Source organism: Rhineura floridana, chromosome 3, assembly GCF_030035675.1.
Source record: "Rhineura floridana isolate rRhiFlo1 chromosome 3, rRhiFlo1.hap2, whole genome shotgun sequence".
NCBI classification, from domain to species: Eukaryota; Metazoa; Chordata; class Lepidosauria; order Squamata; family Rhineuridae; genus Rhineura; species Rhineura floridana.
Window position 1 is genome coordinate 108,812,794 of NC_084482.1, and position 132,721 is coordinate 108,945,514.

General features: G+C 41.2%; 3 protein-coding genes, 1 long non-coding RNA gene and 1 pseudogene across 7 annotated transcripts; 3 read left to right on the forward strand and 2 right to left on the reverse strand.

Annotated features, from left to right (window-relative positions):
• Positions 1–1,469: 1,469 nt before the first annotated feature.
• On the forward strand, positions 1,470–5,073 carry LOC133382249 (rho GTPase-activating protein 24-like). The gene is made up of 2 exons (XM_061621933.1): positions 1,470–1,783; positions 4,836–5,073. The coding sequence occupies exons 1-2, from the start codon at positions 1,470–1,472 to the stop codon at positions 5,071–5,073; spliced, it is 552 nt and encodes a 183-aa protein (XP_061477917.1).
• Positions 5,074–19,473: 14,400 nt separating this feature from the next.
• Positions 19,474–92,818, reverse strand: MAPK9 (mitogen-activated protein kinase 9). Of its 3 annotated transcripts, XM_061617284.1 has the most exons (13): positions 92,680–92,818; positions 82,167–82,247; positions 57,721–57,891; positions 56,614–56,743; positions 53,776–53,834; positions 52,542–52,680; positions 51,132–51,297; positions 49,728–49,799; positions 35,262–35,444; positions 34,234–34,358; positions 30,529–30,592; positions 23,768–23,839; positions 19,474–20,584 (listed from the first exon to the last, which is right to left on the reverse strand). In XM_061617284.1, the coding sequence occupies exons 3-13, from the start codon at positions 57,840–57,842 to the stop codon at positions 20,442–20,444; spliced, it is 1,275 nt and encodes a 424-aa protein (XP_061473268.1). In that variant the 5' UTR covers positions 57,843–57,891; positions 82,167–82,247; positions 92,680–92,818; the 3' UTR covers positions 19,474–20,441. The 3 variants fall into 3 exon arrangements, with proteins under 3 accessions (XP_061473268.1, XP_061473267.1, XP_061473270.1); XM_061617283.1 differs by lacking the exon at positions 82,167–82,247 and having other exon boundaries at positions 92,680–92,817; XM_061617286.1 differs by lacking the exon at positions 82,167–82,247 and having other exon boundaries at positions 20,478–20,589.
• On the forward strand, positions 31,871–37,798 carry LOC133380286 (uncharacterized). The gene is made up of 4 exons (XR_009761408.1): positions 31,871–31,985; positions 33,571–33,638; positions 34,121–34,164; positions 37,723–37,798. It is a non-coding gene; the product is annotated as an uncharacterized LOC133380286 (long non-coding RNA).
• On the forward strand, positions 67,981–68,451 carry LOC133382250 (large ribosomal subunit protein mL50-like; annotated as a pseudogene).
• Positions 92,819–97,761: 4,943 nt separating the features above from the next.
• GFPT2 (glutamine-fructose-6-phosphate transaminase 2) lies at positions 97,762–132,341 on the reverse strand. 2 transcript variants are annotated; one of them, XM_061617287.1, is made up of 19 exons: positions 132,096–132,341; positions 123,670–123,777; positions 122,270–122,368; positions 121,141–121,266; positions 120,927–120,985; positions 119,989–120,123; positions 118,676–118,737; positions 118,339–118,418; positions 117,696–117,813; positions 116,311–116,474; positions 114,934–115,029; positions 114,732–114,829; positions 113,689–113,809; positions 108,676–108,833; positions 108,171–108,285; positions 105,286–105,413; positions 104,146–104,313; positions 99,900–100,061; positions 97,762–98,846 (listed from the first exon to the last, which is right to left on the reverse strand). In XM_061617287.1, the coding sequence occupies exons 1-19, from the start codon at positions 132,100–132,102 to the stop codon at positions 98,802–98,804; spliced, it is 2,049 nt and encodes a 682-aa protein (XP_061473271.1). In that variant the 5' UTR covers positions 132,103–132,341; the 3' UTR covers positions 97,762–98,801. The 2 variants fall into 2 exon arrangements, with proteins under 2 accessions (XP_061473271.1, XP_061473272.1); XM_061617288.1 differs by lacking the exon at positions 132,096–132,341 and adding an exon at positions 131,551–131,923.
• Between the last annotated feature and the right edge of the window lie 380 nt (positions 132,342–132,721).

Here is a 132,721-nt window from a genome sequence, read left to right on the forward strand (position 1 = left end):
TCTAGTCTTCTTGGAACAGAATAGAAACTGGCAAGTTACATATTTAGGTATACATTTATGTATTTTTAATGTCTGGCTTCAAAATTCAGTTGATGAAAGTCAGGTTGACAATGGTGGGTGGAACCACCAGGCAATAAAACTGCATTTTTTAAAAAAGAGGAGGTTTATAATGAAAGAGCAGTCTCTCTGATGGACATGAAAAAGCTCCAAAGAGCAAATCATGAAAATTATTTTGAAGGAGGATTCATGGCTTCAGAAGACAAAAACATCTGTTTCAGAGGTATTTTTTTTCATCTTTTTGTATATTTTAGCAGTAGTATGCTACCAGTGACTGCTAAAGTACAACACTAAAACAAACTGAATGTATGTGTACAATTGGATCTTGGTCAGCATGTCAAGACTGCTCTAGACTATTATGTGTTTAGGTTTACCCTTCACTTTGACAACTACATATTACATTAGGGAAATGTTGATACTTTTCCTGACCAGCAGATGCATTCATCATCTTTGATGACTTATAGGCTTTGATGATTCCTCTCCTATGTAGAGGAAATAATAGTGAAGAATTTGCCATGTTATTTGTTTCATTTCTCCATTTAAAAGGAAATATATAGATCCCCTCCTTTGAGCAGTGCCATTGGTCTAAGTCAGCAAAATCTAGAATATTTGTTAGCAGGCAGGTAGAGCAATGTTATGGAAAAGGTCAATTCTTTTGCAGCAGCAAGTGCACATCAAAATGTTTTATTTGCACATGTGAACAGTTTTCTGGTTTTAACTTATGTTATGATTGTTTTGTATAAATTTATTGTTTCGTCTTGAGAAACACTTGATAGTGTTTAATGAGAGAGAATTAGTCTCTGCTCATCTTAGTGGTACAGTTAGGAGTTGACATTAGCAACTAAGCAGATGCTGTGTTTCCAATCATTTAACTCCCGCCTGATAGCCAATACCAGCAAATCCAAAAAATGATTTAAAACACTTCTTCTATTGTCTGCACAAAAGACACAGGGGACCTTGTACTTGTGGAAGATTATCCAAGTTTTATTTCCTCTGTGCTGTTGCTGCTCGACAGCCAAGAGCAATTCTGCAGAAATTTTTACAAAAGCAAGCAACTAGTAATTCATGGGCACGTCAATGTTCCACCCACCCATGTCAATCAAACTGCAGTGGGGGAGGGGGAAGAAAAAAGAGGGCAATAAAAGGGCAGTGTCTCTGGTGGTCAGGAACAAACCCTTACTGCAAGAGGACATGAGAAGCACGGCAACTTGAGGCGTTTCCCATTCCAAATCAAGAAGCCTTTGGAGCTGAAACAAGACCCAGGCTCCAATAAAGTGGATTATTTCCAAGCATTTGAGAAGCTTCAGACAGCTGCAGCTAGAATGAGAAGTCTCATAGTCAAAGGTGAAAGAAGAACAGGGAGAAAATCAAAACCACTTCTTAGCTAGTATTGAACTAAATGTGCTTGTCTGATGAGTCTAAAGGATATAAACAATATTGCTGAGATCTCTTCGAAGAACTGCCCAGATGACACAATGCTTGAAGAAAATCTAGTTTCCAGGCTTTTAACCAGGCCTAAGTACACAGACGACTTTGCAGAAACTAATGAGGCCACATCAAACATTTTTGGGCTTCAAGACAGCTTGGAACAAGGCCAAATGAGCAACTGTAGTGAATTTCCCCTCTCCAGCAATGACATCTCAACAAGTTCCTTACAGTGCCACTTGGTCAATCTAAAGCAGCAGATGGACAGGCAGAAGGCAGAGTATGAAACTAAGCTTTCAAGGTAAAAGTTCAGTCTATGAAATTTCTAAAGCTGGGGCTTTCTTGTTGAGTTTCTCAAGTGCTACTACAAGAAAAAGACTAGGAGTCACATTGGTTTATAAAGAAAACACTTGTATGTTGGCTTAACTATGACTTTTTAAAGGTGTAATTGACATGACTGTGCTTTGATGATTAAAGCCAGGAGCACAGTATTTTTCTTCAGAAAGGACAACAAGAACCGATTGGGAGCAGTGACCACAGTGCTATTAAATTAAACATACATGTAAATGGCCAATTGCCAAGAAAATCCAACACAGTCACATTTGACTTCAAAAGAGGAAACTTCACAAAAATGAGGGGATTGGTAAAAAGAAAGCTGAAAAACAAAGTCCAGAGGGTCACATCACTCAAAAATGCTTGGAAGTTGTTTAAAAACACTATATTAGAAGCTCAACTGGAGTGCATACCGCAGATCAGAAAAGGTACCGCCAGGGCCAAGAAGATGCCAGCATGGTTAACAAGCAAAGTCAAGGAAGCTCTTAGAGGCAAAAAGTCTTCCTTCAGAAAATGGAAGTCTTGTCCGAATGAAGAAAATAAAAAAGAACACAAACTCTGGCAAAAGAAATGCAAGAAGACAATAAGGGATGCTAAAAAAGAATTTGAGGAGCACATTACTAAGAACATAAAAACCAACAACAAAAAATTCTATAAATACATTCAAAGCAGGAGACCATCTAGGGAGACGATTGGACCCTTGGATGATAAGGGAGTCAAAGGTGTACTAAAGAGCGATAAGGAGATTGCAGAGAAGCTAAATGAATTCTTTGCATCTGTCTTCACAGTGGAAGATATAGGGCAGATCCCTGAACCTGAACTAACATTTGCAGGAAGGGATTCTGAGGATCTGAGACAAATAGTGGTAACGAGAGAGGAAGTTCTAAGCTTAATGGACAATATAAAAACTGACAAATCACCGGGCCCGGATGGCATCCACCCGAGAGTTCTCAAAGAACTCAAATGTGAAATTGCTGATCTGCTAACTAAAATATGTAACTTGTCCCTTGGGTCCTCCTCCGTGCCTGAGGACTGGAAAGTGGCAAATGTAATGCCAATCTTCAAAAAGGGATCCAGAGGGGATCCTGGAAATTACAGGCCAGTTAGCTTAACTTCTGTCCCTGGAAAACTGGTAGAAAGTATTATTAAAGCTAGATTAACTAAGCACATAGAAGAACAAGCCTTGCTGAAGCAGAGCCAGCATGGCTTCTGCAAGGGAAAGTCCTGTCTCAGTAACCTTTTAGAATTCTTTGAGAGTGTCAACAAGCATATAGATAGAGGTGATCCAGTGGACATAGTGTACTTAGACTTTCAAAAAGCGTTTGACAAGGTACCTCACCAAAGGCTTCTGAGGAAGCTTAGCAGTCATGGAATAAGAGGAGAGGTCCTCTTGTGGATAAGGAATTGGTTAAGAAGCAGAAAGCAGAGAGTAGGAATAAACGGACAGTTCTCCCAATGGAGGGCTGTAGAAAGTGGAGTCCCTCAAGGATCGGTATTGGGACCTGTACTTTTCAACTTGTTCATTAATGACCTAGAATTAGGAGTGAGCAGTGAAGTGGCCAAGTTTGCTGATGACACTAAATTGTTCAGGGTTGTTAAAACAAAAAGGGATTGTGAAGAGCTCCAAAAAGACCTCTCCAAACTGAGTGAATGGGCGGAAAAATGGCAAATGCAATTCAATATAAACAAGTGTAAAATTATGCATATTGGAGCAAAAAATCTTAATTTCACATATACGCTCATGGGGTCTGAACTGGCGGTGACCGACCAGGAGAGAGACCTCGGGGTTGTAGTGGACAGCACGATGAAAATGTCGACCCAGTGTGCGGCAGCTGTGAAAAAGGCAAATTCCATGCTAGCGATAATTAGGAAACGTATTGAAAATAAAACAGCCGATATCATCATGCCGTTGTATAAATCTATGGTGCGGCCGCATTTGGAATACTGTGTACAGTTCTGGTCGCCTCATCTCAAAAAGGATATTCTAGAGTTGGAAAAGGTTCAGAAGAGGGCAACCAGAATGATCAAGGGGATGGAGCGACTCCCTTACGAGGAAAGGTTGCAGCATTTGGGGCTTTTTAGTTTAGAGAAAAGGCGGGTCAGAGGAGACATGATAGAAGTGTATAAAATTATGCATGGCATTGAGAAAGTGGATAGAGAAAAGTTCTTCTCCCTCTCTCATAATACTAGAACTCGTGGACATTCGAAGAAGCTGAATGTTGGAAGATTCAGGACAGACAAAAGGAAGTACTTCTTTACTCAGCGCATAGTTAAACTACTGAATTTGCTCCCACAAGATGCAGTAATGGCCACCAGCTTGGACGGCTTTAAAAGAAGATTAGACAAATCCATGGAGGACAGGGCTATCAATGGCTACTAGCCGTGATGGCTGTGCTGTGCCACCCTAGTCAGAGGCAGCATGCTTCTGAAAACCAGTTGCCGGAAGCCTCAGGAGGGGAGAGTGTTCTTTCACTCGGGTCCTGCTTGCGGGCTTCCCCCAGGCACCTGGTTGGCCACTGTGAGAACAGGATGCTGGACTAGATGGGCCACTGGCCTGATCCAGCAGGCTCTTCTTATGTTCTTAATAGAAAATATGACCATATAATTCACATGTATTGGGTGGCCATCTGAGTGCACATGTTTGAGGGGTTTGTTTCCAAGAGCATAAAGTGATTTTCATAAACATCCTTCAGCTGCCACAACCTCCATAATGCGTTTGGGCTATTGGTGATCTATCCACCCACTCCCACCCCCCATGGCCAACATGACTGCATAATTGATGAATGTGTGAAAATGTGATTTTAAAAGGCAACAGGCATAATACAGAGATTGATCTGTTCATAGATGGTAGCTTTAATACTTTCGTAGAATGTCAGGAGGACGGAAGTATCCTTTGAATTGTGTCTTATTTTGTGAGACCAAAAATAAAGCACTTGAAACAGCACTATGCTTCAGAATACAGCCAGGAAAAGGGAGGGCTGCAAAGTGCAAAACTACCCTGTCTGTTTTTATGCCAACAGCCTGGAGCAACGGAACAAAGAATTGCAGTTAGAGATAAAGGATCTGCATTCAAAACTGGGTCAGCAACGGAGGTGGTATCGGTTGGTGGAAATTAAAATGCGCAATACAGAGAGAGCATGTGAAGATGCTGAGAGAAGGAATGAAACTCTTCAGAGGGAAATGGAAGAGTTTTTTGATACTTTTGGGGAATTAACAAATGAAATAAAGGTACCAGAGCAAACTAGTCAGAGCTTTTAGAAAATGACTGGCCTTAATTTTGGCTGCCCCACCCATTTTCTTATTTCATTCCAGTGCAAAGGGTGGAAATTCTGGACTTTCCCTTTTCAGAGCAATAAAACCAAGGTATTATTATTATATATGATCCTTCTTCCTTATATTTTTATATATTAAATATTACATTGTAGAATATGTTGTGGAATGGCAGAATAATGACCATCAAATTGAGCAGTTATTATCTATAGATATCTAGGTGTAACCTTTCATTCAACAGGCTCATGGAAAGTTCAAAATGTCATTGCATTTTTTTTTACACCAAAGGTGGTCCATATATTCCTGTAACCATCCAAGTTTTTGTCGCCAAGGTTATAGTCCAGATGTTGTACAGCTCCCAGCTATGTACTTTTATTTTTGAGGTCATACAAACTAAATTTATAAGAGGTATATTAGGAACCCTGACATGTGTCCCTAATACAATTTTATGGTTGGAGATGGGCCAAATCTCTGTAGAGGCACGCACACAGATATACAAGATAAACGTCTGGCTAAAGCTGATGTTTTTCCCAGTGAGATTAGCTTCTTTGACTCTGACTGATCCTTTTCCAAAAGGACATTGCCTGCAAAATGGCAGAATTTGGGTTTTTCTACTGCCACTGTTATGGCATTGAAATGGAAATGGACTGCCTTCAACTTAAGGCAGCCCTATGAATAGGGTTTTCATGGTAAGCGGTATTCAGAGGGGGTTTGCCATTGCCTTCCTCTGAGGCTGAGAGGCACTGACTGGGACAAGGTCACCCAGTGAATTATGGCATTAGGCTATACTAAAGCTAAAACTGCTGTCTCCCAGTGAATCATGGACATTAACCTACAAAATCATTTGAGCTTGGCCGCACTTCACTCTAACTATGGACATTTTGCAAGAATGTTCACAACCACCAATGATATGATAAATTTGTCAAGTACAGAAAAGCTTTCACACTCGCTAGGCTCAATGTTTTACCTTCTGTGCTTTTAGAAGGCAGATTTAACAAGGTTCCAGTTCAAGAGCGCTTATGCCCCTGTGACATGGGAGATGTGGAAACTGTTGCTCATGTACTGCTGTATTGTGCTTTTTGTTGGGACTCCTGACTGGATCTTATCACCCCAATTCTTCAAAAAATCCTAGGGAGGTCTGATGCATTTTATTTAGAATATTTACTCTCAGATGGGAACCTGCAGGTCACATATAGTGGGGCAAGATTTTGTGCATCAGCTGTTGCCTGTCAGAGTGATGATGGAAAAATAACAATAATAGCTAACCTTTTGGGGGCGTTTTGCCCACTGGAGTGTTTGTTCAACACCATTAGAGTCATATTATCTTATGTTGCAGCTGTTTCTTTCTTTGTATAATGTTGATATGTTTTTATAGTTTTAATATTTTATAGTGCTGGTCTTTGACTGTAATAAATAATCTATCGATTGATTGTTGTAGAATGCTTAATTTGAATAGTTATCACAGAATTCAGGACTATACTGTATAAAGAAAAGCAGAACTTTAAAACCAGGACTAGCACGGTACAGGTACACGAAAGAGAGAGATGAACTGTGGAAAGAAGTGGAGCAAAGTGAGTCTTGGGAAAGCTTAAGGAATGGCAGGTACCGTCTTCCAAGAAAGTTTAGAAAGGAAGGAGTATAAGGAAGACAAGGCTGCCATTGCTGTCATTTCTGTGTCCACTAGAGGAGAATGAGGGTGGGGAGGCAAGCTGAATGCTGGAAAGCACTTTGAAGAGGAAATTAGTTTCCCAGATTTTGCAATCCATCAAAGCATTATAAAATTTTAAGACAGACCAAAAGACCTTTTTTTTTTTAAGGTTAAGCTAGCAGAGGACATTCCAATATCTTACGATATAGTCCAGCATCTATGTTATTGCAGTGATGGGCAACATAGATAAAGGCAATGAAGGTACACTGAAGAATGAAAGATTGTCTTATCCCTTCTATACCCAGTCGATCAATGCACTCTGCAGGTGAGGGCCTCCGGCAGATACCATCTTATCAGGAAATCAGTTCTGCACAACATAAGAAGTGGACCTTTAGTGTTGCGGCACTGAAATTTTGGAATTCCCTCCCCATAAATATTAGACAGGCGCCATCTCTGTTGTCTTTTCGGTGCTTATTGAAGACCTTTCTATTTCAACAAGCCTTTTAAGAAGAGACCTTATCCAAGTCTGCATCTGTGCCAGAATTGCTTTTTAAGATGTTTTAATGTTTTTAAAGCTGTTTTGTTTTAATATGTTTTAATGTCTTTTGTTTTTAAGATGTTTTAAAGTGCTTTTAGGGTTTTTGTTTGCCGCCCTGGGCTCCTTCTGAAAGGACGGGTGGAATATAGATTTAATAAATAATAATAAATAATCCACCAAACTGTGTGGCAATTTTTTAAAGTTGTATACTGAATGATAAGGAAGATACTGTTATCCCACCTTTTCCTTAAAACAATACATATAAAGGAAGAGGAAGACAAGCAGACAAGTAAACTCAGCAAGAGAGCTATAAAGATACCTTTGTTATTGCTGTTGAAAGCCATTTTTAAAAATCTTATATATCATGAGGATTCTGATATTTCTCGTCTGGATTGAGCTGAGCTCAAGGTAGGATAGGATCTCTCTCTTTTTGCAGCCACAATTCCTTTGTTCCAAATAGGACAGGTTGTTGACTGTGTGCTTTTTCTGTAGCACAATGTCAGATATATTTTTGGCACAAAACCGCTGCTCCCCATGCAGCCTCTGTAGCCTTATGAGGTTAGCAGCACCACACATCACAGCTTTCTAACTCTGAAGCCAGAATAGTCGCTTAAACATTGAGGTCTCTCTTCGTGCTTTGTAACAGACAACACAATGCAGGTAATATATGACAGAAAATTATCATGACAACAGGTTATTGCAGTTTGAGAGCTAGAGAGGCTGAGGCAGGGGGAGGCTCCAGTTCTATTGATTTATTACTGGTTGTACTGTACAAGATGCAGTAATGGCCACCAGCTTGGACGGCTTTAAAAGAAGATTAGACAAATTCATGGAGGACAGGGCTATCAATGGCTACTAGCCGTGATGGCTGTGCTCTGCCACCCTAGTCAGAGGCAGCATGCTTCTGAAAACCAGTTGCCGGAAGCCTCAGGAGGGGAGAGTGTTCTTGCACTCGGGTCCTGCTTGCGGGCTTCCCCCAGGCACCTGGTTGGCCACTGTGAGAACAGGATGCTGGACTAGATGGGCCACTGGCCTGATCCAGCAGGCTCTTCTTATGTTCTTACTGTTTGACTTATAATTAAAAGAAACAGTTAAAAACATCCTTGTCTATTTTTTTAAAATGGGAAAGATTTAGGAAGGGCCATAGCTCAGTGGCAGAACATCTGCCTTACATGCAGAAGATCCCAAGTTCAATCCCCAACATCTCCAAGAACAGCTGGGAGAGACTCCTGCCTGAAACTCTGGAGAGCTGCTGCTAGTCAGTGTAGACAATAGTAAACTAGATGGACCAATGGTCTCAGTAGAAGGCAGCTTCCTATGTTCCTTCCCAAGCTTTATTAATTAGTACAGCACAGATTTCCAAAGCATGGGAGGCTGGTCACCAGAGCAAAGTGGGGCAGAGCCCTACCAGTATTTTTACTACTGTATGTCTAAAGTGTCCACAGTATCTTTGCCATGGAAGATGATGGGGGGAAAACAGAACAAATTGCCCCTGTACTGGTTGACTCATTTGGCTACCCCCCAGGTCTAGTGGTTACCAGCCTCCATTGCCAAGAAGGAAGTCCGGCAGAACAGTGTGTGGAGAGAGGGTGAGAATATAAGGCAGGGACCTAAATGTGATCTCAGGGTGTAGTCTGAAGGCACCTGAGGCCGCCGCCTTGCTGAAGCTAAACAGATCTAGATTTAGTCAGTGACTGGATGAGTGACTCGCCAGGGAGCTGCATGCATGCCACCTTGGGTACAATGATGGAAGAAAAGCAGGATATAAATTTTACGTAAAAAATAAATTTAAAAAGGGCCCCAGCATTAGCCATTAACACAATGAAGGAGGTACACAGCCTCCCATATTACAATTTGGGGATGGTGGAATGATACATATCCAAAAAAGTACCTCTCATCACAGAACCACACTGTTATTTTCCATTATACAAATCGTATAGCATAAACTCTATTAATTATAATACAGAACAAGTTTTTTTTTCTCAAAAAGTTGTTATACAAGTGGAACTATGATATCCAATTGAGTACAAACATTGCATCTTAAAGATGTAGTGGAGAATGTGGAGGTTCAAGAAATTAAAGCTCATTCTTGTGTCATTACAAAGTTCAGTGATTCCCTACTGAGTTTTAAGCCTATTGGCCTATCTTATGGAATACAATTTTCCATTTGTAATCAACTGTTAGCTTTTTGTTCTATAGACCTCTGCATAATGGGGCATCTTGCCACAGAGACAAGAAGTTGTAGGTGCAGGTAATATATTCTCTGTTTTCCCCTCCCATTTTATATTTCAGACAAGGTTGTAAGGTTATTTTTGTGATAATTAAGAACAAAGTTTCTAGATGTGTTTTTTAATAAGAGGAGCAGCTAACCTGTGGTCCTCCAGATGTTGTTGGACTACAACTTCCAATGACCCCAACCACTGACCATGCTGGCTGAGGTTGATGGAGCACAAACAACATCTGGAGGGCCACAGGTTAGTTACCTCTGTTGTATAGTAAGTCAATGAAATTTCTTGCTTTAAATGCAAAATAAACAATGTTCTGCTTAAAACAAGAGCTTGAAAGGACTATATCATCTATAGATCATACAGTTCATGACTCTAAGTATTCACATTGGTATTATTGTTGCATTTGTAGTTTCCTTGTTCTACCTGTTACAGGAATATTCTAACCATAATTCATGCCACATCTGAGTTCCCTTCTCCACCAAACTAAGTTTTTAAAAAATCTTATGCAATTGTTACTCAACTAAAAATCTCTCTTCCACGATTACGAGTATTTCTTCCCACAATTCAAGTTGTATAAAAACATTCACATTGAGACACAAAAACCAGTAAGCCAGGATTCTTATACACATTTTGTCCACATTTATTTCATTTTTACAGTGGCTTTAATATTGATGCTGTAAGACAAGACTATTGGGAAAAATGGAAACCCAAATTAAAATAAGACTAAAAGCTAACACTTAAGAATTTATTATCAATAACGTTGATAACTCAAACGTTGGGTTCTGTTGGGGGGAGGCATCTATCTTTTTGAAGTTGCCATGATATATATAAAAAATCACTTCCATTTTCCACAGAACATTTCCTTATTGCACAAGCATCAAGAATGAAATATGTCATGAGCTGCCTTAAGCAGGCAGAACAGGCCATTTAATGTATCTATACATTAGATTTCAAAGGATTTGTCTGAAAGCACAATTCAAACTAACAAAAGAAACGGCCCAAGACTCCAAACATGATACAAATATTAGGGCTTGATGCTATTTTTCTGGGATAATTTGTATATGTAAATATTTGTATACAGGCACATACATCACAACACACGTTTTACAAGGAACAAACAAGATTGTAAAATGATGGTTTATGGAAAAAATCAGGAAAGATTATAAAAATGAAGATGCGAGGAAACAATTTAAGGCTATTTGTTAAAAACATTTTTTTTTAACACAGAGCACTCAGTAGCTCACATATATGTGTTATAGGCATAATGTATGAGGACATTCTGTGTAAGCTCCGTTTGAATTAATGAGAGCTACCTAAAGCTTATTCATTTTGACTGGGCTTGTGCAGTGGAAGTTCAAAGCATTCTGCTCTAAGCCAAAATCCAGCTAGATTGTTTAAAGTTACTGGAAACTAGTGAAAAAAACCAGAAAGTCTGTTAGCCCGACTTCCAACTTCAATCAGTGTAGCTATATCTTAACTTCTATAATGACACAAGTTTTCAGGCTGATTCACACATCAACTTTTGGGGCTTCTTTCAATCCACAGTTATATGAGAAGTGTTACTACAGAATGAGATTATACCCATAGTGAAGCAGCTCCTGGATTTAGCACACTACTGCAAATGCTTCAAAAATATAATTAGCACAAGCAGTCTAAATTTGTGTGAATCACCTCTGAAAATTAACTAGGCCTTCAGCATTTACCACAATATAACATTTTAGTTTTAAGAGAGGAGGAAATGCTCACTGGGCTGAATGGCTTTGTGTATTTCCTTTATTTAAAATAAACGCTTCACTGACTAGTGAATTTACCAGTCACATTTGGCCCTTGAAAATAAATTTCATGCATTACCCAGTAAAAGACTCAAAAGAAGCAACCTTTTGTAGAAATCTACAATTTCTTCAATAATCCACAACATCTTTTGAAAAGAAAACCCAAACACTCTGGAAAAGGACAATAGCTAAACATAAACCAACAACCATTTAAAAATATATGCATATAAAAATGTCAACCATATTGCTATGCCAATTCTTGTTTAAAAAGTCATCTAGGCATCAAAATTGATTAAAAAACTGTGCACATTTCTTTTTGTTTCAGTCACCACTGTTTTCCCTAAAAGATGATAGCACCTCACTGTAGCATCTGCTATGAAAAAGTGGGAAGGATACAGCTTCATTTCTCATGTGCACTTCTAGAGCAATCAAATATGGCCATCATTAATATATGTAATTCACCTTCATTATGAATGGGAGAAAAATGATTAAGCTGTCCTCTGTATTTCAGTCTAAGGCACACAATGCAGAATTAAAGCCCTATGTCTGCAAACTTTCATGTACACTTGTGACAGCAATGCTACTGACAGGATCAGGGCTTCTTGCTGAGATGGGATCCTATCTTTATAAATATTTTACATAGGTTGCCTGTATAGCATGTACAACAAGGGTTGATTCCTGCTAGCTTATCTGGGTACTTCTATAGTATAAATGCTGAAAAGCTAATTTATGATGCATAGCCAAAGATTTGAAAAATAAAATCTTGTGAAAAAACTGATTGCTAGCACTGATACTTCTCATCTAATCCAGAAAGACATAATGCACTTAGGCATCATCGATTTAACATGTTCACAGCTAAGTGCACACTGATTTTAGACAGATTTAAAAAGCACTTTATGGATTTTGAAATTTAGCTTGATATTTCAGAAAAGTTATTTCCAGCTAACATTATACTACACTAAGTTTTAACCCATAACAAGGCACACCCAAAACATTTAAAAATAGTTTTATTTTAAAAATTGATATAATGTCTTCAGTTTCTTCCTCAGAAGCCCTAATCGCAAAGAGCTTAATTCAGCCCACAACTGGCACAGCAACTCACAGAGGGATCTCTGTGGACATATAAGCCTGTTTCTCCCATCTCCATCCACAGTACGTGCAAAGGTTATGGACAGTCAGCATGCTAGGCTGTTACAGGGCATGGCGGGAAGGGGGCTGTTGACATGCCTTCCATATCCTATCTAGCCATCCTGCTTTGCTTGGGCAAGGATCACTAGCTCTCAGCTTTCATACTCTGAGCGGAGAGAACAGATTAGATGAGAATAAGAGACAAATGCCAAAGCACAATTTTGCATTACAAAAAGGGCTTATATATTCACCCATATATGTACATGGGAGGGGAGGGGAGGAAAATTGGACTTTTATGTGCTATGGAGATCCCTCCACAAGCAGGTGATGCATTGTGCTGGACTGCATCAGCTCCAAAAACTTTTAATAAGTAACAATGGTGTAATGAGAGAGGAAGCATGGCTGTGTCTAGATGAGGCCTAAAGTGCTTTAAAAAATAATTAATGAAACAGGTTGCTGTGCAAAAATGCAGGCACTCTTTGAGAAAAATTAAGCAGCAGCATGACAAAGTAAAAATTAAAATCTTAAATACATAATTTAACCCTTAAGTACATTTTGAGTATTTTCTTTTCAATTTTGGAATATTAGAACGAAATGAATTTAGGAACCAATTAATCTACTACTTCCAAGAAGTATTTTTCTACTTTATTTTTTAAAATTAATATATGTATTGAAATATAGGACCCAGACTTAACTACAATATGACAATGAGTTAATGGCAGTGAAATCCACAATCAGAAATACAATTATAAAAATAAAATACAATTGTTTTACAGTTCAAAAATGAGAATGTGTTTTTTCCTCTTGTTTTGTTCATATGAGAAGATGGCTTGTAATTATTTAGCACAAGAGATTTTCAACATGCTTACCAAGCATAAAATAGAAACTATTATATAAAGGCATTAAAACAATCTAAACAAATTATCTTAAAATTTTGGTTCACTTTTTTTTATACCCCAACTTATAAAAAGTGATGTCAGCAACATTCATGGCAAAGTTATGAAATTAAAGATCAGGCTAGTCAGCTGAGGGAATTTAACCTGAGTCCATGTTCTGTATTTGGAAGCAGATGTGCACATCACATTAAATTCAAGTATGTTATCTAAGTACACACATCCCCAGGAAAGAATTTGGCTCCAACAGTATCACTTAGTATCCAGCCCTGATCAATTGCATACTGCATACATTGGCTTCATCTGTGTGTAGAGTTTTATAGACACCATTGATACTGGATTTACAAAATGTTGATGAAGCTTTCTTAATTTACAGCTTTGCACCTCTGTTTAACAATCCAGTCACCCTATACAAGCTGTACTGCTGCCAAGACTGAACCAGTATTCTAAGAATGCTATCCAGCATGCATCTCACACGCTATTATGGCCACCAATTTTGTTTTGAAAACCAGACCCCCAATTTAGAGATGCTGCAGCTTTTAGTTTTAGTGCAACCTAGTATAAATTTGCACACTGCAAACATATTTTTCTACTTAACTACTGGAGTGTTAAGCTGTGGTTTAAAGCTACAGATCCATTCTTACAACATCTTATTTACCTTTAGCCTAAATACAAAGAACCACATACCTAGTTCCACATGCCCAAAGGAGCTTCATAGCAGCCTCCCCCCCAAATACATGACAAGTCTCTTTTGAAATTGAAGGGAGTTTCCAAAACAGCTTGTGATATCACCTGTGTTATGTTGTTCACAGGAAAGTGAGAGTGAAAAGGTCTATTAGGCACACCCAAGCCTAACTTAGAAATTTGGATCCTAGACTCTTTCTTTAAAGCAGGGAATGGGGAAGCAGTGACCATCCAGATGTTGCTGGACATCCAACTCCCACTGCCCTAGACAGTATGGCCAATTGGCTGGGATTATAGGACTTGTAGTCCAACAACATCTGGAGGGCCACAGGTTCCCCATATCTGCTCTAAAGTCCATACATTCCATAGACAATAACGTAAGCTGATAACAGTAACTAAAACAGATTCATATTAAGCAGCCCATGCTGCAACACAGGACTTGAAAGGATGGATCTGTGAGGGTACAGCTGTTTGTTTTAAAATCCAACACCAAATATAACACATGCAGATGCCTAGACCAGCCCCAAAGTAAACATTTGGGCACATAAACAAACCCATGTAATTAAGTTTAACCAGCCTAAATTCTCTGATAAAACTATAAATTTATCTAAAATAAAATGGCACTATTTCAAGGGCTGTGTGTAAACCTAAGCATGCAGGACTTTCCCACATGTTATGGGAAGCAGCAAAAAGAAGTACTAGTGACTTACAATCAACGTATGAAAAGAGTGCAATACCAGGGACATTTTAGGTATGTAAATCCCTCTACTATTCCTCTTTTGCTGCTTCCCAGTCCATACCAAAAAAGTTATCTATTTGATATGATCTGTGCAGACACATGCCTCTCTTTATATAATTATAAATATGAATGTTCACACAAAATAATTTCCTCAAAACACTTTCTACAAACAGTTCAGACTCAGAGTGGGTTGCTTTTAATTTCTGTAATGTTTCTGAACAAATGACATGGGCACATGCAAAAACAGTTTTTCAATCTACTCCATCTCTGCAATGCCATTCAGCTACTCAGCGTATGTTTAAAGAAATATGTAGAATCTGAACATTTAATAACCAATTTTCTTCATTCTCCTTTTCAGGTGAGCAGTTAAGTATAACTATTGACAAATCATGAGTCTTTAAACATTTCACAGTATTGTCAGATCATGCTATAATAGTTTGTCTCATAATGGGATTTTCTTATTGAAAGACAACCATACTTGTTTATATACACACATAGCTTTTAGAAAAGTGAACATTTGAGTGACTCAAACACAGCAAGCTACAGAAAACAAAAAATATTTAAGAGAATATACTTGTTCTAAATTTTAGTAAGAGATGACCCTACTGAAATAGGCTCCACTGCTAGAACTAAAAATAGCACAAATAAGTTAGAATCCATGTTTTTTCTTACTTAAATTCTTTTGTGGCAAGAAGATCGATTGTGCAAATTTAAATTTCAGGCTTACTCTTAATACTTACTCATTCTGGATTTTTAACCGCATGAATAAGTGCTAGAATTGAACCATTACCTATTTTGAGGCTGCTGATTAGTAAAATTATGGGAGCGGTCCATAGGATCATGTGTTCCCACTCTCTGCCCCATACGTGTATGAGCCCTACCTTTTTTAACCATCAACTGACATTAAATCAGTATGATGAAAACTGGTCAAAATAATACTCTTATCACTTGATTTACTGAAAGAACATTATCAAGAGTAGAAGAAAACAGTTTGCAAGTTTGAATCCAATTCATTTACTGCAGGGGTGAGGATTTTTTTTTCCAGTCTAAGGGCTGAGTTCATTCATACATAACCTTCCAGGGACCACATGCCAGTGATGGATGGGGACAGAGGCAAAAGTAGGTGGAACAACAGAAGCTATTCTTATCTTTGTACAGTAGGTTACATTCCAACTATGCAAAAGTCTACATCCACAACAAAACCCACACATCTCTCCATCCAGGCAAGCGAGAGGCATCACTACAGTTCAAGGCCACATTCCAGCAAAAGCACTCAAGGCAGGGTAGAACAGGGGCATTGAGGGGCATGGCCTGGGAAGAGTCACAAGGGCCAGAGAGTGAGGCCTGGAGGGCCACCTTCAGTCCCCAGGCCTGAGGTTCCCCACCCCTGATTGACCAAGTCCTGTCCTTTCTTATTTCACTTAGGCAGCTGATAATATAGCAGGCAAGATTATCATTATCATATTTTAAAGTAAGAACAGGAAAAAGCGGAGGGGTTAAGTGGCAAGGGAACACAGTCCTTCTGAGTTGGTGAAAGATACTACCTCAGCAGAGACTCATAGGAGTGTGTGTGCGAACTATATTGAGAGAACAGAAGTTGGGAGGGTGAAGTTGGAACTCTTTTCTTTGACATTCTAGTATTCTTTGCAGAGGGTTATTATAAATTATCAGGAACCATCCAATCATTTAAAATCCCAGCTCTAGTCTGAAATATACACTGCAGGTTTACCACTTGAGAGAACTAGGATCACAGAATAGGATAAAAGTACTGTACCTTAGAAAGGTGTTACCAGAGGTTTAAAATGCCCATCTCCCCCCTGCCGTTTAAGATTTTGTGTTTAGAGAATGTTGCAAAGCTACTCTATAATGAACATGCCCTATCTCCCAAACAGATTAACAGCCTAACATTCCTCTATTTAAAAGAATTAAGCACAAACTACAACCAGAACATATTTACTTTCTATTCTCCTCCACACTACAGTCCAGTCATTTCCCTCTTCACTCCTTTCAGCAACAAGTTCTTCACAAATGTTCCCCACAGTTGTTTTCCCCCACCCTACATTTCTTGTTATAAGTAAGCTCTCCACTGTCCCCTAATGAGATCAGCCCATGATTCCTATTTCAGTATCAGGGATGATTCTTAGAATGTGTTAAAGTATCTCTGACCATGTGCAGAATGCCTTTCTATCACCAAGTAACAACAGCAGTCTCCTTAATCCTAGCCCACCCCCACCCTTAGAATTCAAGAGCAGCTTAATCCAGACTACCTCCTTCAAATCAGCAAGTTTAGATGGGAGAGGTTTTTGCAGGTCAGGATTCAGAAATCAGGCTGTCCCAGCTAAATCAGGACAATTGAACTCCTGTCACCTTAACTAGCTGATCCTCAAGCTGTTGAAGCACAAGCCTCTGATTGCTGAAATAGTTCAAGAGTCCCAGTTCCACCTAACTTACTAGAGTATTGCCACTCCCACCCCCTCTCTTCCCAGCTAGAAAAATCTCGTGTGGTATTCCTGAGTTAAAGCTGAAGAATTTTGTGTACCAGGAGCTCAGTACCCATTCCAATGCTCTACTGCATCCGTGCAACACAGCACATACAGAGAAAGAGACCATGCTCCAATTATTAGATACTTTATACAAAGTATAGATACATAATCCTTGAATGCCCAACATTCACAAAAATAGTTCAAATGTAGCACTTATTCATAGCGGTTCTGGAAGTACAGTGTACATTTTGAAAGTTTTTAATCCTATACAACTAACATACATCAGCAATATTTACAGTGACATTAATTTGTTAGAACTAATTTGTCATAATTTAATAATGTTAGATTGGGATGAATCTAAGTATGAATGGGAAATCTCTTTAAAAATCACACACTGAAACATACATTCTTAATGAAAACATAATTTCCGTTTATCTATTTGTAAGTACAGAGGCTAATTTAGACCCTCTTCAAATCATTCAGAATTCAATTCAATAGCTTAACAAAAACACAATTCAAACGAGTGAAAGTTGCTTTGCAACAGCTTCTCATTCACCTTTTTATTGAATATATCCAGGGATGTCAAACTCAGTGGGTGGAGGGCTGCATTCCTCACCTTGCAGTTGCACTCTAGAATTACACTTCCAGTGAAAAATGTCATAGCTACACATTGATTCCTCCTCAATACTTTTTTTTAAGAGTAATCTTCTTCCTGGTTGGTGTCTAGTTTTAGCCAAACAGGGCAGGAAGGATTATCTGCATACTTTCTACATTCAAGTACAGAGAGTTAGTAAGAAGCCACTTCAAAATGCATAGCCAATAGAATGTCAGACAACATTATGAATCAAGCTTTGGGGGCCAAGCTGTCAAATAACTTGAACTCTTAATCTAGATATTTTCCTCTCACTTGTTCCCTGCTTCCCTTGTCTCTTTCTTCCCTCATCTTTGTTTATTGTCTTCCCTGCTGCTGAGTTTTTATTTGGGGCACTGACCTGTCTTTTTATGTGTCACCTATTTGGCTTCTGCTACAAAAATAATAGATTATAAATTCTGTCCAGGGTCCAAATGGCCACACATCTAGTTTCATTTGTGAACTGTTTCCCCCCCCCCAATCCCAGTATCGTCCTACAACAATCCCCCAGAAAAGTCACTCCAGAATGTCAGAGATTCTTGAGAGTGATGATCAATGTACTGCAAAGACTGAAACTGGAATGGGAAATATACATGTGTGTCAAAAACATTTTGCAGGTGGATCTAAAGATTCTGGCCAATAGTTTTACAGGGTCTCTTTAAAAATGCAACTTCGATTTTTCTATAACATATTTACTTGAAATTAAGTTCTACTGAAATGAATGACATACTGAAGTAAACATATTTCTGAACAGGGTAATACATTAATTGAAGGATTCATATACAAATGTATCGCTTAACAATTCATCACTTGTTGGCAGTTGCACATAGTAAATAGCAATCACAGACAGATTTGATATAAGTTCACATCTCAGGCACAATATTTAAGGGAGGCAGTTCACATGTTCAGCTGCAACTCTCAAGTGATATTAATGAATTTACAAGCACATTTGAAATACCCCAAAAGCAAATTCTAAGAAGCATCTGCAGCAGCAAATGCAGCAACATGCTAGAGCTGCTCTAAAATGTATTTGTTGCAGTGACTATTGCGTAACTAATTAAGCTGCAATCCTGTACTCATTCACCTGATAGTAGGATTCACTGAATTCAATGGGGCATACTTCCAAATAACATGCAAAGGATTGCACTGTTAGTAAAGTGCTGGTGCCAGAGCAGAAAGATGGCATATGTAATTTGTTCCTTTGGTTGTCAGAGGAATAAATAGATTTCAACTTCTTACAAAGAGGATTTGCCCCACCATCACCATGCCAGAAATCTTCATGGTTGAGGGCTTACCAGTAATCCTGTTGTACAACCTGGGAATTTCTCACAACTTTGTTCCATCCACTTTACCATCCCTAACGCACACAGTGTTCACCTACACATTCACACAAACTTTTTTCCTTTTAAATCCTTGGTGAATGACTTTACTCATGCTCAAAGTATGATAAATTACGTTTTTGGAGCTACAAAGAAACATTCATGTCAAGCTGGTGTTTGTCTTTGGAATTTGCAAAAGAAAGGGGGGAGAAGACAGGTATGTATCATGTGGTTCAGTGTTTAAAATTGCCCCTTTTGCTTTCTTCTGTGAGTGTCAATGTATTCTGGATATACATTTTGTTAAGTATTTCTTTATACAATAATGGTCCCCCTCACTCTCTCTCTCTTTCTCTCACACACACACACACACACTCACTGACTCTCTCACACACAGACACACACAGAGAGTTAAAGGAGGCATTCTTGCATAATATGCATCTATAGCTATTTGAGGTGTCAAACTAAGCCCCCAACCTCTCTACTACCTCCATGTTTTAATCAGATTTTCCATGGCAATGCCAGAATATGAAACAGGGGGCAAGGATTTCTACAAGTATTTATGAATGAACTACTTTTAAAAGACCCAAAAAATCTTATTTTTAAAAGATATACTAATTCATTAATGCATGCAAGAGTTAATAAAAATTCCTACATGACATATTTTACTAATTCCACCTACCCTTGAAATAAAAGCACTGAGAGAGAACATTTAGAGAAGCAGTTACATTCAGATGTAAAGATGAAGCAAGAATTCACAAGTTTGCTTTTTCTATAAAAAAAGTACACAAAATTATTTGGAGGTGGAGAGGAAAAGGCCCCAAGAAAATAATGCTATGCAGGTAAACAATTGCCTCTATATTTTACAGTACTGAAAATACCAGCAAGATACACTAATATGGCAAATGTCTGTAATCGTACAGATAAGATATACATTCAATGCCACTTAACGATAGTGTTTTTTTTAAAAAAAATTATACTGATTATGTATACATTTCAGACGTCTAACAGAATGCCCATGAACTCATTTGAGCTAAAGAGTTACTTTAACTGCTCACCTGATATAGGTCGAAACAGAATAGGTTATAGTAATATTTGTTTTGCCTTGAGATACAAAGTTGCTTTTGTTCTACAATATTAAGCAGACAGTCTAATTGCAACTAAGTAAAATTACAGGCATTAATTTAGAAAAACATGCAGAACATGGAGTTTCTCTACTTGGTTCCATAAACTTACAAGCATTTCAGGCCCAACAGAAGCAAAAGTTCTTTGCCAATGTTAAATCTGCAAAGCTGATCACCGGCATCCTTCAAGTGTTCCTGTCAAAGCATCAAGGCTGCTGTCTGTGTCTGAAGCCAATGTTTGTTCTGTTGACATGGATGAAATGTCATTGATCGATGATGACTGAGAAGGGCTGGTGTTGCTATTCACTGCTGCATCTGTGCTAAGTAAACCAAGCATAAGAAAATCTGAGGCAAGACATGGCTGAAAATGTAGAGGATATTTTAGGATTCATACTACTCCTTTTCCAAACACAGTGGATTCCTGTGACATTTATGAAAGAGTATATATGCAATACTGCAAACTTTCCCCTCATGGGCATCTCAAATTGGTTTTGACTTTTTCAGTCATATCTACTTGTTTTATTTTACTTGACTAACAGAACAATTCAACTCATGGGATGCCAGCTGACGGAAGGGGTGCCAGCAGAGGAGGAGCTGGTGGGAAGGTCTGTGGCATCCAACTGCCGTTCAGGAGCCTCCGGGCCAGCTGAATGTGGGCTCAGCCAGGAGCTGCAAACGGGGGGCAGAAAGTAAAAGCCGGCTCTCATGAACATCTCTACCAGGGAGTAAGCACACTCCATAGACTTCCATTGTAATTATTTTCTTAGACCAATCTTTTTCTCAGTGTAACTTTGGCCAGGATCAGGACCTGTAGGAGCACGCCAAACGGGAGTTTTATGTTGAATGAGTCCCCCCAGCCCCTCTCTGACACACCCCGGAACACCCCCTTTTTGGGCCTTCTGCTGGTTTCCACTGGCACCCATTCTGGTGGGCTGGACTTCCCTGGCAGACCTCCAGCTAAGCAGGCAAGGTCTCAGCTCTGCCATGGCTGAGCCAGGGCAAGGGCCTTTTGCTGGTGGCTTAGCCAGGGGTATGCCATATCCAACTCCCCTCAGCCTGGAGTAAATACGAGTTGGAGTGAGCCCTGAGATATGTTAGAAAGTAAACAAAATGAGTGAAATAATATTATAAATGTATACGGTTTGCTTGATCTCTATTTTTGATTAATGTTTCTTTAAAGTTAATATTAACTTTTAATCTTTATTAACTAATTTTACTGCAAATTTCATTTTAATGTTATTAATTCAAAAAGAAATTAATAAAACATTTTAAATAGATAATTTTCAACTTTATTTTAAAAATAAAAAATAAAAAAATCTAAAAACAGTTAAAAAAAACATCCTCTCAACCAATGATTTCAGGGTTGCCAGGAAGAGTGTCTTTCAGCCATCAAATGGCTAGGTAAACAGGGATGTTTTTAAATTCCTTCTGAAAGTAAATGATAGAGACAGATGCACCTCACCAGGGAGGGCATTCCTCAATTGGGGAACCACCACCGAAAAGGCCCTGTCATGCGTCAACATTAACTAGGCCGCCTCCAGTGACAGCACCTCCCAAAAGTCCTCACCTGTCAATTGTAGGGTCCAAGATGGTTAATACTAGAGGAGGTGCTCTTTTAGGTACTTGGATCCCAAGCCATTTAGGGTTTTATATGCTAGTACTAACACTTTTAATTTGGCCTGATATCTCACTGGCAGCCAGTACAGTGCTTTCAGGACTAATGACACATGGTCCCATTGGGCTGCCTCACTTACCGGCATAGCAGTTGCATTCTACAATAGCTGCAGCCTCTGGACATCTTCAAGGGCGGCCCCACATACAGAAAGTTACAGTAGTCCAGACAGAAGGTCACCATAGCATGGGCAACCGAGACCTGGCTATTCTGGTCTAGGAAAGGCTGTAGCTGGTGAATCAGCCTCAGTTGGACATAAGCCTCCCAACAGTTTTATACAGATGTTATAGATGTTAAATAGCATAGCAAACAGAATGGACCCTTGTGGAACCCCACAGCCCAAAAGACATGGAGTTGAGCAACAATAGTATTACTTTTTGGCAGCAACCCTGCAGACAGGAATGGAATCACTGTAGTACAATATTTCCAACTCTCACCTCCTTTGAGTTATTCCAGAAGAAAACCATTGTCAGTGGTGTTAAAAGCCACTGAGAGGTCAAGAAGAACCAACAGGGTCACATTCTTCCTGTCTCTCCCTATAGAGGTCATCAATCAGGGTGATCGAAGCTGTTTCAGGGCCAAAACCAGGCCTAAAATCAGACTGGAATCTAAATAATCTGCTTCCTCCAGGCATACCTGCAGCTAGCTGGCCAGCACCCTTTTGATCACTTTGCTCAGGAAGGGAAAATTAGAGACTGGGCAGTATTTTTCTAAACCTCTGTATCCAGGAAGGGCCTCTTCATGAGAGGCCACACCACCACCTCTTTCAAGGCAGTGGGCATACCTTCTGCCCATAGTGAGGCATCGACCACTCCCTGAACAGGGATTGAGAGGAAACATAGTCAGCCACACTGCTGCAAGCATCCTGTCAAATGTTTAGGTGAATAGCCATTACTTTGCCTGCTGTTGAAACTAAATCAATATTGCTGGTATTTACTTCTGAGAGGGGAGGGCATTCCAAAGTTTGGGTGCCACAGTCAAGAACATGAATCACCACATACTATGCATCAGATGACAGTGACACCCTGAGAAGGATATTTCTCTCTCTCCCTACCCCCATTATCTCAGAGACCAAGCATGTGTACAAGCAGCAGGTGGTGTTTCAGGTATCTGGGTCCTGAGTCATTTAAAACTTGGAAGCAAAAGGTTTGTCAAGGGGACAGGAAGGAGCACCCAATGTGCCAAATTCTGGACGGTTCTATGTACAAATTGACTCATGCACAAATCCATTGGCCCAGTTTGCACATAATGCTAGCTAAACCATAGTTTAGCATTACATGGGTGAGCCTCCAGAAGCCTGAATGAAACCATGCCAGATTTGAAGTGCTTGTTTTAACATATAATCTGGCTCAGTAGTGCATTGGTTTTAAACCAGGATCCTCAATTTATCCTTCATGTTAAGCTGAGATTCTTTGAAAACAAAAGTAAACTTGGCAGAAGTTCTTCTTCCAACCAAACCAGTGGGGAAAAGGAAAGTTTGGTCACAAACCCTTGGGTGTCATAATCCATCTGGAGGGCCACAGGTTCCTCACTCATGCTTCAGGGAAATAAGGAATCCTATTCACAGATCTTAACTTCTTCTATCATCTTTCCTCACAAACTAAATATTAATGTTAGATTCCCATAAGCTTCAATAGCTCAATTATTTCATCACTAGGTATTTGTGCACACTCTGAAACTAAGAAAAGTGCACTGGCACAAAGAATTTGGATGGCAGAATTTACTTGGTACACTTACTTGATAACTTTCATTGTTAATGAGAACAGATTTAACACAGTATAAAGAACCTTTGAAAACAAAACCAGACTATTACAGCAATGACTAACCTGAAGGTTGTTCTTTTACCAAACCATTCTTATTTCTTTCTTCCCAATCCATTACTTCCTTATATATTAGTTCTGCATTTAAAAAAAGGAGGACGTGGGGAGAAATAGAATAAACATTACTGGAGTATTCACTATTTTTTAAAATCTTGAAAAATTTAAGACAGCATGTGGCTGTATTTCAGTTGTCATCGATTTTGCCGTCAGAACAAGTATCTACAATTGTAAACAGAGTAAGAAGTTTCATTTTTATACCAACCTGAGCTCTACACAAATGAATTTAAATGCAAGACTAACAGTTCAATCTCATACATGTATACTCAGATGTAATTCCCACTGAGTTCAATGGGATTTACTCCAGATAAGGGGGAGATGAGCCCAGGGCTGGGACAAGCGAAGCACAAAGGAGCAACACTGGAAACTGTGTAATGCGCAGGTTCCTGTAGATCCATATTTAGGCTACAGTCCTATACCTACTGACTTGGGAGAATGCCCCACTGAACTCAAGGGAGCTTACTTCTGAGTAAATAGGTCTGTACTGTTTACAAGGTTTTGATCAAAAGAAATACCCTGAGACCACTGAACCATGTTAACTTACAACTCAATACAGTATTATTTACACATTACCATATAGGAATATTTTAAAGGTATTCCCTCTATAGGTAAAGGAAGGAAAGAAAGCATGCAAAATGTATACAATTTTGTACATAACCAAGAGATACGAGGCTTGGTTATAAGAATGAAACAACAGAGCAACTAATACTCTATTTAGTTAACCAAGTTTAGTGGTCAGATTTTTACCAGTGTTTAGGAAACACATGAAGAAGTATCAATGGAAAACTTACTGTATTTTAGTGGTAAAGCATCTGCTTTGCATGCTGAAGATGCCAGGCTCAATCCTCAGCATCTTCAGGTAGGACTGGAGAGACCCCAGTCTGAAATCCTGGAAAGTCACTGCCGATCAGTGTAGACAGTACTGAGCTAGATGGCCCAATGGTCTCACTCTGTATAAGGCAGCTTCCTAGGGTCCTATTTAAATTGGCTTTTTTTCTTGCTGATTTAAATTCATTGATTTCAATTGCTTCGATTTAAATCAATCTAACATAGTAACACAAGAAGAGCCTGCTGGATCAGGCCAATGGCCCATCTAGTCCAGCATCCTGTTTTCATAGTTACCAGCGAGATGTCCATAGAAAGCCCACAAACAGGACCTGAGTACAAGAATACTCTCCCCTCCTGCGGTTTCCAGCAACTGGTTTTCAGAAGCATATTGCCTCTATGGTGGCAGAGCACAGCCATCATGGGTAGTAGCCACTGATAGCCTTATCCTCCATGAATTTGTCTAATCTTCTTTTAAAGCCGTCCAAGCTGGTGGCCATTACTGCATCTTGTGGGAGCAAATTCCATAGTTTAACTATGCGCTGAGTAAAGAAGTACTTCCTTTTGTCTGTCCTGAATCTTCCAACATTCAGCTTCTTTGAATGTCCACGAGTTCTAGTATTATGAGAGAGGGAAATGCTGCAGCCTTTCCTCATAGGGAAGTTACTCCATCCCCTTGGATCATTCTGGTTGCCCTTTTCTGAACCTTTTCCAGCTCTACAATATTCTTTTTGAGGTGAGCATTCTGGTATTCAAAATACAGCCGCACCATAGATTTATATAATGCCATTATGATATTGGCAGTTTTATTTTTGATACCTTTCCTAATGATGGAATTGGCCTATTTCATAGCTGATGCACACTGGGTCGAACTCTTCATCGAGCTATGCACTATGACCCCAAGGTTTTGTTCCTGGTTAGTCACTGCTGCTTCAGACCCCATGAGTGTATATGTGAAATTAAGATTTTTTTGCTCCAATATGCATAACTTTATACTTATTTACATTGAATTGCATTTGCCATTTTACCGCCCATTCATTCAGTTTGGAGAGGTCCTTTTGGAGCTCTTTGCAATCACTTTTTGTTTTAACAACCCTAAACAATTTAATATCATCAGCAAACTTGGCCACCTCACTACTCACCCCTAATTCTAGGTCATTTACAAACAAATTAAAAAGCACCGGTCCCAGTACCGATCCTTGGGGGACTCTACTTTCTACAGCCCTCCACTGGGAGAACTGTCTGTTTATTCCTACTCGCTGCTTCCTACTTAACCAATTCCTTATCCACATGAGGACCTCTCCTCTTACTCCATGACTGCTAAGCTTACTCAGGAGTCTTTGGTGAAGTATCTTGTTGAAAGCTTTTTGAAAGTCTAGGTACACTGTGTCCACTCGATCACCTCTATCTATATGTTTGCTGACACTCTCAAAGAATTCTAACATGTTAGTGAGACAGGACTTTCCCTTGCAGAAGGCACGTTGGCTCTGCTTCAGCAAGGCTTTTTCTTCTATATGCTTGATTAATCTATCTTTAATAATACTTTCTACCAGTTTTCCCAGGATAGATGTTAAGCTAACCGGCCTGTAATTTCTGGGATCCCCCTGGATCCCTTTTTAGAGATTGGCATTACATTGGCCTCTTTCCAGTCCTCAGGTATGGAAACGAATCTGAGGGACAATTTACATATTTTTGTTAGAAGATCAACAATTTCACATTTGAATTCTTTGAAAACTCTTGGGTGGATGCCATCTGGACCTGGCGATTCGTTAGATTTTATTTTGTCTACTAAGCCTAGAACTTCATCTCTCATCACCACTATTTGCCTCAGTTCCTCAGACTTCCTGCAAATGTTAGTTCAGATTCAGGGATCTGCCCTATATTATCCACCGTGAAGACAGACACAAAAAAATTCATTTAGCTTCTCTGCAATCTCCTTATCCTTCTTTAGTACACCGTTGACTCCCTTATCATCCAAGGGTCGAATTGCCTCCCTAGATGGTCTCCTGCTTTGAACATATTTAAAGAATGTGGGGGTTTTTTTATATTCTTAGCAATGTGCTCCTCAAATTCTTTTTTAGAATCTACCTTGATAAACCATTTTTGTTTAGTGTTTATAGGAAGTACTAAGTAAACATTTTTCAGAAGCAAGATAAGTTAGAATTAATATTACTTCTAGCTGGGTGAAATATATAATTTTTTAAAATATTGGTTTTCAGCATAACTCAACTCTACTGTGAAAGTCTGATAGACGAATCTCCAACCAAAAATGGAAATAATTCCTAATCTACAGGTATTATGGGGCATGTAGGAAGAGGATGTTGTCAGAAAGCAAATCATATGTACCGTATATTCCGGCGTATAAGACGACTTTTTAACCCAGGAAAATCTTCTCAAAAGTTGGGGGTCGTCTTATACGCCGGAATATACAGTAGTTATTTCGCAAGAGTGGGCATTGCTGGACTATTGCCGGCGTGCCTTTCCGCAAACAAACGTGCAGGCTAGGGCTGGTGTGTATATACACACACACACGTGTGTATACACGCACAGACACCCGGCGGGGAGGACAGGGGGCGGGGGTCAGTAGCGTCAGGCTCCCATGGCGTCACTATTGACGTCTCACATTCCAGCCGCTGTATGAAGAGGCCTCTACGGCTCCTCTCGCATAAATGACGCGCGGCGTGGAGGGAGAGGGAGAGCAAGCACGCACTCAGGAGCCTCCTTCAGTTACAACCGACAGGGACGGGGACAGGCTCTGAGCGCGCCGCAGCGGAGCTTTCTCTCGGGGGGAAAAGACGTGCTCTTGGACCTTCCCTGTTGGTTTTTGCTGCGCGAGCGTGGCTTGGGCAGAGGTTGGATTGGGGATGGGAGAAGAGGGGAAAACAAAAGCCGGCGGGATAGCTTAGAGGAGAAAGCGGGGCGGGGAGCTCGTTAAAGGACCTGGCGGCGGAGATGATCTGATCTGGTGCGCGGAAGGGCCCGGACAAAAGTTGAGGGGATTGCGCCTCGTTGACGCTTTTCAGCTACGACAAGCCCGCACGTGGAACAGGGCGAAGAGAGGCAAAGGGGTCGCTTTTATGTTTACATGTTTGATGACAAACAGCCTTATGTTTATAAGTGACAGTTTTCCTGCTAAGTACCTGCATGTCATAAGCAGGGGTAGTCTTATACGGCGAGTATATCCCAAACTCTATATTTTAACTGGAAAAGTTGGGGGTCGTCTTATACGCCCAGTCGTCTTATACGCCGGAATATACGGTATATGTTAAGGGGAATGTGAGTGTGCAGAGCAACCAGCCAGCTCATGGAGAAATGTGTATATAATCCATCTATGAAGAAAGGATTGTTTGCCTTTCCTGGTCAATATACACAATCTCAACAGGTCTTGGGGAATGTGCATATCTTAGTTGAATTCTGTGCATTATCTGGCAATTGTGTATGATCTCCAACAGGCCTTGGGGAACACACATATCTCAACTATATTTTTTACATTCTCAGGGCAATATGCACATTCTCTGGTCAGTATGCATAGGGGGAAAGCATGTTTCTTGGAGACTATCTCTTGTTCAGAGGTGTGCAATCTGCACCACCACCCTGGGCTGCTTCTGACCCAATCCAATCCATTTCTGGCCCCTCCCACTGCTGTGAGATTACTCTCAGATGATCAAGCTCTTAATGTAAAACAAGGTTGCCCTCTCCTGCTCTCATTACTATAGAATTTTCAAGGCTTTAGGACTGGATTTTGGCAGGTCAAAAACACAACATACATGCATAGTCCAAACCCCAGTTAGGGAACCTCATGCTGAACAGAGCAGCAGGGCCACATCCACATCCCTGCTACTTGGGCCAGCTATTGCAGAAGGTGGAGGGGGGCAGTGATATCACTGGGCCAGCCTTGGCCTGATGCCATCACAGAGGGGCTGTCTCAACTGCACCCTAAAGCTATCCCCCATCCCCTTAAACCTTGATGCAATCCAAACCTTGGCTGGAGAGCAATGTCAAGAAATGACAAAGGACATATACAAAGCCTCTGAAAGTTATGTTAGAGAATGTGAATTAACCTTTCAGTCAATATGAGAAAACCTGTAACATCCCACAAACTTCCATTCCAAGAAAGGAAATTAAAAATGGCCCAAACATTACAGATTTATTGTTTACATCCAATTATGAAAAACTAACAGAAATATAGGGTTTCCCACCCCCACTCCCAAAGTTAGTGGAACTAAGAACATTTTCTGCTAGCTGGGGTGAAGGGGAAGATAATTTGCTGGCAGTGGACTGGGAGAGAAATAGAAGTGGATAAGGGCATACTATTTTCTTCCCAGCTCTCTTTTTCTTCTTCAGCCGGATAAAACCTTCCTCCCCTACAATTCTGATGATAATTGACCCCATGCTGCTATGATGCTTTTTCCTAAGCTAATAACAGCATGGGAGGCAATTTCCACCAGAATCGTGAAAGGTGGAGGGAAAGTTTAAATCTTTCTTCTCCCTTGTGCTATTCAGCTGACTGGGAACAGCTGAGAATGGTAAAAAGGGGGCTGGACTGCAGAAAAAAGTTAATCTTTATCTGGAGCCTCATCCCTTCTTCCGGCACCTTGAATGATCAGTGGAAGGATATGCTGTGGGTCATGTAAGATTAGGCAGTGAACTAGAAGCAGCAGGGTTGGGGGTGGGGAGCAGATTGCACACTTCAGAATGAGTGATAGAAAGATATGAACATTCCAAGGCCTGTTGGGGATTATGCATAATGACCAAGGAATGTACAAATTTCAGTTATACACACATTTACCAAGGCCTGTTGGAGATTATGTATACTGATTGGCAAATGTGCACAATTCCCTCTTCATGGATGGATTATCTGCACATTCTTCATGAGGCCTGATGAATGTGCACAATGGCTGGTTGATATGCACAGCAACAGACCAATTTACATTGGCCTTAACATATACATTCCAAGGGGTTGCTGTATTGCTCTAGAATAATCTGCCATATGTAGGCTAGACCCATGGGAATACTGGAAATGGCACATGACAAGAAACAAATGCTGTAAGCAAAGTATGTAAAACAAGACTACACCAAATACAAATAAGGTAATCTGTAGTGCATCCATGATCAAAACTAGCCCTCAATTTTGTTAAAACAATCCAGCTTTTAATGCACACAGTATCATGTCTAGCTTTTCAGCAACAGGTTGACCTTTTCTACCCAGGCATTTTTGATGGAATTTTAGTCAGAATTGCATGTTCCATAGGGTTATACTTTTACCCTGCCTTTTTATTTTGTTGTTTGTTTAATGTTGTATTTATATGTTTTGTCAATTGTTTTCACTTTTTTAAAAAACACCAGCCTGGAATCTCCTGATAAAGGGCAGGTAATAAGTATTTTATTTATTTAACATATATATACTGCTTCAATGTAAAGAGCAGTTTAGAAAACATTAAAATTATCAATAAAACTGTTAAAAATAAGTGATTAAAACATATTTAAATCAATTAAAGTAATTATTAAAAAGATTGAAACAATTTATAATAAATAGATTAGCTGGTGTATAAAAAAAACCCAGAACATCTATACCATAATGTTACTGATTTGCTGAGCATTATAGCATACTGGTTAACTGAGGCAGATTAAAGCTGCAACTCTATAATGCTTACCTGGAAGTAAGTCCCATTACATTAAATTGGACTTGCTTCTGAGTAGACACAGGCACAATTTCACTATCAGCTGTGTTCTGACACTGTGCTCTCATGCAATCCCCCCACCCAAAAACCCAGACGTATTTCCACTGTAGGAGTATATTTCTGTTTAACTTTTATTTGTAAGACATCTATAGACCACCCTATGACAAATGGTTCTCAAAGCATCTTATCCTAGATCTTGGTTACCTTTCCATTCTTCAATGGCATGTTCTCTTTCTTCCAACTGTGTGTCATAAATCTGAGGCGGTGGCTATGATGAAAATAAGGTTTAAAAATAACTCTTTGAATTCAATAAAAATCAGATTAATTCCTTACATGAAATACAAGTACTAAAAAATAAACAATTGTTTACTGAGCTGTGAAATAATATTTTAGGAAGTTGTCATGTGTAAATTTTATTGAAATGAATGGGAGTTGCTCAAGAGCATTGTTTTGTCTAGAAGGCTCTGTATCAATTTGCCACCAAGTCTAGTTTCTACAGTTGTTGCATAATGATTTGCTTTTCTGAATACAAGGGTTAGGAAATGCTATTAATAAGGCAGTATCCAAACAAAGACGTTTTGGTCAATTAATCATCATAGTTGATAAATCAATTGATCTACCACTAATATTTGCATAATAATATGATCAAATTTTCAACAAAAAAGCGTTTTTTACTCATTTTAGGCATATCTTCTAGTGTTTTTTTGAAGTGTGAGTTTAGGTTTTTTATCACATCTAATAAAAAGGACATTAGAACAACCTAACTTGAGTTAACATGCTTGTTGGGTTTCAACGATATATCAGTGCCCCCCCATCCTAGAAACAATAATAAAATTACTTTGCTTGCCTGCTGTCTTCTGCTAAAATTATTGTGTGAAACCATGAGAGGCACTTGGCATCAATATAATTTATATAACCTGATTCAAACTTTAAGAGTTTTCTAAACCAGACCTTCTTAAACTACTGACTTCTGAGTTACGTAGCTGGTTCTCTTTCTCTCACAGAGAAAGGAAAAGGCAATATCACTATCACAGAACGTCTAGATTTAGAACTTTAGGCACTGTTTTTTTCTCTCCCCTTGGGCAAAAGTGAGAGCTGCCCATAGAAAACAATAAGAAAAATCCAGGATTTTAGCATACACGTTAGCAGTGTCAAGAACAGAGCTTGGAAAAGTTACTTTTTTGAATTACAACTCCCATCAGCCCAATCCAGTGGCCATGCTGGCTGGGGCTGATGGGAGTTGTAGTTGAAAAAAGTAACTTTTCCAAGCTCTGGTCAAGAAAACCTATTTTTTTACCTCAGAACATAGCTTTGCCATGAGAGATTGTGGGTAACATCTAGTTGTGGAAATGCAGATGGATAAAATCTTCTGCTTAGAAGCAGGCTGTTCCCACTAGCTGAGCCATGAGATTAGAGACACCTGTGTTATCTGATCTGAGACTGGTACTCAAGGTCATCAACGTCTCAGCTGGCTGTGAAAGCGCACATCCAATAAGGCACTGAAACTGCCTGGTATAGTCCACCTTCCAGGAACCATCTGACTGACTAACACACCCCTTAACTGTTGCTATGATTTATCCTATTAGGATCTTTCTTTGTCTAGCTGCCCAATTTCTTACCCTGATGGCACATCCTGGGTGACATGTTCCTGGTGGGATCAGGTACCCTTGCTATCCTAATCTCTGTTGGTATATTTACAGTTAGGAATAGTTTGTTATTTTGTCCTGTGGTTTAATTCCCAACTGTCTTTTGATGTTTCATGGTGATTTATGCTATGCCTTACAGGTGTCTGAGTTTAGGGAATTTTATGCTGCTGTTTTTATGCACTTATCTTTTTAAATAAAGCTATCTCATATTTACTCCTGTGTGTTCTTTCAGGTAAGCCTTGGTACTAATTCCAGCACCTTTGGCCTCTCTGCTACTGAATAGTCTGTTTGGCTTGGGGCTCCAGGAAGCAGAGAGTGTGGCTTTAGCTCTTGCCTCCTTGAAATCCCAGTGAAGTCCATGTACCTTAAGGCTTGGGTTTTTCCCTTGGCTCATGCTGATGTACAGAAAGTGATGGTAGCATGACCTACCTTGCAGGGTTAGTTTGAGGTTCTCTTTCTAATCCTGGTAAGGTTGGCAATTGAGGGTGCCCTACAAGAGCCGTGGTCTCAAAGGGTCTGGAACCCAGTGACCTTGACAAGCAGCAGCATGTGCACCCATAAACAAAGAGGTAGCAACAGGGCCAGTCCTAGAATAAATACCGACCTGGGCAAGGAGTAACTTCGGTGGTGCCCTCCCCGGTCAACTTTGCAGGGCCACCCAGAAAGATTATGGGGCCTAGCGCAGGTGTGATATTGGGGGCCCTGCTGCTGCCTCTTACAAGGACCCATACATAGTATTTGAAGTGCTATGCGCTTGGTAACATTGCTTAAAAGTAAAGCTGAGATCCACTAAGTTTTACCTAGAGCAAATGACATCAAAGAGGAAACTGAAAAAGAAACATACTTTAAAGTTAACTGAAGAACATTTTTGTAGTTAGTACCCAAACTGTAGAATCTTGAACAAAAGGTTAGACACCTGCTTTTTGCCACCCTAGCTCACTGCAGCAGTACAGTAAAAAAAACCCTGCAGCTCTACTGAGTTCAGCTTCCCCCCCCCAATAGATCACCCACCCCTAAGGCTAGCCCTGGGGTGTAGCTCTAACTCAGGCTCTAACTCAGGCTCTAACTCAGGTCTTATTTTGGATTATTTTCCCCAGTTTTAAACATTAAAATTCCCCCCCATACTTTCCAAGGTCAAAGCCAACCAGTACCCCTATACTGCAGATTGGAAGGCTGTGGTTGAGACACAGAGTGAGGGGGTACTTAGGGGAAGCCTGCAGTGTAGTTTTATGTTATTATTGAAGGTTTCAGCGCTGGTGCTGAGGCTGATTTGGATTTCTAGCCCCAAGTCTCCCATACAAAAGTCAACACCCTTCAGGCTTCAGCAAAAGCCACTGTAGTTAAATTACTCCCTCCCAAACAAAGTCCAGTGCTCAACTGCATGTAGAAGCCTTGTACTCCATTAAGTTGCATGCAAACACATTGCAGTTTTCAACATTTAACCTCCGCTTCAAACAATTTTTCCACACCACACAAAAAGACCTAGTTAGAAAAGGCAGGAACTCCCATCTTTCTGCTACCTTTTGTTTTTTACTTGACATGCTGCTGCCCAGCTAGCTACTCTAAAATTCTGAATTTTCCCATTATTTTTTATGTGCAGCTCTCACATTCACCCCAGAAGAGGAGGGAGGAAAAGGGTCTAAAGGAGGCTGGAAGTTGGCAGCCTGTGTGAGTCTCTTAATTACAAGTTTATGCCCCCTCCTCCTTACTGCTTTGCTTGTTGCGTCTCTGATAATTAGTTCTTCACCTTCTTCCACCCAGGAATCCAGAGCTTTAAAAAAAATGTTTATGAACTCGACCCTTAAGAGACACCACCATTAAGAATCAAACTGCAGTTCTTCAGTCTCTTATACTCAGTTCTATTTTGCCACAGAGACATAAAATACAGGATGGCTTGGGGGTTGGGGCTTGAGGGTTGGGAAGGGGACTCGGTGGGATTAATTAGGGAACAACTGTGATTGACAGTCACAAATGGAATAAATTCAAGATGCAGCCCTAAATATAAAACGGCTGCTGAAACTTTAAAAAAAAAAGAGAAAAAAAAGAAACCCAAGTTTAATGTATCTGGCATTTTTCAATAGTAACTAAAACTATCCAAGTTGTTTAACTGACTGCAATTACTGTAACATATTATGTTTAATATTTTCTAGTGTGAGCGAGAAAATCCTAAGCATGCTCTCAGTTTCTCACCAAGGTAAGTAGCACTGCCATAGTCATAACAACCATACATTTCTTTTGAATAAATTTTAAAAGGTAAACTTACCGCTTCAGCTTCAGCTGGGTCATACCAAACAGTGATATATGGATGACGCAAAGCTTCATCTACAGAAATTCGTTTGTCTGGATCTACTACTAGCATTTTTGATAGTAAATCTCTAGCTTGGCTGGCTAGAAAATGGAAAGGGGGGAAGTGATTGTTAGCAGCTAAAGTTTTGAAGCATAAAAGTAAGGGACAAAATGCATTTTCATAACAAAGACAGGCTGAAATGGAATTTATAGTCTTGTGTTTTCTGATAAGAGGGGGAAGGATGTTGAAACTTACACTGTATCAAATAAACTGGAACAAGCAATATGCTTAATATAAATAGCAGATTAAAAATAGACATCTGCAGTTTGTTAAGTAATAGACAGTAGCAATAAGATGTTATATCAACTAGAAAAAATTGTTTTCAGTATAAAAGGGTTTCCACAATATAGTTACCCCCCCCAACACTTAAGATGCAGTTAGGATTGTTGAATTTTGATAGTTTGATTTTGAAGTTTGAAAGATGAATTCTCATACTGCTCTATTAGCACAAAACATTTTTATTGCACTGGGGCTTTGGTCTGAACAGTAGTTTGATTCAATTGCAAAATAAAACACAAATCAACAGCAACAAAAAAAGCCAAAACAAAGAAACACCCATTAATTGAGAAGCTATGGCTTATGGTTAGAATTGAAAATGTCCCAAATCAAAAAATTAAGTAGTAGTAGTAATGAATGAATTAGTAATAAAATGTAGTAATAAAATGAAGTAGTAAAAGCCTGTACAAAAAATAGGATGCCTACTTCACAAATGAGAAAAATAAAAACACAATAATTTATTTATTTATTTATTTAGTTTCATTTATAAACCACCCATAACCAATGGCTCCCTGGGCGGTGTACAACATACAAAAGTACAATATAAAATACAAGTGCGCTAAACAATATCAAAAACAACTAAAGCAATTAACACATCAAAATACTTAAAAATATATTAATATATTAAATATATTTGCACACATAATAATGCACACAGAAAATCTTACTTTTTATTTTGTCACGATCAGATTCTGATGGAAATATCCAGTCTGGGAAGAGCTCTTCAAATTTGATACCTGGATATTTTGGCCTGTTTTCTACATAGTTCCGCACAGTAGGCTGCAATTTTTTCATAAAATCTGCTGATGGTGTACCTAGTTGTTCAATAACTTTATTCCACTGGTCAATATCTGCAAAAATTTCATTTAGGAAAATGAAAGTATTTCCCCACTCCCTCCCCCCAAACAAAAATATGTACAGTTCACGTATTAGTTATTTGTTATTTCAGTATAGAATCTTCATTTCACGAAGTATGTTCAAATTCATAAATGTTTTCTATATAGCTCTGAGGGAAAAATATTAATTCAGGTGAATTCTCCAATTATTTGTGGATTATATTGCCAAAATAGTCAAGCAATGCAATCCTATGCATGCTTACTTGGAAATTAAGTCCCACTGTGGTCAATAGGGCTTACTCCCTAATAAGTGTGTTTAGCACTGTAGCTAGAAACAGATTTTAGCAGTTCTTCCTAAAATAAGTGCACCTCAAATTACAGAGATGCTAGAATAGATAGGCATAATAGTTTGTGATATATGAAAGAACACCTCGAGGTCAAATATTCAGATTCTAATACCATAAACTTTTTCAACATTCAAATACATTTATAAATACTTCCAGCCTAATTTCATGTTTGTATATTGAATACAGCACAGTAATCAATGATTAAAAAAGGAAGCAGGATTATCTGTAACTATTGCCCTTCAGTTTGGTCCTCTGTACAGACCCATATACAGGAATGTGCATCCACAATGCACAACAAAGAACTCACAGCAACAGAAGCCCTATGGTGAGACTGGAGTGTTTACTGGTCTCTCCATTAAAGAGCACAAACTGATGCCTTTACTCCCTCAGTTCTTTGGTGGAGATAGCACCAAAATGCAACAGAACTTTACTATTCTGATATGAAAACCACCACTTATGTCTCTCACACATTCTATCTGCATTTTGTGACCTGGGACTTGGGTACAATCTCCACAAAGTATGAGATTCCCAACTGGCTTGATTATGTAGAGGATTCACAACTAGGTCCTCCTGTGGCACACTGAGTGATGGGGTGGGAGGAGAAAGAGGGCTGATGAGAGGGTAGACTTCAAGAGGACTAACCCCACTTCGCTGTGAGTAAGCCCCACTAAATTCAATGGGACTTACTCCTCAGTAGACACTGGTAGGATTTCAGCCTAACTCGTTAAGAAAGGTTAGAAGTGCTGACCCTTTAGCCTTTTGGGTTCAAATGGCTGTGAAGCATCTTGGGAATGGCTCAAGGTATAGGTAAGATCCAAACTTCTTTATTAGCCTATTTCTATTAGGGACTGATGGCATTCTGAAATGCTGCTTCTTGTCTACATCGCATATTGAGTTAGCTATGTCATCACAGGATGTACTCCAAGTGGATCCTGAACTCAAACATTTAAAAGGTATATATGCAGACAAAACTTCAGAGTCAACTTGAAAGCAGCATCCCCTTCTTCCATTATGCCCTTCCCCAGTCCAACACAAGTCTCAAATCAAAATACCTCAGTTCAACACCTCAGGTCAGCTTCCTCTCCTAAAAATGTTTCTTTTGGGGGAGCTGTAGTTTTCAACTAGTAAGATATTAACTACAAGTTCCAAGTACTAGTATTTGTCTCTCTGATATCTTTTTCTTCACCATATTTTATAGTACTGAAGTATTTGGCAGGGTCTCACCCCTGCCTTCCCAAAGAAACCCACTCTTCTTGGAAGTACTAGATGTGGGTTCAATAAAACTGATGAATTCTTCCATTATGGCTCTCCTAGGGGACATCGCCAACTGTATTTTCTATTTCAGATAGCACTGCACTGGATTGCTAGTACCAATCTATGGGGCCATATGAAGTTATCCATACTTCTCTCTCATTAGATGCCTGAGACAATCACACTGCCTTTTTGAGGGAGAAGCCATGTTAAATATCATGACTCATCTGTTGTACTCCTGTAGGCTTTGTAGAAGCAAATCCAGATGTAGGATTGAACAGAGGGCACAATGAAAAATATATCTTTAGATTTTCTAAATTAGTTACTATAATAGCTTAAATTTAGCATGTCTGTCATTCAGTGATGTGGGGCAAAAAATTTTCCAGTGCTTTATCCATGGTGATTTTTCCATTTCATAACTTCATTAATAAAAAGAAAGAGATGCCAATTAAAATACAATATTAGACAAGTTTGGCAGTTTCAAAGTTTTTAGCTTTGTTTACTAAATATAAGTAATATATGCTAAGTGGAAAATAAAATTCTCCAATCCAAATTACAGTGATTTTCCAATTCCAAATTTTCTGTAAAAGCCACATCACTGCTGCCACTAAGGTACCTTTTCAAGAACTAATACAGTCTACATTATCAGACATGGTAATTGCTTACTTTTTCCTTGCTTAATCAAATGCATTTAGATGGAATTTTGATACCGGCCGAGTACTATAAAAAAGATTAAAACTTCACATGCAAAATTACACAAATAAAGACAGCTTCTTGAACTTCAGAGGTAAATGAATTTTCCTGAAGAACTCCACCAAGCTAGAATCAAAGGAATCTTAATTCAAGGTATTCTTCTTAATTTGCAATGCAATCCTAAACATTTATTATTATTATTATTATTATTATTATTACTACTACTACTATTGTTTATTTCTACTACTACTACTACTGTTTATTTCTATGCCGCTTTTTGGACAAAAGGCCCTCAACATGTCTACTCAGAAGTTAGTGCCCTTGAATTCCATAGGATTTACTCCTGGGTATATAGGATTGCAGTTTCAGAGAGCTTTGCATAAACCATATATTTCACCACTGGATTGCAGAATATTTTAAAACAGTAATTTTGTGCCATTTCTGTTCTCTGGTGCCCTCAGAAGTTTATTCGAAACTAAAGAAACTTTTATGGATTATCTAGATCTTCCCATAGGTGAAAACAGTGAAGTTCTACATTACTGACAAGTGTTAAATCTGACACAGATATCATTTGAGGTCTTTAGGACATCACCATAAGCCTCCAACAACACACGCCAGAAAGATCAATAATCACAATCCAGATTACACAATCACAAAAAGAGGCAGACTCCTCCACAGAATCGTTGTGGGTGGTGATACCATGCCCCAGGAGGGACTTAATACTGGGAACGATCTATCGTCCCCCTGATCAAAATGCTCAGGGAGACCTTGAGATGAGATATGAAATTGAGGAAGCATCCAAACTAGGAAATGTGGTAGTAATGGGTGACTTCAACTACCCGGACATAGATTGGCCACATATGTGTTCCAGTCATGACAAAGAAGCAAAGTTTCTAGATATTCTAAATGACTATTCCCTAGACCAGTTGGTCATGGAACCGACCAGAGGGACGGCAACCCTGGACTTAATCCTCAGTGGGGACTGGGACCTGGTGCGAGATGTAAGTGTTGTTGAACCGATTGGGAGCAGTGACCACAGTGCTATTAAATTAAACATACATGTAAATGGCCAATTGCCAAGAAAATCCAACACAGTCACATTTGACTTCAAAAGAGGAAACTTCACAAAAATGAGGGGATTGGTAAAAAGAAAGCTGAAAAACAAAGTCCAGAGGGTCACATCACTCGAAAATGCTTGGAAGTTGTTTAAAAACACTATATTAGAAGCTCAACTGGAGTGCATACCGCAGATCAGAAAAGGTACCGCCAGGGCCAAGAAGATGCCAGCATGGTTAACGAGCAAAGTCAAGGAAGCTCTTAGAGGCAAAAAGTCTTCCTTCAGAAAATGGAAGTCTTGTCCGAATGAAGATAATAAAAAAGAACACAAACTCTGGCAAAAGAAATGCAAGAAGACAATAAGGGATGCTAAAAAAGAATTTGAGGAGCACATTGCTAAGAACATAAAAACCAACAACAAAAAATTCTATAAATACATTCAAAGCAGGAGACCATCTAGGGAGGCGATTGGACCCTTGGATGATAAGGGAGTCAAAGGTGTATTAAAGAACGATAAGGAGATTGCAGAGAAGCTAAATGAATTCTTTGCATCTGTCTTCACAGTGGAAGATATAGGGCAGATCCCTGAACCTGAACTAACATTTGCAGGAAGGGATTCTGAGGAACTGAGACAAATAGTGGTAACGAGAGAGGAAGTTCTAGGCTTAATGGACAATATAAAAACTGACAAATCACCGGGCCCGGATGGCATCCACCCGAGAGTTCTCAAAGAACTCAAAGGTGAAATTGCTGATCTGCTAACTAAAATATGTAACTTGTCCCTCGGGTCCTCCTCCGTGCCTGAGGACTGGAAAGTGGCAAATGTAACGCCAATCTTCAAAAAGGGATCCAGAGGGGATCCTGGAAATTACAGGCTAGTTAGCTTAACTTCTGTCCCTGGAAAACTGGTAGAAAGTATTATTAAAGCTAGATTAACTAAGCACATAGAAGAACAAGCCTTGCTGAAGCAGAGCCAGCATGGCTTCTGCAAGGGAAAGTCCTGTCTCAGTAACCTATTAGAATTCTTTGAGAGTGTCAACAAGCATATAGATAGAGGTGATCCAGTGGATATAGTGTACTTAGACTTTCAAAAAGCGTTTGACAAGGTACCTCACCAAAGACTTCTGAGGAAGCTTAGCAGTCATGGAATAAGAGGAGAGGTCCTCTTGTGGATAAGGAATTGGTTAAGAAGCAGAAAGCAGAGAGTAGGAATAAACGGACAGTTCTCCCAATGGAGGGCTGTAGAAAGTGGAGTCCCTCAAGGATCCGTATTGGGACCTGTACTTTTCAACTTGTTCATTAATGACCTAGAATTAGGAGTGAGCAGTGAAGTGGCCAAGTTTGCCGACGACACTAAATTGTTCAGGGTTGTTAAAACAAAAAGGGATTGTGAAGAGCTCCAAAAAGATCTCTCCAAACTGAGTGAATGGGCGGAAAAATGGCAAATGCAATTCAATATAAACAAGTGTAAAATTATGCATATTGGAGCAAAAAATCTTAATTTCACATATACGCTCATGGGGTCTGAACTGGTGGTGACCGACCAGGAGAGAGACCTCGGGGTTGTAATGGACAGCACGATGAAAATGTCGACCCAGTGTGCGGCAGCTGTGAAAAAGGCAAATTCCATGCTAGCGATAATTAGGAAAGGTATTGAAAATAAAACAGCCGATATCATAATACCGTTGTATAAATCTATGGTGTGGCCGCATTTGGAATACTGTGTACAGTTCTGGTCGCCTCATCTCAAAAAGGATATTCTAGAGTTGGAAAAGGTTCAGAAGAGGGCAACCAGAATGATCAAGGGGATGGAGCGACTCCCTTACGAGAAAAGGTTGCAGCATTTGGGGCTTTTTAGTTTAGAGAAAAGGCGGGTCAGAGGAGACATGATAGAAGTGTATAAAATTATGCATGGCATTGAGAAAGTGGATAGAGAAAAGTTCTTCTCCCTCTCTCATGATACTAGAACTCGTGGACATTCAAAGAAGCTGAATGTTGGAAGATTCAGGACAGACAAAAGGAAGTACTTCTTTACTCAGCGCATAGTTAAACTATGGAATTTGCTCCCACAAGATGCAGTAATGGCCACCAGCTTGGACGGCTTTAAAAGAAGATTAGACAAATTCATGGAGCACAGGGCTATCAATGGCTACTAGCCGTGATGGCTGTGCTGTGCCACCCTAGTCAGAGGCAGCATGCTTCTGAAAACCAGTTGCCAGAAGCCTCAGGAGGGGAGAGTGTTCTTGCACTCGGGTCCTGCTTGCGGGCTTCCCCCAGGCACCTGGTTGGCCACTGTGAGAACAGGATGCTGGACTAGATGGGCCACTGGCCTGATCCAGCAGGCTCTTCTTATGTTCTTATTACTGAATGTGTCACCTTCTAGGAACAAAGATGCAACATGCATACATAATGCTTGCACAGTTCAATCCCTTGCTTTTCAAAATTAATGAAGATGTCCCTCCAAATATGGACTTCTATATACTCACTCAAGTTGCTGAATTGCAGTTAATGAAATTAAAACAGAAGAAACTATTCCCATCCCATGCCAGCCCCCTTCAGAATGTCAAACCAGAGCTGCATGGTCCTACTAATTATTAGGAGTAATAAGCATAAGGTACCACAGTTAGTTCAGTATGCCTAGGATCTGAGATATATGGCAAATGTACCATTGGTCTCACCTGAAAGGTGATTTTCATAGGAAGGGGCCATCACTGTGGGAAATAGTTCCACCTATCGTGCGAAGGCAAGAATGTTTTTGAAGTCAAGACTAGGGACGTCATGCCCCTCCCACTCTCCAGTTCATTCGTAGCGAGTCTAAAAGAGATATCTAAAAATACAAGAACAAGGCCAACAGGCCCGCCAGGAAAATAACATAATAGTCACATGCATAACAACATGACTCTAACATAACTTCATAACATAACAGAACTAAAAGTCTTGACTTCACTCTTACATTTAAATATAATAGCGTAACAATAACATGTAACCCATTGATAAAATCGCTAGTCATCCTCCAACTGGGAGGGTCGTGATGGCCCCTTCCTATGAAAATCACCTTTCAGGTGAGACCAATGGTACATTTTCCATAGGAGGTGGGCCATCACCGTGGGATGTACCAAAGCAACCCATATAGGGAGGGACCACCCACATGTTAATCCTCATTAAGAACCTGTTGCAACACTCGTCTGCCAAAAGAAGCATCAGCAGAGGCATAACGATCAATTTTATAATGTCTTATAAATGAGTGTGGGGAAGACCAGACTGCGGCCCTACAAATATCGGCAACAGGAGCATTAGTAGCAAAAGCAGCCGAAGTGGCAGCTGACCTAGTAGAATGAGCTGTTATACTAGCAGGAACTGGCAGCTTCAGGGACTCATATGCTAAGGTAATGCATGCCCTTAACCAACGGGATAAGGTAGGATTGGATACTTTATGCCCCATAGACCTTGGATGAAAGGATACAAACAGAGACTCCGTTCGTCGAATCTCTTGGGTCCTAGACAGGTAGGTCTTGAGAGCCCTCTGGACATCTAACGAATGCCAAGCCTTTTCAAGAGGATGGGTAGGATCCGGGCAGAAGGAAGGCAACACAATGTCCTGGTTGCAATGAAAAACTAAATCGACCTTGGGACGAAAGGAAGGGCAGTCTTCAGCACAACAGAGTCCTTATGGAAGACGCAGAGGTGTCTAGCAGAAGACAATGCGCCCAACTCCGAAACGCGTCTGGCAGATGTGATTGCAATCAGAAACAGGACCTTGAAGGACAGTATGCGTAGGGGCACAGTCCTGATGGGTTCAAACGGAGGGCGTTGCAAAGCCTGCAGGACTTTCGGCAAACTCCATGAGGGGAATCGATGGACAACAGCCGGAGAACGTAGGGCGACTCCCCTCAAAAAACGTTTGATGAACGGATGTGAGGATATATGATCTCCAGGAGAGGACACTGAGAGAATGGATGACAGAGTAGACGCATGTCGACGTAGAGTGTTGGGTCGAAGTCCCATCATAAAGCCACTATGGAGAAATTGGAGCACCTGGTGCACATTGGCCTGGGATGGATCGTGGTGGTGGGACTGACACCACTTGGAGAAAGCCACCCAGGTATGTTGATAAATGCGAGTGGTAGATGGTCTTCTCGAGGCCAAAATAATATCAATCACAGCGTCAGACAGTCCAGCTGACCTCAAGTGTCTCCGTTCAAACGCCACGCTGTTAGATTGAGCCAAGTAGGGTCCTGGTGCAGTACTGGGCCCTGGGATAGGAGGTCTGGCGTTACTGGAAGTGTCCAAGGATCCATCATTGACATTGCCAGAAGATCTGAGAACCACGGTCGGCGTGGCCAAAATGGTGCTATCAGAACCAGCTGTGCCCTTTCGGTTCGCGCCTTCCTCAAGGTTTTGGCTAACAATGGTATGGGAGGAAAGGCGTACAATAGACCGTCTGGCCACGGTGTTGTCAGAGCATCCACTGCTTCTGCTGTTGAGTCCAGGTATCGAGCAAAGTACCTTGGAAGCTGGCAATTGTGACTGGAAGCAAACAGGTCGACTGAGAGGGCGCCGAACCGACACTGGAGACGATGGAAAATGGCTGGATGAAGTTTCCATTCTCCCGGGAAGACCTGTTGTCTGCTGAGCCAGTCTGCTGTCACATTCCAAATCCCTCTGAGGTGCTCTGCTTTCAGGGATTGTAGATGTTGTTCTGCCCAGACAAAGATGAGGGAGGCTAAGTCCTGCAGAGGACGAGACCTGGTGCCCCCCTGTCTGTTCAAATGTGATTTTACACACGTGTTGTCTGTTCGAATGAGCACATGATGCAAAGCGAACAGAGACTGAAAATGACATAGAGCCAGGTGGACAGCCTTTAGTTCCAGCCAGTTGATGCTTCGAGATTGCTCTGCGTTGGGCCAAACCTCCTGAACGTACTGGGAGTTGCAGTGGGCAGCCCCAACCTATGAGGCTGGCGTCTGTGGTCACGACGGTTCTGCGGGGTTCTCTGAACGACGTGCCCTTGGAGAGGTGTTGAACCTTGGTCCACCAGCGGAAGGAGAGGCGCAGAGCGGGGCTCAAACGAACTTTGCGATGGTTGGAGCTGGCAATGTCTTTTTGAAAAGGCAACAGAGTCCACTGAAGGGGCTGAGTGTGAGCTCGAGCCCAGGGCACAATGTGGATTGTGGAGATAAACATCCCGAGCGCTCTGGCGAGAAGCATGACGTCTGCGGATGTTTGTTGCATCAGGGACCTTGCGATGCTTGTGATGGCAGTGATGCGATCTGGAGCCAGGAAGACCATTGCCTGCAGGGTGTCCAACATTGCCCCAAGGTGTAGTAGGCGTTGGGTTGGTTGGAGATGGCTTTTGTCGAAGTTGACAAGCCAGCCGTAGGTCTGCAAAACATTGAGGGTGATCATTAAATGATGATGAGCCAGCTCTTCAGACTTGGCCCGTATGAGCAGATCATCCAAATATGGGTAGATATGAACCCCTTGGGTCCGAAGGTAAGCCACTAGGATGAGTAGCACCTTGGAAAATACTCTTGGAGCAGAGGAGAGGCCAAAAGGCATCGCTCTATATTGAAAATGTTGGTGGCCAAAAGCAAACCGAAGAAACTTTCTGTGGGCTATGCAAATGGGCACATGGAGATACGCTTTCTTAAGGTCGATAGAAGCCAGGAAGTCTCCTTCATGCAGACTCTCGGTAATGGAATGGAGAGATTCCATTTTGAACCTGCGGTATGTTACAAAACGGTTGACAAACTTGAGATCCAATACCGCCCTCCAAGATAAATCTCGTTTTGGCACAGCAAATAGGAAGGAGTACACCCCTTCCGATCTCTCAGTTGTGGGAACTGGCTCTATTGCCGCTATGTGCAAGAGGTGATGTATAGCTGTCTGCATGATGTTGTGCCTGGCTGGTGCCCTTGGGCAAGGAGACGGGTGGAATCTGTCTGATGGGGTTGCCCAGAACTCTATGGTATAGCCATAAGTGAAGAGGTCCCTGATCCAGGAGACCGTAGTAAGGCGCAGCCATCGATCTCCAAAATTAAGTAATCTGCCACCTATGGGGATGGCGTTAATACTACTTGTGTAGGCGAGGACCTCCCCTATATGAGGACGATGAGTTGCCCCTGCGCCCTTGGTACTGACCTCTGCCCTGGAAGCGTCGGTTCCAGGAACCCCTGAATGCGTTGGAATCATAGGGTCTGAAATCACGGCCTCGTCCTCCTGGCCGCGTTCCTCGAAAAGGCTGGTTAGAACGAAAGGAGGGAAATCGCCTGAAGGGCCTGTGGTCGATGTTCTTGACTGTGGCTAGAACCGGTTTATGGGCGTCTTTTGGATCAACCAGAACTGCCTTTAGAGCTTCCTCGCCGAAGAGTAGAGATCCGGAGTAAGGAGCCTTGGACAGGTTCAATCTGGCCGCTGAATCAGCTTGCCAGTGGCGAAGCCAGAGGGTACGACGAGCGACTATTTGAGTCGTCATGGCTCGTGCCCCTAATTGGGTGGCATCCAAAGTGGCATCGGCCACAAAGGCTGCTGTCTTACGTAATTTCAATAGTGCTCTTTTGAAGGCGACAGGATCAGGGTTATCATCCTCTAGAAGGTCATCCAGCCACATCATAGATGCTCTGGAGAAGATGGAGGCTGAGGCGGAGGCACGCATGGCTAGGGCAGTGGCCTCGTGGTTCTTGCGGAGGGCGAAGTCTATTCGACGCTCAGTAGTATCTTTTAGGTGGGATTCCCCTTCCCTGGGCAAGATAGATCGTGAAACGAGGCGAGCGATCGGTTCATCTATGCCAGGGACATCTAACTTGGTGGCGAAGTCTGGGGCTAGGGCGTAAAGTCTGTCAGCCATGTTCTTGAAGCGTCGAGCTTTGAGTGGGTGGGCCCATTCTTCGGAAGTTAATTTGGCAATTGGGTCCGGCACCGGGATGTAGTGTTCAGTAGGTGCAGGGGATTTGAGGACCTTGGCCCCTTTGAGAGCTGGAGCGGACGAAGTTGAAGGCGCAGTCTGGAGACCAAGGGTGTGAAGTACCCTACGTGCTAGCGGTTGGTAATCTGAGGTATTGAACAAGCGATACGATGTATCCTCCTCATGATCTGAATGGTCGCTCCAGTCGTCTCCTTCAACATGGTCAGTGAAAGTTAACTCCTCCGCATACGAGGCTTCGTCCGTACATCTGCCTCTGGCTACATCAAAGGGATCCGGTGAGCAGGAAGGATGAGCAGCATGGAACGCACGTTGGTCCATGTTGAGTGGGGGTATGGCAGGAACCTGTGGTAGTGACTGCATTAGTGTGAAATAAGCCAGCATGGCTTGGAGTTGGGAGAGGAAATCAGGAGACAGCTGCAGACCAGATGTGTGAGATGTATGTGCCTGGTGGGCTATTGGAACAGATGTCTGAGGCGGTAAGCCAGAGGTAGGTTCGTTAGGCGAACCGTGAGGGGGAAAGCCAACAAACTCTTCCTCGTCAGAGGCCGTAGCAGGAGAATGGAAAATATCACTTATGTGTGTCTGTGCTGTGGTAGTTGTTGGCACAGAGACATAACGAGGGCGCTTTGGTTTACTATGGCTGGAAAGATGTTTTGTCTTAGCCAGTGCTTTGGCATGTCTGGTCTTAGACGTGTTAGGATGTTGTGGCTTGGCTGATTGTGGCATGTCTGGCTGATCTGGCACCATGTGTGTTGATGGTGACATGCCTGGCTGTTCTGCCATCTTATATGAACCTGGGTGCAGTACACTGCCACGGAGGGGGCAGGATGTAAAGACCCGAACTGGCACAGCGTACTACCACGGAGGGGGTAGGATACACTGGCAGATGGCGAATGCACTGCCACAGAGGGGGCAGAATGCACAGAGGTATCAGCGTTAATATAATATAGGCTGTTTAGAGTAGGCACACTCAGATTAGTGCTGTAGGCTGGGTTTTTGGCTTGTTCACGGCCCCATAGGGGGCAGGATATGTAATGTAAATCAGATTTAATACAATTCAGCCACTGATATTAAAGCTCCAGCCTTGATAATGTAATCCAGCCACTAGGATTAAAGCTCCAGCCTTGATAATGTAATCCAGCCACTAGGATTAAAGCTCCAGCCTTGATAATGTAATCCAGCCACTAGGATTAAAACTCCAGCCTTGATAATGTAATCCAGCCACTAGGATTAAAGCTCCAGCCTTGATAATACAATCCAGCCCACTAGGATTGGAGCTCCAGCCTTGATAATATAATTCAGCCACTATGATTACAGCCACAGTAAAGTGTGTAAATCAGTTGTGTGTAAATTAGTCAGCAGCACATATACACAAACGTACGGATAGATAGTCTGTAGGGGAGGTATCCGATAATAAGGGGAACAAAAAGGGCGGGAAATTCAAATTCTGAAAGAAGAAAAAAATGGCGCCCGGAAAAAAGGAGCGGGAAAAAATGGCAGAGAGGGAAGAAGCAATGGCGGCCGTCGGAGGCGAACTGGAGGAAGGGCTGCCCAGCCGATCTCGCCAAAAACCGCAGTAGCGGCTCCAAAAAATCCCCGGGGAAAACAGGTAGGGGAAAAACGGCAGCCACCGCAGAGAGAGCCGCCGTCGCGGTCTGTAAAGCCCTCAGTGGGATTTAAGCCACGTTGCGAGGGCGATCTGAGGCAGAGGGTTAACGGCGGGAGCCGCAGCTGCAAGCTCCCGCTGAGATCGGATAAGCCGCAGCCGCGGCAACCGATCGGGGGGGGGAGAGGTTAACAGCGATCAGGATCAGAAGCGATCAAAAGGGGAGAACCGCAGCCGCGGTCCTTGAGGGAGCCCCCTGGCTAAAGAGACAACTGAGCGGGGGGGGGCTAGAAACTGCCAAAACGAAGAGAGCCGCAGCCGCGGTCTCAGAGGGAGCCCCCAGTCAAGTAAATAAAAATAGATTGAATAGCTCTGAGGGAAGGGTGAGGAAGCCGCAGCCGCGGTCCCTGAGGGAACCCTCAGAGGCTAAACACAAGCAGAAAAAGAGAAAGGATTTAAAGACAAATACGAGACTTAGCTAAATGCTATGAAAATTCCAATCTTGTTCGTACGAAGGCAAGAATGAACTGGAGAGTGGGAGGGGCATGACGTCCCTAGTCTTGACTTCAAAAACATTCTTGCCTTCGCACGATAGGTGGAACTATTTCCCACAGTGATGGCCCACTTCCTATGGAAAATGGACCACACAATAGTCTTAAGAGCCAAAACCACTTTCACATATGTACCACTGGAAGAAATGTATCTGACAATACATTCAGGGTTTTTAAAAAAAAAAAATGATGGAAATTTCACTTGGTAATAACTGTGACAAAACAACTGGCTGATTATTGAAGCAAGATGCTAATTCACTGATAGAAGTAGTAAGACAAGGTCAACCATATCCTCATTCATAAAATGATTTACTTAGGATGCTGGCAAAGTACCACTTCAGAGAAGCTTTTCAAGGATGTACTTCAATCTGCCAGATAGGATCTTCAGAGCTGAAATACATGTGACTGGATACTGGAGTACAATACATAGCACTGGGAAGAAATTCAATCTCCAAGATGTTATTTCTTCTGACATTAATTTACAACTTTTGCCCACGCCACAATAATGAAGCTATTGTCTCATAATGGGAAGGAAAGGTTTCTAAGCTATGCGCCCATTCTGTCACTAGCTGTGGTAGATGGCTCAAGAAGAAAAATGCTCCCCACCTCACGCTACTCCTTCATCCAACTCTTGTGGTGAACCCATGCAGTGGGGGTTCTCAAATATTACACATTCCAAAAATAGCTCCAAGTGTTAAAAATCCCTATCCATGAATTTAGACTGGAGATGTGTAACTATTAGCTTTGCCTGTTTAGACATTTATATTCCGTCCTTCGTAATTATCACTCCCAGCATTTTCTTTAACGTATAGAGTTCTCTCCCACTTCCTGCCACGCCATCAGTTTGCAAACCCCCAAGTGATAAACTAACAGCCAAATGCTTACTTAGTTAAGGACAAATTATGACTTCCATGTAAATCTTAAGGATGGAAAAGATTATGGGTTTAAGAAGGAAAATGTTAGGATGAGAACGAGACCTTTCTCAACTATCTCTGCTCAGTCATGAAAATTACCACTGTTTAATATATTAAATGATGTGCTTCCTGAAGAAACTGTGATTGCAGCTGTTAATGACTTTCAGATAAACAAATCTATTAATCAATAATATAAGATAAATGAGCAAGGAAACAGACACTAGATTGGTGGAGCTAAACAAGATACATTTTCTGCACAGAGATTTGTTAAGCTTGAAACACACATATATAAAGACAGCAAATATGAAAACTAGTGTTAACATGCAATGCAAAAGAGACACAGCATACATGAAGAATTGTGTTAGGTTGGTCATAAGGCTTTGGAGGATAAAATAATACATATGGGAGAAAATTGAAAAAAATGAAAATCAAGCTTCTTCTATTTAATTGTGTTATTAGGTTAACACATGATCAAAATTAGGATTTCATGAAATTAAGCATTTAGAATTACATTTTTCTAACCTGCATGCCTTCACTATCCATCTGAAGATAACAGGATAAAAACTGACAAGACAAAACCATTGTTATGAGCCTTTTTTCCATTGTGCAGAAAAATGAAAAAAAAAAGCAAAGAGAATTTTGAGCAATAATTTTGTGGAATTTTCAGTTTAAACAGTGCCAATAATATTAAGGAAATTTGCAGCACCATTAAGACCGCAAAAAGATGAAATTCCTAGCAAGAATGATCAATGTTCAAACAGTGAAGTTAAAGAGGAGAATAAAAGTTTAAGTGCTTGGTTAATATCGCAAATTTTGAAGATGTGTGGCAGATCCATTCAGGAAAAAGAAATGTTAAATTGAGGGCAGGGGATTAGCATCTTTTACATCCATAAATGAGTAAAATAACTCTTTACTAAATGTGGATTAGAATTCAAATATTATTAGGGAAGGATACGATCAGTGCCTTGGAATATCACACAACCTTTCACCAATTCTCCCATAATGCAACCAACTGACCAGATATCAACTGAAAGTAAAAGTGAGATGATAAAATTATGAAGTGTCATGAACTAAAGTGGAAAACAAAAACATTTTACATTAAAAACACAACAATGCAAAAAATGAAACTAATGTGTTTTGAACAATATGAACAAGAACATTTAATCTAAATGCACATTTTAATTTTAGACAAAGAAGGACTTGCATTAATAATAAAATATCATCCTATTATGGCAGGTCTGTAAATTTATTTTTTTTAGCCCTCAGTATTTACTTCTGTCTTATTTTAATCATTCGCCTTTATGGTCCCTGAAAACCTTATGAAGGATACAATCTCTTCCTGGAAACAGGACCTTATGGAGGACCATTTCTGCCATTATGCACCCAACAGACCAGATATCCACTATCAAATGTTAGGTGTAATAGGGACAAAAATTACATTTTTTTTAAAAAAAATCTACAAACATATGTCCAGTACACACTGAATATTTACAATTGAGTAAAGTAGTTAGAATAATCTGGACAAATAACAAAAAAAACAAAAAACACCACAGACTGTGTTATACAGTATACTGTATAAACTATGTCCAATCCAAAGAACATTAGTTGTACTAAACTCTTACTGAAATCATAACCAACTTGTCCCACTAGTTTGAACAAGAGTTAAACACAACTAGCCTTTCCTAGACTGAGGTCCTTACATACTCATACACAGTTTCCTTCATGTTTGTGTATTTTTGGCAAAATCTCCATAAGCCTTCAGGGTTTACTTTTATAGCAGAATCTCTATCTGAGCCAAAACATAAGAGTGAGCTTACATGTTGCACATTTCTGATCTGCTAAGTGAGAAACTCATTTTATAACTGTCTTTTATCACCTCAGGCTTTGATTGCCATGCGGGCAACCTGGAGAATCAGTTTTGCTGTTAATTTTCCTGCTATAGCCAGTGAGATAGGGCATGAGGCAATCTCCATAGCTTTATCAGCAAATACCAAGAGATGGTGCTGGATGAAGGAGGTTGACAAGCCAGCAGTGCCCCCTCGTTCTGACACCCCCCTCTCCCTCAGTGGCTGCTTAGTGGTGGTGGCTGAGTGATATCTCCTGTTCTACTTCACCTGCTGCATTTCCCCCTGCATTGGAAAACTTAAAAGGTAAGAAGGTAAAACTTGTTCTTTAGGATGTGAAAACCTAGCAAAATTGCCTCAGGCAATTACCTCATGATGCCATCCAAGTTGGATGGTGGAAAACCTACTACACAGAATTGGTTCCCTCAAACTATAACAGGCCATCCACAAAATCAGAGAAGTCTAACAACTGATCAAGTACCCAACAACAGATATATTTCCATTCTGCCACTTACCATTCTCTTTGTATCCCATGCCAAGAATAACCTCTGGTGCTCTGTAATATCGTGTTACTACATATGGGGTCATCATGAAATTAGTACATGCTGTCCTTGCAAGTCCAAAGTCAAGGATTTTGAGTGTACAATCTGATTTTACTACTATATTGCTGGGTTTTAAATCCTAAGAAAAATATATTCAAGAAAATGTTAAAATACAAGAAAGTGCTGTGTTTGGGGCATAATGGGGGGGGGAGAAAACAACTTGCATCCAAAAGTTGGCATGATTAGAGTTTCTAGGGATGGGCAATCTTGGTACCCTTTAGCTCCCCTCCCTGCAGTTCACATTGGGGCTGGAAAGGACTCTTCAGTGGAATTCATCTGCTATTAGAGGGACGGAATAACTACATTTGTGGGAACCCTATCCCTAGCTCTTGCTCCAACTAACAGTTGACTGTGGTTCTATGTTGGTTTAAAAAACCTAAAAAAGGTTTGTCAGCGTTAGATATTAGAAAGGTTGATAAGGTTAGGAACAAATGTGGAGCAGCAACAATGAAATTCTGCACTCTCTCCTCACGCACAAAGGCTTGGCACAAGTGGACGGCTCTGCCACTCATGCACAGATTCGGTGGGGGAACACAAAAGCCTCCAATTCCTTCCAATTACACACACACACACAGTGTCAGACAGCACAGTGTATGCCATTCTGGAGGGTCCCAAACCGTCAGGAGCAGCTTTTCAGCAAATGTAAGGAGCTAAAGTGGAAAAGAAGGGGTGGGGACTCAACCCATTCTTCTTTGAATCCAAGAGTTCTGGTGAATGCATGGCCATCTAATTAATCCATAGAATTCACCCCCACAGAATACTGTTTGTTGTCCTCTTGTATATAAGTATAATGGCTTCCAGTCGATTCAGACTTATGGCAACCCTATGAATAGGGTTTTCATGGTAAGTGGTATTCAGAGGGGGTTACCATTGTCTTCCTCTGAGGCTGAGAGGCAGTGACTGGCCCAAGGTCACCCAGTGAACTTCATGGCTGGGTGGGGATTTGAACTCTGGTCTCCCAGGTCGTAGTCCAACACTCTAACCACTACGCCACACTGGTTCTCATAAGTATAATAAGGATTAGATAAAAATGTATGAAGGAAAAATCCATTGCAATTCAAAGTGTCTATGTTAAAGGCACTTTCACTTTGACCAGTAGGTACTGGGGATAAATAAGAAGGAATGGCATCACATTCGCACTGTGTTCAAGTTTCCCCGAGCATTTGGTTGGTGAGTTCTGATGACAGAGTTTATAGCTGGATCCACCGAGGCAAATCCTAACTGTCATGTAATTATCAAAAGGTTTTCAAATACAGCTGAATATTCTGAATGAGGTTAAGTAAAAAAAGCAGTTATTAATGCAATTGTAATAGCACTACCTACTCTATGGATGATACCAGCTGAATGGAGATGTTTGATACCACACAACATCTGGTACAAAAGGTAGGACATTCTTTCATGATCCAATTCCATATGAATAACTTGGCACAAGTTAGCATCCATCAGTTCCATAACTAAATACCTGAAATAGTTTTTTAAAAAATCGTATTTGTTATAATTAATACACACATGCTCCAGAGTACAATCCTCCAGGAGTTATGTTCTGTACAAAACCCACTGCAATGAAAAGGAACAAGGATTACACTTTCACTGATGTGCTACTTTAACTTATGCAGGTGAGCACAATGATTAAAGTATTCACATTCATATATTTGGACATTTATATCCCAAATTTCTGTGATAAAGATCAAACAAAAGGCAACTAACAATAAAAATATAAATCACAATAAAATTAAAAACAGCCTGCAGTAAAACAGGATCATAAATCAGCATCATAAAAATCATGTCAATAGCAGCTGGGTAGCAACATATTAAAGGCTCAATGAGTCAGAAAGACTCCCATCAGTATGTCACTGCTACAAGAACAAACCTTGACTATAGCTTGTGGTTAGCAAGGAAAGGCCCTAGTCACAAGCCTGGGTACAGACAACACACCAAGCCAAACCCTAGCTAGCTCAGCATGGTGTGAAAGTAAAAAAGACCTGAGAGGAGCAAAGCCACTGGGAGCTCACAGGTTTGCAGTCCCATGAAACCATAGTTTGGCTTAACATGTTGTGAGAACACAAAATAAAAATTACAGTGTACCTTTAAGTACACAATTATACAGGACCATCTTCCTCAATTAACAGTATGGGAAAATAGATTGTCTTAGACTAGAGAATTTCTTGGCAGAAATATTTTTAAGCAATCCAGACCTGAAGCATGTACTTTTTTTTTTACTTTGAGTACAGACCTCCCACTAAATAGGCAGAACTTGACATTGGTTAACATCTCAAATTGAAAAGACTGTCAGGTTATTTGCATTTAGTTATTGGTTTGACTTCTATTTTGGCAAAGGGGAAAATAATGTGGCCTGTCAAACAACAGTTGAAAAAAGAACAAAAATGCAGTATTTTTTATACAGCACTTGACACTTACTGGAAAGCCACAACATTTTTCTCCAGAAAGCATCATACATATATTTTAAAAATTCATTATAGGCCAAATGCTACCAGGCAAAGCAATTTGGTCTTAATATCTGAAATGGATATTCAGCAAGAAAACCCAGTAAACTTACACATCTTGAAATTCTTCTAGTGACTTCTGTGGTGTAAATACATTTAGTAGACTAATTATCTGTAAGACAAAAAACCAAAAAAAAATCACCACCACAATGCTTGTAAAAAATTAAACATTACATGGCTAAGTCACCACATAGATCAGGTTGTTTTATGACTTTTTATCCAAAACACAGTAGCCAGAAACATGAGACTAGCATGGTGATTCTCAAATATTTTAGAACTTGGTCACTATCCCCAACTTATATAGTTTGCATTATGTTAAATTTTTTTTGTCAAGTTCCATAAAGGACAGCCAATATTTCAACATAAATGAGGTAGATTTATTATCAAGGAAACTATTCCATCCATTAAAGAGATACCCTTAATCTACCTCATTTATGGGCAATTCTTACATTACAGGAGCAGCACGGTTGTATCTCAGTGATCTATTCTTTTGATAGAAGGCCTGGAAAAATATTTATTTCCAACGCTTTTCAAATATCATTCAGTGGGAAGAGATCATTTTTAACAATACATCTAGTTATCTCCAGTTATTATCCAGTTTAAGGAGTAACCAATACCTCATAGATAAGTTGCTTAGACCTATTACTGGTTTTTTGAAGAAAAACTCCTAATTACCAAGAAGCCTCTGTATATGCCTAATCCCTAGCTGAAAATACTGCAACTTTGCCTAATTTTACTGTAGATCTTCAAATGAACATTTTTTAATCACACTTTTATTCTTGGCCATAAAATAGCCAGGGTACAAAGAGGCACATACATGAAAGCAATTCTGCTTACACTGGGGGGGGGGGTGCGAGATGCCAATTCCTTTTCTACTCCTCCTGCAGCCCATTTTCAACTCTTACTTCCCCATTCTTATTCCAAATGCCATCTGATTACTTCTGATTTAATATGAAGAAATTTGATAGTTAAGCTGATGTCACTGTCCTCTGCTTCAAAGACTAATTCTTAAATTTTGAGTTTCATGGCTGCTCCTTCCCAATGGCTCTATCTCCCCTTGCTCTACTAATACAAGGATATGATAAGGTGAACTATAATGATGCTACCAATTTGCTTTGCATTTTGTGGCTAAAATCATTCATATACATAGCAGCTTGAGTGCCATAGTCAGAAATGGATATAGTTAGGACATCTAATCATTTCCTTATAGATACATTTCAGTATGTGTGGTGGCATAGCTGCCATTCTGCCCGTCAGTCTTCCCCTCTGCTACTAGAGTAGCACTTACTTTTGACAGCCTCTCAGACAGCCAAATGCCAGCTGTAAGATTACACCCACAATGCATAAGGAGGGGTCAGAGAGAAAGTTTTCAAGTGTAGAACAGAAGGGATTTTTTCAAATGCATTGGGACTTTCTCTTAACATGAAAATTCTGAATGAATATGAAACTTCAAAAATAATCAAGATCATGATTGGCAATATTGTGCTCCTGAACCCAATGAATAATCCCACAGGGTGGTGGTGTTGTTTTTTAAAAAAATGGTCTTAAAGAGAAACATATTGGGTTGGTTTTTCATACATTTGTATACACATTTAATACATATTGGTTGCCAATCCGTGGTGTAAGCCTACAGGACTCTGACGTATAGTTACCTAAGGAATACCTTATACATATATTTGTGAAGGTGGACAACAAATAGACCCTTATGAAAAATCAAATCTTTGTTAGTTTTTCAAACAAAACGATAAAGCCATGAATAATAGGTCTTCTGTACTGCACCTATCTCAGTTGTTTATATTTGGCTTGTTAGTTACATTAAAAATTCAACTATAATATCTGAACATAAATTGTCCAATGGAAAAAGTACATACTATTTTCTCTGGACTGAAGAACAACTGAAGCAACAGCAGCAAACTACTCTAGCTGAGTTTTTATATCATTTTTATTACATGGCAATACTTGAAAACTAGCAAAAAAACTTTCTCAGGATATTAACCTTACAATGGAAGAATTATATACACCAGTAGTTCCTAAACTCCCCCCCCCACTGGACAACTTAAAAATTGCTCAGGGTCTTGGCGGGCCACTTAATTATTTTTCTGTCTGTTGTAGCAATTGCAAATCCACAGAATTAAAAATTGTAATACAGCAAGATACAACATAAGAAATTAAAAAAGCAATAAATATAGAATTAAAAATTAGTATGAATATTCAATATGATGGATGTGCAGTCTCCCATCTTCAGCCACAAATTCACAGACATGCCATGGACCACTTGAACGAAGCTTGTGGACCACTGGTGGTCCATAGACCACAGTTTGGTAACCCCTGATATAGACTTTAACATTAGATTAAATTAATGTAGATACAATGTTTTAGTACAAATTACTAGAGTTTGCTCCAGTATGACATGCCTTTTTGAACTGGCATGGATATTTGTTAAGCACAATGAGGATAAATTACACTCTCAGAGCTTAAGACCCTATTCAGATATTACTGATGAAACATGGTGCCTACCAAAATACTTCTCTGTAATCCACTTCTACATTGCATTGGTAACAGATGGAAGTTCCCAACATATCGTTACTGCACACACCAGTCTAAAGGGAAGTATGGTAGGCATAAAGGGCTATACCATATTAGTAATATTAAAGATGAAGTTGGCTGACTTTTGCAACTACCATGCTACATTAGTAATACAGGAAATAGGCCTAAGCTAAAATATTTAATTATAGGTACAGAACAGATCTAGAATTGCTCTTTCTCAAATGTTTAATTATTTGAATCTTCACCAACCTGGCTGTATGCTTTAGTTTCAATTGATTGAACTGGCATTCATCCAACTGTTACTGTAAATTTATTTGTTTCTAATGTATACTGAAAATACTCACATTTTTGTGATTGACACATTTTAGGAGCACAAGTTCCCTGTATGCTCGTTTTGCATGTGTTTGGTTCTGAAAAGGGCGACTCAACTTCTTTACAGCAACATTGATTCCAAGAACAGTATCAAATGCAGCACTGAAAAGTGAAAACAGAAACATCTTAACTGGGACTCTTTAAAATAAGGACCATGCACCATAAGAGTGTGAGTGTGCATACTGTTTTAGTTGTCTCTGCTCTTGCAAACTGTTGTTTAGGAGACACTTAATACCCCCCAGTCCTGTTCATGTAGATTCTTCCTCCTTACTGCTGGCCACTACTACATTTATAGCATACACAAACATCTCTCTCAGCTGTGCTATTGGAAGTGCCTGGCACACTTCTTTAAAGTGATGCCCAGGAGCCAGCAATTTCTGGCCATACTCAGTACACTATTATGATGGCTTTGCATGTGTATGTCCAACATTTACTTATGGCCTTAAAGGGATCACACAGGACTGGTTTTAAGGGTCCAGGACAGGCATCTGAAACAATGAGGCACCAAGGAGTGGGTTATCAGGCAAAATGAAATGCAAGCCCAATTACCTCAAGGAAACTGTTTCTTGTTCCAGTTAAGGGCACAATGCACAGATGAAAACCCTCTCTAGAGCCTTTGCTAAAGTTCTACTTTATTCAACCAAAAATAAATCAGCTCTTATTATTAGTCATTTTTAATCCTTCTGTCCATCAAGTATTCCATCCTATTCCATTAGTCAAATTACTGTTAGGGATGACATTATTTCTTAAAGCAGATGCATTTATACCACAGACTAAGAGAGAAAATTCTTCACTGGACTGTAGTAAACAGGTGTGAAGATGATGTCATAATTTCTTTAATCAGGTTGCGACTCTAGTTAATTTAGTAGAACTCTTTTTCTCACATACACTTTTTTAAGGATTCTGTCAGTTTTGGCTTCAGTAAAGAATGATACTTCAGAATAATGCTTTTGATGATATCGTTTCTCAGGGGTGGGAGATTCATATACAAGTTTATTTTGAGTCCCTGATCAAAATGGTGGTCCCATTATATTTTGACAAATGTTTATATTAGTTTAGGCTAATAACTAGCTACTCACCAAACAATGCCTTGAGCCCCAGAGCCAATAGGTTTCAATTGTTGGTAGCGTTTTAGTACAGTGAATGTTGAGTCTGCGACTTGAACACTGTAAAACTGACTATCACATTTACTCTCACTCATGATGTAGTGTCATGTAGTTTTCCTTCCAGGATCTGGCAGTTTTCAATATCTGTATAAAGAGAATCCAAAATGTGAAATGTTTTAACGAGTCTATTATTTTTCTGTTTATAAACATGTACCTACAGTTGCCAATAGCATTTCTCTCAGAAAATGAGACAATAAGGGTGGGAACAAAGCACATCATGTGTTCAAATGATTAACTGAAGACTAACATGAAGAAGCATGCAAAAGTGATGTGGGCAGAATGACGCGTGACTGCGTGGAGGTGAAAATTACTTCATCCTATCCTGTGCATGTGTTTGCTCTGTCCTGTGTGTGTTTTCTGTCCTGAACTGAGTAACAGGGCAACAACCAGCAAGTGGCTGCTAGTGGCAGAAGGCTGGCTAGAAGCAGGTACTGTATATAATGTTCTGTCTTGCCCCCAGCATATGACAAAAGGATGATCCCCTGTCCAGATGCATGAATTGCCATAATCGTGAAAAAAAAGCTACCATATAAGCTCAAGCTTGGAAAGAATGCTTCACAGAAAGGGACTGAGTAACAAAAAAAGGATGAGCATTTTCACCTATGTTGCGACACCTCTCTGCCCTCTTTTAGAAAGCTGCTGGCTTGAAAACAGTGCTGAAAGGGGGGGGGTTGGTAGAGAAAGACAAAGTAACATCGAGGGATTGAACATGGGCAATGTTTGAAGGTAAGATACCGGGTAAGATAGGGAAGGACAAGACCCAGGTAAGAGTTGGGAGGAATACTGCAATGAGTGAGAAACATGGCTGTCAGCTAATGTACACAGATTAATTGTGGAGATGCTAGTTGTTGCCTTCTTAGGCTGGAATGGAGATATAATTGGCCTTGCACATACTCAATTTTATTTTTCTGTTAGGGTCTATTTTTTTTCTAATTAGTACATTTATATGTTGTCATATGTCAGGGCCATGGAGGCTGTGGCCCTCCAAACATTGTTGGACTCCAGTTCCCAGTGGCCTCCAACAGTATGGCCAATGGGAGCTGTAATCCAGCAACATCAGGAGGGCCACATGTTCACCCCATGTTGTGCATGGTGCTTTACTACTTACATCGATAGTAACATTGTCACTGATTTACTGACATGATTATGTTACTTATAATTGAAATTATAATCGTTATTATAGATGGCATCCAACTAATGCATCCTGTCAGTGCAAAGAGTTCCCCTTGTGTAATGGGATTTTCTCCCCCTCTTCACCTCCTGCCCTCCCCAAATCTGTGCTGGAGGGTTGGGGAAACTCCAGAACAGATGTAAGGGTGTATGGGGGAGGGAGAAGAGGAAATCTCATCGTGCAAGCGGAAATGTACCATTGGTCTCACCTGAAAGGTGATTTTCATAGGAGTGGGCCATCACTGTGGGAAATAGTTCCACCTATCGTGCGAAGGCAAGAATGTTTTTGAAGTCAAGACTAGGGACGTCATGCCCCTCCCACTCTCCAGTTCATTCGTAGCGAGTCTAAAAAGAGATATCTAAAAATACAAGAACAAGGCCAACAGGCCCGCCAGGAAAATAACATAATAGTCACATGCATAACAACATGACTCTAACATAACTACATAACATAACAGAGGTAAAAGTCTTGACTTCACTCTTACATTTAAATATAATAGCGTAACAATAACATGTAACCCATTGATAAAATCTCTAGTCATCCTCCAACTGGGAGGGTCGTGATGGCCCACTCCTATGAAAATCACCTTTCAGGTGAGACCAATGGTACATTTTCCATAGGAGGTGGGCCATCACTGTGGGATGTACCAAAGCAACCCATATAGGGAGGGACCACCCACATGTTAATCCACATTAAGAACCTGTTGCAACACTCGTCTGCCAAAAGATGCATCAGCAGAGGCATAACGATCAATTTTATAATGCCTTATAAAGAGTGTGGGGAAGACCAGACTGCAGCCCTACAAATATCGGCAACAGGAGCATTAGTGGCAAAAGCAGCCGAGGTGGCAGCTGACCTGGTAGAATGAGCCGTTATACTAGCTGGAACTGACAGCTTCAGGGACTCATATGCTAAAGTAATGCATGCCCTTAACCAACGGGATAAGGTAGAATTGGATACTTTATGCCCCATAGACCTTGGATGAAAGGATACAAACAGAGACTCCGTTCGTCGAATCTCTTGGGTCCTAGACAGGTAGGTCTTGAGAGCCCTCCGGACATCTAACGAATGCCAAGCCTTTTCAAGAGGATGGGTAGGATCCGGACAAAAGGAAGGCAACACAATGTCCTGGTTGCAATGAAAAACTGAATCAACCTTGGGACGGAAGGAAGGGTCAGTCTTCAGCACAACAGAGTCCTTATGGAAGACGCAGAGGTGTCAAGCAGAAGACAATGCGCCCAACTCCGAAACGCGTCTGGCAGAAGTGATTGCGATCAGAAACAGGACCTTGAAGGACAGTATACGGAGGGGCACAGTCCTGATGGGTTCAAACGGAGGGCGTTGCAAAGCCTGCAGAACTTTCGGCAAACTCCATGAGGGGAACCGGTGGACAACAGCCGGAGAGCGTAGGGCGACTCCCCTCAAAAAACGTTTGATGAACGGATGTGAGGAAATATGATCTCCAGGAGAGGACACTGAGAGAATGGATGACAGAGTAGACGCATGTCGACGTAGAGTGTTGGGTCGAAGTCCCATCATAAAGCCACTATGGAGAAATTGGAGCACCTGGTGCACATTGGCCTGGGATGGATCGTGGTGGTGGGACTGACACCACTTGGAGAAAGCCACCCAGGTATGTTGATAAATGTGAGTGGTAGATGGTCTTCTCAAGGCCAAAATAATATCAATCACAGCGTCAGACAGTCCAGCTGACCTCAAGTGTCTCCGTTCAAACGCCACGCTGTTAGATTGAGCCAAGTAGGGTCCTGGTGCAGTACTGGGCCCTGGGATAGGAGGTCTGGCGTTACTGGAAGTGTCCAAGGATCCATCGACATTGCCAGAAGATCTGAGAACCACGGTCGGCGTGGCCAAAATGGTATGGGAGGAAAGGCGTACAATAGACCGTCTGGCCACGGTGTTGTCAGAGCATCCACTGCTTCTGCTGTTGAGTCCAGGTATCGGCAAAGTACCTGGGAAGCTGGCAATTGCGACTGGAAGCAAACAGGTCGACTGAGAGGGCGCCGAACCGACACTGGAGACGATGGAACATGGCTGGATGAAGTTTCCATTCTCCCGGAAAGACCTGTTGTCTGCTGAGCCAGTCTGCTGTCACATTCCAAATCCCTCTGAGGTGCTCTGCTTTCAGGGATTGTAGATGTTGTTCTGCCCAGACAAAGATGAGGGAGGCTAAGTCCTGCAGAGGACGAGACCTGGTGCCCCCGTCAGTTCAAATGTGATTTTACACACGTGTTGTCTGTTCGAATGAGCACATGATGCAAAGGGAACAGAGACTGAAAATGACATAAAGCCAAGTGGACAGCCTTTAGTTCTAGCCAGTTGATGCTTCAAGATTGCTCTGCGTTGGGCCAAACCTCCTGAACGTACTGGGAGTTGCAGTGGGCTCCCCAACCTATGAGGCTGGCGTCTGTGGTCACGACGGTTCTGCGGGGTTCTCTGAACGACGTGCCCTTGGAGAGGTGTTGAACCTTGGTCCACCAGCGGAAGGAGAGGCGCAGAGTGGGGCTCAAACGAACTTTGCGATGGTTGGAGCTGGCAATGTCTTTTTGAAAAGGCAACAGAGTCCACTGAAGGGGCCGAGTGTGGGCTCGAGCCCAGGGCACAATGTGGATTGTGGAGATAAACATCCCGAGCGCTCTGGCGAGAAGCATGACGTCTGCGGATGTTTGTTGCATCAGGGACCTTGCGATGCTTGTGATGGCAGTGATGCGATCTGGAGCCAGGAAGACCATTGCCTGCAGGGTGTCCAACATTGCCCCAAGATGTAGTAGGCGTTGGGTTGGTTGGAGATGGCTTTTGTCGAAGTTGACAAGCCAGCCGTAGGTCTGCAAAACATTGAGGGTGATCATTAAATGATGATGAGCCAGCTCTTCAGACTTGGACCGTATGAGCAGATCATCCAAATATGGGTAGATATGAACCCCTTGGGTCCGAAGGTAAGCCACTAGGATGAGTAGCACCTTGGTAAATACTCTTGGAGCAGAGGAGAGGCCAAATGGCATCGCTCTATATTGAAAATGTTGGTGGCCAAAGGCAAACCGAAGAAACTTTCTGTGGGCTATGCAAATGGGCACATGGGGATACGCTTCCTTAAGGTCGATAGAAGCCAGGAAGTCTCCTTCATGCAGACTCTCGGTAATGGAATGGAGAGATTCCATTTTGAACCTGCGGTATGTTACAAAACGGTTGACAAACTTGAGGTCCAATACCGCCCTCCAAGATAAATCTCGTTTTGGCACAGCAAATAGGAGGGAGTATACCCCTTCCGACCTCTCAGTTGTGGGAACTGGCTCTATCGCCGCTATGTCCACGAGGTGATGTATAGCTGTCTGCATGATGTTGTGCCTGGCTGGTGCCCTTGGGCAAGGAGAAGGATGGAATCTGTCTGGTGGGGTTGCCCAGAACTCTATGTTATAGCCATGAGTGAAAAGGTCCCTGATCCAGGAGACCGTAGTAAGGCGTAGCCATCGATCTCCAAAATTAAGTAATCTGCCGCCTATGGGGAGGATGTTAATACTACTTGAGTAGGCGGGGGCCTCCCTTATATGAGGGCGATGAGTTGCCCCTGCGCCCTTGGTACTGACCTCTGCCCTGGAAGCGTCGGTTCCAGGAGCCCCTGAATGCGTTGGTGTCATAGGGTCTGAAGTCGCGGCCTCGTCCTCCTGGCCGCGTTCCTCGAAAGGACTGGTTGGAACGAAAGGAGGAAAATCGCCTGAAGGGCCTGTGGTCGACGTTCGTGACTGTGGCTAGAACCGGTTTGTGGGCATCTTTTGGATCAACCAGAACTGCCTTTAGAGCTTCCTCGCCGAAGAGTAGAGATCCGGAGTAAGGAGCCTTGGACAGGTTCAGTCTGGCCGCTGAATCAGCTTGCCAGTGGCGAAGCCAGAGGGTGCGACGAGCGACTATTTGAGTCGTCATGGCTCGTGCCCCTAATTGGGTGGCATCCAAAGTGGCATCGGCCACAAAAGCTGCTGTCTTACGTAATTTCAATAGTGCTCTTTTGAAGGCGACAGGATCAGGGTTATCATCCTCTAGAAGGTCATCCAGCCACATCATAGATGCTCTGGAGAAGATGGAGGCTGAAGCGGAGGCACGCATGGCTAGGGCAGTGGCCTCGTGATTCTTGCGGAGGGTGAAGTCTATTCGACGCTCAGTAGTATCTTTTAGGTGGGATTCCCCTTCCCTGGGCAAAAGAGATCGTGAAACGAGGCGAGCGATTGGTTCATCTATGCCAGGGACATCTAACTTGGTGGCAAAGTCTGGGGCTAGGGCATAAAGTCTGTCAGCCAGGTTCTTGAAGTGTCGAGCTTTGAGTGGGTGGGCCCATTCTTCGGAGGCTAATTTGGCAATTGGGTCCGGCACCGGGATGTAGTGTTCAGTAGGTGCAGGGGATTTGAGGACCTTGGCTCCTTTGATAGCTGGGGCGGACGAAGTTGAAGGCGCAGTCTGGAGACCAAGGGTATGAAGTACCCTACGTGCTAGCGGTTGATAATCTGAGGTATTGAACAAGCGATACGATGTATCCTCCTCATGATCTGAATAGTCGCTCCAGTCGTCTCCTTCAACATGGTCAGTGAAAGTTGACTCCTCCGCATACGAGGCTTCGTCCGTACATCTGCCTCTAGCTACATCAAAGGGATCTGGTGAGCAGGAAGGATGAGCTTCATGGCACGCACGTTGGTCCATGTTGAGTGGGGGTATGGCAGGAACTTGTGGTAGTGACTGCATTCGTGTGAAAAAAGCCAGCATGGCTTGGAGTTGGGAGAGGAAATCAGGAGACAGCTGCAGACCAGATGTGGGAGATGTATGTGCCTGGTGAACTGTTGGAACAGATGTCTGAGGCGGTAAGCCAGAGGTAGGTTCGTTAGGCGAACAGTGAGCGGGAAAGCCAACAAACTCTTCCTCGTCAGAGGCAGAATGGAAAATATCACTTATGTGTGTCTGTGCTGTGGTGGTGGTTGGCACAGAGACATAACGAGGGCGCTTTGGTTTACTATGGCTGGAAAGATGTTTTGTCTTAGCCAGTGCTTTGGCATGTCTCGTCTTAGACGTGTTAGGATGTTGTGGCTTGGCTGATTGTGGCATGTCTGGCTGATCTGGCACCATGTGTGTTGATGGTGACATGCCTGGCTGTTCTGCCATCTTATATAAACCTGGGTGCAGTACACTGCCACGGAGGGGGCAGGATGTAAAGACCCAAACTGGCACAGCGTACTACCACGGAGGGGGTAGGATACACTGGCAGATGGCGAAATGCACTGCCACAGAGGGGGCAGAATGCATTGAGGTATCAGCGTTAATATAATATAGGCTGTTTTAGAGTTGGCACACTCAGATTAGTGCTGTAGGCTGGGTTATTGGCTTGTTCACGGCCCCAGAGGGGGCAGGATATACAATATAAATCAGGTTTAGTACAAGTCAGCCACTGATATAAAGCTCCAGCCTTGATAATATAATCCAGCCACTAGGATTAAAGCTCCAGCCTTGATAATGTAATCCAGCCACTAGGATTAAAGCTCCAGCCTTGATAATACAATCCAGCCCACTAGGATTGGAGCTCCAGCCTTGATAATATAATTCAGCCACTATGATTACAGCCACAGTAATGTGTGTAAATCAGCCGTGTAAATTTGTCAGCAGCACATATACACAAACGTATGGATAGATAGCCTGCAGGGGAGGTATCCGATAATAAGGAGAACAAAAAGGGCGGGAAATTCAAAATCAAAAGGAAAAAATGGCACCCGGAAAAAAAGAGCGGGAAAAAATGGCGGAGAGGGAAGAAGCAATGGCGGCCGTCGGAAGCGAACTGGGGGAAGGGCTGCCCAGCACGGTCTCGCCGAAAACCGCAGTAGCGGCTCTTGAAAATCCCCGGAAGGAAGCAGGTAGGGGAAAAACGGCAGCCGCCGCAGAGAGAGCCGCCGTCGCGGTCTGTAAAGCCCTTCGCAGTGGGATTTAAGCCACGTAGCGAGGGCGATCTGAGGCAAAGGAGTAACGGCGGGAGCCGCAGCTGCAAGCTCCCGCTGAGATCGGATAAGCCGCAGCCGAGGCAACAGATTGGGGGGGGAGAGAGGGTCAAAAGCGATCAAAAGCGATCAAAAAAGAGAACCGCAGCCGCGGTCACTAAGGGAGCCCCCTGGCTACGGATACGACAGAGCCGGGGGGGGAGGGGGCTTGAAACTGCCAAAACAAAGAGAGCCGCAGCCGCGGTCTCAGAGGGAGCCCCCAGTCAAGGAAATAAAATAAATGGAATAGCTCTGAGGAAAGGGCGAAGAGAGCCGCAGCCGCGGTCTCAAAGGGGACCCTCAGTATGCTAGACACAAAAACGGAAAAAAGGCTTTAAAGACAAATAGACAAACAAATACGAGACTTAGCTAAATGCTATGTGAAATTCCAATCTTGTTCGTACGAAGGCAAGAATGAACTGGAGAGTGGGAGGGGCATGACGTCCCTAGTCTTGACTTCAAAAACATTCTTGCCTTCGCACGATAGGTGGAACTATTTCCCATAGTGATGGCCCACCTCCTATGGAAAATCCTTGTACTTATGGGACATGACTTAGCACTGCTTTGGATACAACCCTATGTTTATTGGCACTTTCTTCATTTTATATGTTAAACCTCATTGAGCACAATTTTTATTTCCATACTTTATGACCTGTACTTTCAACACAAATTTAGGGCAGCTAACCGATTAGTAAGATGCAAACAAATACAAATACTAATTGAAGAAAAGCAGCATTCAGCTAAAATAAACAAGTGAATGATCATTACTCCATTTTCAAGTTTCATAAAAATATACAATACAAAAACATTAGAAACTTTAAGGGAATTTAATTGTGCAAACACTGACAAACAGAAACCCAAGTTCTCACAACTTGTAAAAGTAACTGCATATTTAAACAAACAATTACAAAGAACCTTGGGATTAAGGCAAATCTATCATTTCCAGCAACTACATTTAAAGGGAATATCAGTTTGTCAAAAATTGCTTTCCTATTTAATTATCACAATGCAGCATCATGAAAAACATTTTTTTATGAAAAGAAATAAATATACAACAGAGTAATTACAAAAAAACCCCCACAGAATACGTGCATTGCTCTGCTTTTACAACAGCATAATTACAAGAGAGAATAAGACCCATTTTTTAAAAAGTATATCTTGTAATTATGTGCAGACAAGAAGAATTAAATTATTTGTACATGTTTTACAGAGGATAAGGATCTTTGATGCTGGATTCTAAAGAACCTCTGAAATATAGGTTGATATTACTCTGAAAGAATCAGCTGAATGCATAGACATGCATCTGGAAATATTGGAATAAACTGAAACAAGCTAGTTACCCATTTATTTAAAAGCTTCTTCATCCCCTTCTTTCTGCAATCGCTTCTATAAAGATATTGTAAGTCTTCTAATTATTAATCTTATAGACTTCAAAGGAGATGTTTAAACACAGCTTTTTAAATTGCTCATATATTGCCATGTTTATTAACACTGTAACTAATATCAAATCTGGAAGAGGTATGATTTATTTCTATCTAATTCATCTGTTCCTGTTTTTTAAAAAATGAGTCTTGCTCTAATACATTGCCAAATGTTAGATATTGGGAGATCCCCAACTGATCAATATTTCAAGAATATTTTCATCAGTGACGGGGGGAATTATTTCAGATACTATGTTTTCCTGATATTTAAATTTGTAAAAATGCATTGGTTCATCAAATTAATTAAGCATAATTAATGGTTGCACCACCAGTCACACTAGACAGCTTTAAATTTGTAATTACTTTTTTAGCTGACTGTTCCTAGGAAGCATGCATATATAAGAAATACACAGCCCTTTGGGAAAGTTGAAATTAGCATGTTTAGCAATTTTCAGTTAACCCATTTTTTAAAAAAAGTAAAACAGGTTGGATCCAGATATGCTTTTTCATGAGCGGAAGAGGGTCCAATCCAGCAGAGGCTCCCACTGGAGGAAGAACAGGCAGGGGAAGGAAGGAATTTTCACCTCTCTCCTTTCCCTACAGCTGTCCATGCCACCTCCCACACTGTTTCCAGAAGGTCTCCCAACTCTCTGGGCTGCAGATGAAAGGAGGAATCAGAAAAACTAGCCTCAGTCCCTTCTGTCAACAGCCATATCCCTAGAGAATAACTTTGCTCATTATTAGTCTGGATCCAAATCAATATAAAGAACCACGTAGTGTGTTAATAAGTTTTTTTAAATAATTACAATAGTCCAATAAACATATTGTACTTTCTATATAAAGCCTGGGTGGCTAAACCATAGCTTGCATGTCGTATCACAGTGATTTCTGGAGGCCTGCAAAGCCTCCCCCCCCCAATTATTTTGACTGCATTTTTAAAAAGAAAAGACATTTAGTCAGCAGGTGGTGCTCTTGTGCCCCCACTACTGAAGAGAGGTCTCAGCAGATCTGATAAGCAGCAGGAGGGTATGATGTCAGTTCTTTTTACACCTTTACAAAAGGGTCCCTTCTCCCTCTGGCACAACGCCACTATTAGAAGGTTGGCACCATTGTCAGAATGTTTTAAGAGAGCCTTAGGACACAGGGAGAAGTATTTTGTCCGGTTTCCTGTCTAAGTTTTTCAAACGATTGTTCCACTCCAGAGGGAGAAGGGGTTCTTTTTCAAAGAGGCAGCTTTGTTTGTCCTCTCTGGGGCAGTGCTGGTGTATGAAGAGATAATAGTGCTCTAGAGAACAAAAATTGCCCCCTAGGAAAGCACTGGGGCTGGAGATGACTGGGTTGGGGTCTATCTGCTTCTGAGTGTTTGCTGAGTTCATCACCCCTTCCTGTGTGTTGTGTGTGTAGGCTCTTGTTGTCTCCCCCACCTCTGCTGTGTGTATGTAACCTGCTTGTCTATCCCCCTCTTCTGAGTGAGTGAGTTTGTGTGTGTGCTGTGTTGGTGTGCGTACATGTGCAAGATTGCCCTCAGAAGGGCGGAGTCTTGCATGCATGTCCCAAGATGATGGCTTCCACAGGGCTCCTCCAGGTCTGCAGACAGCACCTGAGTTTGGTGGTCCCTCCCCACAGAGCATTCTGAGGAGGACAAAGGAAGAAGGAAGGCGACCTAGAAGCGTCTGTTCCAGCGAAAGAGGAGCCAGCTCTGTTTTGTTCTCCTCCACGAAGCAAAAAATACCTTCCTCCTGAGGATCTCCAGAGTCGCCTAGAGTCTCACATGAGAGAGATCTTTGGATCCTTGGTGTCCGAGGATTGGCAAAAGGCATCACTGAGAGACAGCAGTTTAAAGTACTGCCTTTTGGCACAGCAGGCGGCAGATCTGGGCCACACAGTTCCTAATTCCCAGCTCTACCAAATAAAGAGTGCCAGAGATGTCTTAGCTTTCTACAGCACACCTGTGAAAGACATCTCAACGTCTGATGAGTTAACCACGCAGCAGCTGCCCCCAAACCTGAAAATCCGCTGGCAATACTGAGCCACAGAGAACAAGGATGAAAGTATCATTTGCCACCCTGGGCTCCTACTGGGCAGAAGGGTGGGATATAAATAAAATAATAAAATAAATAAATAAATAAGTGTGTAAGCATGAAATGGGCTTCAGTTGGCATGTGGCCCTTGAAAGAGAGGCAAACCCTCAATGTGGTCCTTGAGCCCAAAAAAGCTTAGCCACCCCTGCTATAAAAATTTGCATTTGTTTGAATAAAATATATAACAGTGAGGCTGCAATCTTAAACCCATATATCCCACCAAATTTAATGGGATGTACTTTTTAATAGACATGCATAGGATTGTGCTGTCAAGTCACACAACAGCATGAATTGAGTTTGTTTATGCTACTTTATTATAACCAATCACCCCAATCCAGATATATTTTTGTGCAGAAGGTTGAGAATATATGATCAGTGCTTTCAGCTCAGACAGCACTGATTTGTTTCCCAGTGCTTGTGTGTTGTAAGAACACCATGTATACAAACATATCTCCCTCCTCCCCCACGGACCCCCATTCAGATGCAGGATGTAGAGGTTATTTTCCTTCCACCGCAGCTGTTTTGCACTCCTTGGAGGGAATATTCATAAGCAGAAAATGCAGCAATTGCCCTTGCGAGATTACAGCAAATACTGTTAAAGACTAACAGATCTACAGCAAAAATAAATAAATTACAAATCTAAAAGAAAAAAGAAGAAAGGTTCTCAAACAGGCAGGTGTTTATTGTGTTTGGATCACTCTGCCAAGTACTAAAAATTCATTGCCAGCTAAGGGAATGTGCTGCTAAATTATAAAACAAATCCAGGCACCTGTAGCTTTAAAAGACTTAAAAAATATGATGACTTGTTATCTAATTCTAATGTACATTTACATATGAGGACTGCATTCAGTTGAGCAATTCTGACACTACTTCAAGTTAATTACATACCTTCAAGGAAGAAAATATAGAAGAGTTGGAAAATAAAGTTAATTTCAGAAACTGGTGAACATGCCTAGACTATACGCATTTATTTACTATGGCAAAACTTCTTGCTGTTGCCCAGATTCCTGTAAAAAAACCCCACCTAACCTCAAAATACTCCTGTCATCTTTGAATTTCTTGTAAATATTTGTGCTCAACTTTTCTTCTTTAGCATTTCTGGTCCCATCATCATCACTTCTTCGCCTTCCTCCACCAATCTCAACATATGTGATGAATCATTCCTAAGAACTAGATTACAACATCTCAGAGAGGAGATCAGGTCTCCTGCTCCCCTGGTGCATTCATCATAGCTGCCCAATTTCCCTGCTTTTTAAACTTTGTAGAAATATCTGTTGGCTATAGGTACATTCTTAAACCACACGGTTTTTTGCCTATTAGTGAATTTCTCTGCTTTTTAAATCTGGGAGGTAAGAAATGGGATCCTCTGCAAGCTTGCTGAGAATGGATTGATCATTTGCATGCTTATTGAGTTGAGTGGGATTTACTCCCCTGCACTCATGCTTAGAATAGGTGAAACTGACCACAGGGGATGGGGAGGGGAGAAGGGAGGGGAGGGAGGGCAAAGGGGAGGAGGGGGAGGGGAGTAGGAAGGAGGGGGAGGGGAGAAGGATAGGTTTGATCATTTGTATGTTTACTGAGTACAGCGGAGTTTACTCCCGTGCAGTCATGCTTAGCATAGGTAAAGCTGACGGGGGGAGGGAGGGAAGGCTGGAGTGGGCAGGGAAGGAGGGAGAGGGGAGGGGGGGAGGGAGAGGGGAGAGGAAGGAGGAGGAGGGGGATTGGAGGGGGGCAAAGGAAAGGGCAGGGGAGGGCAGATTTGATCATTTGCATGTTTATAGAGTTCAATGGTATTTACTCCTGTGCAATCATGCTTAAGATAGGTAAAACTGAACATGGGGAGGGGGAAAGAGGGGATTGGAGGGGAAGGGGCAAGAGGAAGGATATAGGAAGGAGGAGAAGGGAGGGTGGGTTTGATCAGTTGCATACTTTTTGAGTTCAGTGGGATTTATTTCTGTGCAATCATATTTGAAAATGGAAATGGACTGCCTTCAAGTCAATCCCAACTTATGGAGACCCTATGAATAGGGTTTTCATGGTAAACGGTATTCAGAGGTGGTTTTACCATTGCCTTCCTCTGAGGCTGAGAGGCAGTGACTGGCCCAAGGTCACCCAGTGACCTTCATGGCTGTGTGGGTATTTGAACCCTAGTCTCCCAGGTTGTAGTCCAACACTGACCTGGGGGAGGGGCAGGAAGGGTAGGAGGAGGGGGAGGGGAGGAGATTGGATGGGTGGGCACTGGGCAGAGGGGAAGCCCCTTTCCTTTCCAAAAGGAAAACACTGTGAACAGTATCATTGCTTTTCAGGGTTTCCCCCACCTTTTTATTCTACAGCAGGCACATGTAGCCTCCCACCCAAATTTAAACCAATGCTGTCCCTTGCCACATCCACACCAGACCTTTATTTCACTTTAGACAGTCATGGCTTCTCCCAAAGAATCCTGGGAAGTGTAGTTAGTGAAGGGTGCTAAGAGTTGCTAGGAGACACCTTGTTCCCCTCACAAACCTTCAATCAGAGCGGCTGACTGTTAAACCACTCTGGCCGCTGGACTTCTGTCTGAAGAATAGCAGTCTCGTCTCAGCACCCTTCACAAACTACATTTCCTAGGATTCTTTTGGAGAAGCCATACAGTAGGGCCCCGCTTTACGGCGTTCCATTTTCCGGTGTTCTGCTGATGCAGCGGCTTCCAATTAGGGGAAATTCCCCATTTTAAAGCAGATTTTGCAGCATTTTGCAGCATTTTCGCTCGACATGACCCATTATAGTCAATGGGTTCCGCTTTACGGCGGGGACCTGGTCCCTAACCCGCCATATAAGCGGGGCCCTACTGTAACTGTCTCGTGTGAAATCAAAGTCTGGTGTGGGTGTGGTCCCCTGATTAGCCAAGCTCAGCAGCTGTGTGTCTGGCTTTTGGAACACTGACAGTTGGCTCTTACTGAGCATGCCCGACATTATCATTCAGTTCAATGCAATATTTATTAAATTAATTAAAAATTAGCCAGGCATTTTTTTTTAACTTTTAAGCTGCAGAAGATGAAGGTCAGAGTATAGGACAAGGTCAGTAACAGGATTACAGGTCCTCTGTGAACATGGCTGTTTTTTTAGTGAATTTCAACAGATTATGAGAACTCTAACAGAAAAAAGTCCAAAAGGGATCTGGGTTTTTTCTCTCTCTTTAGACTTTGAACTCTCGATTCTCTCTGACTGCTTTGTGTATACCATGAAAATCGAGAGTGTTGTTAAGCAAGCGTTTCTGAGTTCAGGACTCTAAGTTTTGTAAGGTTTAGTTTTGTAATGAGCTTATGGGAAGGATCAGAATGGCATGGGGGGTATTTTCCATTTAACACTGAGGAATGTGAAAAATCCACGCTGGCTATATAGCCACTCTCATGGCTGTATAATCTTTAAGAATACCTGTATGGCCCAGGCTCTGCCATATGCTATAGACATATTCCTTTTCAAAATCCTGCCCAAGATGCTTTAAAATCACTACTTATGCTGAGCAGAAATTTTAGGATGAATGCAGGCATGGAAATAACCACTTGCTGGCCCGAGATGAAAATTGTTTCCAGGGGACCAAAACCAACATGGGTTCAGTTAGCCTGCAATTCTAGAAGGGGAGTGTGTGGCTGCTCCTCTCCCCATGTCCTTGTGTAAAAGAGAAGCATCTATGTCAGAATCATCAACCCATCACCTACAGTAGCACCTGCAGCAGGTAGCTCAGAATCTGAGCTTTGATTAAATAAAAAGGAAGTCTCTAGCCCTCCTAGAAAGTAAGTTATGGAACAAAATGTGCAGGTACCCTTCTAAGCAATTTATGTGGGATGAGCCAACCTGGCTGCACCTGCCTGTCAATGTAATCAGCCAATGAGTGAAGTCAGCGCTGTGATTGATAACAGAGTTGTTTGGACACAGGAATCCCTGGGGTGGTGAAGAGCTGTTTTTTGGGGGGCCCCCAATGCACTTTTACTGCTTCTTTTTTTCTTGTCCTTGGAATCTCCATAGTTTGCTCTTCCTTTTTTCCTAGCAACCAGAATGCATCTTTCCTGTGCTGGATTTGCCTAAGATCACATAGTGCCTAAAATTTATTTTCTGCAAATATTACTACACAATAAATGTAGGTGAATGTTAAAGAACCCCACAAGGCAAATGTGAAAACTTTGCAGAGATACCTGGGCATATTTTCTGCTTTGCAGGCTAAAGACTAGGGACTCATTAAAATTCACTGCATAGTTAATTTACAGTACAATAGTATTACTCAGAGGTAAATCTCTTTAGGTTTAATTGGTCTTACTTCCAGGTAAGTGGGTACAGGATGGCAACCTGGGCTTTGGTTTAGCGTTGGCATGGGGGGAAGAGTTTTTTGTGCCTTTACTAGCTGTATGGCAGTCAGAAATTCAATAGGTCAAGCCTTTTCTAGTATGGAAATGCAATAATAGGGAAAGCGTCACTGTGACTACTCTTTAATTTTGTGCACATAAAAAACCCGCCCACACAATGCACTTCAGTACATCCATAGTTGTGTAACATACAATCTTATGTTGGGGAAAATCCAAATTAAATGGGGGGAAAGTGCAGACTGCCACTCAGATGAGGACAACATCATGTGAATGGTGCAAAAAAAAATAATGCTGTGTTTGCCTAGATAGGGAAATGCATTAGACCTGGATCCCGGTTTTCTTTTTTGTTCTTGTCTAGAGTCAGGGCAGAGGGGAATGACCAAAAGTAAAAGCAAGAGAGGATCAAGTCATTCAAGCTCACAGTGTTAACCAGTTCTGCAAAACAAAGCAGAACTGGCTGACCCTCTCTGGCAGGGAAAGAAAGAATGCAAGACTGTGCTCAGTCTCCATAGGAATGCTATGGAGGCTACCTGCAGGGAGAATTTCTTTCACTCTCTCAGCTTACATTCCAGCTCCAAGTTTGGGAGAGAGAAAGAGAACAGCTGCCATTAATATTGCACTATGAAAAAGCAGCACAATATTATTGTCAGCTGCCCATCCTGACTACTCCCCATCTTCTAGGAGTTAGGGAAGGGAGTATTTGCTTTGTATAAGGCTACGTACACACCATATATTTAAAGCACATTGAAAGTGCATTATTTCTTTTTCTCAAAGAGTCCTTGGAACTGTAGTTTATCCAATACAGAGCTACAATTCCCAGCACCAACAGTAAAAATAACAGTTCCCAGGATTCTTGGGGAAAATACCGTGCTTCAAATGTATTTTAAATGTATGGCGTGTATGCTGCCTATGTAGCAGCAAAGCCTTTCCTTGGAAATGAGGGCATGTTCTTAAGTCTGGGATTGATAAAACTCTTCAAATATTACCAGTCAGTGAATTTTATAACACAGCACAATAGATATAAGACGATTTGCTTAAACTGACTAGTGGGGCAGAGCTGCTACACTAGGTTCCCTGCAGGACAGTTACTGTTGCTTACTGGGAGGGAAAAAGGGATGCGGCAGGGAGGTCAGGGAGGTGTAAGCCCATTGGTATAGTCCATCTGATACTCCTGCCAATGTGTATGCACTGCACCAGCTTCCCCACCACCTCACCCCATTCCCTCCCAACAGTGACTCACTTAATCTACCCTTGGGTTAAAGGCTATCCTTTATTGCCAGGTCACTGCCAATCTCAAATTTTTACAAAGCTGCACCAGCTTTCTACTCTTCAGTCTATACTGCCTTCAAGTCGATTCCGACTTATGGCGACCCTGTGAATAGGGTTTTCATGAGGCTGAGAGGCAGTGACTGGCCCAAGATCACCCAGTGAGCTTCATGACTATGTGGGGATTCAAACCCGTAGTCTAACACCTTAACCACTACACCACACTGGCTTTCCAAATAACAAATGCATTTATGAAATGTACATATATCTACAATATGTACAGTTATGAGAAAATACTGCATGGTTCTTCAGACTACATCTCTATGACTAGAATTATTCTTTCTCTGTCTGCTAAATAAAATAAAGAGGGTTGTATCACAGTGTACACAGATCATAATGTTAGACTAGGAAGCTTACATTCAGTAAAAATTGTTTTATACTGTTTGTGATACACCTTGGGAGGGTTTTGCCCGGAAAAGGGGACATAAATTGTTTTTACATTTAAAAGTATACTATTTTTTTGGTTCATTTTATATTAATTTCTGTCTTCTTTAAATAGCTTCCCTAGGCTTATGGGTCAGGGTTGGCAGAATAATCCAGAGCATGTGCTTCACCTGAGCATATGCAAAAGAATTTTGTTTGTTTCTGCATGAAGAAACATAACAGTGCAATCCTAATAATGTCTTCCCAGAAGTAAGATTTGTTGAATGCAGTGGGACTTACTCACAGGTAAGTGGAATTACGATTGCAGCCTAAACTAAAAAATAATGTGCAATGTAAGCCTTTAGATATTCTTACAAGTACATAAATTGCTGCTGTGCTTTATATGGCTGCTTAACACAAACACTATGAACATTACAAATGAAACATGTAGTATGTACTGAATTTATAATCTTGATGATCTTTTCCCAGTTCCCAAAAGGAACAGGAAATGGTCAGGGCACAATATCAACAAATAAATAATAATGTTGGGCTACGGTAAGGCTATATTCCAGAATAAAGTTAGTGAAGGAAATTTCAAATATGTTCCTCTTTGCTCCTGCACCTCCAGTGCAGTTTTCCCCCCAAAATTAAATTACTTCTCTACAGTGAACCAACCACTGTATAGTCAGGAAAGCAGTGACAGTCTTCCTACCTTCCCTTCAAGTTCCAAGTTTCTCTCTGAAGACTGCAACAGCCTGACCACTGTTGTCCATGCACTGATAACCTCCAGGCTGGATTACTGTAATGAGCTCTATGTGGGGCTGCCCATGAGGTTGGTCCAGAAGCTGCAGCTGGTACAAAATAAGATGGTGCGACAGCTCACTTGGGCAGGGTACTGCCAACAAGTCATCCCACTGCTGAAAGAATTTCACTGGCTGCCCATTAGCTACCAGGCCAAGTTCAAGGTTCTGGTTTTGGTGTACAAAGCTATATACAGCTTGGGACCAGGATACCTGAAATATCGTCTTACCCTTTATATACCCAGTCAAACACTGTGCTCTGCAGGTGAGGGCCTCTTGCAGATGTCATCAGGAGGTCCATTCCGCACAATGTAGGGAGTGGACCTTTGTGCTGTGTCACCTACCCTTTGGAATTCCCTCCACTCAAATATTAGACGGGCACCATCTCTGTTGTTTTTTCAGTGCCTACTGAAGACCTTCCTCTTTTAACAAGCCTTCTAAGTAGAGACCTTATTCCAGTCTGTGTCGAAAATGCTTTTTAATGTTCTTAAAGCTTTTTTAAAAAAAAGATGGTTTCTATTTTATATATATATATTAAAGTCTGTTCTTTAAGATGTTTTAGAGTGTTTTTAGTGTTTTTGTTTGCTGTCCTGGGCTCCTTCTGGGAGGAAGGGCAGGATATGGTCCCAGGCTATGGTCTGAAGGCACATGAGGCCAGCACCCTGCTGAAGCTAAGCAGGGTCAGGTCTTGTCAGTGCCTGGATGGGAGACCGCCTGGGAACCATATGCAAGCCGCCTTGGGTTTCTATCATGAAAAAAAAGAAGGGGTATAAATGTAATAAATAAATAAATATAAATGTAATAAATAAATAAATAAAATCCCATTAACCCGGGAAGAAGACCCACTGAATTAAATACGACTTTTAGAGTAGAGATAGTTAGAATTGCACCATTAGGCTCTTTCAGACAGTTCCTCTCCTCAGCATTGCCTGCTCTACTTCTTCTGCTGCTATTGGCCATCCATCCAGCCATACCTCTCCCTCATCCTTGCTTCTTTTCCTGACTGGAGCAGCACAAAATAGCTTCTGGGTAGGATCCTGCGCTGCACCTACCAGCCTGTCAACAACTGCATTGCATGACATTGCTTGCCTGCCTCCCCTCCTGCTAGAGCTAAGGGCCACAAAGAAGCCCTTTTCAAAAGGTCTTCCTTCTGGATTGGGTCCTCCATCCACACTCTAGTCAGCTATTGCTTCCTCACCCCGCTCCTGCTCCTATGTGGTGCATATTCTTTTCCAAGCAGAAGCCCCACAACTTGCTCCCATGCAGAGGTGCGGAGCCAACCATGGCTGCTGTCAACACCAGGTCAAAGTACTGGGCAGGGCTGTGGAGTCGGTATGCCAAACCTTCGACTCCAACTCCTCTATTTTTCTACTGTCCAACTCCGACTCCTTCATAAATGGCAAATGTATATTAACTAGTAATAACAAATTTACTGTAGTAAAATGGTAGCACAAGGCATTTCATCACCACCATGTGAATCATCAGGCTAGATTGATAGAACATAAAATATATTTATTTGATTAAAATTTCTGAACAAGAAAACTTTCCTAAATTCCTATGGAAGTTTTTATTTTGAAGCCGGAGTCGGAACATTTCTACTGACTCCGACTCTACCCAATATTGCTTCCGACTCCGACTCCACGACTCCGACTCCACAGTCCTGGTACTGGGCCCATGTGTGTGTGTGGGGGGGTCATGCTGGGACTGGTGTGGGTACTCCTCTGAGGTTTCAGGAGTTTAGCCAGTGTATGGTGTGTTAACCACTGCCGCCAGGCCTGGTCATGTACTATGTTCAATTGGTATCACCTCCAATCAGTGCTGGGCAAACAAATGGTCTCTACCAATAGCCTCATGAGGTTAAATTTCAGTTCAATACATGTGCTCCCTTTGCCCTACCAAGGAATTTTGCCTTTTAATTATCACAACCTACATCTCTAAACTGTTTTCCTGGTTACATTCTGACATAACATTAAATTTTGGTTTCGTGCTAAATAAACAAGCCTCTGACTCATAAAGTTCACCTGGTCTCTTCACCTGCAGCATGATCACAAGGAGGAGATTAAAGGCATTCACTTTCATTTTCAACTCACTACAGTTTGTCATTATACCTAAACTGTGACAAACTGTGGTTAGTTTTTAACTATGGTTTGTCCAAACAAGCCAACTTCAAACATGGATTACAATCCTCTCTTGTGCTGTCAAAACTAGTTAAAAATCCAGTTCCCAGTTCAGACACAATAACTAACTGCAATTAGTTGAAACCTGATGCTTCTGATGGCAGGCAGGAGTGTAGTGAGACAATTTTCATTGGGTGAGCAGAGACAAAAATTGGGGGGGGGGGCAGATGGGTTGGGGCATCAGTCACTACAAAAGAGATTTCTAGAGGGGAAATTGTCTTAGGTAATAAAAAAAATAAGCCCTGATTTACACATTTTAATTAGAACTATGATTTGTGAATTTTACAAAAAAGCAAATCAAATTAAAATGCAATATCTTCCACATGCAAAACAGTTATGTAAACTAAATAACAGTGACTAGGAAGTAAATGTGTATAGTGCAAGTCAACCTACCATAACGCTCTGAACTGTTAATAAAGTCTAATGTGCTGTGATTTCTCTGCAAACTTGCAGAGCAACTGTTCACTTGAAATTCCTTCAAATATGTTACTTTCAAAAGCCAAGTTTGCTGCCTGAAGATAGCAGAAGCCAATGTGACTTCACAAAAAGCTTAGAGATGACCTGAAAACAAAAAAGGACACATACAAGAAGTAGAAGGAACGCCAGATCACAAAGGAAGAGTACAGGCAGGTAGCACAAAACTGCAGGGATGGCGTCAGGAAGGCTAAAGCTGAGAATGAGCTGAGGTTAGCAAGAGATACTAAAAGCAACAAAACAGCTTTCTTCAGGTACACCCACAGTAAAAGGCAGAGAAACAAAATGGTGGTACAACTACTGAATGAGGATGGCAAAATGGTAACAGATGACGAAGAAAAGGCAGAAGTGTTCAATTCTCCCAAAGAGGGTCTTCGGCCCTCTGGCAAATGTGAAGTTGAGGGGGCAGGACGCTCAAGAAATACCTAATCACTTTGAACGAGTTCAAATCTGCAGGGCCCGACGACTACATCCTAGAGTATTGAAGGCCCTGGCTGAAGGACTTCTGAACCGCTGTCTATGAGAAATCATGGAGGATGGGTGAAGTGCTGGATGACTGGAGGAGGGCTAATGTTGTCCCTATCTTCAAAATGGGCAAAAAGAGGAACCTGGGAACTGCAGACCAGTCAGCCTGACATCAATCCCTGAGAATATTCTGGAGCAGATTATATTGTGGTCAATCTGTAAGCACCTTGAAAACAATGCAGTGATTACTAAAAGCCAACATGGATTTATCAAGAACAAATTTTGCCACACTAATCTTATCTCAATTTTTTAATTGGGTAACCAATTACCCAATGCATCCTATTTTGGTAGTACATAATTTCACATGAGAAAAGTTAAAAAAGGTGCATTATTATTTTTCAACTTTTAAACAAACTAAGGAAGAAATGCCTCCCCCCCGACAGACAGACAGACACAGACACACACACACACACACTATTCCAGATTCCTATTGCCTGGGCTAAGTTAGTAAGGTTTCATTAGGCTGCCAGGGCATTGGAGAGCAAGCTCACTCACCTCTCTGCTTCTTCTCAGGTCCTGCCCTGGACTAGGCTAGGCTGCTGCACAGACTAGGCCCAAAAGCCTAGGTACACCCACCAGATGCACTAACACCCACTACCTCCAGAGGCTGGTTGAGCATTACAGGGGATGCGGAGATGTTCTGCAGTGCATAACAATACTGTCCTTACCGCTTTTTCTTCCGCCAATTGCAAACCCTTAGGTTTGCCAATTCCCTCCTCCATCCATCAAGACTTGTGTTCGCTTCATTCACACTTTTAACTCTTATATTTACCGTGTTCCCATTCCCTTGGTAACTTTGCCCTGCTCCTCTCTTTGGGTACCTAAACTGTATTTCTAAAAGCTCAAATGAAGTTTAAGTTACTGCAATGCTAGAAATTTGGGGACTGAAGGAAAATTTCATTTGAGGGGGCAAATTATCATTTGGGGGGCAATGCCCTCATTTCCCCCCCCCCGTTGCTACACCCCTGGGTGGGTCATGCACATAATACTAAACTATGATGTCATATACTTTACTTTAATTGTAACTATAAGCTATTCTAGCCTATTTATTTATGGTACTTTTCAGGTCCCAGTCATTAGTCCAATCATAAAATGCAGTAACAAAAGAATGGATACCCAACAAACCATAAAGAATAAAAACAGAAAACAGACACAACTAATAACACCATTTACACAGAAGAAAACAAAATGTTGCATGACTCGTAGAAATGAGACCAATATTTAGACCAGGGACCAAGATAAATTTTATCTTAATCCCCCCCCCCAAAAGAATCTAAAGCATTGTTCTGATGTAGTATTCTCCATCACAAAAAAACAGAAGAGGAATACCAAGGTCAGTCAAAATGAAGTAAAGAGATTTTTTGTTATCAAATAGGAACTATTAATTGAGGCCCCTCCTGTTTCAGGTCTGAACGACCCTTTTTCAAGGGCAGTCTAACAAATAAAATATTACTAGATTACTAAAACATACAAAAATACAAAATTTCCTGAATTTGAGATAAAGAAGCATTACCAAACTACTTAAAACATACAATTGTAACAATTTCTTAGACATCCAAATACTGCAGAATGCTGACCACTCAAACACAATACAACCAGGGCTGTGGAGTTGGTACATCAAACCTTCGACTCTGACTCCTCTATTTTTCTACTGTCCAACTCTGACTCCTTCATAAATGGCAAATGTATATTTTTTATTTTTTTATTTATTTTATTTATTATTTGATTTATATCCCGCCCTTCCTCTCAACAGGAGCCCAGGGCGGCAAACAGAAACGCTAAAAACACTTTAAGACATCATAAAAAGACCTTAAAATACATTAAAACAAAAAAATTAAATTATTAATTTTATTCTGAAGCCAGAGTCGGAGCATTTCTACCGACTCTGACTCCACCCAAAATTGCTTCCGACTCTGACTTCACAACTCCTACTCCACAGCCCTGAATACAACAACCATAAATGTTTTATAACAAACAAGGAACAATCCACAAATTATTTACCTTAGACAAAACTTCTAACTCAAAATCCCTTTGAAGTCTCTGGGCAAAACAACGAAAAGCTTCTGACTGCATGGAATAATTCAGTGTAAGGTGAAGCTCTTCCTAATGAACCAGGTGAGCTAATTATTAGTGAGGCAACAATGGTACCAAAATATATTTGGCTTGCTCACAAGAAACCTATACATACTCATGTATAGTTCACCACAAATATATACTAACATTCTTTTTTATGCAATTCTGTTAACATTGTTATTGTTACTTCTTAAACATATTTCCAGCTATAACAGAGGTGAAGTTGAAACTGAACAGAACCTTTTAAAAGTTGTGTGTCAGAATAAGAGCTCAACTTAGAAAAGAATGGAATACAGAGTTAAGAGTGTTCCATTCAGTACAAATCAATGGAAAGCTGCTTGTTTCTTTAGATTTAAAATTGAGGCTGATTCAACAAAAATTGATGTTCCTGGTATATCGGTCTCCATAGCACCTTTACAGGAAGGAATCAGCTAGTTCAGATAGATGCTAGTGCAGTAATGCTTATAACGCATCTTTGAGGCATATGATGTGGGCATGTCCTGTGGTGCCCTCTTTCTGGACAAAATATTGTTTGTATTAACTTTGTTGTGGAAAAATCCTTGTTTTTTCCAGGTGATTACACACTCTTATATTCCTGTGGTGTGGGGACTAACAAATGGATAACAAAAGCAGACCCTGCAAACCCTTTACAAACCATCTACTGCTCAGTGGTCTGAAGATCTCATTGCCCTTTTTATGTTTGAATGTATGGGTTATAATTTTCAATCCTGTTTACATACTTATTTGGACATATGGACTGCCTATATTCATTTATATGTTTGTCAAGATCAGTGGACTATTTTTATTGTTAAGTGTCATGCTGACAATATTTTTCTGTTTTCTGTTGTATTTGCAAAACTAAAAACAGTAAGCTCAACTAAAAAAACAGTGTTTCAGCCTGCTTAAAAAATCAAAGGCGCTTTAACATCGTCATATATATCAAATAAAGTTTCAATTTATGTTGTGCTTAGTCTTCCTATGAAGTAAAATTTTCTGCAACTTACAGCATCTATTTTTAAGAGTTTATGTCATACATTCTATTCCCCTAGACCCCCCCCCCAAAATCTAAAGAAACAGTATTAAATGAATATTTTCTTACATCTAGAACTCTTTCCCCTTCCTCTTTGCTGGAATGTAGGTAGATTTGAATGTGAATGCCTTAATTGTTATTTAAAACCAAAGATAATGGCAACTGCTGTTTATCACACTGCTTTAAAAACATAAACACAGTATTTTTTAATAATGGCTAAAATAAATATAGATAGTTTCTAACATGTCTATTATCAACATGTGTACTGACTAGGAGTATTTTTATTGCATAAAGAAACATTTTGTGTTTTAAGCTATTAAATTTTAGATATGATCAAACTTTGAATGTGACAAATAATAAGTGTATTCAGACAACAAAGCACAAAAAGAAAAACAAAATATATAACACACTGAGGTGTATATAGCAGAAATAACCTTTTTATACTGTAAAATGCCTCTTGCCCACTGTTTCTAAAGTGTTTACAATTAAACTGATACTACTTTAAAAATAAATTTTAATCAATTAATGAGTTTTAAGCAATTACTGTAAACTTACATTTGCATATGGATAGAAACAAGTGTTTCTGAAGGCAGAGGCGTACTGTACTTTTTGTTTTTATATGATAGCCGGCATCATCTTGGAAGAGAAAAGGGAGATACATTTTTTAAGGCAGCATTTGGAATTTACAGCTTTTAATAACTTTGTAATTTTAAAGACATAGCCATAGATATCAATCTCTTGCCCCAAAATTGTTAGGACAATTTTTAACATTTTAAACTTTTAATGTGCTTTTATATTGCTACACGTTTATTGTATTTTTGATGTTTCTTGTCTTGTGAACCGCCCAGAGAGCTTCGGCTATGGGGCGGTCTATAAGTTTAATGAAATAAATAAATTTAGTCAGCTAAAAAGTATTTCATTAATCAAATCAATTAATATATTAAACACTGAGTCCTAATAAAAGCTGATATGGAGATATGAGGAGTAAATAAAGTATTTACAATATAGATTTATAATTTGGGTTTTTCGAGACCTCTTAATTATCTTCAAGGGCTAGGAATCGACCCACAGGATGGAGCCACACTGCTTTAAGGATAGATTACACTGTTAGGAGATTACAAAGATAAACAAATTGATGAGGTAAACAGAAAGAAGATAGCATTTCTGTGCATTGTAAAGGAGTTCCCCTTTGCTGTGGTGATCATTCAGTCTCTGGAGCTGTTTATTTATTTATTTCATTTGTATACCGCTCCATAGCCGAAGCTCTCTGGGAGGTTTACAACAATTAAAAACATTAAAAACAAATATACAAATTTAAAAACACATTTTTAAAAAGCAGTTAAAAACACATGCTAAAATGCCTGGGAGAAGAGGAAAGTCTTGACCTGGCACCGAAAAGATAATAGTGTTGGGACCAGGTGCACCTCGTCAAAAAAAATAATTCCATAATTTGGGGGCCACCACTGAGAAGGCCCTCTCTCTTGGTATCATCATCCGAGCTTCCCTCGGAATAGGCACCCGGAGGAGGGCTTTTGATGTTGAGTGTAGTGTATGGGTGGGTTCGTGTCCAGAGAGGCGTTCCATTGGGTATTGTGGTTGTTAAAGTTGTTCAACCCTTCACTTACAAAGATTTGACCCAAAGGCCAATGTATGAGGGGCAGTTTACTACACAGGTATTTACAAGATTGTGGCATCATTATCACATAAAGCATGTGAGACAGTAAGCCTTTTTCTAGATTTCACCATTTCCAGGGGTCAGCAAGTCTTTTCCTGCTATCTCACTGAAATTCAGAGGTGCTCGGAACACCGACAAAGTACAAATCAAGGTAAGGAACAATCCCCAGCTCCCTTTCCAGATCCAACTCAGGAGATCAGGAACTTATCTCTGTCATGCTGTGCTTCCATGGCATTTGGTGAGCCCCTAAAGCTCAGTACAACACAGATGAGGCATAGCTGTCCTCTTAAACTTGCAGAGGCAAATGGGATATTTTCTACACTATGCCTCCAAATGATGATGCAACTGTGAATTCAGTCCCCTTTTCAGCTCCAAATTCAGGGGGATAGAAACTCATCCTTGACCATTTCAGGCTGCAGGAGCAGGCTTACATGACTAACAGCTCCTCATCCTGCACATAGAAAACTAGTATGTCAGATAGAAGACAAGGCTTGAAGCCTTCTCCCCAAATCTATGTGAAGATAATGTTTTGGCATGGAGAAATATTCATTCATATGAGTATCACCTGCTCTCTGAAGCAGAATACTGCCTAGAAACATGCTTACCACCTTTTCTGCTGTTTTGGAGAATAGGTCTGTGTCTGTGATAGTTAGGCATACAATGTCTCATGCAGGACAAAGCCATTTCTAAGTGTCCAGCACCAAGATAGCAGCTGCTTAACTACTGAGAGGAACTAACGGCATATGGATACATAAGAATGAGCAAACAGATTTTTTTTAAGTGAAACTTTTCATTCTGTCAGTATCCAGTAAGAACAGCCTTCTATTTAACTACTTGCCTGGCTACCCTCTAACCACTACCCCATAATGGGCTGTCAGATTGTTTTAACAGCGCCTTCACATTTATCCATTTATTCAGTGTTTCATTTAAAATTATTTAATGTAAGACTATTATGGGAATTGGGGGAAAAGGTTGTCGTCAGTCACGTTATAAGGTGCCAGCCAATCGGTGCCATGCACAGGCAGTTGCTGCTACAAACTTGCATAATTGTTTTTTTCAGAGCTTGACCCTGTGAAAGCTTCAAAATTAAGTTCACTATTTTAAGGTGTTTTGACTGTCTGAACTCATTTTCCCTCTAGATTTTGGCCAACAGTTAATTCTACAGCAAGGGAGAGGAACCTTCTGGCGGTCACATGCTAATGGAACATTGTAGGGGTTACGTGCTAGGGCCAAAGGCAAAAGTGTAGCAAGCATCAAATGGGCTCCTGTTGGGAGGAAAGGCAGGATATAATTAATTAATTATTCAGTTTCTATCCCGCCCTTCCTCCCAACAGGAGCCCATTTGATTAATTAATTAATTAATGCAATTTTTACCTTCGTACAGTAGGCTAGTTTCTACACATACTTGCACACCTTTCTCTAGCCTCCATCCAGGTAAGCAAGAAGTGTTATTAGAATTCAAGGACACATTTCAAGAGTCCCAAAAGGGGGTTCGAGGGCCGCACTTGGCCTCTAGGATTGAATTTCCCTATCCCTGCTCTGTAGTATCTGAACAGAAAATGAGCTATCCTAAAAACGGTGGTTCAAGTGCATAAACAGTTGGATTTTGACCACACACAGTGGGCCCAAAATCTCACTTGAGCCAGAGATTCGCACAGGAGCCTTCAGAAAGTCATTATGAGAACAAGTGAGCATACACACACCTAATTACACAGCAGTAGTTAACACATTAACTCTAGCAATAAAGTACTTCACTTCTGTACTGTTTGTACAGTTACCGACAGAGAGTGAACTATTGTTGATCCTCTGTGTTTTGTTCCAGTCTGAGAAGGAAGCCAGCAGCTACTTTATTATTTTGTAAAAGAAGATGGGAAACAACCACTGAAAAAGGACTTTCTACTAATCCATTTCTGTTCAGGATAAAAGTTGAACTGTTCACATTATATTTCTCAAGCAGCCTAGATGAAACAGCAATAAACTATCACAGAATCTTGCAATAGTGATTTAAAACCAAACTATGGTTGGTCAACTGAGTCATACAGCAACTGGAGCACATCCAGGAATAACCCAGTAAGTAATGTACCATTGCAAATACGCCAAATAATAACTTGTATCACAGAGCTGTTTTGAGGATAAATGACTGTAAAATGCTCTGTACATGATTAAAATCCTTACGTAGAGATTCCCAAGTTTAATAAATAAAACGAATCTGAAATCGGTAATGTATTTAATGCACATTATCAGTGTGGTTCAGACAGGAAGCGTGCAATATACATCCCAATTCCAAAGAAAGGGGATCCCAGGGAATGAGTAATTATCGAACTATTGCCTTAATATCCCATGCAAGTAAAGTAATGCTCAAGATTTTACAATAAAGGCTCTTAACATATATGGAGCGAGAAATGCCAGACGTCCAAGCTGGATTTAGAAAGGGAAGAGGCACCAGAGATCATATCGCAAACATACGTTGGATAATGGAACGGACCAAGGAATTTCAGAAGAAAATCACCTTGTGCTTTATACATTACAGCAAAGCCTTTGATTGTGTAGATCATGAAAAACTATGGAATGCTTTAAAAGAAATGGGGGTGCCAGAGTATCTGACTGTCCTGATGCGCAACCTATACTCTGCACAAGAGGCTACTGTAAGGACAGAATATGGAGAAACCGACTGGTTCCCCATCGGAAAGGGTGTGAGACAGGGGTGTATTTTATCACTCTATTTATTTAATCTATACGCAGAACATATCATACGGAAAGCAGGATTGGACCAAGATGGAGGTGTAAAAACTGGAGGGAGAAATATCAATAATTTAAGATATGCAGATGATACCATACTCTTAACAGAAACCAGTAATGATTTGAAATGAATGCTGATGAAAGTTAAAGAGGAAAGCACAAAAGCAGAACTACAGCTGAACATCAAAAAGATGAAAGTAATAACAACAGAAGATTTTTGTAACTTTAACGTTGACAACCAGGACATTGAACTTGTCAAGGATTATCAATACCTTGGCACAGTCATTAACCAAAATGGAGACAATAGTCAAGAAATCAGAAGAAGGGTAGGACTGGGGAGGGCAGCTGTGAGAGAACTAGAAAAGGTCCTCAAATGCAAAGATGTATCACTGAACACTAAAGTCAGGATCATTCAGACCATGGTATTTCCAATCTCTATGTATGGATGTGAAAGTTGGACAGTGAAAAAAGAGAAAAATCAACTCATTTGAAATGTGGTGTTGGAGGAGAGCTTTGCGCATACCACGGACTGCAAAAAAGACAAATAATTGGGTGTTACAACAAATTAAACCAGAACTATCACTAGAAGCTGAAATGATGAAACTGAGGTTATCATACTTTGGATATCAATCAATCAATCAATAAGTTTATTACAGTCATAGACCAGAATAAAATAAGTATCATTAAAAAGATAAAAAGAGCAATACGAAACCACACTGGACAGTTACAATCTCATTAAAATTCATTCAGATTAACAATCAGCTTAACACTGTTCTTCTACAGCGAATAGCGGCTGCACAATAATTAGCTACCTTGAGGGAAATCTGTGGGAATTGGTCCGATAAAAGAAATTCAACATAAGAAGCCTCATCCCTACAAGGAATGTTTCGTATAATTGGGATTAGTAGCTCAGTTCGAAGGTCACGGTATAAAGGGCAGGATAATAACACATGGCCCACTGTTCCACTGCGCCCTCGCCACAAGGACAGACCCTCTCCTTATAAGAAATATTATTAAATCTTCCCTCCAGGAGGGCTGAAGGTAAGATATTAAACCTGGCCAACGTAAAAGCTATTCTAAGTTTTGGAACAGTCAAGTTAGTCAAATAATGGGCAGGTAGGAATGACCTTGTATTTAATCTATATTTTGTTGCCATCAACTGCTGGTTCTGAAAATCATTGTTGAGGATTCGTTTAGAAATACTCTCTTTTGCCTTAGCATAGCCCAAATTGAGGATCATAGGAATAGAAACCCCAAACTTAATATTTTGGCATTTAATGATTCCTGCCATTTGGAGTTGAAGACGTCGGTTAATGTATAGGGAGCCAAACTGACTGGAGCAAATATCATTTTTAACCAAAGATTAATTCTACAAAGCCAAATATGGGATTCTATTGTGGGAAGCCCCACTTCTAGGCATAGGATATAATTGGGAACACAACATGGAATGGCAAGTGCCGATCGTAAAAACTTCATTTGAATTATTTCATAGGTAGTATAGGCGCAAACTGGAGCGCCATATAGCAGCTATGTGATAACTTTAGCCACGAAGACCTGGATAACTGCAGGAAAGTATTGGCCCCCTTTAGTAAAATAAAAGGAAAGAAGTGCCTTCGCAGTTCTCTGGGCATTAACTATAACAGACTTTACTTGGAGACGCCACACTCCCGATGAATGAAATATCATCCCTAAGTATCTAAAGGAGGCTACTTGATCAATTAGATGTTCACTGATCCGCCACCGATGCTTCTTTCTCTTACTAGAGAAGACTAAGACTTGTGTTTTATCGTAATTAATTATCAGAGATTTGGTCCTACAGTAGTTAGCCAGGGCCCTCAGCAGGTGCCTTAGTCCAATACACGACAGTGATAGAAGAACTATGTCATCTGCATATAATAAGATGGACAGGGGTCTCTTAAATATTCTGAGTAGATGTAGACCAAACGGTATCAAGGTTTTAACTAAGGGGTTAATATAAAAGTTAAACAGTAGAGGGGCTAAAATACACCCCTGCTTTACACCCTTAAAAATAGGAATAGACTTGGATAGGTGTTCAGCGTTGTTACATCTTATACGCAGGTATGTATTGTCGTATAGGCCTCGCATTAGTAAAAGGAGGCGCTTGTCTATGTTAGTAGCTGCGAGTTTCTCCCATAATCTATCCCTAGAAATCGAATCAAAGGCCGATTTCAAATCGATAAAAGCCGAATAAAGGGCTCCACCGGAGTTGGCTGTATATTTGTCCACCAGATGTTGCAGGACAAGGCCATGGTCCATGGTGGAACGTTGAGATCTAAAGCCGGCCTGTTCGTCTTCTAAGATGCTTTCATGTTCGAGCAAGTCTTTCAACTTCTCATGCAGATGATAGGCATATAGCTTACTAATCACATTTAAAAGGCTAATTGGTCTATAGTTAGAAGGATTGCATCTAGAGCCTTTTTTGTAGATTGGGATAACTATAGCTATACCCCAATCTTCTGGAATATAAGCAGAGTGGTCGATGCATGTAAATAAGGCCGCTAGCGTCGGGGCCCACCAATCTACATTAAATTTAAATACCTCCGCAGGGATGTTATCTGCCCCCAGGGCTTTGTTCAATTTCATTTTAGCAATAAGGTGGCAAATTTCCTTAGTGGTGACTGGTGGCCATTCAGGTAAGTCGTTTATATCAAATTTAAGCATAGGTTGTTGTAACTGTACTTTTGCATATAATTTGTTAAAGTACGACTCCCAGATATTCGCTGAGATGTAACAGTCCAGCATAATTGATGATTTAGGCCACCACTTTGCTACCAGCCTCCAAAATGTAGTTGAGTCTTTTAATCTGGAGGCTTTTAACAGGCATTGCCAGTTTTCTTTTTGTGCTAATTTCTTTTTCCGATTAAATACTTGTAAGATTTCTTCAATTCTAGATATTCCATGTGTAACGACTAAGAATTATTAGTCCTGTATGCTTTATATTTTGCAATGTTGTTTTTTCATCATTACACATTCCTGGTTAAACCATGGTTTAGATTTACACACAATCTTATAGGATTTGTTCTTAGATTTAGAAAGCAGGGCATTCCGTAAGGCCTTAATCAGTTGTTGAAAAGCCCCTATTACCATAGAAGTCGAGGTCCCGGAGACCACTAGTTCGCGAAGACAGAGATATTTATCCGAATACTTTGGATACATCATGAGAAGACATGATTCATTAGAAAAGATAACAATGCTGGGAAAAACAGAAGGGAGTAGAAAAAGAAGAAGGCCAAACAAGAGATGGATTGATTCCATAAAGGAAGCCACAGACCTGAACTTACAAGATCTGAACAGGGTGGTTCATAACAGATGCTCTTGGAGGTTGCTGATTAATAGGGTCGCCATAAGTCGTAGTTGACTTGGAGCCACTTAACAACAACAACATCAGTGTGGTTAAGGAATGGTAACTGGGCAATTTTTCTTTCCAACGAGAGTTTAAAAGACAGAATGACTTTAATTTGTATAAATGAATGAGGGGATACTCCAATTTGGAATTAATTAGTTTAATTCTAATACTCCTTAAAATCTGATGCACATTTTCTTGCTTTCATAACTGTAAAAACAGAAAAAGAACATGGTTGTTTGTCACAGATAAATTAGCAGCTCTATGGGCTGTGTGGTTTTACATGCACTCTAAGGTAAGAGCCACTTCATTCATTATGTTTCTGTTACATGAAATACACTTCTGTGTGCAGGAAGAACATGCAACCCATTTATAAATTATTATTTGTAATTTTGCAGTGATTACATATACTGGGAAGCAGCAACACAAAATACATGCAAGATCATCACACATTATAATCTACACTCAGTGGTTCCAATCCTATGCACATTCCAGTGTAATTCTCTTTGAACTCTGTAGGCCTTACTTCTGAGTGCCTTGCATAAGACTGAGCTGCATAGGATTTGTCAGTGAAGCTAAATGTTCGGAGAGTCAAAGCAGAACAGATTGGCCTGGTCTGTATGTCATGTTAAGCCAAACAATGACTTAGCATGAACAGTGAGCACATGGGCTCTCAGAGGAGATCACAGCTACTTTGCTCCTCCCTGGTCATTCCGCTGTGGTGCTAAGCCATGGTTTAACTTAGCATGTTGTCCAAACCTGAGCTCATGGTTCAGCTCTCTCCAGACCAACCATGAGCTATAATCAAGGCCTGTCCTGTGGTTTACATATCATGATTTGTCCAAGAGAGCTAAACCATGAGCCTGGGTTCAGATGACATTCTAAGCCAAACCATTGCTTAGCTCAGCACAGCAGCAGAATGATCAAGGAAGAACAAAAGCAGTCACAATCTCCCTTCCAGAAGTTTGCAGGCTCACACATTTGTGCTAAGCCATGGTTTGGCTTACTGTGACACGCAAACAGGCCAGTATATAGTAGCAATGGTTACAAGATGTAGTGGATGCTTTAAAAGGGGTTCAGATATATTAATGGAGGCCATCAATGGCTATTACTCATGATGCCAACATTAGTGTCAAAGGCAGCATGCCTCTGGATATCTTTTGTTGGGGATCACAACTGGGAGAGTGCTGATGTGCTCATATCCTGCTTCCAAGCTTCTAATAGGCATCTGGTTGACCATAGTAAAATTAAAATGCTAGACAAGCCTCCAATCTTATTTTATGTTCTTATAAAAAGGTTTAGAGGTGTAATTCCAAAGTGTACATCAGCTGCTTATACTGTACTATGGATTTATTTTTAAAACACATAACCTACCTACTTTCTAAGAAATCAAAACAGCTAAAAAGTCACAGTACCAAAACAAGAAAAACAATCCCCAAGATAAACCAAATGGGTAACGTTTTGGATTTGCATTGAGTAGCCATGATTCTGATGACTGCTCAGCCATGAATATATTGAGTGGCCTTGAACAAGTCATATCTTCCAGAATCATGTTCCCCTTCTATAAAAAAAGAGACTAAGTCGTTACCTTTTTCAAGATTGAACATGAATACAGGATAAATTATAATTATGTAACAAAAACAATACAAAAATTACTAACAGCAGCAGCTGTTCTATAAGTTAGCAGGTGACTTACAGCTATCATTCTTAACAATGTCAATTATGTATTGGCATGTGAAATGGAAAAGTGATCTACCAAGCAGACTTCTTTTAATAGGTTATTTCTTAATCTGAGGGATATAATTACAAAATGTAACAGAATTCAAACTCAACAATTTGGCATGCTTACAGTACACCATACTAATTTTAAAGCACAACTATCCTTATCCAAAGAAGTATGGCATCAAGAGGAGCACTAGTGACAACTCAGATGTGCTACTGCAGGGGTAGCCAACATGGTGCACTCCATATGGTGTAGTACTACAGCACCCATCAACTCCAGCCAGCATGGCCAATGATGAAATTATAGGCGTCACAGTCCAACAACATCTGGAGGGCACCATGTTAGCTACCTTTGTGCCACTGCATTAAACAATAAATGCTGCTTGACTTGTTGATTCCCCGTACTTCCCTTTGAGAATGATTTAAGAATAGTACAATTTACTGTGGCTTAGATGGTATGGTATGGGGGATTCTCAAAGAAATCTTAAGCAGCAATCCAAAGCACATTCTCTTGAAAGTATATCCTTTAGAAATCAATGGATTCTCCTTCCAAATAAATGAGTTGTTAATCTCTCTCTCCCATGGCACAGATTAGATAGCTCTATTTTGGCAATGAAACAATCTTTTCATGTGTACCAAACTGTTGCAAAATGCTAACTTGAAAGCCCTGGAAGAGAAAAAAATGCATGGGCAGGAAGAAAATGCCCCTGCAGGGCTTGGTTTGTATCAGCACAATCCTACACAGGTGTATTTATAAACAGGGCCACTAAATTCAATAGAATTTACTCCCAGGTAAGTGTGTATAGGATTGCAGCTTATAACAAAAGCCTCTGGAGTCCAAGTATAAGATCTCGGGAGTCATCTAGTCCGACCCCTGCGCAGGGACACGAATAGACTAGTCCAAAAACAACACGCTGAAGAAGCTACATCTCCCGCATCTCCTGTCACAAACCGCAAAGGACGGAAATTAATGCGGTACCAAAAGAGAGTAAGGAGAAGAGGAACAGATTGTGTATACATACATATGAGAACACGCAAATACCTTACACTGAGTCAGAGCAGTGGTCCGCCAAGCCCAGTGCTTACTGACCGTGGGTCTACAAGATGTCAGGCAAGGCTTTTCCCTGGAGATGCCAGGGACGGAGGACCTTCTGCATGCAAGGCATGTTCGCTAGCCCTGACATACGGCCCCCTCCCCGGACAGCAGAGCGCTATCCTACCGGCTGGAGACGAAACGAGTCGTGGGAATCGGGCGCGGGGAGGGGGGTACGAGGGCAGGAAGCTGGCTGGGGCCTAAAGTGGAGCCTCCGCGATACGCTCACGGGGGCAGGAGGCTGAGGGGGCTGTAAAGGTAACAGGGAAAGTTTCCAGCCCCAGCACTGTGTGGGGGAGGGTGACTGAAGTCACCATACAACCGCCTGTGATGGTCGTGGTCGCCGCCGCTGCTCCCCCATCCCGCTGCTCCCCCATCCCCCGGCGCCTCCCATCAACAGCCCCGCTGACTACAGCGACCGCACCCGTTGGCAGTTCCTCCTAAACATGCCAGCTCAGGCGCCCGCCTCACCTACCCTGAAGCCCTCGGGAGAGCCACTCTGCTGCTTCGATTCCTTATCGAGCTCTCAGAGACGCTTCAGCCGCAATGGCCTCCCTCAGTCCCTCACAGGCCGCACCAGGCCCGAGCACGCTGACAGGCACCCGCAGGCGCCAATCAACACCTTCTTCAAGGGTCGGCCAACCAGCCTTCAGAGGCGGGTGTTAAAGGCCACTATATAAGGTAAGGAGTGACAACCGCCTTCCACTGTGACGGGGGAGGGGGTGTGCTTTGAGGTAACGTCACCTGTCTGTGCAGAAGAAAACGGAGAGGTTCAAAATGTCACGTAAGGTGACAATGAATTAGTAGACCATCTTCCGATATAATACTATATTAGAAGAACAAAAATGTACTCGCATTACGAATGTCCGTTTTTCACATCAGTAGCTTTTCCCCCTCTGAGGGTAAACGAAGTGACGTGAAACATGAATGAGGTACTCAGCACACGATTAGTTGCCCGCTCATCAAAGCAAGGAAAACGTCGTTTTCACATATTAAAATGCTAGGGGAACAGATAAAGTACAAAGCGTCTGCTTTTGCAATGTATGCATATGTATAAATGAACAGGACTTTGTAAAGCCAGCAAGGGTAGCAGATGGGTAAGGTGCTATTAACCACAAGGCAACAGAGTACTAGCAGGCATATAGGGTCAGAGTCAGTGAGGTAAATTTGAATATCGTGATGGTGGTATATCAAATATGGGGAAAGCAGTTGGAACAAAGTACTAACCATCATCCTCATGCATGGCCACAGGGAGAGGCATTCACCCCCAACTATGAAATTAATCTGCAATTCCATTATAACGAGACATTCCCTGAAAAGTGACATCTGGTAATTCTATTCTCACTGAGCCTGAGTTTCATGTGGCATCAAAGATGTTTATCCTTCTCATTTGATACAACAGATATTAGCAGAAAGGAGGAAAGTTATTTAAGGTGCAGCTTATCTTTATTTGGAAAAAAAAGTATTTAGCAATAAAATGCCAAAACACAATTATATAACTATGCCATTGGTGTGAAATAGTACAGGGTATAGAAAAAGAAGGCAGCACGTTGAAGGAGCCAACCAGGGGACACACACATACAATTCCAACCTTCAGATAAAATATTGTCATCTATTTTCCTTTTTCATCTTTAATCACCATTCTCATTCCACTTACAGACTACACCTTCCCTAAGGCTCAAAGCTGGTGACATTAAATTTTTAATTCAGAAAACTCACAAACAAAAATATCTGTGAAACACTAAATTACAATTTTAGCTCTATTTCTCTCTGTTTCTGCTTAATAGCCCAAATAAAATGATAGCCCTTGATAGTCCAAATAAAAATGTTTTGCAGCACTTCCACAAAATGTCCAGGATCAGACTGTGGCAAGCTTCCAGGTTAAAGTTTTGAGCCAACATTTATATCCTGCCTTTCCTCCCAAAAGGAGCCCCAGGACAGCAAAGTGTGAACTTGATACACAGAAGACATACTCAAAAGGGATTGCTAGGCAAATGTTAAAGATCATGATAAAATGTGAGCTCTTAAGATTTGTAGGGCTCAGAGTGGTGCAACTTAGTGTAGATACTGGAGAAGGTATGCTGTTCTCTTTGTAATCATCTCAAAGATTGTACCACGTAATGCTTCTCAAAGGGAACTCCACACAGAGTGCATTATAGTAACCTAGCCTCAGAATTACAAGGGCATGAATCAAGATCATAGAATCAGAGAGTTAAAAGGAGCCTTGCTGGCCATCTAGTCTAACTCCTGCTCAGTGCAGTAAATCCAGAGCTAGAGTATCCCGAACAGATGACTATATACCCTGCTTGAGTACCTCTAATGAGGGAAAGCCCACCCCTAGGCAATTGGTTCCTTTGTCAAATGGCCTTACCCTCAACCATAATCTACCCTTCTGTAACTTCAGCCCCTGGGGCAACAGAGAACAAGTATTTACTCTTGTCTATGGGACTACCCTTCAGGTATTTGAAGAGTGCTAAATAAGACTGAAATGTTTACAGCCAGGGAAAAGTACTCCTGGCATATGAGTTTCCAGGTGCAGCAGTGAATCTAGGAGCACCTCCAAGGATGTTTACCTAACAAACCAGGGGAAACTGAGCACTAGTTGTTGCGGGATAATCTTAATGACATGCAGGGGTGGGGGAAGAAACAGCAGAAGATCAGGATGTTTTAATTAAAGACAAAATGTTCTGGAGCAGGTCTTGCAGGCAACACAAAGAACGTAAATCCCAAAACTTGGAGGTAGTAGTAGAGATGGCCAGCGACCTTAACTAGTAGTTAAAGAACTGGAAACAGCCATGATCTTGCTGTTCAAAACAATGAACATAAGAACATAAGAAGAGCCTGCTGGATCAGGCCAGTGGCCCATCTAGTCCAGCATCCTGTTCTCACAGTGGCGAACCAGGTGCCCGGGGGAAGCCCGCAAGCAGGACCCGAGTGCAAGAACACTCTCCCCTCCTGAGGCTTCCGGCAACTGGTTTTCAGAAGCATGCTGCCTCTGACTAGGGTGGCAGAGCACAGCCATCACGGCTAGTAGCCATTGATAGCCCTGTCCCCCATGAAGGGCTCCTAGAAGCTGTCTGCATTACAAGTGAAAGTACTAGGTGGGAGATCCATCAGTAAAGTGCATAATAAGATTACTTATCTGCATTGTCAGTGTGACACTGATAATGTAGACTTTGTGCCGGGGCATAGTAATCACAATTGTTGAAGCACCCACATACTCAGAATGTTTGCCTTCATCCTGATTTGTCCAAGGCCATTCTGTGAGCTTCATCCAGAGGTGCTGTCAGGGCAGAAGTATTGGGCAGAACTCAGCAGAATGAGCAAAAGGGGCTCCAGATGGAGCAGGACTAGCGTACCATATTTTGAAGTAATACACAGTACCATCTACAGAGCAATCCCCCTCCAAATAAGGCCATTAAGCTTAGAATCTGGAACTACTTAATTGCACCACTGCATCACAATGCCAGACCAAGAGGTCGTACAGGACAGGGCCTTTTCAGTGGTAGTTCACCTTTTGTGGAATGCCCTCCCTGATGAGGTACATCTGTCTCCCTCATTGACTTTCAGAAGGAATTTAAAAACATTCCTGTTTAGCCAGGTATTTGATGGCATCTGAACGACACCGTTCCTAGCACCTCTGAGATCACTGGCTGAGAGAATGTTTTAAACTGGTTTTATTCAAAATGTAAATTGCGTTATTATTGTTTGCTGCCCTGGACTCTTTTGGGAGGAAGGGTGGGGTATCAGTTGAATCAATAACTAAGAGGCAACAAATCAGAGAACCCCAGTTGAGTGCAGTCCATAAAGAACACACGAGCAGTCCTGCTGGATTACAAGCAGGATTGGGGAAGGGCCGTAGCTCAGTGGTAGAGCATTTGCCTTGCATGCAGAAAGTCCCAGATTCAGTCCTCACTATCTCCATGCAAGGCTGGGAGAGGCTCCTGCCTGAAACCCTGGAGAGTCACTGCCAGTCAGTGTAGATGGTACTGAGCTAAATGGACCAATGGTCTGATCACTATAAGGCAGCTTCCTATGTTCATATTAGATCAAAGAGTAATCTCATTCTAGTTCATCATCTTGTTTCCCTCAGTGGCACACCAGATGCCTCTGGAAGATCCACAAGCAAGACATAAAAATAGCCCTCTCCTGTTGTTGATCTTTGAGAATTGGTACTTGGGAGGCTTCATACAGTTCTCATGATTAATAGCTCTTAATAGACTTATCCTCTATGAAATCTGTCAAATTCCCTTTTAAAGCTATTCAAGCAAGCGGCTACTACCTCATCTTGTGGCAATGAATTCCATCAGTAAATTGTGCATTGTGTGAAGAACTGCTTCCTTTTGTCTATCCTGAATCTACCAGTAAATTTCATAAGATGGCCCTTAGCTCTACTATTATGAGGGGGACTTTTATTTTCCCATCATATATGCATCAGTATATTAAAAAGCATTATAATAATGGTAGCTTTATTTTCTAGAATGTCTTTTATACAGCTACCTCATTGGGTTAATCATTTCGTTGAGCTATAGCACCATGACTCCAACATCTCTTTCCTGGTTTAGTTACCAGCAGTTGAGACCCCATCAGTATACAGGTAAAATTAGTGTGCATTACTTTACATTTACTTCCATAGAAACTCATTTGCCATTTTGTTAGCCATTCACCCAGTTTAGAGAGATCCTTTTGCTATTGTCAAACAAGCATAGAAAGAATAGCATACTGAATATAAAAGGACTCCATCAACATAGGGAAGACAAAATATTGGGGATTGTCAGATGTTCCAACATTTTCAGTACAAACTGCATCTCCCAATGCTGTCAGAGGTGCACCTGACTCTTATTTATCTGCAAGAGCTGTAAGATATAAGAGGACACCTCCCAAACTTCAAGACTTCAACATACGATCATCTGGGAAGGCCTGGCTGTGAAGGGAGATCTTATATTCCTCCTGCAAGGACCACTGAAGATGTAGTGCATCTCTGTGCACAGCCGCTCTGTAAATCGCCACAGGGCTCCAACCACTTGGGTACAGGGTTGGAGGGGGCAAACTTTGCTCTCAGTACAATATCCCCAAGTAAATAACTTTATCCCCCCAATCCCCATCCCTAATCTATGCCCTACCACTAAAAATCAACCTAAGTCCTCTCTGCACAGCTCCATTCTGGGTTACGGTTTTGGGTTCTTGTAGAGCAGGGGTTTCCACGCTGTGATCCGTGATCTTCATTCAGATGGTCCTCAGTGTGTCTGTGGTTGAAGATGGCACATCCTTCATATTAAATATTCATATTTATTCTTAATTGTATTTTTATTGCTTCTTTTATTTCTTATATTGTACTGTACTACAGTTTAAATTCTATGGAATGACAGATGCAACAGGCAGAAATATAATTAAATGGTCCACCAAGACCATCAGCAATTTTCAAGTGGTTCATGGGAGAAAGTTTGGGAACCACAGTCAGTGAGTATTACAAAATTTTGAGGGTGTGGATGGAATGTTGGAGACTGGCTTTTATATATAAAGATTCTAAAAAAGAATCAGAAAACCAAGTCAAACATTTTGAAGTTGATATTCTCTTTAATTGCATAGCATTTTGGCTGTACAATAGTTAACATAGAAACTTCTTGAGCTCACACACTATCCAATAGCTTTATATCGTTAAATAATACTATTCAGGAAGGTGAAGATAATTTGGCTCAAGTAAAATGGTATTTTGTCTAAAGAGAATTTTCAGGAAAACAGAACTGAATCTGATGTTTGAATAACTTTTATTCACAATAGTGCAGAAGTTGTGAAGGATAGATAGATGCAAAATGGATGAAAGGGTCTGTGGAAATACAGATGCAGGAATATTTTCTCAATCCCATAAAAATAAGTAGGAATGGGTAAATATAATAGGAAATAGAATTCCAGTTAAAAGTACAAAGCATAAACAGTAAAACAGTTGTACACAATTAGTAAAATCAGCCCAGGTTTAAATCCTAGACATTTCCACTACTACATACAACCAACATACTAAAAATAACTTAAATGCTATACATTTGTGCATATATAAATACTTTGTATTTAAACTAAGGCAGCAGTCCTATGCATATATACCTGGGAGTAAATCCTACTGATCTCAGGGGGACTTACTTCTGAGTAAACATGTATAGATTCAGGCTGAATGTATAGTGTTGACTTATTCACAGTAACTCAGAAAAAAAGTTATATACATTTACATATATTGCACAGTCATAGAAATAGAAAAACATTTATTAACCATACGTAAACAATGCTTTTTCTTCCTTTCTTTGGCAAGTTGGTTGTTTCAGAGATGATACAGGTTACAAGCAAGAGCACTTTGGTGCAAGGCATGTAACAAATATTTAAAGGCACATTAAATATCTCCTTAAAACAACAATAAAACCCTCCTAAATACTTTCCAGTTAGTGATATATCCATTGTACTGGCTCAAGGTTTCCAAAATCAAAAATCCCACTGAAGTAAAGAGAGTTATGCTTTGTAGAATCAACATCATCAAAATATTCTTCTAAAGTCCTATTGACAGAAATATACTTTAGTATTATGGGTAACAAATATTGTACAGCATAATGTTTATTCCACAGTCACAGATTTGGCCAGATTTCTTGGAAAATCCACCTGGGAACAAGAAAGAAAGATTCTCAGCAAATTACAACTTATAGGAACATTTTCCATTTAAGAAATTCAAATAAATCACTGAGTAAAACAGATAAAATATAATGCATCATACTCAGTGTATTTCCCCCCAAATGTTGGGAGTGTATATGGAAATATGGCCACAGCTAGCCATATTCCTTCCCAGCTCTTTTTCCCTTGACTTCTACTTTCTGTCTTCTCTCTAGTCTACTGCCTTATTTGAACCATGACCCAGGCCTCTGCTTCTTTCCCCTTTTCAGTTGCAGATTGTCTCCATAGCTACATTAGGAAGATTATCATCAAATTGTGAGAACATGCATGAACACTGACACAGATTACATAGAAATAATATGGTGTATCTGGGGATGGGGGACAAACTGAATTCAGTTTGCATTTAAAGGCAAATGATCAAATTTGCATTTTCCAGAACAATACGAGAACTGAAACATAGCCATCTTTCAGAATTTGCACTTATCGGAATTTTGCAGTGCAGTTCTCCAATGAATGTTTCTAAAAATGCATATATTAGGGCAAAGTGTGCATAAAAATGAATATACTGGTGAAAAAAACATACAAAAATGCATAGTAGAAGAAATTGCAGGCTGACATCACTACTATGTATGATTAGTTGCTCACCCTATGGGGTGGAACCACAATGCTAGCTTCCTGGCAGGTGTGCCGCTCACTGAGAGGGGGAGGAGTAAGGTGGCAGGGAAGATGGTGCAGGCGCTACTGCTATGAACCAGTTCTTGTATTTTGGATAATGGGAATGAGTATGTAAAGAAAAATGGCATGTGCTCCAACACTATTCTTGTAATTTTGTAAACTTGTTTACTTCACTTTTAGCAGAGTTTATACTCCAAGTTACAAGTAAATTAAATCAGATTTGCACTGAATTTACACCGCAACACAACTAGGCCTTTGTTTAAATTCCATGTAATCATTCTTGCTTCCAGTCTGAAGAAACAGGGGAAGTGTCCAAGTGCGTTTCTATAAGTGCTTTAATTGAAGTGCCTAAATATAGAAGTAACTTACATCATATCCTCTGAGAACAGCCAGGTGGAATGAAAGCAGCTGTAGAGGGATAACACTCAAAACCCCTTGCAGGCAATCTACTGTCTGTGGCAGCTCAATAGTTTTGTAAGCAAATTTTGAGCTTTCAGTATCTTCTCTAGAACATAATATAACAGGCCGGCCCTATAAAGCAAGAAATCAAATAATGTTGATGAAAGGTTACACTGTTATTTCATCTATATTTCAAGTTTATTGCATTGCATATTTCAAATAGTTCTCCAACATGCAGGAAGAACATCAATAGAGCTAAATTTTAAAAAAGCCATTACAATTTGTTTTAATTTTTGCAGGCATACAATGATTAAGTGCATGGTTTAAATGTAAAACTCAGCATCTTATCAGCTGAAATGTTGCTGTAACTTCATAATTATAGGCCTGTGTTATAGTACAGAGAACTCTGAGCCACAGGGAAAAAAAACGTACTTCTTCCACCATACCCCTCTGGGAAAATACTTTTTTTAAAAAAACATGGGAAATTGAAAAGTATACACTACAGGCATACCCCGCTTAACGTCACTTCACTTAACGTCACCTCACTATAACGTACATGCTCCATACACCACCATACCCCACTTAACGTACGCGCGCTTCGCAATTACGGACACTTAATGGCATGACGCCACTGCCATCTAGTGGCGATTGCCGTGCAGTACATGCATAGATAATTGCTTCACTTTAAGTACATTTTCACTTTACATACACGCTCTGGTCCCATTGCGTATGTTAAAGCGGGGTATGCCTGTATTCTGATTTATCAAATCAAAATGTTATGTACAACTTTAAGGTCATAAAATGTATTTTCCTGGATCCAGTATAATGTGCTTACAGCACTTGCTTCCATAGGCTGAAAATGGCTAGAGGACCATCAGCTGCTGGCAGCCTGTTTCCCCTCCCTTCCACCTAGAAATCTGTACACACAGACACAAGGAGAAGGATGTTCTAGCACCAGTCACAGGCCAGAGAAAGTAGGGATGCTGTGCGGAATGAAAAGGGCAACAAGATAATCATAGGGCTGCAGCCTTCTCTGTGATGAAAAATTAACTACAACAAATGGGGAACACAGTAAGAGTTTATAAAATTATGTATAGTATGGAGGGCATGGAAAGAGATTTCCCCCCACCTCTCAGTAATACTAGAACTTAGAATCATCTAATGAAATTGAATGGGAGTAGGTTCAGGACAGATAAAAGCACTCACATCTTCACACAATTCACAATTAAGTTATAGAATTTACTGTGAAATGATAGGGTGAAGACCATTACACACAGGCGATTAGAACTACAATCCATAAGTTTGTCTATCAATAGCTATTAGCAACAATAGCTAAAAGGAACCTCCAAATCCAAATACAGTATACCTCTGAATACTAGATGTTTAGGACAGACAATGGGAGAAGATCGTTGCCTTCAGAGCTGTAAGCGTCTCAGAGGAATCTGTTGGTTCATGTTGGAAACAGGGATGCTGGACATGACTGACCCCTGGTTTGATCCACCAGGGTTTCTATATCAACCTAGAATCATATAGAATCATAGAATAGTAGAGTTGGAAGGGGCCTGTAAGGCCATCGAGTCCAACCCCCTGCTCAATGCAGGAATCCAAATGAAAGCATTCCGGACAGATGGCTGTCCAGCTGCCTCTTGAATGCCTCCAGTGTCGGAGAGCCCACTACCTCTCTAGGTAATTGGTTCCATTGTCGTATGGCTCTAAAAGTTACTAAGTTTTTCCTGATGTCCAGTTGAAATCTGGCTTCCTGCAACTTGAACCCATTATTCTGTGTCCTGCACTCTGGGATGATCGAGAAGAGATCCTGGCCCTCCTCTATGTGACAACCTTTCATGTACTTGAGAGTGCTATCATATCTCCCCTCAGTCTTCTCTTCTCCAGGCTAAACATGCCCAGTTCTTTCAGTCTCTCCTCATAGGGCTTTGTTTCCAGTCCCCTGATCATCTTTGTTGCCCTCCTCTGAACCCGTTCAAGTTTGTCTGCATCCTTCTTGAAGTGCGGAGACCAGAACTGGACACAGTATTCAAAATGAGGCCTAACCAGTGCTGAATAGAGGGGAACTAGTACTTCACGCAATTTGGAAACTATACTTCTGTTAATGCAGCCTAATACAGCATTTGCCTTTTTGCAGCCACATCACACTGTTGGCTCATATTCAGCTTGTGATCAACGACAATTCCAAGATCCTTCTCAAATGTCGTATGGCTGAGCCAAGTATCCCCCATCTTATAACTGTGCATTTGGTTTCTTTTTCCTAAGTGTCGAACTTTGCATTTATCCCTGTTGAATTTCATTTTGTTGTTTTCAGCCCAATGCTCCAGCCTATAAAGGTCCCTTTGAATGTTGTTTCTGTCTTCCACAGTATTAGCTATGCCCCCGAACTTTGTATCATCTGCAAATCTGATAAGCATGCTTTGTACCTCCTCATCCAAGTCGTTAATAAAAATGTTGAAGAGCACTGGGCCCAGGACCGAGCCCTGTGGTATCCCACTCGTTACTTCCGCCCAGTTTGAGAAGGAACCATTGATAACCACTCTTATATGATTCTGGAGCCAACTGTGGATCCACGTGATAGTTGTTTCATCCAGCCCACATTTAGCTAGCTTGCTAATCAGAATATCATGGGGCACTTTGTCAAAAGCTTTGCTGAAGTCAAAATATATTATGTCCACAGCATTCCCACAGTCTACAAGGGAGGTTACCCGATCAAAGAATGAGATGCGATTAGTTTAGCAGGATTTGTTCTTCATAAATCCATGTTGGCTCCTAGTAATCACTGCATTTTCAAGGTGCTTACAGACTGACTGCTTTATAATCTGCTCCAGAATTTTTCCAGGGACTGATGTTAGGCTGGATGCAGTTTATCTAGGTCCTGGAGATCTGAACTCGTACAAAGTGATTAGGTATTCCTTGACCATTTGTCTATCAGTCTCAAGCTCCAATCCTGCCCCTTCTACTTCATGTTTCCCGGGAGGGTCATAGACCTTTTTTTGGGAGAAGACTGAGCCAAAGTAGGAATTGAGCACTTCTGACTTTTCTTTGTCATCTGTTATCATTTTGCCTTCCTCATTGCTTGCAATTGCGCTTTTAGAATTTCCTTTTTTAGAAACTCCCACCCATCTTGGACTCCTTTTCTCATTAGGGTGGCTTGCCATGGAACCGTACTTACAATTGTTCTGAGTTTATTAAAATCAGCTTTCCTGAAGTCCAGGGTGCGCGTATGGCTACTCTCAGCTTTTGCTTCTGTTAAAATCAAGAATTCAAGTATGGTGTGGTCACTTTCCCCCAGAGTTCCTGTAACTGCCACTTCATCCACCAAATCATCTCTATTGGTTAGAATCAAGTCCAGGAGAGCTGATCCTCTGGTTGCTTCCTCCACTTTCTGTAGGAGAAAGTTATCTCCAACACAAGTCAGAAATTTCTTGGAGGGGCCGTGTTTGGCAGAATTTGTCTCCCAACAGATATCTGGATAATTGAAATCCCCCATTACTACTACATCATGCCTCCTCGAAACATTGGCAATTTGCTTTTCAAAAGTTACATTCTCATCTTCTTCTTGATTGGGTGGTCGGTAGTAGACTCCAAGCACCACATTCCTTTTGTTACTTGCCCCATTTATTTTAATCCAGATACTCTCGGTGGAACTACCAAGCTCATCTTCCTGTATTTCTGTGCAGGGATATATATTTTTAACATATAGCGCAACTCCACCTCCCTTTTTATTCCTTCTGTTCTTCTTGAACAAGTTGTATCCTTCAATTGCTGTATTCCAGTCATGGGAGTCATCCCACCAAGTTTCAGTTATACCTATCAAGTCGTAATTCCCCTCCTGTATTAAGAGTTCAAGTTCGTCCTGCTTGTTTCCCAAGCTCTGCGCATTAGTATACAGACATCGAAGACCATGTGATTTATGGCTTGGCTTCCTTACTACATTTTTCTGAGGGCTGTTACTGGGCCCTATTAGAGCCGATCTCTCTGGTCCCGCTACTGTGCATAAGCCTTCATCAGTCATTACCACCAGGTTTATGTCTCCCTCCCGTTTAGGATTCAGTTTAAAGCCCTCCTGATGAACTTCTCCATGCTGTGGCCAAATATATTCTTCCCAGTCCTTGTGAGATGCAGCCCATCAGCTTTCCCCTCCCACCAAACATGCCAGCCAAGGAAGATCTAATAATAAAAGTAACATGTGAACTAGGCAGCTTACCTGGCGAGCAGTGACCTGCTGTAGAGCATTCTGGCACTTTGTGAAGCAGGGATCTTTCATAATTATCATAATAACTGGCATTTGCTTATCTATAAGAGCCAACGGCCCGTGCTTCAGTTCCCCAGCCAGGATACCTTCAGAGTGCATATATGTGATCTCCTTGATTTTCTGTAAACCAAATTGAGCAAGTGGTGCATAAAAAATGCATTGGTTACATTGTTAAAAAAATAATAATTAAGTGCAAGCAGTTAATGCTGACAGACATTGGAACCCAAAAAGTACTTTCAGTGTGCCCGAAGTCCCATACGCAACATTTCACAAGTATGTGGTTCTTTGGATATTAAACTATGTGTATATACATTTCCCATGCCTATATGTAAAAGGAAGATCAGAGATGTCTTGAATCTAAGACAAATGAACACCTTTTTCATACAGTTCAAAGGGTGTTCTGTGATGTTTCCTACACATAAATCTTGATTCAATGAATGGAAGCTGCACAGCAGCAACAGTTGGTGCGCTGCACTCAAAGCAGAAGAAAATGGAAAACCTATAATCCTTTATTGAGGGACTGAGTTCTTAGAACTTCTTAAAAAAACAAAAACAGAAAAAAATCAAAAACTACTATATATGCAATTTTTGACCTGAAAAGATCTGACAAATTTCCATGTGTTGGATCCAGACTTCACCTTCTGTAGAAGTTCCTTCTATCCATGCTTTTGATCCTGCCAGTGGCGGGGGGGCTTTTTGCTGATTTCCTTCCTCACTCCAGCACCATCTCCCACTGTTCCAGAGGGTTAGAGGAGCCTATCAAACAGAGCAAGAGGTGGTCGCAGGTGGGGGTGAATCAGCAAATGTCATCTCCCCCTCTTCATCAGTTGTAAGAGTGTTTCTGCCAATGCTACTGTGAAGATGCTCTTGCTAGCAGGAGTGAAGTCTAGATCCAACCATACTTTTGATTTTGCAAAACCTAATATATGCAAATATGTTTTTCTTAGATGTAAAATGCAACTGTATTTAATTATAGACTTACTTACATGTCTTTTAACCCACCCTTCATCAGCTGATCTCAATACAAGTAAATATTCCAGGTAAAACAAGCAACAGGAAAAATATCATAAAGTGAAGAGGAAGAATTCATACCAATGCCCCTTCCAAGCAAGTGGCATAGTTGTAGCCACGACCCATAACCAAAAGTGATCGCTGTTTATATAGTTCACGTGCCAGATCATGTATCTTCTCATCCAAGGACAGTACTTCTTTAATCATCTCTACCAACAGATTAAAAAGAAAATTATTTACATTACTGCAGTGCCAACAGGTCTCTATTTCAAAAATAGTAATATAGCAGATGTAGGCACAATTACATCAATTCAGATTTTTTCATTCTGTCTTTACTAGCAAAACATAGTGTTTTGAGAGTTCTTCCTTGCTCCTGATGCCTCAATATACATTTCTTCCTGTTGGTCCCTATGCTAATCCCCCCAAACTGCTTTTAAACTTCTTTGAGAATACAGAGAATTTAAAAATCAGTTTGGGGGTGATTTGAGAGTTAAAGTGGAATGGCCTTTGGTTTAATTTAATCACCAAATTGTTTCCTCAATTGTATTTTTTTCCTGAAGGTCCTGAATTTAGCACAAAGCAGTGTTATCACTGTAAAATGTCAACATTTCAAAATACAAAGTTATTTTAAAACTGGAAACTTAATTCAAGGAAAGGTAAATAAAAAGCTATAGATATTTACTCACATAGGTTTGTATCCAATGTAGCGCTACGTCAACATTCTGTCAGTGCAAGGATTTCTGCTTGCGCAATGAAACATTCTCCCCCCTCCTCTCCCCACATGCTCCTTAAACCTGTTCTAGGGGTTTTCCGACCCTCTGGAGCAGATTTGGGGAAGATGCAGGGCATACGTGGGGAAAGGAATACCCCCTTTTTAGGGAAGGTGATTGAGAGGGTTGTGGCACAGCAGTTGCAAGTACTCTTTGATGAAACAGATTATCTTGACCAGTTCCAGTCTGGTTTCAGGCCTGGTTATGGGACTGAATCGGCCTTGGTCGCCCTGATGGATGAACTTTATCAGGAGAAAGACAGGAGTGCGACCCTGTTACTCTTACTTGATCTCTCAGCGGCTTTTGATACCATTGACCATGGTATCCTTCTGGGCCGACTTGGTGAGATGGGTATCAGAGGCACTGTTTTACAGTGGTTCCGATCCTATCTCCAGGGTCGATTTCAGAGAATAGCATTGGGTGATTGTCTTTTGGTCCCCTGGCAGTTGTGCTGTGGGGTGCCGCAGGGTACCATCTTGCCCCCCCCAAGCTGTTTAACATCTGTATGAAGCCCTTGGGAGCGGTCATCAGAAGATTTGGGGCGAGGTGTCAGAAGTACGCTGATTATACCCAGCTCTATTTCTCTGTAACATCTGAATCGGGAGTGGCTGTGCAAGCCCTAGACAACTGCCTGGACTCAGTGGTGGGCTGGATGAGGGCCAATAAACTGAGTCTGAATCCTAGCAAGACAGAGGCCCTATGGGTTGGTGTTTCCCGAGTTCAGATAATTGGTCAGTTGCCTGCGTTGGATGGTGTCATGCTCCCTCTGAAAGAGTAGGCCTGGGGGTGCTCCTGTATCCATCTTTGTCGCTAGAGGCCCAGGTGACCTCAGTAGCTAGGAGTACCTTCTACCAGCTTCGGCTGGTAAGACAGCTGTTTCTGGACCGGGATAGCCTGACCACTGTTGTCCATGCACTGGTAACCTCCAGGCTAGATTACTGTAATGCGCTCTATGTGGGGCTGCCCTTGAGGTTGGTCCGGAAGCTGCAGCTGGTACAAAATGGGCAGCGAAACTGCTCACTGGGGCAGGGTATTGCCAACATGTCACCTCACTGCTAAAAGAATTGCATTGGCTGCCGATTTACTACCGGGCCAAGTTCAAGGTTCTACTTTTGATGTACAAAGCCCTATACAGCTTGGGACCAGGATACCTGAAAGACCGTCCTATCCCTTATATACCTAGTCGATCACTGCGCACTGTAGGTGAGGGCCTCCTGCAGATGCCATCTTACCAGGAGGTCCATTCTGCACACATAGGAAACGGACCTTTAGTGTGGAATTCTCTGTGGAATTCCCTCTCCTTAAATATTAGGCAGGTGCCATCTGTTAGCTTCCTCTTTCAATAAGCCTTTTAAGTTGAGACCTTATCCCAGTCTGCTTCTATGTTGGAATTGCTTTTTAATATGTTTTTAAACCTTTTTTTTTTTTTAAAAAAAACAATTTGTTTTTTTACTTTGAATGTCTTCAAAGTTTTTAAAAAAATGTTTTTAAAGTTGTTCTGTTTTAATGTATTTTAAGGTCTGTTTTTATGATGTTTCAGTGTTTTTAGTGCTTCAGTTTGCCTCCCTGGGCTTCTACTGGGAGGCAGGGTGGGATATAAATCAAATAATAAATAAATAAATAAATAAATAAATGAGAGGGAGAAAAAGTCCCATTGCACAAGCATCACTGCCCTGCCACCTGCTACTGCAGAGGTATCTGGTACAGTGGGGCCCCACTCATACAGCGGGTTACGTTCCGGACCCCTGCTGTAAAGCGAAAACCACTGTAAAGCGGAACCCATTGACTAACATTGACAAAAATGGCGCCCGATGGCAAAAAAAGCCGTAAAAGTGGAACAAGGCTGTAAAAGCGGGGCCTTTCTGCAATTGACAACCACTGCATTAGCGGAACGCTGTAAAGCAAAGCGCTGTAAAGCAGGGGCCTACTGTATACACATTCAGAACATGATTCCATTTTTTTTCATGTTTGGAATCTAGCTCAGTGTTCATTCAAATGGTGAAAGCAAAGTGAAAAACAACCCCCCCCCCCAACAATCACACAGTGTAATAATGCCTTTCAAGACTGAGACATCAGAATGAAAGTTGGTAGGCAAGTTCAGGACACTTTTCTACATATCCAGTCTGAAACAGTCCACACAGTCTTGAGTTTTAATGTTCTCATCCTGATATATCCAAATAGTATACACATACATACCAGGTAATGACTTCAGACCGCTTATGATTTCTTGTCTTCTGTTTTGCAAGGAAATTCTGTCTTCAGACATCATCAAACCAAACATTACAAGAGAGATGAACTGGCTGGTATAAGCCTGAAGATTTTTTTAAAAAAAAGCAATTTTGTTGCTTAATGTTTGCTCCAAAAACTAGCTGTACCAGCAAAATAATTTACATTTTTGAAGTGGGAAGGGCTGCAGGTCAGTGGCAGAGGATGTGTTTTACATGCAGAAGATCCCAGGTCCAATCTGTAGCATCTGCAGATAGAGTTGGGAAAGATTCCTATCTGAAATCCTGGAGAGCCGCTTCCAATCCAAGTTGACAACACTGTGTTAGATGGACCAATAAGCTGGCCTGGCATAAAGCGTAAGACATGGTGCTGTAGCCCCATGCAGGGACATTATGCTAGCACTCCATGCAAACATGCTAGGGCCGATGATTTGGTTAAAGAAGAAAAACCATCAGTGACAGTAAATGTCAGTTACCTTTGTGCTTGCCACCCCAATCTCAGGTCCTGCATTGATATGTACGCCACAGTCTGTATCCCTGGATATTGAGCTTCCAACAGTGTTTGTAATTCCAACTGTCAACGCTCGACGATCCTTACAATACCGCAAGGCCATCAGGGTATCAGCAGTTTCCCCTTCAATGCAAGAACATATTAACAATTATGCTTAATTCAGAATTGCAACAAACTTATTAACCTATCATATAAAATCAGAAGGAACTGACTTGAAAAAGCCATGTGGCTAAAAATGTATCACCCATTCATAGAAAGACTTCACAGGAAGACCCTATGTTGCTCCCTTCTCAGTTAACAGTGACAACTTTTGTAGTTTCTTGGTTCAGAAAGAGAACATTGGCAATGATTTAAATACAAGCTGAGTGTTATAATCCCCAAGTTCTTCTCTGTCTTACTCTTTAAGACCTTCTCCTACCCACCCACCTGGCAGACGGAACACTGATGTGAGCCAGAGGAACTTATTTCCCTCCTAACACCAGGAACCTAGGCTGAGGAGTCATGGGAAATATAGTGCAGTGTAGTAGGCTGTAATGTCAGACCAGGATGACCCAAATTCAAATTCACTTAGTGACGTTAGACCAGTCATTAACTCTCTGCCTAATACACTCCGCATAATCTTTTGTGGATAAATCAGGGATGGAGATAGAACCTTGAATACCACCCTGAGCTCTTTGGAGGAACAGAGGGTTTTAAAAATAGCCACTTGGATTAATTGTATAAATCAAATGCACCCAGGGGGTGCATGTATAAAGAGGAGTCAAATGGTAATGAAATGAAGAAGTGCAGACTGTGAAAATTCAATTAAAGCTTAATTTAGCACAGTGACCAACAACAACAGTAATTGATAATCCTAGCAACTGCTAGGTTAATTAGCACATGTAGTGAACAACACACCATTGTCCTTATTCATGCCCAAATTCATCAGAATGAAACTTCATAATTAGGTCTCATTTATCTATTTCATATTACATCTACCTTTCAAATTCCTCTTTAGGAGAATGACAACTTCTACTTAATTTTTTACCCACATGTCAAGAATTTCACTTCATCCACCTCTGGGATCGTCACATAATTGAACCCTGAAAAGCAACATCTGTTAAACATTGAGTGTGCAGTTTTCCTATATTTTATACTCATTACTATATAAAGCTGAACTACATTAGAATATATACTTAAGAAAAAGTAAAGATGTTGGGATGCATTTGTGATGCCCCTGTAAATGGAATTACTGTAAATATGGTAAGTGCGGGTTTATTAGAGTATATGTGGTAAGTAGACTGAGTGAGAGGGGGGAACATGGGTTGAAATGTTGCATGATGATTGGCTGTGCGTCTGAGTGTCTGAAGGTATAAATGAGAGGATGACAGTTGTTAGGGGCTTGGTTGGCTGGAGTTCTGAGAGGGGTTTTTGGAGAGGGTTGTTGGGTGGATTGGATTTAGACAGGTAGTGAGGCAGGTTATTTATGACTAAGAAATATAAAGAGTAACACAGTTTATGAAACCACACACATGTTGACTGAACCTTTAAGTAATCTTGTTATTCCCTGTGTAAATAAATAGTTCTTGGTTTACCAAAATGCCTGATCCTTGGCTGGGCTTTCACAGACCAGAAGGGTAGGCAGGGCATATATCAAGGTTGGCAAACACTATCAATGGTGGTGGCAAAGAGATAGTGAAACATCATCAGGTATCCAAAACAACTCAGGGCTGTAATCTTTATAGGCACAAAGATACAGGGGGGTTGTGGCCTGTAAGTGCACCCAGACACAACGTAGCGATAAGCCAGGAGGAGATGAAGGCACAGTCTCAAGGCAATATTGTTTACAGGGACTGTCTGGTGGTGCTGCGATCTTGAGAGATCTGTGCTAGGACCGGTGAGAGAACCGTTAAGAGACCAGGACCCTGAGGTGGGACCGTGACAGGGTGGTAGACAAAGGAGGGGTCCTGACAGTATTCAACATAGTGCTAAACAAATAGTCCCATCAGCGAGACAGAATCTTCTTCTCCCCCTGCCCATTCCCAACTCTTGTTGTGGGTTTTTTCCCAACCCTGTGGAGCAAATTTTGGGATGACGTGGGGCACACACCGAGGGAGGGGGGGAAGTCCCGTTTGTTGTTGTTATGTGCCTTCGATTACAACATATGGTGACCCTATGAATCACCGACATCCAATAGCATCTGTCATGAACCACCATGTTCAGATCTTGTAAGTTCAGGTCTGTAGCTTCCTTTATGGAATCAATCCATCTCTTGTTTGGTCTTCCTCTTTTTCTACTCCCTTCTATTTTCCTCAGCATTATTGTCTTTTCTGAGAGCCAGTGTAGTGTAGTGGTTAAAGTGCTGGACTATGACCTGGGAGACCAGGGTTCGAATCTTCACACAGCCATGAAGCTCCCTGGGTGACCTTGGGCCAATCACTGCCTCTCAGCCACAGAGGGAGGCAATGGTAAACCACCTCTGAATACCACTTACCATGAAAACCCTATTCACAGGGTCACCATAAGTCGGAATCAACTGGAAGGCAGTCCATTTCCATTTTTTCATTGTCTGTTCTACTGAAACAAGTGCTAATCCTTGCTCTAGCACAAATAGTTAGGTGAATACCATCCATTGTCATGGGCCTCTTATACTATGGGAAATCAGCCACTCTCAAAATTTTGTACCCATCCTGACAGAAAAGCCTTGTAGCCTACGTCACCCTTTGTTCCAAAATATAATCTGAAAATATTCATACCTTTTCTTAGCTTTCTCTTTGACCTCAACCTGTGTTTTGCATGACAGAAAATCTGCATCAGTCATGGCAACTCTGTTCTTATGTTAATGAGACCCTTAAAACTTAAGTAAAGAGAATGAAGGAGTAACTGTAATGTTTGCTTACATTGTATCTTCTATTTCCTAGCATATTCTCATTGTGGGAGCCTCATTGTCCATTGTTAGCAACAGCAAAAAGAGAAGACTTCAGCAGAAATAGCACGGGAACAAAAAGAGGCAAACCTTAAGTTGGTGCCATATGGAGAACTCACTCAGCTGAAGCAGCCTAATGCATTTTGATAGTATTTTTCTTCTTCAAAGACAACAATACTCTATATAAGAGGTGAGGGACCTGTCTGTAACACTCCAGTTGCTGTTGGACTACAACTCCTGTCAACTCCAGTCAATATGGCCAATGATCAGGAATGACCCATTTCTCTACCCACAGGCTCCAGTTTTTTGCCTCTCATTGTTAACAGTCTAGAGACAGTTGGGTCATAATGTCACTCTCCTGCCAAGTGACTCTTCACTTAATAAAAGAGGGATCTATTTCTCTAAATCAGCCTTTTCCAACCTATGGTTTGGAAAGTCTGTACAAGCAGGTTGCAGGCTTTCTAAGTAAACCCAAAGAATCCTGTAATCAGATAGTGTGCTTACATTTCCATAAAAAAAAACTGAATAACTTTGTAAGTACAATGAATATTTCAACAAATTCCATATTGACAGGAACATTAGTTTTGCTTGAATGCCTCAAGTAATGTTTACAAAAATAGGCAAAGTTGCAGTTAAAATACATGAAAGCAATGGCTGCCAAAAACCTAAGGTTCCCAGTTCATGCAGCAATAAATTGATGGGTCACCGTACCACGTAAATTTGGACTTGTTGGTCACCATACCAGAAAGGTTGGGAACCACTGCTTCAGTTGCTTCAGTGGATACACTCTGTTTATTACTTTCTCTACAAAGATGTGAAGAGCCTGGTTTTTGCTTTGTATATGAACAGATAAATCCCAAAGTCTTTTAGTAGGAACTTAAATTCCCATTTAATAGCTAAAGTGAATTACTAGAGTAGTCACACATCAGAATGTTATTTTACACGTTTATTGTGATATATCTACTGTGAAATTATTGTGTTTTGCTAAATAATACATTTTTTTTATTAACAGTAGATGTTTGGCCCTGAGTAATGCAAGTAATCACCAACAAAGCTTTGCCTAAATTAGGGAAGGAGAACCTGTGGTTCTGCAAATGACACTGGTCTACACCCCTCATCATCCCTAACTACTGGCCATACTGGTTGGGGATGATGGGAAATGGAGTTCAACAACATCTGGAGGACCACTGGTTCTCCATCCCTGGCCTACATGACTGGAATTTGCAATAGGTAAATTTTATACACCCGTTTCAAGGTATTTGTTAGCATTAATGTGCATGGGTTTGCATAAAATAGAGCCAGCTCCTGACTTTGTCTTTTATTTAAATTGTTTGCTTGCTTAAAATATTTGTGCACCACTTCTTGACCAAAATGATTCTCAAATCACTTCAAAACAGAAAGGATATAAATTAAAATTATTCATTTGAAACAAATCAACAATTACAAAAACAGAAAAAACAGCAGATAACATAATGACGCTGTCAAAGCTGCAAATCTGTCAGGTAAAATCATAATGAAGAAGAACAATGAAATAAATAGTTTTTTACCTCTCTGAAAGAAAGGAAAGCGGGAACCTGGGTTCCAGGGTGGGGGGAGGAATTCCATTTTTTAGTGGCCACCAACCAGAAAAAAAAGCCCTACTCTTTGTCAATAAATATCTAAACTTCCTGATGAACAGAGAGTCACTTTGAATTAGGCCTGGAAAAAGATGGTAACCAATTAAAAAAAGGTATACATGGCCTGTTCTTGAAAGTTTTTTCACATGCAGGCATCCTTTTCTGGACCACCTAAAGAAAGCAGCCCCACATAGAGCACATTATGACAACAGCAAAATCCTCTTCCTCCAGCAGTGGGAGCAGTTGACATACAAAGTTAAGCTGGTAAAAAAGCACTCCAGCCAGGAATCTACCGTCTGGTTATGAAGAAAAGAGTTGGATCATAGCCCCAGGATGAAATCAAGCACACCTGATTTCACTTGTGAGTATAAAAAACCTACTCCAGACTGCCTCTGAGCCATGAAAGATCCAAAACCCAAATCAAAGAGATTTACCAAGATGGCAGATTAAAACTCACCTGACTGACTGATGAAAAAGCATACATCGTCTCTAAATACCGGAGTATTACGATCCAGGAAATCACTGGCAAGTTCTACCATTACAGGTAACTCAGTCAGTTCCTCCAGAACTTGACGGGTCTGTAAACGACATAAAGACAGTAGAACCAATTTCAGTCTTCATGTGCTGAGATCAATAAATTAACAGAAAAAAGTAAACTTAAAACCAGCCTCATCAGAGCTTTAAAACAACTATTTGCAAGATGCTAGTATTTCTACAATGAACAGCCATTCCAAAAATTGTCTATCATATGCATGATGCATTTCCTCTGAAGAAATACCGTAGATTTGCTGGAAATCATAAGTGGGGAAGAGTGCTGTTGCATTCATGTCCTGCCTCCAGGCTTTCCATAGGCAACTGGTTGGCCACTGTGAGAACTGTGAGATGATCCACTGGCCTGATCCGGCAGGGATCTTCTTATCTTCTTATGTTACATAATGTCTTTAAAAGTTTTCAAAGATATGGACAGCACCTTTGGTGGCACATTTCTGCCAGCAGTTAAAGACATTCTTTTTTACCCAAGCATTTACTGGACACTCATTTTTTGCTCACTTATCCTCTGTTTATTGTAGTAAGCAGTAGAGGGCAGAAGGGTGGGATGGCAGTGCTCCCCTAATCAATGGCTGCCCACGTCATTGCTACATACAAGAACAGACAGGAAGAGCAGTAAGGCAGTGGCAAGATCCAAGTGCACTGGCAGGAGCACCGGATTGGCTCTGGCAGCACTGCCGCCTCACCTCCTCCTGGTGTGCAGCAGCAATGCGGCCGACTGGAGGTCAGGAGAGCACCACCACCCCACCTTGGTGACCACTATTGGCTTGATGGCATACTTCTGCAGTTTTAATGTAGTTTATTTTATTATTCTATACCACTTTGGTATTTAAACAAAAAGTGATATATAGACCTTTTATAAATAAAATAAAAACCACGAAATCCCTGTAACCATACTTTGAAGACCTTTTCATGAAATTTCTTACATATTCAAGAGTATATTGTACTTACAGCCACTGCAGCATGATAACTGGTTCCACAACCAATAATTATTAATCGTCTGCATCTTCTGATTTCTTTCGAATGGTCCTTCAAGCCACCTAAAAGAACTGTGGTTTCCACAAAACAGAAGCAAGAAGGTATCTTTAGTTCACAGGAGGTTTCTAACCAAGTAGTGGCAATGCTGAGTGGGATTAGGATTTCCCCCCATTACCTGTGTTGGTCTCAAAATTCACCCTTCCTCTCATGGTATTGAAAACAGACTCTGGTTGTTCAAATATTTCCTTTTGCATGAAAGCACTGAAGTTCCCTGTTTTTATAAAACATGACTGATCAGTTTCATAGTGCTTTTCTTATTACTGTTTAAATGAGAATTGAATGTGCAGCAAGAATAATCAGGGACAGAATGGCAGCTTCAACACAAGTTTAAACTGCTGCTAATGAAAGACTGGGCAAAGTACGTACAAGGGATTAGGACAATTTACCTCATTTTAAATATTTAATGTTCCTAAACAATAACTAAGCTTAATTAAAGGTGCAGTCCTTACACTCACTAGTTTAGTGGCTGAAGGGCATCAGGGTGAGGCAGAGGGCTCTAGATCTACTGCCTCCGCAACATTATGCCTGCAAAAATAACTCCATGCACTGCATGGGGTGGCTAAGCTAAAGAACCCTAACAGCACAGTGGGGTCATGGGTGGGGCACAGGCAGCACAGGTGAGCAACCCCTCCATTCCATGGAGCCACCCATGAGCATGCCAGCAAACTACTCTAGGACAGGATCTGACCTAAGAAATTCCCCCACACTGACTCCAAAGAAGGGAGCAAAATAGGAAAAATGATTGCTCCCTGCAATACACTTTTTCTGTTTTTCCCCCCTCTCCTCCCAAGCTGGGCTACTGCCTATGCACTGCAGGGGCTCTGGAAGTCTATAGGATCTGGCCATAGGATCACTCAGTCGAAGGAGATGTGGAAAACACAAATGAAAGTACTAAACAGAAGTTTAAATTGTTATGGTGATTTAGCACAACTTTGTCAAATCAGTCCAGACACCCAGATTCTTAGCCACATCTGTCAGGTACCTATACTACTGATATCTTGCTGCCTATTAAAACGCATTTGTCACCTACTGAATTTTCTGCTTCTGCTTACTTATTGTTCTTGGTTGATGTTTGTGTCTTATTGTTCAGATGGTTTATATGTATATGGCAATTGTTTTTAAATGATTATAAGTGGCCTGAGATGGCGGAAAGAGTTGGGATATAAATGTTTTAAATAAAATCATGCTAGTATTAATTATATTTATTAACAATTAAACTGAGAAAGAATTATTTCACAGATGTACACTTGAAGCTTCAAATATCAAGAGAACCAGTTTCCAAATCTGGAAACACCAGCTTCCATAAATAATACTGTAGGATATTTATCAGTCTCCTTGTATAATTAAACTGTCACTATTTTTTTCTCTTTGCCCAACTCCAACACTATGTTTCCTGTGGCGAAGGTCTGAAACAGAAAATTATCTCGGTTCCCATGGAGAAAAGCTTTCTTCATGTTCCCTTGCACCAGCTAGATTGTTCAGCTGCCCTTACCTTTCATGATTTGCTGCAGTTCCATCTGCAAGGTTTGTATGGCTCGAGAAGGGTCGTCGCTAGCAGAACGTTCTAGACGATGAATAGAAAGCTTCCCTTCAGCCACTGCTGCAATATCATCGTCTTCTAGAAAAATTACTCTGTTGGTGTGTTCAATTATAGCACTACAAAAAACACAAAAAAACACAGATGAGTTACAGAGTCTCCAATGCAATTTAAGTGCAAGTACTTGCAAGTACAGGGCTAAGAATAAGCAGGAGCTTGGATTATGCACTCCCCAGGTCCTGGCCACAAGCCAAATGATTTGGAGGCTGCACACACACCCAGCTGTTGGGAGCAGCAGAAACTCAGCTCTCTCTCCTTCTCTCCCTCCACTGCACATGAAAATGCTCAATATGTTCCTTTGCAACACATGAACCTCTCGAGAGCATTTAGCTAAGCATCTAGCAGCAATCCATTTCAGCTGAGCACCTGGTAGCAACATTCTAGGATGGCCCTCACATTCATATTATTCATGCTTAGACTGTCCAGAGCCAGGGTGGCTAACCTGTGGCCCTCCACATGTTGTTGGACTCTAATGAAATATGTTTAAATTTGTTATGAAATGTTATTCAGGCAAGAAAGAGTTAATGGAATGCTAGGAGGTGTGGACGTTGTAAGGCTGACAGGTGGAAGGGTGTGTGTGAGTTCAGAGTGGGTTTTGAAAGAGAAAAGTGATTGATTTTGACAGTTAAAGTTAGATAGGGAATTGACTTAGAGGACATAGGATTAGTGATTGTGAAGTGAACATCTGGGTAGAGGGGCTGGGATGTTGAGGGAGGTTTTGTGGTTAGAGGGGTAGGATAGGTAGATATAGTAGGGACAACAACATATTAATCAATAATCATCAACATTTAACATCTTGTAAATAATACAGTTTGTTTTAAAATTGTGCATGTCACCTTAGTCATGTGAGCTACCAAATCAAGTTCCTATTCTATACCTATTCCTACACCAATTATACGGACAGTCTACACTAGTAGTCACATTTTGGGAGAAAAGGTGGTGGGGCTGAAGTTTGGGGTTCAAAGGGCATATGTGACCCAGACTGAGGCAGAATTCCCAGGAAGATTTCCTGGTCCAGGCATGGGGAATCTGGAGGTGGAATCCCAGAGACATACAGGAATGTCACAGACTCCAATCCCCCTTCAGTATGGCCAACAGTCAGAGATGATGGGAGCTGTAATTGAGGACAGTCTGGAGGGTCTCAGGTTAGCCAGCTCTAGCAAGAGGCTCTAGCAAGCAGCAGCCTGTCCCACTGAATTGCATTTCTTCACTGAATTACAAAGGTAGAGTTAAGAACCAAACCGCTACTGCTAACATACATCGCCCATGTTTTGAGTCACCTTGCATCTGAAGCAAAGAAAAATTCAACTGCTTTATCTCCAACAGCATGAAGGCAGGTAGAACTATCCAGTCTTTTCATTCGTGTTTTGCATCTGTTCTTTACGTTTTCAATGTTACCTGCCAATTAAAAAAAATCCACACAAATAATCAAGATCAAGTTGAAATACAGAATTCTAGCTGTTTGAAAACAGGTGTATTTAACCTTATACATCACAAAGGAATTAGGAAAACAAAACAAAAGGGATGATCTAGCCATAGTTTAGATTTCAATGGCAGAAAGCTTAATTTTGGCATGTACATAACTTGAAATTCTAATAAACAGATGTGTAAGTCCCCTTTGTAATGCATTATCATGTTTTGACTTCCAGTGTTCTGAATTTACTGAATACACTCAGTTGACTTTATTTAAAAAATGAACCATATTTGCATGTTAATTTCAGTGTGTCATATCAACCAACAAGTTCCATTTTGAGCATCCATAGAGTGCTGTGTAGTACAGAAGTAGCTACATGTCTATCTGTGGGGCTAATAGTATCACAAGCATTTTTTGGTGTTCAACAAAGTCTCACTTCCTCAACAATTCCTGAATCAATTCCTTAACAAAAATAACTCATGTATGGTTATAACGCTTTAACAACTTACATGTTCTATATAAGATGGGAATTTGTTCAGTGGAAAGCTTAGATTCACTTCTAACTCCAATAAGTAGAGGACTCCCCCTCCTGTCAAATAATGTAACAGGCAAATTAGTTATATAGCTTTTATGAAGAATAAGCTGTAACTATAGGCATTCCTGTTTCAAACAAAAAAAACTATCAGAGACCTTTCCTGCGTGTAAGTCCCATATAATGGTAGAAAAATCAGTTGTCTGTTAAAATGAAAAACCCTCTTTAAATATCAAAAATCATAGAGCTTGCATATATCCTCAGCTTCTCTTAGGCTATACACATATTCCTGAGCACAAAACACTTTTACTAACCTGGTAGCAATAGCTTCTCCTGGGTAATGGATACTTTTGAAAACCAATGCAAAAGCTCCTTCCTGGCAAGGGAAAAATTAAACGTTAATAAGTATAAAGCAAGAATCACATCAGCAATAGCTACACACTGAGTAAGATAATGCCTATTATCTCTCATGATTCCTCCAGAAAAAAATTTTTTTTGTCATTCTGTATCAAGAAACTGTCAGAAACAAAGGAACAGTACAAAATGAAAAAGTAAAAAATACATTCCATCCAACAAGTCAGCAATGCTATATATACCTTTGTGGGATGAATCTCCATTGAAATCAGTCAAGTCAGACTGTCAAGACTGACAGACTGACTTCTGAGTAAAGAGAGATGAAGGAATGAACTGTCCTAAATTGACAATGGGAGAAAATGTACTCTTTACATTCAACTCTGGGATCCATGGATCCACGGCTATTAAACAACCAGAAAACTTTAGATATATTAAGTACAAGTTTGAGAACTATAGACAAAAGAAAGATGGTGAATGCAGGATTGCACTCTGGCTCTTCCAGTTTGATAGTTTCATAGGAAAAGAAAATCACGGTAAGAAATACTACTTTACTGTTTCTCCTCAGGATCTACATCTCAACCCTAACCTGCAGGCACATCTGTGTAACAAGATGCTATTCTTATGAAAAACAAAAGCAAGATATAACTAGGAATTGAAAGCCATTTCTTTACAGTGTTCCAAGCAAAACAAAACTGAGTAGTTCTTTCTACATTCTAACTTTATACAGTTCTGGACACCACACTTTAAGAAGGATGCAGATAAACTGGAATGGGTTCAGAGGAGGGCAATGAGGATGATCAGGGGACTGGAAACAAAGCCCTGTGAGGAGAGACTGAACGAACTGGGCATGTTTAGCCTTGAGAAGAGAAGACTGGCGGGGGGGGGGGGAGATATGATAGCACTGTACTTGAAAGGTTGTCACACAGAGGATGGCCAGGATCTCTTCTTGATTGTCCCAGAGTGCAGGGCATAGAACAATGGGCTGAAGTTTGAGGAAGCCAGATTTCAACTAAACATTGGGAAAACTTCCTGTTAGAATGGTACAACAATGGAACCAATTACCTAGGGAGGTGGTGGGCTCTCCAACACTGGAGATGTTCAAGAGGAAGCTGGACAGCCACCTGTTGGGTAGCTTTAAGCTGGATTCCTGCATTGGGCAAGGGGTTGGACTCAATGGCCTTATAGGCCCCTTCTAACCTACGATTCTATGAAAAGTAATTCAATATTGCCTTAAATATTCTTTATTATAGAAAATAGAGAATTCCTCACTCACCAACTGCTGAATGACTCTCTCAACCAAGGCAGAAAAACGAATGTCTTCCGTCTCCCTGTTATCATACACATATTTGATCAGCTTTGGAATGGTTTCAGTATCTGTTTCAGATTCAAACTCATAACCTTTGGTCTCCTGGAACAGTTTTTTTAAAAACAAAATTAGTTCTGGCTTTTAAATTTGTATACAACATAATCTAGTGCCATCTACTGTCAAGATCATCATTACCATCCTTCTTACCACCCACCAAAAATCACATTTTCAAGCTAGAGACACTTCATTTATACTGCAGTCCTATACACACTTGCCTAGGAGTAAGCCTCATTGAACACAGTTGGACTTACTTCCAAGTAAACTCTGTAACAGCCCGTAAGAAGACAGCTTAATCATGAGTCCTGGTTAGAGTTTGTGGTTACTGAGGAGATTGTATAACCTCAAGTCTGGTTTGGATGACACACTAAGCCAAACATTGGCTCACCTTATCATGGCATGGCAGCAAGAAGGACCAGGGAGAAGCAAAGTCAGTGTGAGCTTCTCTCTGTGAGCCTGCATATTTGCGTGGTCTCACTAAGCCAAGATTTATTTATAGAATTTATTAGTCGCCCATCTGGCTGGCTGTCCAGCCACTCTGGGCGACATACAACATAGGCATATAATACCTAGACATTGAAAATCAAAAAACAATAAAGATAAAATCTAGCCCACCCCAAAAGCCTGCCTGAAGAGCCAGGTCTTCAAGGCCTGGCAGAAACTCATCATGGAAGGGGCATGGCGGAGATCATTTGAGAGGGAGTTCCACAGGGTGGGGGCCACAACTGAAAAAGCCTTCTTTGGCTTAGTGTGTCATGTGAACCAGGCCACAGCATGAAAGCTAATCATGCCACAGGGTTGAAATGGCACAAAAATATTTTGGGACATTCAGTTGTTATTAAGCTTACCAAAAACTTCCTTAGATCTTTGTAATTTGTAATGATCCCATTATGGATAACAACAAATTCTGAAAGGGAGAAATAAGAAAACACACAAAAAAAGGTAAGAGCAAACCTTAACGCCTTAATTCAATCAGGGCTTTAAAGCCATTTTTTAAAATGGCACTTTTAATATGCAATTCCAGATTTTTAAAATTAAAAAAAAAAAACAGAAGGTACCTACCATTGCTTTTATCTGATCGTTGTGGGTGACTGTTCACTGCATTTGGTACTCCATGAGTTGCCCAACGAGTGTGAGCAATACCAAAATGTGTCTCAAAATCTGCCTTTAAGTCCAGACCTTCTTGTTCTGTATAGGAGAAACACACAAATAAATTCCAACATATCTGAACTCCATATAGCAAAAGGGCAATAACTTCTTTCTAAAAAAGAAAAAGTAATTGTCTGGAAAACACTTTATAAAAGGCTAGCTATAAAACTGTTTAATTTTTCACTGTAGTTAATGGAATACATCAGTTCATAATGGGCTTTTTGTTGTTGCTGCAATTAGACATAAGAGAAATCGTGAACAATTGTTGTGCCTCTTAAATCCATTTGCATTAAGTACTGAAGAATGGGTAGACAATGACTATTAAGCTATGTTCTACCTCCACTGTCAAAGGCAGTGTGCCTCTGAATACCAGTTGCTGGGGTACACAAGCAGAGAGAGTGCTGCTGCATGCAGGGTCTGCTTGCAGGCTTCCCATAGGCATCTGGTTGGCCATTGTGAGAACAGGATGCTGAACTAGATGGACCTTCCTATGTTTCTACAGCAAACTGCAGCATACATGTGACACATGGCAATGGAAGCAGAGTTTTGTGTCATATCTTGACAGAAGCAGAGGGGCCTGGGCCTATCTACACAGAGTCAGGGGTTCATTCTTGTCTGTTCTTTCTGTGCTGTTACCACCTCCCCAGCTCAGCAGTCTAGACCTGAAATTACATCAAGACGTAGTGTGGGGTGGGGGGCACTGTCTCATATTGACCTCAGCTTCTAGTATGCAATACTATATACACACGTAACTCACCTTCTCCACTCCTAACAATCTAATGGCTGTTATGTAGTAACAATATTGCTATACATGTGTATTCAATCAAGTAAGAATTATACTAAAGAGGTTGGAAAGTGTCAAGGGTGGGATACACAAACAGGACAGATTGAGTTCTGGTTCAGGGTGTAAATATAGCCCTATGCACAGTTACAAGGCTGTAACTCCACTGAAGCACTACATCTGAGGAAACACACTTATATGGCCACTCATGCAAGACTGGACATAAATACACAAAAATGCACAAAAATATTGTATACTAACTTTGCAGCTCTTCATCAAGGGCCTTTACTTTTCCTCTTTTCTTGACTAATTTAATGTACCTTTCCTTATCTTCATTATTATTCCCATCAACTGCAACACCTGAAACACACAACACAACTTATACAGTTGTATTTAACATTTGGGATAAACGTTTAGTTACATGGCAGTGTGGCTTACAAAACAAGATGGATGTTTAGACAACAGGAGTACTGCCTGGATTACATTAGCTGGGGGAGGGGGAAGGCAAGGTTACAAGCTCCAATGGACTTAAAAGCAGCAAAAATAAAATCACCTCAGGGCATTTGGGTAAGCCCAATGAAAGTCATTAGCTGTGGGGCAAGTATGGAGAAGGAGAAATGCAAAAAGTAAAGACAACACTTTTCAAAAAGTGCCACTGAAATTTGGAAATTCTAGCTTGTTAGACTCTGTTCTCTTTGACATACATGGCAACACCACTTCTAGTAGGCCCTTCCCTGACTTTCCTAAACAGGAGTGGGGAACCTCCAGCCCATCAGGGAGGGAGCAAAGCGGGCTTCTTGGGGTAGAGTATTCCAAAGCTTGGGGGCCACAGCTGAAAAGGCCCTCTACCGCATGCCTGCTAGTCTATCTTTCATTCCAGCTACACAGAGGAGACCAGAGACATATTATCTTAAATCACAGGCAGGTACATATGGGCATAAGCGGTCCCTCAGGTACATTAGTCCAAGGCCATTTGGAGCTTTAAAGTTCAAAACCAGCATTTTGAATTGGGCCCGGAAACAAACGAGGAGCCAATGGAGTCAAGAAAGCACAGGGGTGATATGATCCTCACACTGTGATCCAGTTAATATTCTGGCTGCTGCATTTTGAACCAACAGCAATTGCCAAACCATCTTCAAAGGCAGCCCCACGTAGAGTGCATTACAGTAATCAAGCCTCAATGTCATCAACATGTATGTCACTGCCCAGCATAATGAGGTTTGGATTGCTCTGCCAAGCTTTAATTAATCAGCCAAGATGGCGGCAGAGGCTTCAGCCCCTTAGGGAAACCTCAGCCGCCATCTTTGTTAAGGGCACTGCAGTGTGTGCAACAGCAGAACAAGGTAGTAAGGGAATGGCGGAGCCCCAAAGCTCTCGCCATGCGATCCACGGCAGCGATCCTCAGGGGTCTCTCTAGCCCCAGGGGCCCTCGGGCCAGTGCCCCACCTGGCTGCCCTTTGGAACTGGCCCTGCTCCTTTATATACCTATCAACTAAAATATCACTTCATGCATGTGACCAAGTGGGCTTGAGTGCACCAAAGCTTACCTCATAAAAATGTATTAGTATTTAAGGTACCACAAGACTCTTTGTTCTTTTTGCTGCATGAAACTAACTCAACTACCACTCTGCAAACTGTTCACAACAAGATTGTTTACATACCTGCAGAATCATATCCCCTGTATTCTAGTCTTTGTAGCCCTTTTATTAGCATTTCAAATATCTCCTTTCTGGTCCGAGGCACTCTGTAATTCAGATATGCAAAGATTCCTGTTGGGTAAAAGGTGGTAAAAAGAAGAATGGTAAGCCCATACTTTGGTATGTTTGCATAATAACTCAGAAGTAAATATAAAGTCCCATAACCTCAAAGCTCTACTGTAAAACATTTTGCAACAAATCCCGCAAGGTCCTGTCACCACAGAGGGTATTTTCCCTTCTCCTTTTGGTGCTCAGATGAAGTATGTTACACAATTAAGTAACCATCTTTAGAATTTGACCACCCTCCTCAATAATTGATACAGTATCATGCAGTTTTAGCCAATACCAAGGATTTATTTCACTTTAGTGACATTCCCAACTCAGGACACAAATGAACCAAGTTTGTTCTATGACTGGCTGTGATGTTCTTGTGTTTCTGGAATTACCACCTCCTGATTCTGAAACACCTGGATCGAAAATCCCCAGGAAGTCCGTCTCAGCCTGGGTCAGCTGTACCCTCTGAACCCACCACCTTTTCTCTAAAAGGTGACCACTGGTGTTATTTGTCTGTAAAATAGATATAGGTATAGGTACAGAATAGGACCTTAGGATGGTAGCACTCTTGACCAAGCTGACACATGGGATTTTGAATCAAACTTTCAAGATGTCAAATGTGATAGTAAATGAGTAAGTTGTTATTGTCCCTATCCTACCCCACTAATCTCAATGAAATCATCCCCGAAGACCCACAGCCCTTCTAATTAGATGTTCTCTTCTTGATCCCTAATCCTAGTTACCTCTAACTGGCCAACCCCAAAGGCTTTTCTCTTCAAAACTCCCCTCGGAATTCTCACTCACGCCTCCTCCCACCTGTCAGTCATACCTCATCTGCACTTACTAACATTCTATTAACACTTTCTTACCTGAACACAATTTATACAATCTTACTTGAACCAGTTTTAAACATATAAATAATTCTGATTTTGTTACTCTGGGATACTAGTCAATTGACTGATTAAATACAGTTAACTGACCAAATAAATGACTGCCTATTATTTGACCATAGTCAAATATACCATGAAGTCAAGGACACCAATTGGGGTGGAAACTTATTACAATATAATGTCATTTATTACCAAGGCCAGGTAACTGTTTCACTCTTAACAGTTAAATTTTTTTTTTAAATTAGCATAGTATCAAACTAGTTGATGATTAACAGCAATCCAAATCAGCTTTGGATGAGGTGATAAGAGTCCCTCTGCCCAGCCAAACTCTATCAGCCTCCACCAAGAAGTGTCCCAACGCACCCACTCAAACAATGCGCAGGTGGAAGTAGTGCCAACCGTATCCCTGTTGGCAATAGTCAGGAGAAATCCCCCAAATGGGGCTTTGGGGAGCAGGGAGGAGATTGAGCTGGGCCTATAAAAGATCTTCTGGAACCCTTTTGTAGCTCTTTGCGAGCCTTTTTACTGTTCGTGCCTGGTAGCTGCTATAACTAAAAGGCATTTTTTTCCCTTCCCCTCCCACCTTCCACCCTGGCCAGTGCAAGCAGCATAGCTGTGGATTCATAAGTGGCTATGCCATTCCCTTAAGCTCTGCTGCTACTGGTCAGGAGCTTGAATCTTTTCTTTTTTGGCTGGATAAAGTTAATGCTTCAAAAACAGTTGGCCATTATTTAACAATATTTGGCCACTCAGTTGATGGGTAGAGCAATCCAATTTGCGGGTGGCTGGCAGGAGTGAAGCTGGTGGAGACGGAGCTGGTGGAAGGGGTTGCCACATCCAGCTGCCACTTGGAGGCCTCTTGGCAGGGAGGATGCTGGCTGTGACGGCAGGGCGCAACAGAAGGAAACAACCCCTTTTCCCAGCATACCAACTGCTGCAACTGAGGGCCACAGGAGGGACATGGATATCATGCAAGTCCTCCTGGCCCTCCTCTGACAACCCCCCCCCAGAACATCCCTTTTGCAGCCCTTCTGCTGGCTTCCCTTATGCCAGGCTAGGCTTTCCTAGCGCCGGGACCCAGGTCTGCCAGATTGAACTTGCCTCAGGTCGGTGTAAACAGCAGTTGGATTGCACCCTAAATAATTTTGACTAGTCCAAATTCCCAAATCTAACTTGTTCAAATAGACCTTTAAAAACTGTGATGTATTGATCACACTATTCTTTTTCCTTTCCTTTTTTCATTCTTCCTCCCCGATGTGAAATCTTTATGATGACACTCCAATAGGAATTGGCTACAACAGGTTTAACATGAATTTTTGTAGTCTGACAAGCATATCGTACTTGAAAGTTTCTATATACTGTACTGCCTTGTTTGTAGCTGATTTTGTTATGATTAATTTCCTTGTTACATAAAATGAAATGATAAAATAATGAATAAATAAGTGAGAATAAAGGAGAGAGCATGATATCATTTTGTATTCAAATCTGAAGCTACACGTCATAAATATGCATCATCTAACACCAGAAGGGTGTGTTCGTTTGAAACCAGCGTTAGGCTGCAATTCCCCACCTCTCAAAAGTAACACAAAGGGTATCTTTTGACAGTGGACCTGAACTGGAAACTTAAGAATATAACTGGTATTTCACAGATCTGTTAGGGAGCCACACAAACATATATTCAAGACTTTTGTGGTTTTTGTCTGGTTTCTGTTAAAACATACCAGTAATGCTGCCAAACAGTAACATAAATGTTGCCCTGAGATAACAAGAAAATACCCTAAGTTTATGGCTATTAACATTTATTCCATGAGCTTAGCTCAAGTTCTTTGCTACTTTCTCAGAACAGTATCTTAAATACTTTTTGCACATCCTCAATTCAAAAACAGCAGACTTTTGCTATTTTCTGAACCAGTGTTTTACAATGCACAACATTATGTCTTTATCCATGTGTCACTCTAGGAAAGGCCTCTTTGAGGGATCTATCCACAATGCAGCCAGTGTGCTGTGATTGGTAAAGGTTCCTTGTTTATACTGAACTCTAGCACTGCTCCTATTTATGCATACCAGGAGACTCAGAAACCACTAGAGACTTCACTGAAAATGATAGCAGCAGCCTGGGCTGCCAAGGAATATATTAGATTCTTTGGGCCATGGAAAAGAAATTTCACTTTCAAACACACACACATTCTACTGTGCCTTCTATTAATTTATTAACTGCTCCCTTTCAACACATGAAGGCCAAAATCCAACACAGAGTGAAAACCATTAAATGTCAATGGGCTTACCGCTGTATTAGACTCTTTGCCAAGTTCTATACTGCTTCTTATTAAATGCATCCCCCTCCTCATGTACTTCCTATCACAAACAGATTGTCCTCTCTCCTGTAATTGGGTTTATGTGCTGCTCACCTGGATGCTGTGAGGACATTAGGAATTGTTTAGAAATAGCCTAGATTTTAGAGCAAGACAATTTGAATTTGCCAGTGGTAAAATCAAACTACTAATCAGGCCAGGATCTGAACTTCAGCGGCCTATGAATCAGATGAGGAGTTTTTATTTGGAGGGGAATATTTTTTTTACTTTTTCAAAAATAATATTTCTATGACGTCAGTCACAAATGTTAAATATTTGGAACCAGACCTTTCCTTTCCCAAAATTGAAGCATGATATTGTTTTATCATAATTATATATTTTTAAAAAAATAAAACACAAGGTCATTTTTGGTTTGAGCTTCTAGGATGAATTGCAAGTACACTTTAAAGCTTCTTTTCTAGCTTTCTCATTACCTTTCATAAGTGCCAGCATTAGAGGGGGAAAGGAGCTTAAATTTGATAAACTATTTTCCAAGTTTACATCTAGGACCTAGACCCTAGGTGACAGCAAAAACAATGAAGAATTCCATGGCAACTTGAAGACAAACAGATTGTGGCATAAGTTCATGTGCTTTTAGGAATCAATGTGAACAACATGCAATGCAATATTTAGCTGTACCATAAACCCGTTATTGTTGACGACGTCATTTCCCTTTCAACCTCATTATCTTATTTCTTAGATTTATACCCCACTTCCAAGCTAAAGCTCCTGAACCACAGCTTCATCTCACAGTCTTCAGCATGTTGTAAATACTCCTCCTTAGAACTGACTTAATCATTTGGTTTGATTAAACAAAGAAAAAAAAGTTTCTTTTAAATGATTGTACAGCAGTAATTCTCTACGGGAAAGACTCTCAAATTACAAAGAGGAGTGATGGAAAGAGCCTGCTGGCACTTGAAAAACTAAAGTTCAAGCAGAGAGTCAGTTAGAAGTTGTACAACCTAATCTTTGTTTAAGGCTCCTTCTTTTATCACTCATCAAGGCTTTGAAGTTTTTGCTTCCTCTTTCAGGAATGCAACTGGTTGGTAAAGAAAGGATCCTTGAGAGTTTTCAGTGGGGAAATTCCACAGGAATGTCAGTGCTTGTAGTTATTTTACCAGGATGAAGATAGGGGTGTCTTGTACTTTGAGTCTAACAAGTAGTGTCAGGACTCCCCTTCAGTTTTTAAATATGTCTTGCCAAGAGCATTTTGGGTCCTCCTTGCTTCCATTTATCTTCTGCAATGAAAACAGTCTCCTTACGCTGGCCCATCTCCCTGTAATTCCATTTGATTATTCTCCAGCTGCTATAGCTACTTTGTTTCTCTGTTGTTCTTAGGAAGTAGTGCATCTTCAATTGTACCAATGTCATAATCACTGAAGAGTAGAGTTGGAAGGGGCCTATAAGGCCATCAAATCCAACCCCCTGCTCAATGCCAATGTCAATCTCTTGCAGATAATTTGACAAACTGACCAGTCTCCAATACTCAGTTACTCACTGTAAGGTTAAACATCTCAATGTGAAAGCCGTGAAATACATGTATTACAGCAGCATGCACCTATGTGCCATTTTCAGGCACATCACTGAACTCTTAACCTTTAATCCAGTTCAACAGCCTTTTAAGAAGAGTTAGTCAAATTCATTCAACGGTCATTTAGCCATGATCACTAACAGAACCCTCTTGTTCAGAGGCAGTACCTCTAGATGTTGTTGAAGTCCACACCTGTCTTCTCCGACCACTGGCCCTGCTGGTAGCAGCTGATGGGAGTTGGAATTCCACAACTTCCAGATGGTCACAGGCTCCCCATCCTCTCAAATGCTGGAGGGCAAACCAAGGGGGGGGCTGTTGCGTTCAACTCCTGTTTGCAAACTTCACAGAAGCATCTGCCCAGATCAGCCTTTACCAACCTAGTACCCTCCAGATATTTTGGACTACAACTCCCATCAGCCCCAGCCAGCACAGCACCAGGATGGCAAAGGTTGGCTTAGGTGCAATCAAGCTGGGCTGCTCTCATGTTCTAAGTCCCACCTGTAGTAATAATGCTGGCTGACACTCAGATTTTTCTCATTTTCCCTTCAAAGCTTATTTCATTGAGCTCACTGATAATTTTTCCACAAAAGAATGTCACAATAATACACCATGTCCAATCCAGCTTGGTGTTAATCATATGTAGTATGGAAGTATGGATTGTCTTCAAGTCAATTCCGACTTATAGCGACCCTATGTATAGGGTTTTCATGGTAAGCAGTATTCAGAGGGGGTTTACCATTGCCTTCATCTGAGGCTGAGAGGCAGTGACTGGCCCAAAGTCACCCAGTGAGCTTCATGGCTGTGTGGGGATTCAAACCCTGGTCTCCCAGGTCGCCAGTCCTCTGTTAAAATTATTTTAAATATATGGCATTTTAACATATTATATAGGGTTTTTCTAATTTACAAAACAAATAATATATTTTAAACTTCTTATGTAGCTGGGCCTGTTTTGCCATGAGTATTTTAAATGGAGTTTTAGCTATTAGCAGGAATCTTTCCTTCTCCACTTCCAGTGACATTTTTGGAACAGAGTTCTTATTTACATATTCTTTTTACATCACCAAAATTGTCTGGTTGCTACGGCAGCAGTGATGGGTGTTAAAAAAGCTGAGTGCTCTGAAATCACACCATACTCGTTGCTACTTCATACTGAGTCAGCTATACACTCCTTAGTTAAAACTTGATTGAACAGTGCAATACCCCTATTTCCTAATCTACAACTACAGATGTGTTACTTTATTTAGTATTATTTCCATTTCTAGTTATAGAATCTTGAAATAGTAACCAATTGTAACACCGGTCATTCTGGATCAGATTTCCTTTAGCATGGTACAGTCATTCAGAGCAATTTGGATGGGTCAGTTACGCTAGAACAGAATCTTCTGATACAGATAAAAAAGGTACTTCTTGTTCACCTTTAAAAGAGAACTCATTGGTTCAAGTGAATTGGAAGTGTGGGCAATTTCCTGTTCTGAAAGTACGGATCTGAAGGAGGCCATCTACATTCAGCTCTGGAAGTCATGTCCAATCCAAATTCTCATATATATGCTCAGGCATTTAGGGCTGTATTCAACACAGCGCTAAGGCAAATGTTCCAAAAGCACAAGATTTTCTCCTTGCGCAATTAAATATTCTCCCCCTCTCCTCCCTCTGTGTGCCCCTTAAATCTGTTCTGTGGGTTTCCCGAGCCCTCCAGAGCAGATTTGGGGATGGGGAGAGGGGGGAAAGTTCCATTGTTCTAGTAGTAATACTTACACTTAATCAATTATTTAGTTGAATACCACCTATAATGCACATCTACTGTCAAACAATCCCTTTTACTTTACTAAAATAATCTTCAGTATTCTTTGATTTTTTTTAACCATAGGATCATTCTCCCAAAATAATTCTTATTTACTCAGATATTCTGAGACAGCAATTATAATATAAAAACTGCAGCTACAGCTTTAGAGATCTGCTCATACAGCCTCTCTTCATATGGCTGGACACTTTTATCAGGATTATACCACTGTCGTATCAACAGTTTATCCCTTTTCAGATTTCAAAACTGCATTCAGTGAATGTGCATGGGGGGACATCATGGCAACAGGCTCTACCCCGATTAATTAAATACATGAACAGAGCCCTTATGTGCAGAAGGCTCTGCCCTTGCAATCAAGGGCTACCAAAGTGCATACAATTAAAACTCTTTTTTAAACATATGAACCAGGCTATTACCTGAAATTAACATAAACTGCAATACCATGTGCCTCTGCAAACCTTCCTAGAACAGGCCGAACAGTGGTGTGCAAAACTGACTTGTGTTCGTGCTGTGCGAGTCAGATGCCATGAACACAGTACAATCCACAAAGGGAGAGTACCTGGCCATCTGCATCACGTGAACTGTCTGAGTGAGCAGATTTCATGACCATTTAAACACTCGTTTTGTCTTATTTCGGGGAGCCCAGATTTCACCCCATTTTTACTTTCTTATTATAGGAAAGGTACACAGTAGGCATGAACTGAACATTTTAACATAGAATTCCACCAATGTCCCATTGAAATAAAACCATCAAAATACATTTTAATGATGAAGGAGAGATAAGCCTCTTGGGACCAGGAGGGAAAAGGAAACCTGAATGGGAAATTTCTTTTTGTGACTTTGATTCCAGTTTCCTTCAAGTAGTACAAAGGAGACTTTAACAGTTACTAATGCAGAAAAAGTTACCATCCAGAAACACTTTCATGAATGTGCATTAATTTCAATTAAAAGATCTTGGAACGCTAAGGCTGCATACACAACATACCCCTCCCCAAAAAAGAATCCTGTTAAGAGTGCTGGGAATTGTAGGTCGGGAGTAAACTACAGTTCCCAGGATTCTTGGGGGAGGGGAATGTGCTTCAAAGGTATAGGGTGTAAGCAGCCTAAGTGCGTAAGCTTGGACTTACCCGAGGCATTTAAAGGACAAAGTTATACTCTGAAAAGAAAGACAAAAGTTCTTCTTGTTCCTGCTGTTTTTGTGGCCCTTCCAATACGTACCCCATGAGAAGATGCATTAACCACAGCGAGCTACAAACAGCGCGGGTCATAAAACGTCTCCGCAAATAAACAAACCAGAACGTTGGAAGAAGGAAGAGCATTGTGCGCTCGCCTTGCAGCTTAATGGCTACCCAGAGGAAGCAGGGGGCACCGCAATATAAGGATCCGGATGGGGAATGAGGAAAAACTCGCATGAAGAAAGCATCTCTTTCTGTTGAGCTTTTGGGGGAGGGAGACAGGATGCTTTATTTTTCATTCCCCTTTCTAACTGCCTTGAAAATAAGATGACTCTGCAGCCCAAAATCTACGGACGTGTCCCCTCAAAATGGACGGGGGGAGGGCCCCTCTATTCTATTAGAACAGCAAGGCTCTTGCTCAGCAAGGAAGGTATTCCCCCTCCCTCTTCAGAATGGATATGCCCGCAGCCCTTTTCCGTGACGTATGGCTACTGCTGCTCCCTCTCCGCATCTAAAAGCACGCAGAGCAGCACGCAGAGCGGCACGGAACCAGCCCCCCGGGCCCTGCTCGCTCGCTCGCTCGCTCACCGCACATGGCTAATGCCCGCCGACGCGCGCAGACCCTTTTCTCGCGCAGACCCTTTTCTCGCGCCGACTCTCTCGCCAGGAAGAAACAACTCACACCGAGCCCAGCTACCCGTCACTCCTCTTTCTCCTCCGCCTGCCCCTTTATAACGTGACTTGGACCGGCCTCCCGGGCTGCTTCATTGGCTGAGAGCACGGGAGGGGAGGCAGTTGAGCATTGGGGAGGAGGGGGTCCCGGCTTCTTGCCGTCACCCTGAGGCAAAGTGTGGACAGGCAGGAGGCGGAAGCAGTCTCGTTGCTGCCTCAGCTGCCGCGCGGCTGTAGGCGGGCGCTCCCACCCTCGCTTTCAGCCGAGCTAGCTGCTGGAGGACACCATCATAAGAGCATAAGAAGAGCCTGCTGGATCAGGCCAGTGGCCCATCTTGTCCAGCATCCTGTTCTCACAGTGGCCAACCAGGTGCCTGGGGGAAGCCCGCAAGCAGGACCTGCGTGCAAGAACACTCTCCCCTCCTGAGGCTTTCGGCAACTGGTTTTCAGAAGCATGCTGCCTCTGACTAGGGTGGCAGAGCACAGCCATCATGGCTAGTAGCCATTGATAGCCCTGTCCTCCATGAATTTGTCTAGTCTTC

What these genes read in the sequence shown, in the direction of transcription:
- LOC133382249 (XM_061621933.1), top strand. Translation starts at nt 1,470, where the DNA reads ATGAGTCTAAAGGATATAAACAATATTGCTGAGATCTCTTCGAAGAAC. An exon ending in TATGAAACTAAGCTTTCAAG is followed by an intron (nt 1,784 to 4,835) that starts GTAAAAGTTCAG and finishes TTATGCCAACAG; the next exon opens with CCTGGAGCAACGGAACAAAG.
- MAPK9 (XM_061617284.1), bottom strand. Translation starts at nt 57,842, where the DNA reads ATGAGTGAGAGTAAATGTGATAGTCAGTTTTACAGTGTTCAAGTCGCA. An exon ending in TGATCGTGACAAAATAAAAA is followed by an intron (nt 34,359 to 35,261) that starts GTAAGATTTTCT and finishes TCCATTTTCTAG; the next exon opens with CCAGCCAAGCTAGAGATTTA. An exon ending in TGCCATTGAAGAATGGAAAG is followed by an intron (nt 23,840 to 30,528) that starts GTAACCAAGATC and finishes TTTTAAATGCAG; the next exon opens with AACTAATATATAAGGAAGTA.
- GFPT2 (XM_061617287.1), bottom strand. An exon ending in AAGATCTAAGGAAGTTTTTG is followed by an intron (nt 120,124 to 120,926) that starts GTAAGCTTAATA and finishes AAACTGTTCCAG; the next exon opens with GAGACCAAAGGTTATGAGTT. An exon ending in CTTTTTCATCAGTCAGTCAG is followed by an intron (nt 108,834 to 113,688) that starts GTGAGTTTTAAT and finishes CTTGCATTGAAG; the next exon opens with GGGAAACTGCTGATACCCTG.